General features: G+C 34.9%; 9 protein-coding genes and 1 pseudogene across 11 annotated transcripts; 5 read left to right on the top strand and 5 right to left on the bottom strand.

Annotated features, from left to right (window-relative positions):
* Positions 1–28,207: 28,207 nt before the first annotated feature.
* Positions 28,208–29,890, bottom strand: LOC132281379 (uncharacterized). Its single transcript, XM_059783088.1, has 2 exons — positions 29,881–29,890; positions 28,208–28,749 (listed from the first exon to the last, which is right to left on the bottom strand). The coding sequence occupies exons 1-2, from the start codon at positions 29,888–29,890 to the stop codon at positions 28,208–28,210; spliced, it is 552 nt and encodes a 183-aa protein (XP_059639071.1).
* Positions 28,971–33,987, bottom strand: LOC132281377 (putative disease resistance protein RGA3; annotated as a pseudogene).
* Positions 33,988–34,883: 896 nt separating this feature from the next.
* On the bottom strand, positions 34,884–40,184 carry LOC132281376 (zinc finger BED domain-containing protein RICESLEEPER 2-like). The gene is made up of 8 exons (XM_059783087.1): positions 38,178–40,184; positions 37,206–37,301; positions 36,826–36,921; positions 36,722–36,735; positions 36,526–36,577; positions 36,040–36,119; positions 35,655–35,763; positions 34,884–34,970 (listed from the first exon to the last, which is right to left on the bottom strand). Exons 1-8 carry the CDS (start codon positions 40,182–40,184, stop codon positions 34,884–34,886), a joined length of 2,541 nt encoding a protein of 846 aa, XP_059639070.1.
* Positions 40,185–58,017: 17,833 nt separating this feature from the next.
* On the top strand, positions 58,018–62,632 carry LOC132285204 (uncharacterized). Its single transcript, XM_059787375.1, has 4 exons — positions 58,018–58,164; positions 58,267–58,429; positions 61,747–61,869; positions 62,219–62,632. The coding sequence occupies exons 2-4, from the start codon at positions 58,276–58,278 to the stop codon at positions 62,422–62,424; spliced, it is 483 nt and encodes a 160-aa protein (XP_059643358.1). The 5' UTR covers positions 58,018–58,164; positions 58,267–58,275; the 3' UTR covers positions 62,425–62,632.
* Positions 62,633–67,325: 4,693 nt separating this feature from the next.
* LOC132284373 (probable boron transporter 7) lies at positions 67,326–73,823 on the top strand. Its single transcript, XM_059786474.1, has 14 exons — positions 67,326–67,555; positions 68,623–68,734; positions 68,835–68,917; positions 69,146–69,338; positions 69,439–69,577; positions 69,667–69,832; positions 69,919–70,085; positions 70,774–70,947; positions 71,132–71,227; positions 71,322–71,438; positions 71,533–71,852; positions 72,035–72,314; positions 73,057–73,194; positions 73,282–73,823. The coding sequence occupies exons 2-14, from the start codon at positions 68,631–68,633 to the stop codon at positions 73,309–73,311; spliced, it is 2,007 nt and encodes a 668-aa protein (XP_059642457.1). The 5' UTR covers positions 67,326–67,555; positions 68,623–68,630; the 3' UTR covers positions 73,312–73,823.
* Positions 73,824–74,784: 961 nt separating this feature from the next.
* LOC132284374 (cytochrome b-c1 complex subunit 7-2, mitochondrial) lies at positions 74,785–82,733 on the top strand. The gene is made up of 4 exons (XM_059786475.1): positions 74,785–74,993; positions 75,119–75,276; positions 79,883–79,930; positions 82,343–82,733. The coding sequence occupies exons 1-4, from the start codon at positions 74,897–74,899 to the stop codon at positions 82,409–82,411; spliced, it is 372 nt and encodes a 123-aa protein (XP_059642458.1). The 5' UTR covers positions 74,785–74,896; the 3' UTR covers positions 82,412–82,733.
* Positions 82,734–102,287: 19,554 nt separating this feature from the next.
* LOC132284669 (protein DUF642 L-GALACTONO-1,4-LACTONE-RESPONSIVE GENE 2-like) lies at positions 102,288–106,061 on the top strand. Its single transcript, XM_059786793.1, has 3 exons — positions 102,288–102,453; positions 103,651–104,148; positions 105,109–106,061. Exons 1-3 carry the CDS (start codon positions 102,363–102,365, stop codon positions 105,645–105,647), a joined length of 1,128 nt encoding a protein of 375 aa, XP_059642776.1. The 5' UTR covers positions 102,288–102,362; the 3' UTR covers positions 105,648–106,061.
* Positions 106,062–107,458: 1,397 nt separating this feature from the next.
* Positions 107,459–112,329, top strand: LOC132283300 (GTP-binding nuclear protein Ran-3). The gene is made up of 8 exons (XM_059785238.1): positions 107,459–107,578; positions 107,723–107,792; positions 108,264–108,320; positions 108,449–108,566; positions 110,997–111,086; positions 111,180–111,359; positions 111,444–111,521; positions 112,072–112,329. The coding sequence occupies exons 1-8, from the start codon at positions 107,576–107,578 to the stop codon at positions 112,139–112,141; spliced, it is 666 nt and encodes a 221-aa protein (XP_059641221.1). The 5' UTR covers positions 107,459–107,575; the 3' UTR covers positions 112,142–112,329.
* Positions 112,330–118,564: 6,235 nt separating this feature from the next.
* On the bottom strand, positions 118,565–121,370 carry LOC132282814 (uncharacterized). The gene is made up of 3 exons (XM_059784619.1): positions 121,234–121,370; positions 120,015–120,439; positions 118,565–119,629 (listed from the first exon to the last, which is right to left on the bottom strand). Exons 2-3 carry the CDS (start codon positions 120,411–120,413, stop codon positions 118,793–118,795), a joined length of 1,236 nt encoding a protein of 411 aa, XP_059640602.1. The 5' UTR covers positions 120,414–120,439; positions 121,234–121,370; the 3' UTR covers positions 118,565–118,792.
* Positions 121,371–126,621: 5,251 nt separating this feature from the next.
* On the bottom strand, positions 126,622–138,251 carry LOC132283524 (tRNA (cytosine(38)-C(5))-methyltransferase 2). Of its 3 annotated transcripts, XM_059785481.1 has the most exons (11): positions 137,660–138,251; positions 136,872–136,979; positions 136,682–136,792; positions 135,599–135,692; positions 135,405–135,523; positions 135,179–135,301; positions 132,283–132,634; positions 132,075–132,169; positions 130,145–130,231; positions 129,953–130,017; positions 126,622–127,087 (listed from the first exon to the last, which is right to left on the bottom strand). In XM_059785481.1, exons 2-11 carry the CDS (start codon positions 136,950–136,952, stop codon positions 127,009–127,011), a joined length of 1,206 nt encoding a protein of 401 aa, XP_059641464.1. In that variant the 5' UTR covers positions 136,953–136,979; positions 137,660–138,251; the 3' UTR covers positions 126,622–127,008. The 3 variants fall into 3 exon arrangements, with proteins under 3 accessions (XP_059641464.1, XP_059641466.1, XP_059641465.1); XM_059785483.1 differs by lacking the exon at positions 137,660–138,251 and having other exon boundaries at positions 130,145–130,210; positions 136,872–137,125; XM_059785482.1 differs by lacking the exon at positions 137,660–138,251 and having other exon boundaries at positions 126,623–127,087; positions 130,145–130,219; positions 136,872–137,123.
* Between the last annotated feature and the right edge of the window lie 5,928 nt (positions 138,252–144,179).

Here is a 144,179-nt window from a genome sequence, read left to right as displayed (position 1 = left end):
TTTATTTGATACGGGTGTTATACACTCATTTGTAGCTAGATCTTTTATTACTTTATCTAGGATGATGACGCGGGTTTGCGATAGACCTCAGGGTATTTCTACACCGTTGGGCGATACAGCCATTTTACATGAGAGTAATGGGCCTGTGACACTAGATATTGGTAAACTCAGATTTCTAGCCAATCTTTTGGTCCTAGACATGCACACTTATGATGTGATCTTGGGATGGATTGGTTATCGCACTACCATGGATAGGTTGATTATTGTGATAGGTCTATTATGTTCACCATACCTGGTCAGGATATGTACGTCGTCGCTATGCCATGTTCTAATGAGGGCAGTAACACTTATTTGTTCCATATGGAGGAGGAAACGGAGGAGGGGATTACTGTATTTTTGGATAACATACCAATTGTCCAGGATTTTCTGGATGTATTTCAGGAGATTCTAGGGCTGCCACCTAGTCGTGAGATCAACTTTATGATCGACTTAGCTCCAGGCACTACGCCTATTGCTAGGCACCGTATAGGATGGCACCAGTGGAGATGCAAGAGCTGAGGGATCAGATTCAGCAATTACTTAGCCAGGGTTTTATTCATAGGAGTACTTCACCCTGGGGAGCACCGGTTTTGTTTGTGAAGAAAAATGATGGTTCACTTCGCCTGTGTATAGATTACAGAGAGTTAAACAAGGTTACTATTCGTAATAAATACCCTTTACCCAGGATTGATCTTTTTGATCAATTGAAGGGAGCTACATATTTCTCTAAGATTAATCTACAGTTTGGATATCATCAACTTCGGGTTAGGGAACAAGATGTTCCAAGGACAGCGTTTCTCACTAGATATGGATCTTATGAGTTTCGTGTGATGCCATTCGGGTTGACTAATGGACCAGCGGTCTTCATGGATTTAATGAATAGAGTCTTCAGGGCTTATTTGGATCAGTTTGTCATTGTTTTCATTGATAATATCTTGATTTATTCTAAGTCTGAGGACGATCATGTTAGACATCTTTGGATAGTCTTGCACACGCTTTGTGAGCACCAGTTATTTACCAAGTTTGAGAAGTGTAAATTTTGGCAGCTGGAAGTGAAGTTTCTGGGTCATGTGGTGTCAGAAAGGGGAATAACGGTGGTTCCAGCCAAGGTTTCAACGGTGGTTGAGTGGGGACAGCCTACTTCACCTACCGAGATTCGGAGTTTCCTCGGATTGGTATGATATTATCGGAAGTTCATCCAAGGGTTCTCAAAGATAGCGGGACCACTCACTCATTTGACTAAGAAGGGTGTACGGTTCGTATGGGATGAACATTGTCAGAAAGCTTTTGATGAGCTGAAGATTAAGTTGACTTCTGCACCGGTTTTGTCTACCCTACAGAGCGGGATAGAGTATCTTGTCTACACAGATGCTTCTTTGCAGGGTCTTAGATGTGTTTTGAGGCAGGAGGAGCGATCGATTTTGTATGGATCTTGTAAGCTTAAGCCTCACGAGCTTAATTATCTGACACATAATTTGGAGTTGGCAGCTGTGGTCTTCGCCTTACGTATTTGGAGGCATTATCTGTTGGGTGAGTCCTTCAGGTTATTTAACGATCATAAGAGCTTGCAGTATTTGTTCACTTAGCGAGAGCTAAATATGAGACAGCGCAGGTGGTTAGAGTTTGTGAAAGACTATCACTTTTCTATACAGTACCATCTAGGGAAAGCGAATGTGGTGGCGGATGCACTCAGTCGCCGACCCGTTGCTAGTCTTTTTGCTCTATTCACTACCGAGTGGAATGCTTTGAAAACGGTGGATGAGTTGTCGGATACTTTTGTGGCTTGCATAGTAGTTACATCTTCTATCATTCACAAGGTTTTGAATGCACAACTCTCGGATCAGCAGTGCATTGACAAAATTACGGAGATAACCTCTAGGGAGTATCTATTCTACTATGTTGGGACTGATGGAGGTTTGAGATACAAGGGACGATTAGTGGTACCTTCTGCTGATGATCTGAGGAAGAATGTGATGACTGAGACTCACCACTCTGATTTTTCTATTCATCTAGGAGGCGACAAGATGTATTAGGATATAAAGCAGCAATTTTGGTGGGTAGGTATGAAAAAAGACATTGCTATATTGTCTCTCAATGTAGTACTTATCAGATGGTCAAAATTGATCATTTGCGGCCGCAATGAGCTATTTAGCCACTACCAATACCGGAGTGGAAATGGGAGAGCATTTATATGGATTTCGTGAAGGGATTGCCTAATTCCTTTAAGGATCACAATTCCATTTGGTTCATCATCGATCGATTGACTAAATTAGCTTATTTCTTGCCTATTCGCACTGACTTCACCTCGGAGCAGTTGGCGAGGCTTTACATTTCAAAAGATTGTGAAGTTGCATGCCATTCCATTGTCTATTATATCAGACAGGGATTCGAGTTTTGTGTCAGATTTTGGAAGAGTTTTCAGTAGGCTTTGGGTACAGAGTTGCATCTTAGCACTGCTTATCATCCTCAGACTGATGGACAGACTGAGAGGGTTAATCAAATCATAGAGGATATGCTTCGGTCATGTGTTCTTGATTTCAAGGGCCATTGGGAGGATTATTTGCCACTTGTGGAGTTTGCTTCCTTTGGTGCATGTACAGGGGAGTCATCAAAATGAGGCTGAGTCCACTTGGGAACAGGAGGATGTCATTCACTCACAGTTTCCTACTATATTAGAAAAAGGTAAGAGCAAATTTCAAGGACGGAATTCCGTTTGTTAGGGGGGAAGAATGTAATACCCCTAATTTTAAAAGGATAGTCCTGGTATTTAATTAATTGTTTTAGTTGTTTTATTTATTTATTTGCCTGTTTATTTAACGTAATTGCTGAAGTATTCTTTAATTATTTATTTAATTGTATTTTGGTTTTATTTAATTGTATTTTGGTTTTTTGCTTTAATTACATTAATTGTAGTATTTTTAGTTTCTGACATGGACGTAATTCTTTTATTTATTTAACTAGGTTAATTGGATTAAATTAGGGTTTTATTTTTCTTTTATGATACACGTTGTAGCCAACTTAAAGTTGGTGTGAAATTAGAATTAGGTTTTGTTTTAAGTGAAGCCTATATATACAATATTATACGTCGGTACAGGGTTACAAACAAACCCTATTCACGTAGTGAAAGGCAGAGAGAAACAGAGAGAATGACTTGAGAGAAACAAAGAGTGAAGTTAAGAGATACACAGAGGGGTTCAAGGAGGACGGGATGGAGTGCTTCTGGGTTGAACCAAGAGCAACAGAGTAGTGGAACGGCAGTCTAAAAGGTGGTTGGAAAATTCAGAGATGGTGCTTTAGAGTTTCAAAACTGAAACTCAAGGCAAGTCTCTGTTCTACTCTTTCCCTTAAACTTGTGATCTGTGCATGCCTAGGTAGGCTTCAGGGATTAAACTAATGCTAAAACACATCTTTTATGCATGTTTATACAGTATTTAATTTCACTGAATTAATTTGTTATAAGTTGCTTAAAATTTCTAATTAAATTTCTGTTGCTGTTGTTTTCAAAAGTTGCGTTCAATTCATATCATGGTTGTATTTAATGGTTTAGGATTAATCTGGGACTGAGATTGAACCTTAGAACAAGTATTAAAACAATAACTGAGGTGATGGGAATTGCCGGAGGCAAAAAAGATGGAGGAAAACGGACGACGGCTCTTACGGGTGAAGGAGTAGGCTCCCAAAAGGAGGGAGCCAGCTCTCACAAGGCAAGAGCCAACTCCAACATGTAGGGAGCCAGCTCCTAACACCCAAGAGCCAGCTCCCAAGGGTAAAGAGCCGGCTCTTATCTCAAAAGAGCAGGCTCTTAATTTGTGAGAGCCTGTTCTCGCCCTAAATTGCACAGTTTTGGTTTTTAGGGGCTGTTTGGACAGTACAGGGTTTCCTTGGTTCGTTTAAACTGTTTTAAATGGTGTATGGACTGTTATAAACCTATAATAGTATGGAGAAACATTAATTCATAATTGGATTAGGGAATGGAGCAAGATGGATTTAGGAAAAAACCTATAAACTGCACACTGTTGTGGTTAATTAAACTACTTGTTAGGATTTGGAGCTTCTATTATATATAATTTTATACTGTTTAATTTTGTTTAAACAGAGTTTTGGGTATAGTAGATTCTTGAGATCATCTATGTTTGGTTTGAAATAAATTGACATATATGTTCTGTTAATTGTATCAATTTCTGGATTTTGTGGAGAATTTAAATGCTATGACTTACTTTAGCAATTTAAATTGTAGGAACATGACTTTTAGGTTCTGTAATGAATGCCTAATGTCATTCTACATGTGTTAAACTTTATTTATACATATCTTGGAGAAAGGTTGATGAGTATTTATACTGTATTGTTAACTATGTTAGCTGGAGGATTGTATGCACCGGTATGGGAAGGTGGCATACTAGGTATGGATTAGTTCAAACACTAAGTCCTACCTAATCTGGATTAAGGTGTGGATTAACCATAAAGGTTAAGTTCGACTCCTATTGGTGTCAGGTCAGTAAATAACTGAATGACATAATTTGGTTTTCTGGGATGAATTGTTATACATATATCAGGCCACTATACCAGATGGATGATAATTTGTATTAGGAGGACACGGACTTTATATATTTATGTTATGGTGCCATGGTATGAGCTTGAGTCTCAGAACTATGGTTAGGATACGTATATCGCCTAGGATGGATAACTGGACATAGGTGTTGTTTCCTGGTAGGTCTAGGTACACATGACCACATTATGTGCGATTTGTATGGTATCTCTACTCAGGCTGAGACAGACCTACTAGACTAGTGTCGGGTTTATGTATGAATCATAGTAGAATATGACTTGCATGTGGGCCTGACCCACTCTTTTATTTTTTAGGTGCTTGTCAGTTCCAGGGTTAGAGTTTGGTCGTGTAGAGCAGATACAGACATTCATTCCTCCGACTACGTAGGACTGCTTTCTATATTTAGCTTTGGATTTTGTTTCTAGTTATTTACTTTACATTTTTGGATTTTATTAGGGATCCACTAGATGTATTACCGAGTAGTTAAATAATTGGAGGTTTTGGATTAATGGATTTTAACATTACTTTTTTGAGGAGTTTTAATTAGAATTCATTTTCACTTTATTATTTATTTCTTATTATTCACTTTGTATTCTGTGCTTATTTACATATTAATTATTTGTTGTCCCTCGGATCTGCGCTCCGACTTGATCACCCGTGGCTCTAGAATCGAGGGGTATCACATAAACCACATTCGGATCATATCTCAAATTATTTCGCTCAACAACACTAATCATCACACCATAACACATTTAATACCATTCTTGCCGAAAGACAACTCGAACCCCTCATCTCACCGGATCATCAAGTCATCACCAAGTGATTCTTCCTCAAACATCCTTAAGATAACAACATCGTAACAAGAAGATGACCATTACTCTCAATACTTCCCACAACGACCACTATTTACCACATAAAAAGAACATTTATACAGTAATGTCATGCCGACAACCCTCAAAACAAAGATGAGCATAAAAATTAGAATCCTCAACACTCAATTGTCTCCTTAATTACTTTTCAATATAAAAACCTCGAGTTCCAACACCTCCATGATCATCCTTCCCGAAATAACTGCACAACTCCAATCCTTTGGAAACAACGAGCCTCCATTAACCAACCGCTCATTCAAAAGTGATACCAACTCGACATGAAACACACATTACTCATGATACCCAACACTATAGTCAACAACCCGCTACAAGAAAATAGGAATCCTACGCGGCAATGCTACAGGAACAATCCCTAAGAGAGACAACAGACACCATACCAAACGGTCAACCACACAAACTACACCCTATGACAACTATAAAATAGTGGTCTCTTATTGGTATCTAATTAGACACTCAAATCATACCTACAACTGACCTATCCGACCAAACAAAAGGGTATACAACTCCTACACCTCTAACACTATCATTTCCCAACCAATCGCTATGACTACCATCCAACAAAATTGAATGTCCACATCGATTTCATCTGAGTTGTGTGCTCGCAACTCGCCCAATATGGTAACCTTCTGGTGCCGCCTGCACACACTCACGTACACCCACCACAGGGCCACAAAACAAAGAAATCAAATAAAACAGGCCACCAAGCCCAAGAGATCACTCCTCATCTTGGCTCAACACAATCTGTGACCAACAATCTATGGTCGCCAAAGAACACACATTTAACTTCGGCCTTCCTCACTGGAAATCAAAACAAAAGTGCAACCTACCCATCTCGTTACTAATTCCAAGTCAACCTCTACTCTTACTCCAAAAATGGCAATCTAAGAGACAAATTCGCAACCTTAAACCTTAATGAACTTCTAAATAAAAATTTAAATACAAACCTTGCTCAACCCATATAACACCTGAACCTTACAAGTCATGCACTACATACCACCTCACGTCCTGTGACATCTAATCAACTTTGTTCCTGAAAGGAACCCAAAACTCATACACTGTGACGACCCTGGTTTTTAGGTCAGTGTGTCCTGTGACAAACTGTAAGGATGATCCGATAACAGATCCGAAATGCGAAAGCGAAAACAGAAAACAAGACTCTAAGAAGTCAAAGTGACCTTCCATAAGGTCGTGGAACTCAATGAGAACGGATGCGGAAGCAAAAGATCAAAAATATGACAAATAAGCCCCCAGGGGCAAAAAAGTCATTTTTAAAAAATGTGGATTCGGGTGCCACCGAGCACACCGCTGGAAAGACAACAAAAAAATAATTAGGATGGACTCAAGAATCGCATAATTCGGAGTCCGGACGAAGGAGAAACGGCCTGACGAAGAAAAACGAGCACTTAAGGCTAAAAGGTAAACTGGTAATTATCCAGGAAGATCAGGGTACAACCGAGCACACCGTTGAAAAGACAGCAAAAAATTAGTCAAGTTCAAAAAAAAGTTCACTCGATTTGGAGTCCGGACGAGGGAGAAACGAGGGTTTGAAGTTGAGACGTCGCGGCGGCCCGACGAAGGCCATGGCGCACACGGCGCCCATGCACGAGCCCACCGGTGCCCATGCCGGCGCCCAATGGCATGTAAAACCTAACGGCAAGAAAAAAAAAAAAAAAAAAAAAAAAAAAAAAAAAAAAAAAAAAAAAAGGTGAGATTCTAGAACTGAGGCTTGAAATAAAGGCCAAGAAGAGTTTTTCTGGAAAAACACGAAGAAGAAACTCACCCTAAAATCGAGTTTTCTACCCGATTGCACAAATGGAATAAAAAAAAACTCATTGTGAAATCCCCAAAATGCCCCTAGATCAGAACTGGACAGGAGGGCAAAAAGTTACTACAAGATCTGTCTACATCTAAGATCAAAAACGGGCAAGAAGATGAATTTTTCTGGAAAAACACAAAGAAGAAACCCCCCTCAAAATTAAGTTTTCTATGTAACATGGGAGAGAATTCAAAAAAAAATGTAATGTAAAATTCCCGAAATGCCCCTCCATAAAATCTGGTCATGGAGGTCCAAAAAGCTGCTAAATAAAAAAAACAGAAATCTGAACTTTACGATAGATTTCCGATACCAAGACGATGTTTTCTGGAAAAACACAAAGAAGAAATCCCCCCTAAAATCACATTTTCTAAGCGACCATGTTGAAAGAAGAAAATAAAACTAATGTGAAAAGTCTATAATGCCCCTAGAACAGATTATGCAACAAAATTGAAAAAATGATTCCATAGGAGGCTCAAATCACAAAGGAAAGGGTTTTTCCCGAAAAGGATCATGCACGCAGACGTAAATGGTGATTTTGAGCGCACGAGAATGGTCCGCAGCTCCCGAAAATGGCCGAGTCAAAATCCGACCCCCCAACAGCCAAAAAGGTGAAAATGAACTTGAAATGAAAAATATGGAAACCAAAATTAGGAATTGGTTTCAAATAACCATTTGGCCCTTGGCCACACTTCATACAAGATAAATGAAACCTAGTAGAGGTGCCGGAACACACTTTGTATCACCCGATTTGAAAATGAACCCTTAAAGGCTCGGATTTTACTATTTAGCCCAAAAATGCAATATGTGAACTAAAATGCAAAAATGAAAACTAAATGGTGTTTGGGCCTTAGCCACACCTCACATATGGCAAATGAATGCTAAAGGATGAATTACATATGCAATGCACGCACCGGTGCGAAAATGACATGATATCTCATGAATTTTCAATATTTCCATAATGAAGTTTGTAAGTAAAAGTGCATAACATACATAATATATGATATTGGCCTCCGGCTTCATTACATACACATCAAAAGAGTGTCAAAAGGTGCACTTAAGTGCACATTACATGGCTTAAACAATAAGTACAAGTTTTGTTAAAATAAACAAAAGTAAACATGATATGCTACCATGTGCATATTCAATGTCATCAAAAATACTTCAAGACTTCTAGCATGTCTAAGAGTGTTGTGTATCCCACAACAAAGCTTCTTTACCTGCAAAACACCCAGTAACTTCGGGGTGAATAAACAAGTCTAACAAGTTTATTCGTAGGGGACGAGCATGCATGACTCGATTTCTTTAAGATTTTTAGACAACATGAATCATTTCAAAAAGGGATCATGTCACCTAACGTCTATGTCAAAGATTAGACTCGGGAATCATCCTAAGCTATCTTAGATCATTTCTAGCATAAATCACATCATCTATGCAATTCAAACAATATGGAAGCACATTATACAAAGCAACAAGATAAAGGTTCTTAAAGGTATCAACTTGCAATCTAGAGTACAGAAACAACTAAAATGATCATGCCACCTAACGTCTATGTTCCAAATAAGTCTAAGAAATCATCCTAGGCCATGATGAACAATCAAAACACAAATTACAATTTCAATGCAATCTAGCCACATAAAAGCATGTTATACAAGGCAACAAAACACAAATTCTTAAAGCTATCAGCTTGAAATCTAAAGCACGAAAACAACAAAAGTGGGTCATGTCACCAAACGTCTATGTTCCAATTGAATCCATAGGATCATTCCTAAACTACATTAGAACATCAAAACACAAATCACAATTTCAATGCAATCTAACCAATATTAGAACTTCTAATACAACGCGTAAAGCATGGTGTCTCAAAGTAAACATCCTGAAACTTAAAACGAGAAAACAAGGAAAAAACAACAAATCATAACATCATCTAGTTATCAACTTGAAATGAAATGCGAAATCAAATAAAGTGGATACTTGGACGTCACACCGGATCAGACCGACAACATAGTTACTTTAGGGTTACTAGCCCATGGGTAACCTCCCTATGTGCACACTAGACTATATAGATGGACAATCCCCCGTACTAGAACCACGTCCTAACCGTAGCCAAACAACGACATCCCCAAGTTTCCAAAATCAACAAGTTATGCAACAACGTATATATCAGCATGTATATACAAGATAATCAACTATCTACCATACACAACCAAATTTGGAAACCTATACAATACATGCTCTAAGTCCACAACTAATATGATATAATGAATGTCGAATCTTCAGTGTGCGATTCGTTACACGCTATACATGAAAGATGTTAAATACGAATTGTGAAAATCATTACACAAGGCAACAATATATTCAATAAGGAAAACATATTCTCATGAGTATAAACATAGCAACTATGTTATCCAATGCTCAAAACATAACCAAATGAATATACAAACAAGGTAGAGCTTTAATTAAATCATGCTAATTTGAGTCCCAAAGTTCTAAAACAACTTCTAATTGTCCCAAATTAATATATACTAGTAAACAAGTCATGATCAATACAATTATCAAGTTAAAAACTTAATTAAGCTAAGGGGACCATTAAATAGATTTTAATTAATTCCTTTAATTAAAATCCCTAGATTTTCAAACTTAACCAATTGCTCTCAATTTAACATATCTTAGAGAACATGCCAAGGACTAATGTAATATCACATTACAAGTTTATTTTATTCAATTTACGACTATGTGAATTAAACTTTCACTAAAGTTAAATATAAAATAAAAGTTACAATTCCCATGCAATTAATCCCAATTTAATATATGTGAACAACCATACCAAAGCCTAATTTTTTAGCATACCACAATTCAATTCCAAGTTGTATATCACCTTGAGGATTAAATCTTAAACAAGGAAATTAATTAAATGAAAGGTTTCAAAACCTCACCGAATATTCTAAATCAAATATATGTGAAGTTATATGGCATGTAGATCAAGAATATCAAGTCGGAATTCAAATGGAGTGAATAGTGCACTCGGGGCAAATTAATTAATCAAGTTAATTAATAATTATTAATTTTCAAAACACCTCCAATTACTTTCAAATTCAACTATGTTGAAGAGCATGCTAAGGCCAAATATAATATGCTATCACACATTGATTTCAAGTTAGTTAAGGCCACATGAATTAATATTTTATTCAAGATAAATATTAAATAAAATCTTCATTTCTAATCCAAATACTCCAATTTTAATATATATTAATCAACATATCAAGGTGTAATATAATGTAAAGCCACAAGTTTAAAACATGTTATAACTCACCGGGAAAATTAAATTTCATATTAGAAAATAAATAATCAAAAATTCTAGATTTAATATCCAAGCATGCAATTGAGTTGAATAAGCATCACAAGCATGTAATAGAGCAAGAAAGTAAATTATAACACCCCTACCTCAATTTGAGATGAAAACCTCAAAGGCCCACCGAAAAAAAAGTGTTCCGAATCTGCCGAAACCGAAGGGTTTTGTCGGGGACAACACGATCTACATGAATCCAAAGGAATCCCCATGAAAATCACAACTTGACCTCAAACCCAAACTCATGAAATGGTCAAAAATGAATATAAGGGGGAAGGGTAGAACACGTCGAGGGAAACAAAAAACGTGAAAGCCGAAGACTTTTCACTTAGGAAAAGTAAATCAAAGGAGGAGAGAGAAGGTGGCAGCTCCATGGGCATCCATGGCTGCTTCAGGTCGTGCAAGGGGAGTGGGGAAGACGAAGAATGAAATATCTCATCCCCCTTTTATAGAAATCTCAAAAAGTGCCCCGAACGGGCCTGCCAGGTCCGCAAAAGTGGATTTTGAGTAAACGCGCTCAAACGGCAAAACTCTGTGAACAAAAAAGATTCAAAATGAGAAAATATCGAATAACGGAAGAAACGATATCAAAAATTGAGTCCTGAGCAGAAAGTTATACCCCGAACAAGTTCGGCGGCAACCGGGGTCCAGAAACTCTGAAATTGGAGAAAAACGACCAGAAGGAAATTCTATGAATTTAAGAGTCAACAAAAAGTGAAAATGAATCCTGTACGAGAATCCAGGCTCCAGACGAGATATTTTGCAATAACTTTCGTTAATTGCACAATGGCCCTTACAAAATGGGTTAACTGCGAAAATGCCCCAGAATGAAAATATCTTCCAAAAGATATTTTCTTAGATACCCCTGAAATAAAATATCTTCAAAAGATATTTATGAAAAACACCCCCTGAAAAGAAAAAGATTCTGAAGAATTATGCATCCATGCCCCTATGGGCACCGGGAGTAACCAGAGTACTTTGTTGCAAAAGTAAAGATACGTATTTCGAGAAAACCACTCAAGGTGAAGGCACGTGAAGTCAAAAACCAACTCTGAGCATGAGAAGTGAGGTTGTGCCAACAATGTGACAAATAGGGAAAAGACAGAATAGGGAAAAGGACGAAATAGTGCATAGTGTCCGAAAAGTGAAAATGCAAAAATGACTCGGTCCTCAAAGGAAGTTGTCAATTCACATGAAAGAGTCTCAGAAACCAATTCTGAGCACTCGAGATGACACTAAGCGATACAAAACAGAGCTCAGAAAAGAAAATTAAACGAAAAAAATTCATTCGTAAAATTTCGGGAAAAAGGAAAGGAAGACAAATGACCGGATCGTTACATACACCATACCCTACTAATCCATCATCCCAAGAGTCCACTCACTATACTGAGAAAACATAACACAAACTCTCGCCCGTGCAAGAAAATAAGGACTTTCGTCCCGAAAGACACCAAAGATCAGACCCTTTCACCGTTACCAGTCTCTAGGGAAAAGGCTCCTAATGGAACAATATGCCTAGATCAAACCGGACTCAAAAGATCGTGTTATTCATATCACCCCTGCTCACAATGCTGATACCTTCCCAGTCGTAGGTGACAACTCACACAACTAATACAACAACAAAAAATGCACCGGCTAAACAATTACATACTAAAAACATAACACCTACTCATGGATCATTTAAGTCAGTACTACACACATATAACATATAAGCATGCGTGGTACTTACACATAGTCATACTCATCATATAGCATATTTCATAACTTTAACACTCGTCATCTTAGCACATATAGCATGCTTGTACAACAATAAACAACTTAAGAAATAAGTACATAATCGGGCAAGTATAGCCATATACGTGATAAGTAACTTAATTAATAGATACCTTGTCATTTTAGTATGCCTTAAAATTTTTAACCATGGAATTAATCTCATAAATATTGTCATTTATCATTAAATACTTAAGCATGCTTTAACTCAACAAGTAATTAACACATAAGTAGGTAAGCAAGTAAGCAATTAGGCATGTTTTTCAAAAAAATTAAACACTTAGCACATAAGCATATAAACATGCAATTTAACTTCCCATGTGATCCTAGGTAGGCCTCTACCCGTCGTCCTAATGGTATTCGAACCATGACTCTGATACCAAATTTGTAACGACTCGAACCTGTAGGTCCGAACCGTTAGCTGGGTCCTTAACCGAACCCGAGGTCAACTAGGGACAACACCATTCTTTCCTATGTCAATACATATTATACATGTCATTTCGGGTTTATAAAAAAAAAATAAGTAATAACAAATAAATAAATAATAATAATAAAATAAGATTATAGCTATAAAGTATGTCAAAACGGTTTACTAACCCATCGAACCCTGTGGAGGAGTGTTGCTCGTCACTTGCCATCCGTGTCCTAAAAAATGTTAAATGTAATGGGGTAAGCAAATTGCTCAGTAGGTAGTGCCTAAGACCCGCCTCTTGTAGCCCCGTGAATCCAAACAATGAATAGCACAATAGGGAACGGGGTCATACAAAGCGGGGAAAAATACAATATACATTTTCAAGTCCAAAACAAAAGAATGCCATGCCATGAATGCAATGTCATGCATGTCACTCCCCATTTTTCATAATACTTCCATCATTTCACAAACTGTTAATATAACTCGCCCTTTGGTGACTCCGCAGCGACACGAGAGAAGGATTGGTTACTGTCCTTGACCTTTGGTACCTCCGCAGCATCATTTGGGCCCACATAGCTCAACCACGCTAGGGCAATCTCCCTAGTTCCCTCTAGGCTATATTAACACATCGGCCCTTTGGTGATTCCGCAGCAACCGAGTTTTCTCAAAACCATTTTCTCAAATTTCTTGCCAAAATCCCCTTTTCAATTTCATTTCAAAACACTTTCCCATTTCTTTCATGCCCAATGCTTGTATGCATATCACATGTCTTTTTAGTACTACGGAAATGGAGAGAATTATTATCACACAATTAACATACTTCCATATAAAATTTCTAACAAATTATTAAGCATCATAGGCATAGAAAATTAACACATTAAGCATACTTTCCAAGTAAATCAACAAATACACATAATTACATGGTTCATATACTCAATTAAATCATCTAAAGAACAATCAATTCAATTTAATCATGCTTGACTACAATTAAAGTAAAAAACTCACAAAGGAACAAGAATTTGAGTATTAGAGACCGCTACCTCAATCTAAGCCAAAAGCCCCAATTTGTGCCCTAGATCCCAAACCTCTTAGAGTGCACCAAACACAAAATTGCTCCGATCAACTTATAGATCTCGTCGTGAGCTTCAATTTTCTGCAAACGGCACTTAAAAATACTAAGTATTGAAAAAGAGATAGAAGTTTAAAGATTGAAGTAAAAAAGAAAAAGAAAAAAAGAAATGAGAGAGTGAGAAAGATATACCAGCAGGAGAGAGAATAGAGACAAGAGAAAATGAGGCAAAAATTGCCTCTTGATTCCTTTTTAATAAAAGTGTGGGTCCCACCAAAATATTTTATCTTTTTCCTTTATCTTTTTGTTTTTATTTTACACCACACACAACATATATACACATGTATATATTAATTTGCAACCACATAAAATACATTTAATAAAATTGATATGATGCAAATGGACCCAAACAAAAACCCCGTGAACAATAGTTCTGGTAGCGGGTCCCACACGGGATCTCCAACTCGAAAAACTAAAATGTGAAAATGGTCACCCTTACATTTGAAAGAGTCCTAGACTCTATGAAATGTCCCAAACAATCTCTCAGACACAACTGGTGCACTCCGTAATATCCAGAACGCAAAACGATAAGAGACAAAAATGCCCTTGCAACGACAAAAATTCCAGAAAAAAAGCAAATGGTGAAAATCGAAAACATTACAATCCAAATATTGAATAGGGATAAAGAATAGGGATCATTCTAAACTGGGATAGAATACAACATTTAATCCCAACTCAAAAATAAATAATGTCATGCCATCAAGTATAATGCCATGTATGTTGCTCCCCATGCTTAAAATCACTTCCATTCGTCACTTTTCAAACCGTTAATATAACCCATCCCTCGGTACCCCCTTGGCAACACGAGAGAAGGATTGGGTACTGTCCCTGACCCTTGGTAAACCCGCGGCGTCATTTGGGGCCCAGATAGCTCAACCACGCTAGGGCGATTTCCCTAGTTCCCTCTAGGCTACATTAACGCCACGGACCCTTAGTACCCTCTTAGCGTCCGGGTTTTCACAAAATCTTTTTCTCAAAATATTTTTCCTAAAAACCCATTTTTATCCACTTCAAATCACTTTACCCTTTCTTATGCCCAATAACATGCATGTATGTCTCATGCCTTCATTATTATGGAAATAAGAAATTTTCATATAACACAACTAGTCATTCTTTGCTAAAATTTCAAAGAAAATCATACAAGGATTCATACATCATTTCTAGCACAATTTACAACTTAATAGACATAGGAAAGCAACATTTAAGCATGTTTTTCATACAAATCAGTATGTAAATATAAAATCATGAACTTTACATATTACAAAAAAAAAAAAAAAAAATCATGCTAGGGTAGTTACCATCAATTAGACAAATTAATAACAATTACTAAAAATTGACCCACAAAGGAACAAGAAAATGTGAGTTAGAGACCCCTACCTCTAAATAAGCCAAAACCCCCAATTTTCACCCCCAACCCTAGGATTAGAGATCCCCCAAATGGTGGCCAAATGAAGATTGGCTCCAATCAACTCGTAGATCTCGTCGTAGGCTTCAATTTGCTGCAAACGGCACTTAAAAACACCAAATATTGTGGGAGAAATCAATCTTTAAAGATTGAAATCAAAAGAAAAGAAAAAGTCTAGAAAGAGAAGGGAGAGAGAGAATCCAGCAGGGAGAAAGAAAAGGGAAAGGAAATGAGGCTAAAAAAAGTGCCTCTTGTCTATTTTAAAGCATCCATGTGGGCCCCACCTCTTTTTAATAAAAACTTTTCTTTTCCTTTTATATTTTCTTATTAATTCAGACCATAAATTATATACATGCAATCAACCAAATAAAACCCACATAAAATTGCATCAAATAAAAATACATGAAATGCAAATGGACCGAACTAAAATCCCTGGATGCAACAATTCTGGTAGCAGGTCCCACACGGGACCGTCCGACCCCAAAAAAATGAAAAATGCCGAAAATTGGAAACATCACAATCTCCCCAACTTTAAAAGATTTCGTCCCTGAAATCAAGCTATACCTGAGGGAGGAAACAATTCTAGATACTTGGAGCGAACCTCCTGTTCGAGCTCCCAAGTAGCCTCCTTAACTCTATGATGCCTCCAGAGAACTTTCACTAATGGTATCGTCTTGTTCCTCAACACCTTCTGCTATGTGTCAAGGATCTGAACTGGTCCCTCCTCGTAGGAAACATCCTCATCAATGTCCACATTAACCCAACTCAAAATGTGAGATAGATCTGGCCCGTACTTCCGTAACATCGATACATGGAAAACATTATGGACCCTGTGCCAACTGTGGTGGCAAAGCAAGTCTGTAAGTAACCTCTCCTACCCGGTCTAAGATCTCAAAAGGTCCAATGAATCGTGGCGATAATTTGCCACTCTTCCCGAACCTCAACAATCCCTTCCGTGTAGAAACCCAAAGAAAAATATGGTCTCCCACTTCAAAAGATAACGGTCGTCTCCGCTTATCTGTATAGCTCTTCTGTCGACTCTGAGCTATAAGTAGCCTCTGTCTGATCAGCCTAATTTTCTCAGTAGTCTTGAGTACAATGTCGGGTCCTAAGGCGGCTGTCTCGCCCACCTCAGTCCAACAAACTGGAGACCTACAAGGTCTGCCATACAACGCCTCAAATGGAGCCATCTCAATGCTCGCCTAATAACTGTTGTTGTAGGCAAACTCAATAAGTGGTAGATGATCTTTCTAACTACCACCCAAGTCAAGTACATATGCCCAAAGCATATCCTCTAAAATCTGGATGGTATGCTCCGAATGGCCATCGGTCAGTGGAAAGAACACTGTACTAGATGCAACGCTGACCCAAACGCTGCTTGAAGTCCTTCCCAAAACTTCGAAGTGAATTTGGCATCCCTATCTGAGACAATTGTTACTAGAACTCCATGCAACTTTACAATCTCCTTCACATATAGTATACCAAGCTTCTCTGAATCGTCTATTGCCTTGATAGGCAGAAAGTGAGCCATCTTGGTCAATCTATCAATAATGACCCATACAGCTTCTTGCCCCTTTGGGACTTAGGAAGACCTATCACAAAATCCATAACAATCTGCTCCCATTTTCACTGCGCTACAGGCAATGGTTGCAATAAACCTGCTGGTCTCTGATGCTCGACCTTCACCTGCTGACAGATAAGGCACTTAGCCACAAACTGTGCAACATCTTTCTTCATTCCGTTCCACCAATACTGATGTCTCAAATTGTGATACATCTTGGTACCACCTCGATAAACTGCAAAGCGAGAAGTGTGAAACTCCCATAAGACGTCCTCACGACATCATGTGGAAACAACCAATAAGCCTTTGTACAATAGACCTCCATCTGCATGTAAAGTCCAATCTTTCACTGTCTCACCACTAGAGATCAAGGTGTAAATGGCATCCAAATCCGGATACTGTCTCTGCGACTCAATCACTAGTCTGACAAGAATAGGCTGAGCCACAAGACTAAATAAGAATGCCGACTCACAGCAAGCATCATCATCAAAACACTGCAATCCCATTTCTGCCAGATCTTCAAGCATTTTCTATTTTCGAATGGCTAAACTAGCAAAGTTTCACGAGATTTCTGGCTTAAGGCATCTGCTACCACATTTGCCTTGCCCGGATGATACTGCAAGTCAAAATTGTAATCTTCCAAGAATTCAACCCATCGTCTCTGTCTGTTGTTCAAGTCCTTTTGGGAAAAAAAGGTACTTCAGACTTTTATGATCCGAGTACACCTCGAATCTCTCACCATACAAGTAATGCCTCCAACACGTCAAAGCAAATACGACTGCTACTAACTCCAAATCATGAGTAGGGTAGTTGTACTCATGAGTCTTCAACTGTCGAGACCCATAAGCCACTACTCTACCATCTTGCATCAACACACATCCCAAACCATCACATGAAGCGTTATAATAAATCACATAACCCAAGCCACACTCAGGTATCACCAACACTGGAGCTGTAGTCAATCTTGTCTTCAACTCCTGAAAAGATGACTCACAGGCTTTATTCCATGCAAACTTGATCCCTTTCTGGGTCAAACGGGTCATAAACACTGCCAAGCGAGAAAAATCCTTCACAAATCTTTGGTAGTAACCCGCTAAACCAAGAAAACTGCAAATTTCAAACACATTCTTAGGTTGCTCCTAATTCAGAACTGCCTCTATCTTAGATGGATCAACTGCTACTCCACCTTCTGAAACAACATGCCCCAAAAACTTCACCTCTTGTAGCCAAAATTCACACTTCTCATATTTGGCATACAATCGATGCTCCTGTAAAATCTGTAATACAAGACTCAAATGGATCTCGTGCTCCTCCCGAGATCGTGAATACACAAAAATGTCATCCACAAAAACTACCATAAACTAGTCCAAGTAATCGTAAAAGACACGATTCGTCAATTCCATGAATACCGCTGACGCATTAGTCAAGCCAAAAGGCATAACAAGGAACTCATAATGTCCATACCGAGTACGGAACGCCGTCTTTGGGATATCCTCATCCTTAACCCGTAACTGATAGTAGCCTGATCTCAAGTCAATCTTCGAAAAACAACTGGCTCCCCTCAACTGATTAAACAAATCATCTATCCTTGGCAAATGATACTTGTTCTTGATGGTGGCATGATTCAACTTTCGGTAATCAATGGACAATCTCAAAGAACCATCTTTCTTCTTAGCAAACAAGACCGGTATGCCCCACGGTGACACACTCGGTCAGATGAAACCTTTTACCCTCAAATCATCAAACTGCCTCTTCAATTCTTCCAACTCGACTGGTGCTATACGATACGGTGCCATAGAAATTGGCGCGGTATTAGGCATCAAATTAATAGTAAACTCCACATCTCGATGTGGAGGCAACTCTGTTAAGTCCTCGGGAAAAATATCCAAAAAGTCACGAACAACTGCTGGATAACCCATTTCCACAATATCATCTTCTTCGGCTAAAAGACTAGCCAGGAAGTAATCACCACAACCTCTTTCACGAATTTCATAAAATGATGAAATGTGGGAGTCACTCCAATCTCCCATGAAAAAAAAACAGTCCCCTTCAGGAGTGCAAATCGTGACTCTTCCTCTGAAGCAATCGATTGTAGCACGAAACGAAGCTAACCAATCCATCCCGAGAATGACATCAAAGCTAGTCATCTCCAGGAGGATGAGATCAAACACAAAATTCCACCCAGCTATCACAATGGAACAATCCCGCATAACTTGGCTCAAAGACACTGAAACCCCAATTGGCGTATCAACATACAACGCCTGATCCATGAAATGCATGAAATGAAGAAATGAGATGCAAGTACAAATGATGATGAAATGAAGGAATGAGATACACCAGAGTTAAACAAAACACGGGCCCAAGAACCAAACAGTAGAAATATACCGCAGAGAACTGATGGACAAGAAGATGCATCGGCCTGTGCAAGTGCAAAAACACGTCCCTGTGGTGCCTATACCTAAGAACTGCCAACCTGAACACCTAACTGCTACACTGACATAGTAGAAGTATCCCTCCTAACTGGCCGTGAACCCTGGGAAGACATGACAGGCTGTGGTGGTAGTGGTCTAAAACCTAACTGAATCGTAGTCGACTGTGACGGCCTCAGTTATAACCCTCTGCCACTACCGGTGCCTGCTCCCCGATTAGAACAATCCCGAATCAGATGGCCCTGCTGGCCACACCCATAACAAGCTCTTAATGACGCAGAAACTGTGGTCAAATTTATAGGACATCTGGACTAATAATGTCCAGGCTGCTAACACTGATAACAAACAATCCCACTCTTATATAACCCAGCTGGCATAGGAGTAGTAGGAGTAGATCGTGCAGACTGCTACCCCTGAAACTGAGATGAACGACCCCTATTCCTCTTCCATGAAGGTCCCTCTGAAAATGACCCTGCATTCCTCTTTTGTTTCCACTATTCCCTTCTTGCATCTTTATTTTTGGACTCCACCTCCAGCATCAATGCTCTTTCCACTACCTCAGAATAAACCTTAATGCCCTGTGCCGTTAACAACGGCCTCATTTTGAAATCAAGACCGGAAATAAACTTTCGAGTCTTATCAACTTCATCTCTCACCATCTCTAGAGCAAAGTGGGAAAAAGAAGTGAACTTGTTCTCGTACTCCGTCAACGACATATTGCCTTGGATAAGGCCAATAAACTAATCTTTTAACTCCTACCTCTTGGGAGTAGGGAAATATTTCTCATAGAACAACTTCTTGAACTTATCCCAACTCATCTCTTCAATCTTATACTAATTTATGACCGACCTCCACCAAAACTTGGCATCCTTTAAAAACTTGTAAGAGGTTAGGATAATTTTTAAGCGATCATCCGTCACATCCATAGAAGTCAATTGAGTTTCAACTTGATCCATATAGTCGTCCACTTCCATTGGATCAGCACCACCTTCGAACATCACTGGCATCAACTTAGAAAACCCTGAAATCAACTTAAGACGTTTCTGCACTAGCGTCTCCTCCACCTGAAATACCAGTTGTGGTATCGGCTACGGTATCGGCTGCGGATGGGTAGCAATTGTAGCCCTCAAGGCTCTCTGTAACAAATGGCTTAATGCAAGTTCCGTCGAACCTTCACCCTCTTCAACGGGTGCTTCAATATCATCCCTCCTAGTGGAAACACCTCTTGGGGTAATCAAATCCCTAAGAAGTGTATCTTCTTCATTTTCTCCGTCGGATTAGAACTAGAGCTTTCTCTAACATCACCTCTTGTCGGTATAGAGCCAACACTTCTGGATTCCTTTCATGGCGGCACCGAACTATAAAACAAGAAACGGTTCAATAACAATAACACTAAGGTCCAACCATGAACAACTCAACACAAAAAGATACTATACTAACAGTTAGCATGCAAGACTATGCAATGAACACATTAATATAAGCATATAAACACATAAACACGTAAACAAGTAAACAGTTAAGCATACTTTTCCACATAGCAAAACACTTTAACAATTAATCACATAAACTATGCAGATGACTTCCCATGCAACCCTATGTAGGCCATTACCCATTGTCCTAATGGTTTTTGAACCATCGCTCTGATACCAAATTTTGTAACGACCCTAAACTGAAAAACCAAATATAAAAAAATTTGGCATGACCTCTGCTAAAAAGGGTCCTACAACAACCTTCTTAAATACAAGAAAATATGCAATGTCCTCTCATGGACCTTTAAGACTTATCCAACCTGTCCCAACATCCAATACAAATAATATATTCCAGCATCCCTTTCATCCATTCATTATGTCTCAACATGGTTCATCTCATGGTGGAACATCCACATACCTTTTAATCCAAATTATCATAATTACAGTCCCAAAATATATGGTTAAGATCTAAAATCCATGTCTTACAACATTTAGACAACTTATAATAAAGTTACAACCCATAAATATAATTATAATAACAAGAGTCCACAAATCTCTATGCCGTATATAACAAACTAAGGTATTACAAAAAATTATGGGACATAGATACAAAAATAGCAAAATGATCTTCTAATCCAAATTAGGCCTGTGATGGAACGTCATCCGCCACTTCTTTCCCGTTTCTTGAAAAATGTTAAATATAAGGGGTAAGCAAAATTGCTTAGTATGTGGTGCCTAAGACACACCTCTTGTAGCCCCGTGAATCCAAATATTGAATAGGGATAAAGAATAGCGATCATTCTAAACTGGGATAAAATACAACATTTAATCCCAACTCAAAAATAAATAATGTCGTGCCATGAAGTATGATGCCATATATGTCGCTCCCCATGCTTAAAATCACTTACATTCGTCACTTTTCAAACCGTTAATATAACCCGTCCCTCGATACCCCCTTAGCGACACGAGAGAAGGATTGGCTACTGTCCCTGACCCTTGGTAACCCCGCGGCGTCATTTGGGACGTAGATAGCTCAACCACGCTAGGGCGATTTTCCTAGTTCCCACTAGGCTACATTAATGCCACGGACCCTCGGTACCCCCTTGGCGTCCGGGTTTTCACAAAATCTTTTTCTCAAAATATTTTTCCCAAAAACCCATTTTTATCCACTTCAAATCACTTTACCTTTTCTTATACCAAATGACATACATGTATGTCTCATGCCTTCATTACTATGGAAATAAGAAATTTTCATATAACACAACTAGTCATTCTTTGCTAAAATTTCAAAGAAAATCATACAAGGATTCATATATCATTTCTAGCGCAATTTACAACTTAATAGACATAGGAAATCAACATTTAAGCATGTTTTTCATACAAATCAACATATAAATATAAAATCATGAACTTTACACATTACAAAAAAAATAATAATAATAAAATAAAATAAAATCATGCTAGAGTAATTATCATCAATTAGACAAATTAATAACAATTTCTAGAAATTAACCCACAAAGGAACAAAAAAATGTGAGTTAGAGACCCCTACCTCTAAATAAGCCAAAAAAAAACCCCAATTTTCACCTTAAACCCTAGGATTAGAGATCCCCCAAATGGTGGCCAAATGAAGATTGGCTCTGATCAACTCGTAAATCTCGTCGTGGGCTTCAATTTGCCGCAAATGGCACTTAAAAACACCAAATATTGTGGGAAAAATCAATCTTTAAAGATTGAAATCAAAAGAAAAGAAAAAATCTAGAAAGAGAGGGGAGAGAGAGAATCTAGCGGGGAGAGAGAAAAGGGAAAGGAAATGAGGCTAAAAAACATACCTCTGGTCTATTTTAAAGCATCCATGTGGGCCCCACCTCTTTTTAATAAAAACTTTTTTTTTTCCTTTTATATTTTCTTATTAATTCACACAATAAATTATATACATGCAATCAACCAAATAAAACCCATATAAAATTGCATCAAATAAAATACATGAAATGCATATGGACCAACTAAAATCCCTGGATGCAACAATTCCGGTAGTGGATCCCACTCGGGACCGTCCGACCCGGAAAAAAATGAAAAATGCCAAAAATTGGAACATCACATTTGGCTCATGCCAACCTAACATGGTGACTCCAAGAAAAATTTTGAAATTACATATATAACCCTAAATTTTCTTTTAATTGTATTGACGGAAATAAATTAAATTTTTCATAAAACATAAAAAAAAAAAAATTTCAGAGAAAAAAATACTTCGTCATATTCAAATTTGAATCAGATCAAATCACTAAAATCGATTTTGATTCAATTATAATAGAATTTGGAGGTTTGAATACTGATTCAAACCATAGGATATGATTCAAATGTGTAACCGAATTTTAATTGAGCAAAATTCTTGTCAAGAATGAGTTATTTGATATTAAAATTGTTTGAGTTATCAAGATAGAGAGTACCTATTGAAATGTGTGTCAAATGGAAAAGAAAAACCAACAGAAGTATGCAACAAATAAAAAATACGAACGCACAGAACACACTCAACTACTATGACATAAACCAACATTTGTCCCCTAAACAATCATATTGAACGGCTTTTGGTAGTTTCTAGAAGTAAAGTGATGATAAATAAATGAGAACATTTTTCGTAATATGTTATGTGAATTCTGGTGGAATGGTATTGTTGCTTATGGACTATAGAAGGAAGGAGCACACTTGAATTTCCAATCCTCATGCCCAAAATTTGTGTACTCTTCTATATAGAGGTAATTTAATAAGAATGGGATACAAAGACAAAAGTCTTACCTTTATGACTTCAACCAAGCAGTCCTTTATAGACACTAAATCTTCTTGAAATGTTACTAATCTAAAAAAAAAAAAAAAAAAAAAAAAAAAAAAAAAAGAAGAAGAAGCTTACATATACATCAAGCACATCATAGAGAGAAGCATTTTGCCACTATCAACAATTTTACAATTTCATCAAAACATAGAGGAATTATGATCAAATTTCACATTAATATACATAAATGCGACAAAGATGTATATTTTATAAACTTTATAGCAAGCCATATTGATAATTGATCCCTTTAATCTTTGAAAATAGAATGAATAATATGAAAGAAACTATCAAGTCCAAAGAGATCGCATTACCTCCATCCATGAAATCAGTTTGGTTAATGCCTGCAAAACAAATTTGGAAATCCTAATGATGTTCACGCCTATACAAATCTTTATGCGTATACTTGATGGAGACAACACAGACTACTTTTGTTAGGCATGGGAAATCTGTAAGGATTCTGTATGAATGAAACGAGAGAGAGCAATCCATCATGTTAACCCTTGTTTTAAACTAATCAGATGATAACCACCATCAACTTCCCACAACCACGCTGCTGTAACTTCTTACAACGTGTAACGTTGTGTCAAACGCAGTGGATTAGAATATAAATGTATTGTGACAATATAGGCCACACACGTGTTATAAATATACGTGTCTAACATTCTCTCACTTGGCCAATATTGACACACTTACTTTCCTTATAGGTTTGAGAACTAAAACTTTATCTAAAGAATTTAAGTGTATAAAATCATGGCGGAAATCACACTCTATATATGAGTGTTACCATCCATGTATCATTATGTCACTGTCTTTCTTTACATAAATATCTTTATGTGGTAGTACTATATAAATAGTTATTTCAAGAAAAACTATTCAAGGAAGTCAACTTTATTGTCCCAATGGACTATCTGTATGAATAAGCTCCCATAAGCCTATTCTGAGGTCCTACTTTATTATCCAAAAGGATAATTTGTCATTTTTAACTTTATGTATACTTCCTTAAAAATGACAAATAAATATCAAGAATCATCGTAACATAAATAGAATTACAAACTTTAAAGTGTCTTAGTAAATCAAACACAAGACATATCAATAAGCCCCATATGTCCTACATGTTCCTTATACAATTTGGGTGGCAAACCCTTTGTCATAGGATCTGCGACCATTGACCTTGTTCCTATGTAATCTACTAACACTTGATGATTCTAAACTTTTTCTTTAACAACAGGGAACTTTATGTCAATCCACCTGTTTGAACTCCCACTTGTATTGTTGTTACAAAAACGAACCGCAGCGAAATTATTACAATAGATTCTCAATAGCTTAGAGATGGAATCCACAATTTTAAGACCTGTGGTAAAATTCCGTAACCATAAGGCATGTCCTGTAGCCTCATGACATGCTCCGTACTCCGCCTCCATAGTAGAAGAAGTAATTGATTTCTATTTTAAGCTTTTCCACGAGATAACTCCTCCTGCAAAGAGGAATACATATCCTGATGTTGACTTTCTAGAGTCAATGCATCCTCCAAAATTAGAATCAGAATATCCAACCACTTCCAAAAGATCTGATCTTTTGTATGTCAGCATGTAATCATTTGTCCCTTGTAGATATCGCATCACTTTCTTTGCAGCTCGCCAATGATCCATTCCTAGATTACTTTGGTATCTGCCTAACATTCCTACTGCAAATGCAATGTCTAGTCTAATGCATACCTGCACATACATTAGACATCCTACTGCAGATGCATAAGGAATGACTTCCATCTCTTCCCTTTCCAAATCATTTCTTGGGCACTGATTTAGACTGAATTTGTCACCCTTGATGATAGGAGCAACACTTGAAGCACAACCCAACATTCGAAATCTCTCTAAAACTTTATTGATATAGGCCTTTTGGGATAATCCAATCAATCCTTGGGATTTATCCCTATAAATTTCTATGCTAGTGATATAGGATGCTTCACCCATATCTTTCATATCAAAATTTTTAGAGAGAAATTCTTTAACTTCATGTAGCAACCCTAAGTCGCTACTGGCAAGCAAAATATCATCCACATATAGGATCAAAAGAATGAACTTACTCCCACTAACCTTAAGGTATATACATTGATCAACGATATTCTCTTTAAACCCAAAAGAAGAGATAACATCATGAAATATGTAATACCACTGACGTGAAGCTTGTTTCAACCCATATATGGATTTCTTGAGTTTGCAAACCATATTGTTTTCTTTATCTGAATGAAAACCTTCAGGTTGTTTCATATATACCTCATCATTCAAGTCCCCATTAAGAAATGCCGTTTTCACATCTATTTGATGTAACTATAAATCAAAATGAGCTACCAATGCCATGATAATACGAAGAGAATCCTTTATAGAAACGGGAGAAAATGATTCATGGTAATCAATGCCTTCCCTTTGGGTATACCCTTTGGCTACAAGTCTGGCCTTATATTGTTCAATCTTGCCTTTTGGGTCTCTTTTAGTCTTATAAACCCATTTACAGCCAACTGCATTAGCCCCTTCTGGCAATTGAACCAAATCCCAGACTTGATTTTTGGCAATAGAGTCTAGTTCCTCTAACATGGCATCATACCATAACCTTGAATTTTCTCCACTCATGGCTTGTGAAAACGTAATTGGGTCTTTATCAATTCCAATATCATGGTCAATTTCTTATAGATATACAACATAATCAGAGGGGATTGCAGGTTTTCTTACTCTTGAGGACCTTCTTAACTCTATATGTTCATTTAGAACAGGTTCATTGACAACAGGATTCTTATGGGTAGGACCTTCTTGATTTACCTGTTCTTCCATAATAACATCTTGAGAAATGTCTTGAAGTATAGGTAAAGGTTCTTTAGTCACAGGTCTACCAACTAAATCCCGTGTTTCCTCAAAAATTAAATTTTGAGGTTGTTCACTCCCACTAATGTCAACATCCTCAAGAAACCTAGCATTTCTCGCCTCAACAATAATGGGTTTATGCGAAGGACAATAAAACTTGAACCCCTTGGACTTTTCTGCATAGCCAATAAAAAACCCACTTATTGTCTTTAAGTCTAACTTTTTCTCTATAGGATTGTACACCCTAACCTCAACTGGACAACCCCATATGTGTAAGTGTCCTAAACTTGGTTTCCAACCATTCCATAACTCAAAGGGTGTTTTTGGAACCAATTTGGTTGGAACCTTGTTTAAGATATACACAACGGTTTTTAAGGCCTCACTCCATAGAGATAAAGGGAGAGAAGAATTACTAATCATACTTCTTACCATATCCATTAGCATTCGATTCCTTCTTTCTACTACATTATTTTGTTCTAGTGTGCCTGGCATCGAATATTGTGTTATAATGCCATTCTCCATAAGGAATTTTGCAAATGGACCTGGTCATTGTCCTTGTTCTGTATATCTACCATCATATTCTCCTCCTCTATTCGATTGCACTATCTTGATTTGTTTTCCCTTTGTTTTTCTACCTCCACCTTATATGATTTAAAAACATCAAGTGCTTCACTTTTATCATTTAGAAGGTAAAGATACGTAAAACGTGTGCAAACATCAATAAAGGTGACAAAATATTTTTGACCATTGAAACATGAAATTTGAAAAGGTCTATATATATTAGTGTGTATGATCTCTAAAACTTGAGAACTCCTTCTGGCACCCTTATTGGTTTTGTTAGTCTGCTTACCCTTTATGCAGTCCACACAAATACCAAAATCAGAAAAATCAAGAGTATCAAGTACTCCATCATTTACTAATCTTGTAATTCTTTGTAAGGAAATATGTTATAATCTCCTGTGCCATAATAAAGAAGATTTCTCTATTTTAGCCTTACGCTTAATGCCAATATTTCCATGCAAGGTTAAGTGGTTATGGTCAATATTAGGGTTTAAATCTAATTTATATAAACCATCAACCAAAATACCATTACCAATAACAACAGAATCTTTTACAATACTTAAAGAAGTATTAAAGAAATTAAAACTAAAACCAAATCCAACAAGTTTCGAAATAGAAATCAAATTTTTTGAAAAAGTTGGAATATAAAAAGTTCTTTCAAGTTCTAATGTAGAGCCAGATGGTAATGTGAGTCTGTAGGTTCCAACCGCCTCCACATGTGAACTCATCTTGTTCCCCGAATAAATGAAATTTTCACTTTTCGTCAGTCTCCTTAGGTTGATTGAACCCTGCATGGTATTAGCAATGTGAATTGTGGAACCAGAATCAATCCACCAAGCATCATTAAATGTATTAACTACATTTGATTCATAACACACAAAGGAAAATAGATTACCCTTTTTAAGCAGCCAAGCCTTATACTTTGGACATTCCTTTTTTATGTGCCCTTTCTTTTTGCAGAAGAAGCATTTGATGGTACCTTTATCGTCAACTTTGCTAGTTGATGCATTTCCCTTCTTCTTAAATTGCACACCCTTTTTGATATATCCCTTTTCCATGAGTCGCTAGATGAGCACTTTCTAGCTTCTCCTGATTCAATCTCCCCTCCTCTTGAACACACATGGTAAGCAATTCATTAACTGACCATTTTTACTTATGTGTGTTATAAGAAATCTTGAATGGCCCATATTCAGCAAGCAGGGAGTTGAGTATAAACTGGACAAGGAATGTCTCTGAAAAGGTAAACTCCAATGAGTTCATTTGGGCAGCTATATCTCTCATTTCCATAATATGTTCACGGACCCCTTTATCACCCATATGCTTCATTGATGATAATTTGGTCATTAGGGTGCTAATCAATGCTTTATCGGAACTTACAAACTGTTGTTCAATTGCTGTCATGTTTTCTTTTGCCTTAGTACATTCAGGAATTGAACTCCTTATGTTTTTCCCAATATAACATTTAATGAGACATATACTTAAGCGATTTGATCGCTCACACCTCTCATAAGAAGCCCTTTCACTTAGCGTACTTGATTCCGTGGGGATGGGTGGTTCATCCACACGAAGTGCCAAATCAATGTCCATACACCCCAATGTTAGAAGGATTTTCTCCTTCCAATCCAAATAATTATCACCAGTTAAAAATGGGATATGAGATGAACCAATATTGACAGAACCAGATGAAATTACTGCAAAAAGAAAACATGCCAAACATTACTCTACTATACAATAAACTTTATTGAAATTCTTAACCCACGTTAAAAATTTCATATCAAAACAATGTGTCATTATAACCTTCCTGTGGGCAGAGATTTTAATACACTAAAGTTTTGAAAAATATAACCATAATGGGATAAAATATTCTTTACTGGCATTAAATTGATAATGATACAGTCTTGTGGGCATTTGTATTCATTGCCAGTTTAATTCCATATCCCCTTCTTTTTTTTTGTTTATCCACGTTCATTCATAAACAATGATTATTTCCCTGTAGGGCAGAATAAAACACTTTTTATGAATGAACTATAACCTTTTAATGCATAATCTTTATGTGATATAAATATCATATATTAAAACTTTTTATTTTTTATTTTTATTTTATATTACAAAACCAACAACCAAAGATGCTTTGGCTACTCTCTGGTTAAAAAATACAAATTAAAATAGTAGTAATACTCATACTTTAATAAATTGTATGTATGAAAATATATTGGATATGAATTTTTTTTTTTTTTTTTTTTTTAAAAGCAGTAACTGTATAACTCTGGAGTATTCTTCATTTGTATAGAAATTTTCAAAACTATACAACTCCAAAGTATTCTGTATAAATAAAAATTCATTATAAAACAAATCTTTATGGTCTTATGATGAGATTTACCCTTTTTTAAAACAGTCGGGTTTGAATCACTTTTACCATCAAAAAGGCCAACGTTGCTCCCACTGTATAAATTCATAATGACATTCTCCCATATTTAAAGCAGTCGTTAAACACTTTATTCATCGCAATCCTTATGGGTGTAGTATTCTACCACTTCATTCCGGCCAACTTAACCAAACAATAAAACAGTACCGGAAAAATATTACAGACAGAAACACACCCACCAAAAATAATACAGAACAAATAGAACACAAAGGAAATATTACATGCCAAAAAGACAACGGCGACATAGCCGCTAAACAAATATTATAGGCCAGAAATAGAACGGCAACATAGTCGCTAAACAAATATTACAGACATACAAACCGAAGGATAACATAGCCAAAAGGTATCGCTCTAATACCAAATGAAAGAAACTATAAGTCCAAAGAGATCGCATTACCTCCAGCCATGAAATCAGTTTGGTTAATGCCTGCAAAACAAATTTGAAAATCCTAATGATGTTGACGCCTATACAAATTTTTATGCGTGTACTTGATGGAGACAACACAGACTACTTTTGTTAGGCATGGGACCTCTGTAAGGATTCTGTATGAATGAAACGAGAGAGAGAGCAATCCATCATGCTAACCCTTGTTTTAAACTAATCAGATGATAACCACCATCAACTTCCCACAACCACACGGCTGTAATTTCCTACAACGTGTAACGTTGTGTTAGACGTAGTGGATTAGAATATAAATGTATTGTGGCAATATAGGCCACACGTGTTATAAATATACGTGTCTAACATAATAATGACAGCTAAATCAAGTACGTGGTTGGTTGCAAAAAGTAAAATCAAGGCAAACAAATATCAACATATATTGTTGCCAAATAGAGAATTCCATATGTAAATGGATATGTTTCTGTTCTTCAATGAGAATATATATTTGTATAAAAGTGCAATGCTTTGTGGGTATGCCTATGTTCAAACAGAAACAAAGATGTCCACATATGTATATAATTGTGTCAACGTCCACATAAAAAATTCAGCTGAAATTTGAACAAATTAATTAAGAGCTGAAGAAGGAAGAATATAAATAATTTTATGGTGGATATATAAAGGAGTCAGATTAAGAAGGATACCTTAAAGGTATGAAATGTCTGGGATGTGAGCAATCTTAGGCCAATCTTCCCCCTTTTCCTTTTGGCATCTATCATTTAGCTGCTGTGAACCATATCCGATAATCAGTTGTTGTAATGCGGTGAGCTGACGTATGCCTTCGGGCAGTGACTTCAAACTCGGACAATCATAAATACCAAGTTTTTGAAGTGATGTGAGGTTGCCTATCCACTCTGGTAAACTTTCCAAATTTTCACATTCTGAAATGGATAGAGATTGGAGAGTGGTAACGTGTTGAAGCCCTGCAGGAAGAGACTCCAACTTGGGGATGTTGTGGATAAGCAGAGAAGTTAGGTTCCTGAGGCCTTCAAAATGCATGCCATCATCTGACAAATCCAACTCTTGGCACGAGTAGATCTCCAGGGACATGAGGGCGGTGAGATGCCTCATCCCTCTGGACAGAGAGGTTAGTTTTGGACACCTTCCAATCTCTAGTTTTAGTAGAGAAGTGAGAAGTGGGAATGCCTCCTCCGGCAGAGTAACTAGATCCTCAATGTAAGATATTGAGAGTTCCTCTAAGTCGGAAAGAGGAACGAGTGAAGAAGATGACGTTGCAACAGTAGTTGGGGTTTCCTTTGCCATCGTCAGTAACTGCTGTTGTAATACCTTCCCGCTGACTGCCCCAAATTCTAGTTTTACTACAGTTGGTTGCAGAGGCATTGATGTTAGCTGAGGGCAGCCATGAATCATTGATTCAACAAGACAAGGAAATGATGGGTGTGATAATAGCTGCTGCTCATCTTGATTGTTTGCTGTTGATTGTTCTTCATCTTCTCCTAATTTACTCCTCCACCATCCCTTCAAATTTGGCATTCCCGAGATATAGAGATTTTCCAGCGATGGAAAGAACATTGCTGCTGTTGTTGTTGTTGGCTCTCTTGAAGAAGATGGAGAAAAAGAGGACTCATTATTAACACCACCACAACTGTTGTCATCTATGTACTCTACCGATTCTAAGCCAAAAAGAGAGGCTTTTGAGACAAGGAAGCTGCTCGAATTTTGGAAGATGTTTGCATCCGTTGCAATTATCTAAAGAAATTTCAACAAGATTCAGGAGGAAGGACATCCAGGTTGGTAATCCCACACCCCCATACCCTTCTATTTTAAGCTTTTTCAAATTTGTGTGTGGCCGGAGAGCTTCCAACACCGACTCTAACTCATCATCATCATCATCAATATGGTTGTCAAAATATAAACTCAAAGACTGAAGGTGTTGTTTCTCTTTCAAGTTTGCTTCCTCTGCTTCTTTTAATCTTGGCCTCGACCACTCTAGTACAATTGACAGCTCCCCCCTTAAATTGTTTAGATCTTTCAATTCACTTAACCTGTTAGATGGACCCACCTTGAATTCTTTTAAAGTTCGAAGGCAAGTCAACTCCCCCAGTCCACGCGGCATATCACTCAATCCATGGCAACCATCAATCTCGAGATGCCTAAGCCTCACCAATTTTCTAATCTCTCTTGGCAATCGTTCCAGGCTTTCACAATGGCTAAGTTTTAGGGTTTGCAAATTTGGCAACTCGGTTATAGAATTTGGCAGTGTCTTGATACCAGAATTACCAGAGAGATCTAGATACCTTAAATGTGTTAGCTTACTTATGCAACTTGGCACCGTTTGGAACCCCAATTTGTGCAGATCCAACACCCGTAACCTTTTAAAGGTGGAAACAATTTTTGCATAAACTGAATTCTCCCGTTCCACATCATATGAAACTGTTGAATAATAACCTTGAGCCGGCCAAAAAAATGTTCTTATTCCGATAGCTCCAAGCAACGGGGCTGGAATTTCCCATGGTCTATCATTTAAAGATGGCAAATCAACCGACACATGATGGATTCTTGGGGGAACTTCTTTTGTGCTCAAATTTACCATCAAACTCTCACTTTCCGCAACTAAAACTGCAAGGTCATGCATAAGATCATGCATTTTACAACTTATTATATTACCAAATTTGTCTACTTCCTCATCCTGAAAAAATGACCTCCTTAATAACATTTTAAAATACAAATCTCCAACATCCTCCATATCTTCATTTTCATTTGACAACCAGATAAATCCATGCGCGCACCACAATTGAATCAATTGTTGCTTATCAATTACATGATCCTTAGGATATAAGCAACAAAATGCAAAGCATTGCTTTAGATGCCAGGGAAGGTGATCATAGCTCAACTTTAATATTGGTAGAACAATATTCTCCTTTTGAGCTATTTTTGGAATATCTTTATTTTTAAAACTCAACCACTCCTCCTTTGTCTCTCTCGAGTATAATAGGCTTCCTAATACCCTAATGGCTAAAGGAACTCCTGCGCACTTCTTCACAATTTCCTTTCCAATTTCCACCTGATATGCATTGTCTAACTCGTACTGTTCTTTAAATGCCATTTGCTTAAAAAGAGACCAAGACTCTTTCTCAGACAAGCCTTTTAAATGATATGGTGAATTTACCCCTGAAGCAGTTGCAACTAATTTACTACGGGTGGTTATTAGAATCTTACTTCCCTTTGCACCACCCATCAATAGTCTACTTAATTCCATCCATTGCACCCAATTCTCATTCCAAACATCATCCAACCCTAGGAAGTATTTCTTCCCATCAATTATTTCCCTAAGTTTCTTTTGCACTTCATCCATATGAAGGTCTTTAGTTTTTTCGCCTGTCGCACTTTCTATGATATTTTTTGCTATTTGTTTCACATCAAAGACATCAGAAACACACACCTACGATCAAAATGTTTAGCGACCTTTTCATCATTATTGACTAATTGTGCAAGTGCGGTTTTTCCCATCCCCCCGATCCCAACTACTGCAACGACAGACACATTCTCTTGAACGTTGGAGTCCATCAACAATTCTACAATTGCCTTTTTATCATTATCCCTCCCAATAACATCTTCAGCACGCACAAAAGAGTGACTCTCCTCCCTCTTCACTTGCACATCTATAGGCCGTTCACCACCGAAGTGGAATTTGATCTTATTTTCAGCAATGGCATCTAGTCTCTCACAAATGGCCTTAACTTTGTGACTCATCTTAAAACGGAAAAACAGCTGGTTTGAGCTTGAAAAGAAAATGCGTACCTTCTTGGCCTTTTTGTTCTTAGTCATCACCTTACGCCGCAAATCTTCTGTTGAGAAGTCATCCAGCAAGTCATCGACATCATCAACCACTTCTTTGAGCATTTCAACCAAAGCACTATCCTGCCTGTTTGTAGCGTCGTGCTGCTGCGCATCGAAAAGTCCGGCTTTGACAATGGAAATGGTGTCCTCCAATTTGGCAGTCTCTGTTTTGAGACCACACAGCAATTGGATCTCTTGGAAAGCATCAGAGCCCAACTTCTTCACAATTTCAGTCACAACGCCAGAAAGAATTGCGTCTGCCATTTTTTTAGTGGTTACTGAAAGTACTGAATGAAAAGCAATACTATATATCTATGAGAGGTTGCGCGCAGTAAGTGGAAGACTGCCATAACCCCTATTTATAGATAACATACTCCTTCCTCTCAAGAACCCTAACTTAGCCACCATTGGAGGAAAGATATCACTTTGTTTTCACTTGTTATAGTTCACCGTCCTAGTTCAAGAATTGTCTGGACTACCAACAGAGGCTCCAACATTACAGGTTCGCAAAACCCTCGCTGAAACTAAAAAAAAAATTTACTCTAAAAGTTAAACATACACTCCTTTCTCTTTTTTTTAGACACACCCCCCACAAAAATATGGAATTGTTTATAATACAGGGAACCAGTGAGTAGGGCTGCAAATGAGCCGAGCCGAGCCGAGCTTTAGGCTGTTCGGGGTCGGCTCGTTTGTTTATGGGATCAGCTCGGGCTCGGGCTTGGCTCGTGACGAGCTCAAAAATTTGAGCTCGGGCTCGGGCTCGGCTCGTTTAACAAAAAAATTAAATTAAAATTCAAAATTAATTAGTATTCTACAGGCCACATACACACTATCATGCAAAAAAAACACAACAATAACAACAAATTGCTATATTTGTGTCATTACAATATTCATTGTGTTTGCCATAGAGGTCTCAGGAAACCTACAGAGTACAAACTAGAAACAAGCTAGGAAAGTAAAATTTCATCCAAATTGAGAACCTAATCACTAGAAATATTATAAAGAAAACTGAAAACTAATATTCTAGGCATACATAAAAACTCATAGCCACCCAATTGTCTATCAAAAAGGAAACATCAACTTCTCTTAAGCCTTCTTCTTGTCTTTTAATTGCCCTCTTGGAATCTTATCACAACTTTGGCATCAAAAACTGCATACTATTACTTGATTTCAATATTTGCCTTTTCTGCAAAGTGATCAACTTGGTCCTCAATACTCTGTATGCACCGTATGAAGCAATACGAAAGCTGTTTCATTGAAAATTATGATCATCAAAAAATAGTACAACATTTATAATAAATATTTATGTATTCAATGTAAGAAAAAAAATTCGCAAAGCAGTTGCACCAATTCCCCCGATTGACAGAACCCACAAAATGAAAAAATATGTACATCATAACTCATAAGTCAATCCAGCACCCTCTAAGGAACATTCTCCTTGGTAATGCCAAGTTAGCCATACAAGGCAATACAAAGAAACCTCCTACAGGAAATCCAATACAAAGGCAATACAAGGAAATATAGTACAGCTTTAGTTTGCAACATTGACTGGTAATCACTAGACACAGATTCAAGAATTACATTAAAGTTACATTCTCCTTGGTCTTTCATTTGGAAGGAGAACGACATGCCACTTGACTAAGCCCATGGTGGTCACAGGTCACTAGACACAAATTCAAGGATTACATTCAAGCAAATGATCAACAGTATGTAATGCTAGTTACATAAATTAGTTTGCAACATTGAATGGTGATCACTCATGTTTGTATGTATAGTTTGCAGCTTGCAGAAGTCAGCGGATTAAATGTTTTTCAACTTTCAGAAAAAGAATTCAGTGGGTCACAATTTTGCTGATTGCACTTATCAAAAATAAAATAAAATAAATTTTCTAATTGCATGAATGAAATCATGTCACAGAATTATTAAAGGACCTGTGCGGTTCCATGTGGCAAACAACAAAACACAGCATACACATTAGAAAAATCTGCATCCTTGATAGCAACCATATAGGAAGTCAAACATTGAACTTTCATCTCAAAGCTATAAAAATAGTACTAACTGTTCTAGGAATAAGCACAATTGAAACATTTCAAAAAGGAAAAAATAAATAAATAAATAAATAAATGTTTACAGAACTGCAATGCCAGAAAAAGAAAAAGAATATATAAAACAAAAATGACTCCATGGTTTTCCACATATGCGAAACCATATAAAATCCCCATTAAGTTCTAGTATTTTTGACCGGTACTGCACACTAACAAGATCTTCATTGGAAGAAATTTGTTAATATTGACACCATCAAGAATATATATATACCTGATTTTCTTTCTGATTTTCCTAAACAAAGCACCATCCTTGCAAACAGCAATGCCTTTTTGCAAACATTCCTTAGTTACCTGCCATAAAAGGAAACAAAGAAATAAAATGTACATTTAACAGATAGCCGTAATATAAACAATTTCTAAATTTATCTGTGGAAGAAGTTAATATTTCACAACTCAAGAAGAATAGTACAACATTCATAATCTTTTTTTTCAAAGATTTATTACTATCATGAATTACTTTTTTAGGTATATTTTTCTGCGGAAGAATCATTGCAGATTAACTAAAGAAGAATAACCACTGCAACAATTATGTAGCCTACCAATGCACAATGACTAGTAAAGGGGAAAAAAGATATTAAAAATAAAAAAGTAAATACCAGTAACATACCGATAGAAACTTCTTCAAATCTCTTTCAGATGCAATGTCAAGCAACACAGAAAAAGCTCAGCTAATTTCAATTCTCAAGGAAGAGGCAACCTGGAGGAATGGGTTCTTTAGAAGATAAATTTTAGGAATATGTGGAAGAGACCTATAAAGAATTTAGAAAGCCTATGAATTCAGAATAACAATAAATGAAACATACAACTCAGCAGCACAAAAGTAATAGAAACTTACTTCTTATAACAATATTATGCAGGTTTTCTCTTTTCCAAAATCAAAATCACCAAATCACCAAAAAGCTCCAACCTATACATAAATGAAATAAAATAAGATTAAGAATTAGAATATAATTAAGTATGTTAGTAATCTACACAAATAGAAAAAAAAATTACTTACCAAAAGAAATAGTTTCCAGCGAAGGGATTGCCCAAAATGGATCATATAACAACAGGTTTTCTCTTTTCCAAAATCAAAGCACCAAAAAGCTCCAAACTACACATAAATGAAATAAAATAAAATAAGATAAGAATTAGAATTTAATTAAGTATGTTAGTAGTCTACACAAATGAAAAAAAAAAAATTACTTACCAAAAGAAATAGTTTCCAGACTACCCAAAATGGATCATGTAACTATATTATGCAGGTTTTCTTTTTTCCAAAATCAAAATCACCAAAAAGCTCCAACTTATCCATAAATGAAATAAAATAAGATTAAGAATTAGAATATAATTAAGTATGTTAGTAATCTACACAAATAGAAAAAAAAAATTACTTACCAAAAGAAATAGTTTCCAGCAAAGGGATTGCCCAAAATGGATCATACAACAGCAGGTTTTCTCTTTTCCAAAATCAAAGCACCAAAAAGCTCCAACCTACACATAAATGAAATAAAATAAAATAAGATAAGAATTCGAATTTAGTTAAGTATGTTAGTAGTCTACACAAATGAAAAAAAAAAAAATTTACTTACCAAAAGAAATAGTTTCCAGACTGCCCAAATTGGATCATGTAACTATATTATGCAGGTTTTCTCTTTTCCAAAATCAAAATCACCAAAAAGCTCCAACTTATCCGTAAATGAAATAAAATAAGATTAAGAATTAGAATTTAGTTAAGTATGTCAGGAATCTATACAAATGAGAAAAAAATCTACTTGCCAAAAGAAATAGTTTCTAGTCAAGGGACCGCCCAAAATGGATCATGTAATAATATTATGCAGGTTTTCTCTTTTCCAAAATTAAAATCACCAAAAAGCTCCAACTTACCCATAAATGAAATAAAATAAGATTAAGAATTAGAATTCAGTTAAGTATGATAGTAATCTATACTAATGGAAAAAAAAGAAAAAAAAAAAAAATTACTTACCAAAAGAAATAGTTTCTAGTCAAGGGACTGCCCAAAATGGATCATATAACAATATTATGCAGGTTTTTTGTTTTCCAAAATCAAAATCACCAAAAAGTTCCAACCTAGACATAAATGAAATAAAATAAGATCAAGAATTATAATTTAATTAAGTATGTTAGTAATCTATACAAATGGGAAAAAAATTACTTACCATTCGTGGGATGATTAAGGTAGTTTTATCTCCTTCATATCTTCCGTTGTTCTCTACAAAAATTGAAAAATAAAAAATAAAAAGAAAAATCATTTCAATTTAATTTCAAATATAAGAGAATGGAAGTTATATTAGAAAGTTCAAAAATACTTACATTTAATACTTTTTTTACTCCATGAATAGAACGTACCCAGTCGCCAGCACAAATCAAAGCTTCCACCGTTTTTGTAGATAATGATGCACGATATGGATCTATAGTTCTACCTCCAGTGCTAAAAGCAGCCTCAGAAGCAACCGTAGTGATAGGAATTGACAAAATATCAACTGCCATTTTGGATAGAATGCGAAATTTGAGATTATTGACTTTCCACCATTCTATTGCATCAAAAGAGTGATCCATCTCACCATGACAAATAAAAACACCTTCTTCTAAATACATGTCCAATTCAGATTTTGAAGGCTGAACACATTCATTTTTTCTAACAAAAAGATCAAATTCAAGCCTTCCTTTACTTTTGAACTTAGAAGTGTGACTAGACTCACAATCAATAGCTGCAACTGTTACATTCACTTCTTGCTCCAAGTTGGTGGAAGTATAAGTTTCTACATACTCTTTAAATAAATCATATAATGCCTTACGCACTATGTCAATGTTTTTTGATGCTTCTAGCTCGGAATATATTTTGGGAAAGCAAAACTTAATAAGCACCATTTTGTACCTTGGATCCAAAATTGCACCTATGGCCATCAAAAGATTGCATTCACCCCAATACTTGTCAAACTTTTCTTTCATTTTGTTGGCCATTGATCGCATATAAATATTTTCATCCAATGAATTTTCACTTAAGGCTTCTTTTATCTTCCATACTTCAGGCAAAAACATGTTTGAAGTTGGGTACACACTTCCAGATATAGTGTTTGTCACTTCCTGAAAAACTTTTAAAAATTGACACACCTCCTCTATTCTACTCCAATCCTCTAAACTAGGCAACCATCTATAACTGGGATCTCTATCTTGATATCTTGGAAACACCTCCTTGAATTTTATTGCCGCTTCCAACATAGCATATGTTGCGTTCCAACGTGTGGGAACATCTAAAATTAACTTCCTTGAAGGCAATTGCAACTGTTTCACAATCTCACTGAATTTGAGAAGCCGTGCCTCTGATGCCTTTAAGTACTTAACACTCTCACGAACATTTTCAATCACATTCTGGATTTCACTAAGCCCATCTTGCACCATGAGGTTTAAAATATGTGCACAACATCGTACATGAAAGATCTTCCCACCAAAAAACAGTTTACTTTTAATGGTGAAATTATCTCTCAAAATCCTGATAGCTGCATCATTATTACTTGCATTGTCAAAAGTAACAGTTGATACTTTATTTTCAATGCCCCAATCAATTAGACATTGAAAAATAGTATCAGCTATGACAACGCCAGTATGAGGAGGTGGCACATCACAGAAATTCAAGATCCTCTTCTGTAATTTCCATTCAGAATCGATAAAATGTCCTGTAAGGCACATATAACCGATCTGCTGACCAGACTTCCAGAAATCTGACGTGATACTAACTTTGTTAACACTTTTAAATGTTGTTTTCAACCTTTTCTTCTCCATCTCATAAACTGCCACACAATCATTCTTCGCCGTAGTACGCGATATCTTTTGATAATGCGGGGTGGCCGTATTCATGAACCGATTGAAAAATTCATGCTCCATCATGTTAAATGAATATTCATGTACGAGTATCATGTGAGCAGCAGCTTCTCTAACCTTTGCATGATCATACTTGAAATTTGCAATATTTGGTTCACTTCCCAGTCCTCCTTTTCCTACACTTAGAATATTTTGTTTTTTATCAACCAGTAGACGACGTGGACACGAGTTCAAGTGCCTAATAAGATGAGTTGTAGGACCCCCAACCTTAGTAGCAAGCTTTGTCTTGCAAAATTTGCATTTTGCTTTTTTACTACCATCCGGCTCTGTAACTATCTCAAAGTCATTCCAGACATGAGATGTTTTTTTTCTTTTCTTTGTTTGAAATGGGCTTTCTTTACTGACCTCAACATCAATCACTTCATTAACCTCATCAATTGGCCTTTTGGCATTTTCATTTTTACTATCCATTTCTAAACTCTCTGAATCTGATGTTGAAGAATTCAAAGAGAAATCTGGATTTTCATTTGACATAGCTGTATATAAAAAATTAAAAAAAAAAAACTACTACAGTATCAAAAAAAAAAAAGAAAAAAGAAAAAAAAGAAAAAGAAAATGATAGAGTAAAACTTAAATCCAAAGAGATGCTAAATAAGATATATTGGCAAAATCTGTAAAAGGGTTAGAAGAAGATATTTAACAGGAGAGAGAACATCCAAACATATAATATAATTAAAGGTTCGTACTGTGACTGCAAACTTTAGTTATAATTTAGTCTTTGTAAGTGTGAAGAGTGAAGACCTACAAGTGTCTGTGCTGGGAGCTATTGAATGTCTCCAGCTCAATTGACATGGCAACAAGAAACATCACTAAAACACAGCCCACATATACCTTGTGCGATGACATGACATTGCAAACACATGCAATCAAATTCATCAATTACTAAACACCTACCACTGTATCAAATTAATGTCCAGTTTGAGTTCAATTTTTTTTACATAATTTAGCACATCATAATATCTAAAAAAAAATGTCGGATCTAATTGTTCAGATATAATATAATAAATGTAAAATGTTATGTGTAATTATCCATATATAATATAATAACAAGAAATCATTGCGAATTCGGGAAGTAAAAAATTGAATCAATAAATTAGGAAAAAATTCTCTCTCACAGTTCGCACTTGGAGGGTGAAAAATTGAAATAGATATTTCCCCACTAATCTGTAAAGAACTAATTCACGAGATAGAACAGAATGGTTGAATCCACACCCAAAAAAAATAAAGAATAATAAAATAAATAAATTAGGATTTCTTACCAAAAGCAAAGATTCAGCCTCAATTTCCTCTGATGTCTGAAACACCAAGAGATTAGCTTCTTTGATCTGTTCCAAAATTCCCTGTAACTTATCTTGCGGCAGTCTAGATCGAGACGAGATTGTCAACCTTCAGGCAAGGTAACTGGTTAGCCCCAAAGGACTTTCGAAGAAGAGGCCTCACAATTCGCTCACTCCAAAGTCCAGAAGACGGAACTGGGGAACTGAAGATCAAGCCTCACAAGTCACAATAATTCAATAAATCGTCTTTGTTGGAGAATGAATAAGGGAAGTTTGTTGGAGAATGAATAAGGGAAGATGCCAGATGGAGATAAAATTAACCCTCGTGAGATTTCCCAACAGTAACAGATAAGATTTGAGATTTCAAAGAGATAAGGTAAGTTTTAATCAATTGACAGGTGTGCAAATCTGCAATAGTTTATAATTTAATTTATTTTCTTTTGGGTACTTATGTTATAAATTATAATAAAATCATATATATATATATATATATATATATATATATATATATATATAATATATATTACATATATAAATATTAACGAGCCTAAACGAGCTCTGTTCACGAACATTAACGAGCCTAAACGAGCTCATGTTCACGAGCCTAAGCGAGCCGAGCCCAGCGTTGCTCAAGCTCGGCTCGTTTACTAAACGAGCCTAAATATTGGGCTCGAGCTCGGCTCGTTTGCTTAATGAACGAGTCCGAGCCGAGCCCTTAACGAGCCGAGCCCGAGCTGTTCATGAACAGCTCGGCTCATTTGCAGCCCTACCAGTGAGCCACAATTAAGAAGCTATGCGATCGTGGAAAATGGGTACAAATGATTTGGTTTATTATGACTCTCTCTTGAGCTAGCCAAATGTCTTGTCATCTAAATTGAGGGAGAGCGCGTTTTTTTAAGTTGCACATTACATCCATAAACAGTTCCATTAGAACTAGCTAAGCGAGTGTTTAGAAAACATGGTACCTGAAGGCCAATACAAAAGAGAGCAATTGAGAGAGATTGAGAGAGAATTCTCCTTGTAATTTTTCATCTTTTTCAATAGTGTGTGTGGTTGTTTCAATAAGCATGGATGACTAATTAAGTATATATTGTCTAATATCTCATTTTTTTTTTTTTTATTTATCTTTATCTCCCAAAATATCTCATTTTTTTTTTCATAATTTCTCTCTCCTACTCATTCACGGTTCAAAGCACCCCGTAATGAGGAGAAGCTGACGGATGTGTTTCATTTTGACTTTGGGACTTGGAAGTTGAGCACCGTCCAGCTCAAGACGTCTTTTGCATTTTAGATCTTATTTAGTATACTTAAAACTGTATACGTGCTTCATGTATTAAATCTTATTTAGTATGCTTGAAACCGTATACTTGTTATGTGTATTTAGATCTCATTTAGCATACTTGAACTTGTATCATTGGTTGTGTATCTAAACCCTATTTAGTCTCGGACACGAGCATCGGTGTCCGAAAAGTGTCCGACACTGGTACGGGACCCCTGGAAGGAGTGTCCGTGCTTCATAGTCTAGCATGCATATAATCTGTTTCCAACTTACTTGTCCATATCAAGTATTTTGAAATTTAATTATTTTGTAATTAAAAATAACGTAGCCTCCACTAGACTTGAATACAAAGATTAAAGGAATCATGACCCTTCTTTTTCTTCTTTTTAACTTGGTAACCAAATGAGGAATCCTGGGCCTTCCCTTTTTTAAAAAATTTTAACATGGCAAGCAAGGAATCCTGGACCTTTTTTTTTTAACATGTCAATACATATATATATAAAAGTTAACCTACTTTGCAATTGGCAAGCAAGGAATCCTTGCCTTGCTAAATCTTCAAAAGTATAATTGGAGTTGGGTTATTTGGAAGTATCCTTGTTTTACACTGTATTTAACGGCAACTTTTATTTTATCTAAATAGCAGTTTTTATTGTTTTACACTGCTTCGTCAATTTATTTGACGACAATTTTTTATTTTATAGTTTTCATTTTTTTTCAAACAATTTACATATACTTTTGTTATCTCCACATTAAGAAATAAAATAGCACATCAATCTCACCCCTCCCAACAATGGCGCCAGATAACAAAGCACCAAAACAAACACTGAGCTGTCTAATTAAGTCTCCATCTCATTTAATTATTTATAATTTTAACCAATTTGATCATATAATTTACAGATTATGCATAAATTGTTAAACTAATTATCATTTGTAAGGCAAGCTCACGAACGAATAATATAAGACAAAATAGAGAATAAGAGAGAGAATAATAGAAGAATCTTTGTGGTTCAGCCACTAGGGGCTTGCGTCTATGAGAGAAGAGAGGAAAATTCTTAAATAATATTAATTAGGGACTACTATTTAAGAAAACAATCACCCTCCTTAGTATTTTTATTCTCCTGCCAACATTGCTTTATAATTTTCTTCAACCTAATTAGAACATAACTTTTGAGATCTTATAAAAATATTTATCTTCACTTCCCATTACAGAGCCAGAATTTTTTTTTTTAGTGGGAGCAGTATTGAATTATAATAAGATTTAAAAAAAAAAAAAAAAAAAAAAAAAAAAAAAAAAAAAGAAAAGAAAAGAGAACTGGACCAAGATAATAAATACAAATATGTAAATGTTTTCTAATAATATTTCCATTCAATATATTATTTGTAATTGTATTCAATGAATATTCAAAATAATCGTGAAAAGGAAAAGCAAAACTCCCTCCTTAACCACTTTATCTGAGGTACCATGACAAAGGAAACTATGAACTTTTGTCATACAAAATACAAATCCCAAAAAAAAAAAATTCCATTTCAGTTTTATTTGTTGTTGATATTCTTTAATTGAAGAAACTAGATCACAATATGGGTGTCAAATTCGATCTTTGAATTAAGAGAATAGTTATGAATAATATTATGTTTGGAATAAGCCATCCTTCTTTACTTGTATATAGAGACATTGTTTTTCCTATTTATTTCTTCAATTTATAATCCCAATGAATCATACATACATACATATATACATATATATGCATGACAAGCTTATGGACAGCATAAGAGAATGTCTTCTAAGCCTTCATATCATTATACCAATGACTACTCTCAAGGTAGAAGATTAATTAAATGAAAAACTAGTAATAGAATAAAGGACTACATGATACTTAACTTGGGGATCAAGATTTATGCAAAGCAATTTCTTTGTATTCTTTCACTAGGATTAATGCAAATTCTTTAATTAGCTAAGATTGATAAACTTTTTAATATTCTCTACTTTGCTTTCAAACACAGCAACTCAAACATTCTTTCTTTCACATTTATCCAATCTTTCCCATTAGATTTTTGCTTTATAGGTGAGTGTTTTAGAATGAATTGAATGACTTGAAGTCTAGCTTGATTTGTTTTTATTTAGATTTTTTTAACACCCCAAGTACTGAATAAAAGACCTTCAGGCCAAGTTTAGAGGAGAGGGATTGTAACGACCCGAATTCGTAGGTCCGAACCGTTAGCCGAGTCCTAAACCGAACCCGAGGTCAACAAGGGACAATACCATTCTTTCCTATATCAATACATATTATACGTGTCATTCTGGATCTATAAAAAAATAAGTAATGAAAAATAAATAAATAATAATAATAAAATAAAATTATAGCCACAAGGTATGTCAAAACAGTCTACTAACCTCTCGAACCCTATGGAGGAGCGTCGTCCGTCACTTGCCATCCGTGTCCTGAAAAAAATGTTAAATGTAATGAGGTAAGCAAATTGCTCAGTAGGTAATGTTGGAATTTATATATATATATATATATATATATATATATATATATATATAGTAAAAATTATTTATGGTCTTATGCATTATGTTTTCTAAAGTAGGATTGCAATATAATTATTGATACTTGATAGATTGGGTTTGTACTTTCCAATTTGGTGGTCTAATTGGGAGTGTGGTTTTTATACCGTTGGATTGTGGTTTTCCAACTTATTTGGTGTGATTTATTTCTAACCATTGATATCTAAATTTCCATGATAGGAAGGGAGACTTAGATATGCTTATTTGTAGAAAAGCCGTCCCCCTCTGTTGTTGTTATATATAAGGGTTTTAAAACCCTTATTCAGACCTATCATACTGACAACTCTCAGAAGGGGGTAAAGCGCTCTAATATTTCGCAGGAATTCACAGAGGATTACATGGATATTTTAAGGTATATGTGCATTAATCATCAACCAGGTACGAGTTTGAATTACTCTTTAATTAATTAAAGTATTCTTGATTTCTACATGAATTAATTTAATTAAAACCCAACAGGTAGTGCCTAAGACCCACCTCTTGTAGCCCCGTGAATCCAAACAATGAATAGGACAATAGGCAATGGGGTTATACGAAGTTGGGAAAAAATACAATATACATTTTCAAGTCCAAAACAAAAGAATGTTGTGTCATGAATGCAATGTCATTCATGTCACTCCCCATTTGTCAGAAAACTTCCATCATTTCACAAACTGTTAATATAACCCGCCATTTGGTGACTCCACAACGACACGAGAGAATGATTGACTACTGTCCCTAACCTTTGATACCTCCGCAACGTCATTTGGGGCCCAAATAGCTCAACCACGCTAAGGTAATCTCTCTAGTTCCCTCTAAACTATATTAACACACCGGCCATTTGGTGACTCCGCGGCGACCGGGTTTTCTCAAAACCATTTTCTCAAATTTCTCCCCAAAATCCCCTTTCCAATTTCATTTCAAAACACTTTCCCTTTTCTTTCATGCCCAATGCTTGTATGCATATCACATGACTTTTTAATACTATGGAAATGGAGAGAATTATTATCACACAATTAACATACTTCCATATAAAATTTCTAACAAATTATTAAGCATCATAAGCATAGAAAATTAACACATTAAGCATACTTTCCAAGTAAATCAACAAATACACATAATTGCATGGTTTATATGCTCAATTAAATCATCTAAGGAACAATCAATTCAATTTAATCATGTTTGGCAACAATTAAAGTAGAAAAACTCACAAAGGAACAAGAATTTGAGTATTAGAGACCCCTACCCTGAAAAAGAGTTTTTCTCACTGGATCATAAAACCCTCAACCCTCCAACCTCCTCTAAAACCTTAGCTCCTCTCTACAACTCTCGTTTCTCTCTGTATTTCTCCCAGCTCACTCACTCTTTACTCCTCAATCTCGGCCATCTCTCTCTTTCCTCAAAACTCTCTGAGCTCTCTGTCTGCACTTAACTCTCTCTATATCTCTAAATTTGTCTTTCTGTACTGCTCGCCCAAGTCACAAGACATATACATATATAGGAAAATGCACCGACACAAAATCAATTCACTTTTGAACAAAAATCCAAAGGGACCCGCCACCCACCATTTCTTTATCTCTTACCCACGTGATCAATTCAAAGTCAAAAAGCTTTCTCCAACAAAAACAATTAATGGGACCCGCACCCATTACAATCCATCTTTTCACATTTCTTTCTTCCCACTTCTCACCACACAAAATATATATATATTTTATATATATACAACCAAACCCATTAAATGGGACCCGTAGCATCACACCACTTTTCTTTCTCTCATCCCACCTGCCATTTTGCCTCTTTCCATCTTTCTTTCATCCATCATTCGGCCACTACACCATCACCCCATCAGATTGCATAAATATATATATATATATATATATATATATATATATATACAATGAAACAAAACAAAATCCCATTAAGTATCCATTTCTTGTAGGCCCCGTGTACACATTTCCATCTCAATTTCTTTCTTTTTTTTTTTAATTTTCGAAGCCACCTGCCTTCTTATTACAAACATATTATATATAATATGTAATAAAAAAAATCAAATCAAATAATCTGAAACCCAAAATCGCAGTCTCTAATTAAAACAAAATAATCAATTTTGTCAACTTAAAAATATGAAATAAATATAATTTAAAGTAAATAAAATAAAAATAAAAAATCGAGTTATCACAGGTATAATGTGTGCTCGACTATCTATTGCTGATTGAAAAGGGAAATTAAGGGATTGTCTCAATAAAATAAGAGAAAATCGATTAGGAGGTTTGAACATGTGCAAAGAATATATTTGAGGATGTCTGTTAAAAAAAAGTGATAATAGTTTATATTGAGGTTAACGTAGTAGAGTTAGTAAAAAAAAGATGTGATAGCTTAAGCTTGTGAATGTATGGGGAAATACTTTAATGCTCTTCTTATTTTGATGACATGATACCACCAACCAATTGAATGTTGACATGTAGTGCTTAGACTTTCTAAATAAATGCATTTTTTCATATATGACAGGGTATACTTGGTTGATAACACCAATAACATGATATCACAAGAGGTGGGAAGACTTTCTCGAGATTATGAGAATTTTTTTTTACCCATTCACGCACATTTTTTGCCCGGCAAACCCCTATTCTCCTCTTTGAGGATGAGAAGGTTACACAATTGGACTAGATGTCTTTAGTAAATTATGGCACTAAATAGAGTGGAATAAAAACATAGGCATCATATAGTTAACCCTAAGTAATTGAGAAAAGACTTGGTGATTGTTGTATTGTAAAAATAAAATAAAATTCATATATTTATGTATAAATTGTAGGAGGATAAATATTCGTTTTCTTTTATCAACTCAAAGTCAACAATGTCAGAAGGTCAGGGAGGTAAGTGTTATTATCCATTTTTATACTATTGATATAAAAAAAATAGACACTCTGTGTAACGACCCAAACCGAGGGTCCAGATCGCTAACCGGGTCCTTAACCAAACCCGGAGACACACTAGGGTAAAATGGTCATTTTACAATGTGAGAAGATAATAAGACATTTAACTAGTCAAATGAGGTCTACAACAATTATTCTAGATTTTCCATGATGCTTGGTGAAGTTCCATGGTCACTGGATATGATTTCCCAAAAACGCCGGTACTCGGTTCAAGGGAAGTCCGACATTATTGCACTAAAACCACTATAACTCTCTACTTGAATGGAATTTGAGGATGGGGTTAGTCTCATTGGAAAACTAACTTAAAATCCTTGAAAATGGGCTTAAGAATGACCCCATTTGGGTTCCGAACGAAGAAGTTATGACCGTCCGAAGTTTGGCGATCAAAGCTGATAAAACTGTGAAAGCAAAAATATGCACTGAAGGTCTGGAACCGGTTCCCAATTTTGCTACCGGTTCCACATGGGCAGAATGTTCAGAACGTGATCCAAGAACCCCTTAAACCAGTTCCCAAATGTGATATCGATTCCCCAAGTCCAGAAACTAAAAAAAAAAGCCCTGAAAGCTTGAAAACGTGAATTTGTGCACTTGGGCACTCCTATGGTCCATTGGTGACCCTAATCCAAGTTCAAAACCTGTCCCAACACAATACGAAATAATATTCTACATATCAAGATCACTTACTTCCACTATATAATAGCATACAACCTCATTTCTTCCATTTAAGCAAAATATATTACATAATCTTTACATTGTGTCCAACTTTACATCAAACTAGAACAAAAGACTTATAGTTAAATTTACAAGGCCATGTTAAACACTTTCAATATACATCAAAATGTTGTGAGCTCCCCGTCGCAGTTCTTCCGCGAACCGCCATCTCTTCTCTCTCTCTCACTCACTCTCTAGCTTGATGGTGGCCCGTTTGGGTGCACAAGTGGTCACCCAAAAAAAAAAGTTTGGTAAGAGTCAAGTTAAAACGATGTAGTCTTCTAAACGGTAAACTGGTCAGAATTTTTTCCCTGCGTGGGCAGCTGATGTGGTGGGGTAAAATGCACCAAATTCATAATTCAAGGGAGTTTTTTGTAGTTCAGGGAGTTAATTGAAATTTACCAATAGCCCAAGGGGGTTTTATGCACTTTTCCCAATATTATACAACATGTTTATTTCTAATATTGTTTTGGTATAGTATATAATAATTTAATACATCTAAGATAAATATTATATTTCTGTTAAAAAATAAATAAATATTACATGTGTGTTTTTTTAATTTTAAATGAATGATTCACTAAATTCTAATATAATTGAAAAAATTAAATTGAATTAGAATTGTAATTTAATTTCACACAAATTCTAAAGTTGAACTGGACAACATATTTGGAATTGAATTCATGAAATTTCAATTCAATAGAATTAAAATTTCAATTCAATTTCAATCATGTGCAACCCAAACGTCCCTATAGTTTTTTTTTTTTTTTTTTCTTTTTTAAGAGAGAGGATCGATAGATATAAACAATAGTAATAACAATAATAGTAATAACAATAATACAATTATTAAAAGAGAGCAGTAGTTTAAATAACTTTGAAACTTAAAGAAAACTTTCTTCTTTATTGAACTTCAAAATAAAGTACATTGAGAAATATTACAGGAGAGAAAGAAAAGAAAACTGAAAGATGCATTGAGGGGAAACATTGCTCTCTATTTATACATAAAAGTGGACTTGAAAATTAAATTTGAAGTCCGCATAGTGGCTGGAAGACGTGTGCTAGAATAATGCAGTCGGATGGCCCGCCACTATGTTCTGTCTTCTTGTCGGATAGTAATGATCAACTTCTGACAAGAAAGAGTACTGTAGAAACAAAGACTTTGGAGAAAGTGCTTTGTTATCTTCTGTCGGCAGGATAAGAGAGAATCTTTACTATTTGGGAGCCTTCATCTTTTCTTTCAAGTGGATGGTTAAAGAATCCCAATAATCTTCTGCAGAGGGGTCCTCATCCTGGATAAGATCTTCATTTAGATCTTGTGTTACGCCAGCTAGACAGGAATACTGATTACCATCTTGGCTGGATACTGATACCATGGATAAGTCATCCGGAACTGTAGAAGTAAAAGAACCAAATGTATTGACAAATTTGGTTTTCATAAAATCCATGCATTTAACCATTAAATATGTTTCAGTAATTAATGGTTACTGTTTTCTGATTATATCTTTAATCAGTTCAAAAGGATTAAAGATATCAGTGGCATCTGGAAACTAAGTCAATGTTAATTTAGGAATAGCTTCCTAATACTCCACGGTTTTCTATTTGATAAGGGTCAAGAGGGCTGTAATAGAAGGCTCTTGAGACATGCTAGCCCACCATCGGCAAGAAAAATTCCTTTGCAAGATGGGTAGCTTATCAAAATTATAGCTGCATTGGAAATCCCATCGCCAAATCCAAGGGATTCCAAATTCTGTAAAGAATAATAGGGTGGATTTTCCCACAGGAATATTATCCTGTCCTCAGAGCTGAGGATGAAATTGCTGCCATGGGAGGAATAAGTGCCTCACAGCTTCTGGTAAAATATCCAGATCTTGACCAAATATAACCCACCAAGGAAGAGCCCAATTTGGGAAATCAACCTTAAAAGATTGAGGACATATCTTGAAAAACCAAGTATGCTTATGTGTCGGATTCTGATAAAAGAACGAATATGTCCATACTGAGATATAATCCCAATAATTATAATTATGTCCGAAAGCAAGTTTTCTGGATAAATTAGAATTTAATCCCCAATCAGAAGGCTTATAAAGCTTTTTAAAGATAGCTTTACTATAAGGAAGAGGACTATCTTTGGAATTTGAAAATTTCTTCGTGTGGGTAAATTCCACAGAGGAAGTTTCAGTAAGCATAGATTCATAGACATATCTATGGCGACCATCTGGTGCTACATATTGCTGTGTTTGGAAATATCGGGAATTTACTTCCCAAGGATCTAGCATCCATTGTTCATCTTGAGGATCCAGAACCAATACTGTTTGAAGATACCTTGAATTAGGTATCCATGGAGTTTCTGTTATAAGAACCACTTTCATTGTTTTCTTCTGTGAGCTTTCTCCTGGAGTAGGAGTCCGAAGCAAGTCAGATAGATGCTCTAAAGCTGGATATTGATCATCAGTGAGTGGTATAACCACTTTGGCTTTTGCCCTGCCTTTGCCACGGCCTTTTGTGGTATTACCACGGCCCTGCCCATTATGGGGCTGACTCATGAACCCTGTAAAAATTTACGGGTTAAAAAATCAGGTAAAGAATTAGAACTGCCTTTGATATATTCAATGAAAAAATCAAAAGCAGATAAATCAGCTTGCCAACCAGCAAATATGTATTTGGAAACTAAATTTTTTACATCTTTTTCCAGTACTTGTTTAGCAGCACTACAATCAATGCATAACAAGAATTTCTGATTAATTAAATTATTTTGGAATTTATAAATGCATTTAACTAAAGAAAGAATTTCTTTCTTAATAGTAGAATAATTTAATAGTGCATTTTTCCAAGCTCCTGAAGTGAAGCGAACAAGCTCCTCTGTTCCTGTTTCTGGATTCTTTTGTTTAAGAATACCACCATATCTAATTTTGGATGCATCTGTTTCAACAATTTTAAACCATGAAGAATTTGCTAGAGCTAAGCAAAGAATCTGTTTAGCTCGAAGTTTAATCTTCTGGACGGCTCTCATATGTTCTTCAGTCCAAGGGGAAGGTGACTTTCTGAGCCGTGTATATAAAATTGATGTATCCTGTGCAAGATTCTTGTAATGGTTACGAATATAATTCAAACTATCAAGAAATCTTTGCAGTTGAGTTTTGTCTTTAATTTCATTAGGGAATTTAGAGGCAAACTCAATACTTCTGTCAATGGGTTTAATTTTTCCATCACAAATGTCATGACCAAGAAATCTTACTTGGGTGAGGAAAAATTTTAGTTTAGGAGTAGAAACTACTAAACCACTTCTGTAAATAACATCTTTGAAAATTTTCAAATGCTTATAATGTTGTTCTATTGATTTTGAAAATATTAAAATGTCATCAATATAAACAATAGAAAATTCAGTATAAGTATTTAAAATGTCATTCAAAATATGTTAAAATTCTGAAGGGGCATTTTTTAAACCAAGGGCATTACTGTCCATTCATACTGTCCAAAAGGTACACAAAAAATAATTTTATATCTGTCCTTTTCTGCAATCTATACCTGGTAATATCCTGATTTAAGATCAAATTTAGAAAATATTACAACAGATTGTAATCTATCTAAGAGATCTTTAATGTTGGGAATTGGATATCGAATCCAGCTCAAGGCGAGGTTGAGTGGTCGATAATCAATAACCAGTTGAGGAACTCCTCATTCTTTTTCAGAGTTTTTATTAACATAAAAAGCTCTACAACTCCATGGGGAGTAACTTGCTGTAACTAGCTTCTTTTCCATTAAAGAGCTAATTTCAGTTTTGCAAAGTTCCAAGTAGTCAGCCTTCATATGGCTGGGACTAGCTTTAGAAGGGATCATAAGATCGGTAAATCCTTTTTCATAAGGCAAAGAAACAATATGCTTCTTTCTGTCCCAAAAAGCATTAGGAACATCACTGCAGATATCCTTTAGAAAACTTTGTCGTATTGACTCAATTTTCTGTTGCTCAATGGGATGTACCAATCTTTGATTAATTGCTAAGGAAGAGATTCCCTTTTGCAAATAATTCAGTTGATTTTCCTTAAAGATAATACTATCTTTAAGAGCATTAATATTCTTATTCACAGGTTTGGTCAAAAACTCAAAAAGTGATTGACTGACCCTGTAGAGTTGAGCATATTCTATGAGAATCAATTTTCTCAATTGGCATAATCAAGGCTAAAGAGGGAGTACCCAAAATAACCTGTTGTGCCATGTTTTTAATAAGTAAAAAGGTAGATGGTAGACAAATACCTTGTTTACAGATAAAAACGTGATTAAGTTTATATTTAATCTGCATCTTACCACCACTTGCACTGGTGAGACCTTGAGTGGTTTTCTCAAAATATTGAGTAGGGACCAATCCTTCTTGAATACAGTTCATGTCTGCACCACTATCAACCAAAGCAACAGCATTAGTGATAGTATATTCCTGATTGATTACCAAGTTAATGGATATATACCATTTTTGGTAAGTGACCTGATTCAAAAGATTAAGATAATCTTTATCTTTAGGTACTTCAATCTGTGAAGAAGAAGATTCTGTAGCATGATTTGCCTTATCCTTTAAAAGCTTAATTTCTAAATCCATACTGGTTTGATGGATCTTTAATTGGCGAATTTCAGCTTTTAAATTGTTAACCTCCATCCTTAAATCTGGAAGATTAGCAGGACGAGAATTCTGGCTTTGATGTTTTAATCTGTTGAGAACTTCTTTTATGCTATAATGATTCTCAGATCTTAGAAAGTCTGGGTTATCATTATCTTCTTGAGGCTGTACAATAACATAACCTATTTCAAAGATCTTCATTTTAATCTGAGGATCTTGGACTTGATCTATAAGATCCAATAAGGATTGCTGATGGGCAGTTAAGACATTTAAACTGAGCCCATTTATTTCAACAATAGCCTTGTAATAGTCATTTTTCTGGTGACAAGAACATTCTGGATTACTATTTTCTTCTTCAGAGGAAGATGAGAATTGTAATTCCATGAGTATGTCCTCGGAATCAGAAGATCTATTTTCAAAAGAACTAGTATTAAGCAATAATTTGCTTAATTGGAGTTTTAACTCTTCACTGATTGGAAGACTGTTAAGTTTCTCCTTAGTCCTGCACTTATTGGCATAGTAGCCTATCCGTCCACATTTGAAACACTTAGCCTCCGTTTTGGGTTTTCCTTTACCCTTTGCTTTTGGATAGGTTTTCCTTTTGGGCTTAGTGTACTGCTTTGAATTATCAACCTTTTGTTAATATTTCCTTTGGGAATATTTCTTTTTATAAGGCTTGTCAGCCTTATGCTTTTCCTAACTTTAGGATAAGATAAAGGAGTCTGATAGGCAAATTGATCACAAAATTCACCTACTTCCTTTTTCCCTGTTAATCTCTGTTGTTTTAACTGAGACTGTAACTTCAGATCATTACAGAGAGCTAAACCTTCTTGGATTATGATGTTGACTAATCCACCATAGGTATAGTTCCTGTAAGGGATAAAGATTCCATTATTCATATCCCTTAATTTCTTTTTGATTCGTTCATCAAAAAAGGTAGGGAGACTATCCACAAATTTTGCTTTCCAATGTCAATAATTTGCATCACAAAACTGTAAAACCTTGGCTAAGAAGACATCTTTATACCACCGGAAATGAGTTAAAGATGGACATCTTAGATTCTGTAACAACTCTCTACTCCTTTTACTGTTAGCTCCTTCGGGGCCAACGAAATGTTGAATGATTGTGGTGATGAGAGTGTAAACTGCATCAGTCGCTGGGCCTTCTTGTTGAGTATTTTCATCCTTGACAATTTTGACTGCTGAAAATATCTCTGTTTTCTGAATGTCAGTAAGAACATTATCCCACCATCCTTTAAGGATGCCTGTAAAACTAGCAACAATAAATTTGGCAATTGTTAGATCATTGTTCTGGCTGAGTTTACAGACTTGACTGTACATTAACATTTGATGTATAACCTCATAAATCTGATAGTCAGATTTACCATCGATGTTCCATTCATAAATAGTTTTTCCATGGAAAGATTTCTGAGTATGAAAATAATCTTCTTTATACAAGATATCTTGAGGGGTTGGTCTAGAATAGTAATATCTAATCGGAGTAGGGGCTGTATTGGAGTGGATATTTTTATCATAGACAATTCTATTGAAATCAGGCATAGTTGAGACTGAAAAAACAGCCTGAAAATCCTCAATATGAGGAGAAAATTCATTTTCAGAAACAGTTTCAGATTCAGAATGAGACAAAGTTTGGATTTTGAGTCCTTAAATTTTTGAGTAAAGAGCTGTAGAAATTCCTCAATCTTTTTCTGATGAGACAACTTGAAACCTAAAACCTCAATAGTAGGTTGAACAAGAGCTTTTGATAAGGGAGCTTCTGGGGAAGGTTTGACAGAGATGGTCTTAGTATTAAGAATATTTAATACCATGTCTACACTTGTCTCAATCCTTCCTAATTGGGACCCTATCGTTTGCATACAGACATTAGTATAATTATTCTGTCGGTATACTTTATAAATATCTTCCTTTACAATAAAGCTAGTTTCTTTATCAATGTTTGGAAGATAGGAAGCTGGTTGGCTATAAGCCTTAGTCTGTACTTTGGAACCAGTATCTTGATCTGTGGTTTTCAAAAGTAGAGCTTTAGTGGGGGGATGGACCGAGTGAATAACTTTATTAGTTTTAGTGGTCCATGTTTTCAGAAAATCATCCAAAATATTTAAATTCATAATGGAATGATATGTTAGACAGAACCAAGAAACAAAAGGTATAACCATTTGTTTTTCTTGAAGATACTCATAAAACTGTGTTTCATAAAACTGCAATTGTTCTTTATCAAAAGTTTTAAAATACCAATTTCTAAACTCTTGATATTTCTCCTATTGAAATTCAGCATTAATGGCTTTTCTATCAAGTGTAAAATCCATTAAAACTAATATTCTTCTCTTTCGTCACTTCTGTCTTCAGTTTTGTCTTCAACACCCAACTTTGATGGTGTGGGACTGAATTCTATTCCAAATTCCTAACGTGATGTATTCTTTGGTGTTGGTTCATAAACAGCCTGTGGAATTTTATTCTGTGATTGCTGTATTCCCTTCAGCTTGAGTAGATCAGCCTCTGTGAATTCATCTTTGTACTTAGACATTCCTGAAACAGAATTACGGGAAGGAGGGTAGGAAACTTTATAAGGAACATTAATTCCTTGAGATGATGTAGATCTGGGTAGTTCTAAAGATCTTCTAAAATTAAGAAAAACATCACCATTATGATCCTGGATAACACAGTCCAAGTTCCTATTAAGAATAGGTTTTGTAGGAACTGCATTAGGAATTGTCCAATGGTCAGGAAATGTTATTTCACTCCAAGGAATCATCCTTTTTGTGGCAACATTCGAAGTGAACATGTTTGTATCCCATATCGCTATTACTCCTTTAGAGTCTTTGCGAATGACTTTGGGACAATAGGTATCAAGTACCTTATAATGGATGCGATAAATTACACTTATCACCTCCGATCCAGGTAAAGAATTATACCCATGAGTCTGTACACGAAGACTAGCTGCTTCGTATATGTTTCTATCCGTCAAAGATAGATTCAGACTAGGATATACATCAAAGCAAACCGGTCCATGACATAGACTGGTTTCCAGTGCACCCATCAAAGAAGGGTGAAAGTCCAAACACCTAGCATCCTCAAGTGTTGCTTGAATACAAGCATCCATACCAAGTAAGGTTAAAGGTTTAAAAGCAATTTGGATTAAACCTATATGGATATACTTGTATTTCTTCATGTATCTCTAAAGATCTCTTGAAGACAATAATTTAATTATTATGTCCTTGTTACTCAATTGCATCGTCTGCTCCATGGTTTTAACTGCCCATAGATCAGCGATATTGAGCATCCCGATTTTGTAAATGCTGCTTGCATTTACTAGTGGAATAGTCCATTTGTTCAGTTTATTCTGAATATCAGTAAATTCAATTAACTCTGAATTCTTAATAAATTCAGAATCCTGTGAATTCTGTTCGACCATACTGGAAGATGGGTTTAATATGATTATTAAATATTGTTAATACTTAAGATCTGTATAGAATAATCATTATAATATTATGTAATGAACAATAAGTTACTATTCGGTCGTCGTGCTGCTTAAGAGAGGCCCTATTACTCGTCTGTCAACGGTTTACTGGAAACAACGACCTATGGAGCAATTTAAGGCAAAAGCGGTCTAACCTTCTAACACGACTTTTGAACGACCCATAATAGAATCTACTTATAAGCAGGATTTAAACACATTAGTAGTCTCATTATTCTTTACATAATTAACATAATAAGCATTCTACCAGAAACTTAAAAGCATTAACAATAAAAGTTTAAGCCAACATGTGGCTAAAAAAAAAAAAAATGTATTATGTTACTAGATAACGTTAAATTTAATTAATTTATTTATTTATTTTTTTGTTAATGTTCTTTCTATATTGAAGGTGATTTATTCTGCTTCATTGATGCGGATGATGCCATTAAGGTTAGTTGTGGTTTAAAATAATATCCTAATAGGTCGTTAATTGCAAACATATGGTTAGGGGCTCGTAAAGGAAATCAAAATAATAACATTTTCTATTTATCCTTTCAGTAATTTCACCTTTTAATAAATTTTTATTTTATTTTATTTTACTTCAGTAAAGTAGTGGGTATTTTCGTCTTTTTACCTTTCTGTTAATTACAATTTGACACTTGGCCCTTGTTTGCACACTCTATATACTACATGGGTGTTATTTAAACATGAAGGTTGTTATTTGCAAACTTTTGAAACTATAAGGAGGGTTTTTTGCACTACACCCTAAAAAATAGTATATCTAATTTTGGAATGAGAAATATTTTTTTTTAGACATCTCATAATAAAAAGATATATAAGTATTTTTGGACGAATGGAGTACTAATTGATGAAAGTAGATGGTAAAAATGGAAATGACACGTTGGTCATGTTTGGCTACATGTAATCTACTCTTACAACCCTTTTTTTTTTAGTTGTTATATTACTAAGGCTCATTTTTGTTTGGATCTAAAATTTTTATTTTTTTATTTTTCGATGTTTGATTGTCGTAAAATATTTACAAAAGAAAAAAAATATTAAAATTTAATAAAAATAATTTATTCATCAATTTTTTACAACGCCCAATGAACTCAACTTTAATCACGATGTAGACATTTGTCAAACATCGAAAAAATAAAAATAAAAATATATTTTACCTAAAAATATATATATATATACATCGAAACAAACTAAAGATGAAATTTTTATCACCATTTATGAGACTAAGTTTTGTTATTTTTTAAAAAAAATAAATAAATGAAAGGACAAATTTAAAGTTATAATAAGTCAAATTAAAAAGTCCCAATATTTATAGACAATTACATTTAGTCATTTATACATCATCGAGTTTTACTTTATCAATGGGATCAGCCTCTTTTAATAGAGAGTTAATTACCAAGTACTCCTACATAAATGTTTTAATTCGAAGGTTTTCCTTTTATTACTTGGACAAATTCGATATGCATAGAAAATTAGAAAGTTTGATGATACAATCGAAACGACACCATATCTTTCCGTATAGAACACATTCTCTCTTATTCAAAGCTTTAGCACATTACGACGCCGCGAACCTTCTCTTCCCGGAGTCTTCTGCACAAGCCATAGCTCGCGCCCTTTTCTGTAAGAGATTTTGAATCTCTCTCTACCTCTCTGTTTTTATCTGCACACACTTTATTTTACATATTCTTTTTTGGGTCTCATCGATTGCTTTTGTGTTTGTAGAGAGAGAGAATGGGGGCTGGTCGTGAAGTATCAATCTCATTGGAGGGATTGAGTGATAAGAACTTGATGCAACTCAAGAAGCTCAACGTTTCCATTTTCCCTGTTCGTTACAACGAGAAATTATACGCCGATGCTCTCGCTTCCGGCGAATTCACAAAGCTAGGTATGATTTTATTTCTGGGTTTCGCTTTTTCTTGTGTAATTTATTGTTTGGAATCGTAACAATCTGTGATTGGTGTACCTTCTTTTGTGAATTCTAGGGTTTTGGTTAATTGGTTTGGTAGTTTGTTTTAGAGGATTTGAGCTGACCCATTTGTAGTAATAAAGTGTTTGTGCTTTTCTTTCGATTTATTTAGTTGTTTTTTTTGTCTAAGACAATGCTTAGTTCACAAAGCTAGGTCCGAATTGTCTCCTGGGTTTTGCTTATTGTTTCATTTTATGCACTTCTTTTGTTTTAACCTTATTTAGTCATCTCTATTCTTGTTTGTGGTAGCTTTTCTAGATTCTACGATTTTGGATTCTGTGGACTGAAAAATGTTGCTTGTTCTTGCATTCCATGTACCCATGTGTTTTAAATAAAATTGAATCTCACACATTTTAGTAGTTGATGTTTTATAGTTTTGCTTTGAATAATTAGAAGTCTGATTTGGAAAGCCATCACTGTTAATGTTGTGCCAATGTTGTTGTTTTTGTCGAACTCAGCTTGGATATGTTTAATACTTTGACTCATCTTCTGGGTTTTGCTTATTATTGCCTTGTGTTTGGTGGGTTTGAGTGTGTGTGTGTTTAGTTTCTTGAGATCTAGTTGACCCACTGATTTGTAACGGAGGGTTTGTAATTTACCTTTTCTGTTAGCTTTTCTCTACTGTGACAACAATAAATGGTATATCAAACCCCCATCTTCAGCAAACTCACATAACTAGCTGTAGTTCATTAACTTCATCTTCTTCTTGTTTTTGCGTTAGATGTACAAGGTCCTCTTGTTATGTAATTACTGAAATCTTTTTGCAGATTCAAGGCTTTGGGTTTTATGCATTAGAAAATGCTGCTTTAAGTGTCTAATAGATTGTATGAATGATTAGAAACCAGCAATGAACTTGTAGTGGGGGTTGTAGTTTTGGACCTTTTGGTGGCTTTCATTTAATTTCTTTTCCTCCTTATTTTCCCCGGTGTGATCTCGCTCTGGTAATAATCCGTGGGATTAATATTCCCTGTTTATTCCCTCTTGATTTTCAGTGAACTCCCTCCTTGCCAATGAGTTGATTATCTATTCAAAGTCATGAAGATTAAAGGTGAAATTCTAGATTATTTAGATGGATGTAATGAGAATGGGATTGTTCATACAGACTTGCAGTGGTTTAAAGTTTATGCATGTGATTCTTGATAAAGGCATGTGTAAATTACTTTCTTAGCCCGAATATCTGTATACAATTTGTAATTTGTAATCTTTTATTTTTTGTTTTTTATTGGATTGAATTCATTGCTTTTGACATGAGACTTAGAGGTCTATTAAATGGCCAATTAAAATTTTAATTTTTTCCCTACAAGAGGTAATTATTTTAGTTACTTATAGGTTTTTATTAAACAAAGAAATATAGCAATGTAAAAGAACTTACTAATAAAGGTAAGTATTGTGTGCTTACTTTGGACCAATGTATGTTTCAAATGTCTGAAGATTGGAGCTTGGAGAGGTGATCTCCACTGAAGCACAATGTTTGCATTGGGTTGGGAGGCAAATTTTATATGTGGTTTTCATTGTAAATGATTGTTTGAATTCAGGCAAGATTGCAAGCTTACTGGAATTATTTGTAAATTGGTGTGGAGAATGCATGTTGTATGCTTATTGGGACTCAATTGTAAATTTGGTGTAGAGAATGCGTGTTGTATGCTTATTGGTACCTCTGTATTTATTTGTCAGAGATGGTTTGGAAGAAAGGTTGAAAAGATGAATCCTGATTTGTGTTCCATCTACTCTTATTTCTATTAGTGTTCCGTCTACTCTTATTTCTATGTTGATCAATGGCAGTTCATTTTGATTCATTAGAGGAAGATTTTGTGTGATATTATGCCAATCTTCTTCTGATGAGTTCCTTAATCTGATCAATTTTGATTGGAACATTTCCCCTAACCGCAAGTTTTTCACTGAGACACAAGACATGCATATCTCCTTCGATTAAGGCCCTTGCAATCTTTTCCACCTCTTTCCTTTCAAATTACTTAGAAGTCGTTTTTTTTTTTCACGAAATATTTGTACCACATATCAGACGTCCTTCATGTATATGGGGTCAATATTTTCTTTATTACATGAGGCACCTTGATGCTCCAAAACACATGGTGTGTGGATTGCATTATGCTAGACTCTGTAGCACAATCTTTGTGAAGTGAATGTTATGACCTCTTTAATAAGTTAGGGACCTTAGGGTCTGTGGCCTAAATAAGAGTATAAATTGAAGACCAAAATCAAATTAATGTCCTTAGTAGAACAATTATGGCGAAAGTTTCTTCTCTTTTGATCTGCAACAAAGGATGGACCAAAAGGACTGTCTGCTTCAAACTAGTCGACTTCTTTGATGACTGTTTTAGGCCATGTGATTATTCGATGTTGATTTCTTTCCTTTTTCCTTTTTACTAGTTATTTTGCTATGATATGTATCAGTTATAGAAAAGGGACTAACTTTTTCTTTAGGCTAGCTGACTCTCTCTCTCTTTCTCATACTAAAGTTCTCTTTAGAATATAAATCTCTTATCCAGACAACCATTTGCTCCTTTTGTCATAGGCTGGGTTAGAGCCCTCTTCATGACTGAATATTTAAAGATCATTTTTCTCTTGTAAAATTAAATATTTTCATGCATGTTTGGTCATTAGTGCACGATGAGTGATGGTTAACAACATAAACATTTCTCATCTTACTATTTACACCTAATTTTGTATGTTAACGATATGTTATATTAAATATATTTCATGCTAATGGTTTTTCTTCTTCTCCTTTTATATTTTTCATCTTGGTGCGGAGTAATGTGTTAAAAAAATATATTATATGGTGGACTTGTGGAACCTTGTGTTCTCCAAATGCTAGTCTTAGTTTTTCTACACATTCTTTTTCTCATAAATTTCAGCTGGCTATAATGTAGTTTTGCAAATCGTTGAGATGAACAAGTATTATTAGGTATATGTTTCTCATTTAATTCTTACAATCTATAATCGAATTATTTCAATTACTTTCCCTCCTCCCTTCCTCTTCTTCAAATTTTAACTTAAGTTTCTGATTTGAGCAACCTTGCTTTATGGACGAATAGATGAATAAGCATTTTATGGAGCACATTTACAGACACATGTAAAGCTATGTTTTATGTCTCAGGACCTGGGGGATTTGCCACATCCAACACCCCATTTTTTTGTTGGAGTGCCATACCCTTGTCCAAGTCCAGTCCAGTGATTGTGATTTTTTCTCAAGCTCACTTTTGTCCCCCCTTTATCAGCATACTACAGTGATATTTGTGTTGGTGCAATTGCATGCCGACTTGAGAAGAAGGAAGGCGGGGCTGTCCATGCTTACATCATGACATTGGGTGTTCTGGCGCCGTATCGTGGGCTAGGTATTGGTAAGTAATTTATTAAGTTCTTCATGCTGTGTCTCTTGTTTGGGGAACCTGAAAAGCTGCCTTTTAAATGTCAGTCCCAAGTAGGGAGACCATGTTTGGTAAGAACATTAATCAATGGAAGGTGTTAAAAAGTATATCAACATGCCTCTGTTTAACTTGCCTCCCACTATGGTCTAAATTTAGTTTCATGAGCTGTCAAGGAAATATTGAGTGTAGGTAGATCAGTGTCAAATTGGTAGCTGCATTTATGGTGGATATTGGACCAGAATTTAGGTGAAGGAGCGACAAAAATAATTGGAGGAGGAGAAATTTTGTAACGTTTTGGTTGATATGGATTTTAATTGTGCAGGTACAAAGCTGTTAAATCATGTTCTTGACCTTTGTTACAAGCAGAGCATTTCGGAGATCTACTTGCATGTTCAGACAAACAATGAAGATGCAATCAATTTTTATAAGAAGTTTGGGTTCGACATCACAGAGACCATCCATAACTACTACAAAAGAATTACCCCGCCAGACTGCCACGTTCTTACCAAGTTCATCACTCAACCTTAAACGAAGATATAACAATTCAGAACGAGGTCCTGCTGGGTTGTCGTTGATTATTGTTCTCTTTAGTCTTGGACTTCATTTTTGTATCAATGTGCACCACCCAATTTTTTAGGTTCTGAAAGTGCCGACAACTGCAGTTGGTAGTTATTGACCATTTCTTTTTCATGTTTATGATAAGTTAAACTCATTTGATGTTGATCTCTTTAGCCAAGAGCAGTTTTGAATTCTTGTATTTTATAGAGGGTTCATTTGTTGTTCACAAGGCCAAAAAAATACTTTATTTGTTAAGCATTCAGGCTTTGTAAGTTAGCAAAATATGCAGGAAAGGAAAAGAAAACAAAGTTTGGAATTACTTCTCTTCATGTTATAAACTTGAACTATATAGTCAAATAACAAATGGAGTCAAAACTGTATCAGGATCATCATTCAGGTTCATATGCATCCTCATTACAATGATGATGTTACAAATCAAGGCAACACTAACATAACACTTCAAAATTGACAATTTTACTTCAAGAATGCAGCACTTTTATATCGAAGTTACATTTTAATTATGCGATTTTACTGTAATGTTCGTTCGACCGAACTCTTTGACCTAGCAGAATGCATTAACCATTGGATGCATTATAGTCCCACAATTGTGCATGGGACCATAACGCATCTAAAGTGTTCGGTTGAACACTTAGGTCTTATAAGAATCATTATTCTTATAAAAAAGTTGACCTAATAATCTTTTCGAAGGCTGACACTTTTGATCCTTTTATTCGACAAGTTACTTACTTTAATTAATAAAAATTATTTTTCTTTAAGAATTCGCTGTCATATGTCAATCAGGGAAAGATCCACACTTGGACCAGCTCATGGACTGATTAGGTATTCCATCCAAACATTGCAAGTGAGGCAATGAGCCAAACAGCTACTCGTTCAAAGTTCAAACAAAGTCACATGAAGGAGAGAAACTGGGAAATTTGGTACACGCTTGATTTGCGGTTGAATGTCTCGTCCTTAGATAGAAGGGACAAAAACACACATATATATATATGTTAGTATATAATTATATGTATATATTATATACACACCGTCCCATAATTATGAGTAATGTTATGACAAGGACGTGATTAAATTAAGTTTGATGATGATGAGGTTGATCGATGAGTTCAATGCATGAAACTAAAGCGAGTGGTCACTCCTCTCTCGTCTGGCATTCCAATTGTATGTACATTGTAAAGCATCTTCTATGTGACGACAATAGATTCTTACGCGGTTACACGGCTTTTATTGAATGAGAGTGAATATGTGTCACTGTCACTCTTTACTCGACCGACACACCCAAAACATTATGCTGGGCATCATCCGTGTGGACCCTCCCTATTTCTCTAGCTTACTACCACCATTTATATATATATATATATATATATATATATATAAGTAAAGTACAGTCACACTTCCTGTGATTTGATAAAAAAACACTTAAATGAAATTTACTTATTTTTTAGACAAAGACACCTCTGAAGCTTCAAAAATGAACAAAGATACCCCCTTTATATGATAAATTGACCAAATTACCCTTTGACCATTTAGGAGACTTTTTTAACTTTACAATTTAATAAATTAAACTAATCTACCCTCATGAACAATTTATGAATAAAAAAAAGTAACCAAAAAAAAAGATTTTATATTGTTCACTTCTTCTTTTTCTCTTTTTACTTTATAAATGTTCCAACTTCTTAAAAATATAGACGTCTAAAATGATTTTTTGATCCAATACATATATTTCAAATAAATTATATTTTGTTATTACTTCTTTTCTTTTTATTTTTTATTATTAAATTAAGATGCTTAATTCTTTCATATAAAAAAATTAAACCAATTTGTTTTCCTTAAAAATAAAAAATACGGTACCAATATAACTTTATGCATCTTAAATTATATATCAAATATTATGCATTTCCCAACATAAAAGGGGAAAAAAATAACAATAAAACAAAGGAGGATAAAAAAAATAATAATAATAAAAAAAAGGGCATGCATAAAGTTATACTAGTACCTTTTTTTTCTTTTATATTAGGAAATGCATAATATTTGATATATAATTTAAGATGCATAAAGTTATACTGGTACCATATTTTTTATTTTTAAGAAAAAGAGATTGGTTTAATTTTTTTAGATTAAAGAATTAAGTATCTTAATTTAAAAATAAAAAAGAAAAAGAAAAGAAGTAATAACAAAATATAATTTATTTGAAATATTTGTATTGAATCAAAAAATCATTTTAGACGTCTAAATTTTTAAGAAGTTGGGACATTTATAAAGTAAATAAATAAATAAATAAAAATTAAAATAAAAAATACAATACAAAGTTTTTTTTTATTTTTGTTTTATGCACAAATTATTTATGAGGGTAGATTGGTCCAATTTATTAAATTGTAAAGTTAAAAAAGTTTCCTAAATGGTCAAAGGTAATTTGGTTAAATTTTCATGTAAAGGGGTGTCTTTGTCTAAAAAATAGGTAAATTCCCTCTAAGTGTCTTTTTGCCAAACATCAAGGGATGTGACTGTGTTTTACCCATACATATATATATATATTGGTGACTCAAATTTTAATTAAATTAAATTTTTATTTAAAAATTATATTTTATCAGGTTAAATAAGTCTTGGACTTCACATCATGATCGTTCTTAGATTTGATACTCGTTGATGTGAGATTCTGACACGATTTAGAACCGAACCTCGTGATCAATACTGATCTCGAAATGGTATTAATCGTGTTACTATCAAATGAATAATTTGTATGCTAAAAACTATACTTGGAGGATCAAGTGAATGATTGTATATTAAAGAAATAGTATTCATTTAATTTTTGTTGCCCCCACACTAATCCTTCATATATATATATATATATATATATATATATATATATATATATGCGAGCGCGCGCAAAGATAATTCCTTTTAGGTCAGAATTCAGGCCAATCTATAGACATAAGCTAGGTGGTTCTCACGAATTAGGATTGAACATCAAAACTATATATTTGCATATTGCATTCTATGTTACGTGACAAATTTGTACATTGAATTTTGAGTGTTTTAATAAATAATTTTTTTTAAAATTTTATTCCATTTTAAATCAAATTTGTGTTTTTAAATGATACTAATTAATACCGTTACATTTATCCATTTAATAAAATTTGACATGCTAGACTTGAATGTGGATTGAATGAAGGATAAATCTAGTAATGGAATGATAGAGATGGACATTGAAGATTGTATGGTTGTTAAGTTGGTTGATTTATAAAATGCATACTTTAATGATAGTGAGAAAGGTGGTTATGTACTAATTCCTATTATGGCAATACTTGTCTATTCATCGGCAGGATCTTTACTGATAAGATGTGGTCCAATCACACATGTACCTGTAATTACAAAATCTAAAAAATAATAAATAACGAAAACACATAAAGTGAATTTATTTCTAAAAAAATTATTTTCCTTATTTATTAATTTCCTAATTTTGCAATAATTGACTATATATGTATTTGTGATTTGATCGAGAGATCACCTACCTACTGATTAGTTGGCAAGTATCGTCCTTCCTATAATATGCAAAGTATTTATTTTAAAAAGTTAAATATAATTAAAAAATTACTAAATACGGAGTAGAAAGAAAAAAATTAAAAAAAAGTGAGTTTATGTAGCAAATGAGAGTAATACCCTTTTATATAAAATATACACTGCCACTTATGATGTGTAAATTTATTTCATCTCCAACAGTCTGTTAACCTACATTACCACATCACCAATGTATAAAAAGATTGTATAAAATACACAATATTTTTACACGACCAAATCAACATATTTTCTTTTTCATCCATCTTTCTCATTCCATTAAAGAATCAACCATATATTAATTAAGTTTGTAAAAATTATGTGGGCCCTGGCATGACACATGATTGATTATTATTGGGAGATATATTTTTACACAAAAGGTCTAAATAATTCAAATTTTTTGTGTAAATTCATCATCACACATCAGAGTTACACAAAAAAAATATATATAGACAATGGTTGGAGATGCAATGGTGATGATGGTGCTAATTTTTTTTGCATAAATATCTTAATTTTATAAAAATGATTTCCCACACAGAGACTTCTATAATTTTACATTTCATTTATTTATTTTCCAAGAGAACACTATTGTTATAGAATTATTTCAAAAAGTACTTTTATATTTCAACATTGACCATTAATTTATTAAAATTCAGTGGAGTACAAGTGTCAAATCATTTTAAAATTCTTCTTATAAATCCTATATAGATATTAATTTTGAAAATTTTCTTAAGAACAAACTTAACTTGAATAAAATATTTTAAATACATTTCATTTTACAAGACAATAGTAAATAACATGATCTAAAAGTATGATCTCTTTCAAATTTTGAATGAACTAATGTATATTTCACTTTTCTTTATCTGCACTATATTTGAATCATTTAAGTAAATATGATGACAAAATTAATCTCAAAACTGAAATGTATGAGATTAATGTAGATTAATAAGTGAAAATTTGAAAGATAATGGCATTAAAAACTAAAAATAATGACAAAAGGCCTGAAATGGTAATGCTCTGAATATTCACGGACTGTTCAATAAAAGTGATGTTTCACAGCTCATACATTTAGAAATCTTTCCTTTTCTTTCCTTTTCATTCTTTTTTACTAGTAACACTTTTTTTTAACACTTTCCTTTTCATTCGACACGTGACTATATATATATATATATATATACACTCCATATTCCGCACCAGCCAATAAAACATTGCCAGCTGTACAAAGATACAGATGCTGTGGGTCCCACGCGACCATGGCTCTCTGGCCTTTTTTGAACCCAGCCCTTCACTCACCTCCTTTGCTCTGTTCCTCTCTCTTTGTCCAACCAAGAGGCTTTTAGAGAGAGAAAGTAGGGGAGAGAGAGAGAGAGAGAAAAAGTAGGAGGAGGAGGAAAGAGTTGCCATAACTCTTATTTATATTCACCGGCCGGGTTTGCCGGCCGGCACCTGATATTTCCCGGCTGATTCTCCATCGCCGGCGGATCACTGCCATTATTTTGCCACCGTTGTGATTTTCTTCATACACAAGGTTTTTCTTTTCTCTGTTTACCAATTGATTCTCTATATCATGTATACATATTTGTATGCATGTATATATGCATACATTGTGTGTACATTTTTGCATATATGTGTGTCTGAAATTTATTGGAATCGGAGTGAATGGATTTGTTCATGGCGTGGAATGGAGTTTTGTTGTAAGAAAATCTGTATACGTTCTGTTTGAATGCCGAGAAAGGTGAGGAAACGAAAAGAAAATGAGGTGTAAAGCTGTATGAATTCTGATGTTAGGCGTTCTGTTTGCTTTGTGAGCCTAAATAGCTAAAAAGGAGAGAAATGTAGATCTAATTTTGTTTTTTTCCCATCTTTTTATTCTCTTCAGTTTCCACTTTCTCGAAAACCAAACAGGACCTATTGTTTTTTCAAGAGCATATATGCCGATTCATGAACAGGATATGAGGTTCCTAGAGAATGTCAATTTGCAATTTCACAATTTGTCGGTTTCATGCCATTGTGGCCTTTTAAAATTTGAGATTCGTTCTGTTTTGGTTCCAGCAAATGCATAATGTCGGATTCTCTGTTTCTAGAGCATATGAATGATGTTATTTTATTCATCTAAAAATGTGTGATGTTTGTACATTTAGATGAATTTCAAGGTATTTCTTTGAATTTTTCTATTTCATCTATTTGGATATTGTTCCTTTATATAAAACTTTTAATTTGTGTCAATTACTTGAATCCTACGTAGAGGCACTGCTTCTGTGAATAAAGTGAGTTAAACTTCAAAGATCTCTTAGCTCTGCTTTGTTACAATGATAAAAGGTTTTCCTTTTAGTGATCCCTTTACACTTCATTACTTCAAAGAGAGAGAACATAATATTAATTTAGAATCATCAACCACATGTATAGCAATAATTTATTCTGTTTATATAAAAATAAAAATTTGAAGAATGAATGTCTTTTTTGTTAACATTCAGGGTGTCCCTACAATCTTATGAACTAGTCATTGGCAACCAAATGACTGTCATTTTTCTTTTTAATGATTGTTTATATTGGATATATATGTTGATATAAGTTACCTTCTTTCTTCGATTGCAGCCTCTACAATGGATCTTATAAGAACTCCATTCGGAGGGGTCATCAAAGATGTCCGAGGGAGAGTACTTTGTTATAAGAGTGATTGGGTTGATGCACTTTGTTCAGGCTTTAGGTATTTTCTTTTGTATTATATGAATACATGTTGAGTGAGCAGTTGGTTGTTTTGGTCATTGGTGTTGTTAACTTTCATTCATTCTCATTACTGATCTCAGGATATTGGCTCCAACGGCATATATCTTCTTTGCTTCTGCTCTTCCTGTCATTGCCTTTGGAGAGCAATTGAGTAAGGAAACAGGTACATCATTACCCTTTCTCTATAATATAGATTTTGCAATTTTTTTTTTCTTTTTCATTTGCAAGAAACACACTCACATACTACAATGCCCCTATGAGGACTTGAACCCTCGACCTTTTCCTTTGGAAGGCGAGGAAGTGCTGTTAGGCTACACCGCCTTTGGTAAAGTTGATGCAATTTTAGGTCATGAACTATTGATTCACCCTGAAAATTGTTGTGTTATGCTAGATGGAAGCTTGAGCACAGTCGAAACTCTAACTTCTACAGCTATATGTGGAATCATCCACTCGATTTTTGGTGGGCAGCCTCTGTTGATTTTAGGAGTTGCCGAACCCACGGTTATAATGTACACTTACTTGTACAGTTTCGCCAAAGGAAGGTCGAACTTGGGGCAGGAGCTATATCTAGCTTGGGCCGGATGGTGAGGAAATCTCCTCATTCTTTTCTAAACCATTAGAAATCTTTATGGCATCTTGAATCAGCAGATGGTTCTATATTTATTTATGTATTTACCAATACAGGGTTTGTGTATGGACTTCTATCCTTCTGTTTCTTCTTGCAATATTCAATGCTTGCACAATCATCTCTAGATTTACGAGAATTGCAGGAGAACTTTTTGGCATGTTGATTGCTGTTCTTTTCATACAAGAGGCTATTAAGGTATTTATCTTATAAACGATATAAACCAGTTTTTTAGCTTTGAAAAGCCTTCAAAATATGGTTTAACTTTGGTTATGCTTGAATCACAGGGGCTGGTGAGTGAATTTAGTATTCCCGAAGGTGATAATCCCAAGTTAGAGATATATCAATTCCAATGGCTTTATACGAATGGGTTGCTGGCGATAATTTTCTGTTTTGGTCTACTTCTTACTTCCATCAAGAGTAGAAGGGCTAGGTCTTGGCATTATGGCACAGGTACATGAATGGACCCATAGTGAATTAATTGTAGTGACATTAATCAATTGACGAGGATTTCATTGTTTGTTGCCTGCTTAATACAGGGTGGCTCCGAAGTTTCATTGCAGACTATGGGGTTCCCCTTATGGTGGTGTTGTGGACAGCATTGTCTTATAGTGTGCCAAGTAAAATTCCTTCTGGAGTACCAAGGAGGCTTGTTTGTCCTCTACCTTGGGATTCTGAATCATTATACCATTGGACAGTGATCAAGGTATCGATTTTATGATTAATTGTCTCATTGGTTCCTTTTGTGAAGATATCATTTATCCTTGTAGACTGTTGTTTCATTGACTTTAGGAATTATAGGCTGAGATCTGAACTAGATTTTGTTGTTTTGGGTTTGGGATACTGTCAGAGAAACTCCTATTTCTCTTTCTTAATCGTCTTATTATGAAGGAAATGGGTTTTGAAAACATCATGGGCCATAGAGAATAGTTTTTTGCTGAAGATTCGCATGAATTGATTAAGAGAGAATTATTCGCCGCATACAACAATATCTGGAAGACTGGAACCATGCCATTCCCCATATAGGTCTAAATCTGACTTAGATCTTCCTTTATTTAGTTGAGTTGAAAGTTTGAAAACTTTACTATCTTGGGTCTGTTAGTGACATTTAAACTTCTTTTGTCTAATTTAGGTCAGGTTATTTAGTTTACAGAGAAGATAATAAGGTATCAGACTTTTGAGACCAATCAGATAGGTTTCCGTTTTAGGACATTTCTCATGCCAAGTCTCTCTTTTTTTTTATTTTTTTTATTTACTTTTTTGAGATTTGCATTTCACTGCCAAGTTTCTTCTACCATATAAAGGTTGAAATATTGCTGAATATACATCTAAAAACTTGAGGAAAAGATCAAGATGATATAATTAATCACACGCTTCATATGATCAAACTGCAGGATATGGGGAAAGTCCCGGTGGCATACATTTTTCTTGCCTTCATACCAGCCGTGATGGTAGCAGGCTTATATTTTTTTGACCACAGTGTAGCTTCACAAATGGCACAACAGAAGGAATTCAATCTCAAAAACCCGACCTCATACCATTATGACATCCTGTTGCTAGGATTCATGGTATATGTTTTTCATTAATTTAATTTTTTATTTGCTAGTATGGTTTATTTTCAGATTCATGGCCTTTGTTTTTTTAGCAATTTTTAGTTTTTCTTTTTGTAAGTTTTGGTTTACTTTTTTATTGAGTAGTTTTAGTTTACATTTTTTCTTTAGTCATATATCTGGTTATGGTTTATGGTTTCAGACCTTGATTTGTGGGTTGCTTGGACTTCCTCCTTCAAATGGTGTCCTACCACAATCTCCCATGCACACCAGGAGTCTTGCAGTCCTTAAGAGGCAGGTGGGATTTGGGATTCTGAAAAAAAATCGTTCTTACATTGCTTGATTAACACACATGTTTTAAATTTTTACTAAATATGATCCATGATTTGCAGTTGATCCGAAAGAAAATGGTGAAGAGTGCCAAGGAATGCATGAAGCTACAAGCAAGCAACTCAGAAATCTATGGAAAGATGCACGCTGTGTTCATCGAGATGGACGCTTGTCCAACTGTAAGTGTTCTAAACACACATTTTGGTGTTTGTGTACACTTGCGTGTGTGAATGTGCCCATGCTTATGGTAAGTAAATTATGGATTTGCTGCAGCCTACTTCTGTAGATAAGGAATTGGAAGACTTGAAGGAGGCTGTAATGAAATATGATGATGAAGGAGATGCAAAGGGAAAATTTGATCCTGAGCGGCATATTGATGCTTACTTGCCTGTCCGAGTTAACGAACAAAGAGTAAGCAACCTATTACAATCCATTTTTGTGGGCATTATGGTGTGTGCTATACCTATGATCAAGATGATACCTACCTCAGTTCTTTGGGGATACTTTGCCTACATGGCCATAGATAGCCTCCCAGGAAATCAGTTCTGGGAGAGACTGTTGCTGCTATTCATCACTCCAGCTCGGCGGTTCAAGTAAGTCATGCATCTTTGTCACCCTGGAAATGAAATTTTCCCACTATATTGATCGGCCCAGCTCAAAATAGGCTCGTTTCAAGTCATGTGAATTATATAACAGGCTATCTTGTAGAGTAGCATGTATAATTTTATGATTCCCATTTTTATCTTACATCTTTTTCTTTTATTGTCTATGGCAGAGTCCTAGAAGGGGCCCATTTATCATTTGTGGAATCAGTACCTTTCAAATACATTGCCTGGTTTACTCTCTTCCAGTTTGTGTATTTACTGGTTTGTTTTGGGGTGACATGGATACCTGTAGCTGGAATATTGTTCCCTTTGCCGTTCTTCCTGCTCATAAGCATAAGACAACATGCTCTCCCCAAACTGTTTCCTCATCAACATCTTCAGGAACTAGATGCGGCTGAGTATGAGGAAATTATTGGCATCCCAGTCCGCAGCAGGAGTCTCTCCCTCAGGGTATGTAATTTCCTTCTTGTGAAAATACTGTGTCATTCATGATGATGATTGTCTTGCATTGAATTTAGGATGCAACTTCATTTGAAAATAACAGCAGAAAAAGGATCATGTAGCTGACCCCAAAGTAGTACGATTAAGGCGTTGATGAGTTGAAATTAGGTTGTATTGTGTTGGTATATGGTGAAGTCCCTTGGTCTCATTAGGTAGGAGGGAGGAAAGATGAAACATTTATGCCTAAACCTTAATTTTATATGCACTCATCTGAAAAGACTTACAAGAGATATATTTAACGTCACTTTTATCCAGTATTACTTGTGTTCTGTTACATTGCACTGGGAAAGGAACAGTCTTAAAAGAAACACATGCTCACAATAATTCACATTGTATATTTTTTTTGCTTAGTGTCACAATTGAAGTATTCGCTTCCCTCCTGTGGAAGATTGAGCTAAATGTTGTTCCATTATATTCTGTAGGTTAAAAATATCACGATGTTTTAGCTAGACTTAAAAATCTGTATCAGGAAAGTCATATTTGGAATGGACAGGTTCAAGCTCTGATAAAGGTGGACATAAAATTTAGTTATATCAAAAGAGCTGAATGGAGATGATGAATTTATGTAGCTAATCCAAGTTGTTTCGATTAAAGCTCGTTGAGTCTTAATTTGAGTAAATGTTTCATTTTGATTGTCAAGAGTCTTAAACTTCTAATAATTGCATCTGTGGGCATGAAAACGTTCGAGCAGGAAAGAGAACCACCTGATCCAGGGAGCAGCGACGAAAGTGGAATAGATTTATCTGCTGCAGAGATATTGGATGAGATAACAACCCATAGAGGGGAGTTGAAGCTTAGATCAGTAAGCTTCAACGATAGGCAATCCCAGGTAAGCAACTTTTTCTAAAATTAATATTTACTCTAATTTTTCGTTGTTTCTGGTAGAATGATTCCAAAGGAGCGCTTGTTATTTCAGGTTCACCCAGAAGGCAATGGCCGAACGTAGTGTGAGAATATGTAATGGCATTGATGCTGCTAATGTTTCTCTGAGAAGAGTATTCAAGATTCATGTACAGAGGTGGCTGTGGATGAAACACTATATATATTTTATATTTAAAAGAAAACGGAGGAAGAAAAAGAAGAAGAGATACTAATCGCAGAAAGAAGGAAAGAATGAATCATCCGAAGCGATTACTAATCTTTTCCCAGCAGGGGAACCATTTTTTTAACAGGAATTATTTTATAACAGTTTGATCATTGCTGATATTTTCGTTGCCATGTCGAAGGAAAAGAATGAGATTGAGGAAAGGGAATGTGAAGAGAAGTGGGGAAGACAAATCAACAAGGGTTATGACTGGAGTTTTCATTGCATACTTGATGAACAAGGATTGTAGTTTTCTTTTAAGGTGACTATCACATATTTTTTTGAAATCTGTTGTCTTCTCTTTATAACAGGTAGTAGATTTTGACGATGTAATTAATAAAGAAAACGGTGAATGAAGAGCTATTTTTTATTTAGTGTTTTGTCCCTGGAATTTTAATTGTTAGAATTTTTTTTATTCGACCCTTGTCGTACATTTGGCTCAGGATGAAACATTTTTTACAATGCTTCCTACGAATGTGGATGAACAAAGGAAAATGGTCCCTTGAGATTTTATGTTCTCTCTTCTATGTTTTAAAAGAGCAAAGTAGTAATGTGGGGATTGATGAATAATTTTCTTTGTATATGCCATGTGAGTAATTTACCGAATAATCTTCATCAATCAACATTATCTATGAAATTGTTTCTTAGTGAGTTCCGAATTGATTGGTAGGTTGGGCTGGGGTAAGATTGTTCCATTGTGATTTAGGTTCGAATCAAGAAACGTTTTTTTTGCGATATAAAGTTGCGATTTTAACAGCATCAAAAGATTCATAACACACTTAATTAACAACCAAATTTCTTTAATCAATGGAAAGGAGAAAAGATGAAAAATAAAGATAGAATAGTATCACTAATCAGTAGAAATAATATAAGACTTTCTTGTCAACAAAAAAAATAAAAAAGAAACAAAAAGAAATAATTGAATAAATAACTATGTCATATGGTTAAAATGTTGCCTTTTTTTTTTTCCTCAAATCACTTCAAATAAAATGTTTCAAATATGTTACTTTTTGGGGGTTGGAGAGATACTGTATGTAATTATCCAATATTAGTCTTGAAGAATTTATAAAATAGAAAAAAGATTCAAACAACTTCAAAAGGCAGCTCTTGATGTTATTCTTATTAAAAAAAAAATGAAAAATTTCCTCTTCAACCTTGGGTAGTCGATTAAGTCCAAACAACTAAAATTTTAATTATCAAAAAAAAAAAAAACTATAGTATGAAGGCACTCATTTTTAATGTGAAGTCCCTCACTAATACGACGCCGTTTCTCCTGGTCATTTAACATCTACCTGCGGCAAACATCTTCCCTAAAATGGTAATAAATACCTCACGATTATTCCAGAAAGAAGATATCTTCCAGATATACCCGGAGAGTGGCGGAGACTCAACACTGAGCTAGAGAGAGAAAGAGAGGAGAGAGAGGGAGAGAGCTGCGCAGGTAGCCATGTTTTCATCACTCATGAAATGGATCGTAGACCCGAGGAAGAACTGGCTTGCATCTGTTCATATGAAAACCATATCTAATCGCCTCCGTAGATACGGTTAGATTTTTTTGCCCCAATTCCTCTCTTTCTCTCTTTATATATATACTCCGTATATATATCAATTTCGAATCCTTAGTTTTACATTTCCGATTGTATTTTTCTATATGTGTGTGTGAGATTAGGGCTTCGATATGACGACCTGTACGATCCGTACTTTGATTTGGACATAAAGGAAGCACTGAATCGGCTTCCTAGAGAGATCGTTGATGCGAGAAACCAACGCCTTAAGCGAGCAATAGATCTGTCAATGAAGCACGAGTACCTCCCCGAGGACTTGCAGGTCTCTATTTATCTCCATCTCTTTGGTTGCTCAGAAAATGTATCGGAAATGAATAGAAAACTTTGGATCTTATGCTTTTTATTAGTTTTGGTTTCTGGATGAACTTTATTTAATTGCTGAGAAAATGTATATGAAGAAAGGAGAAGTAAAGAAGATAAATTTGAAGGACTTCTATAGGCGTTTTGTTGTTTTTGCATCAGAAAAGGCGTAGCTATATATATATATATATATATATATATATATATATATATATATATATATTTTTTTTTTTGTCTTTTTTATTTATATTTTTTTGGTTCTCTTTTTGCTAAGTTTGGTTATTAGAGAAAATGAAAATGTTGGGTCAAACCGATCCTCTTGTGGCCTCTTTGGCTTGGGAATTGGCTTTTGTTTGCCAACCTCTAGGTCTAGAGTTTGAGGATTAATGGAGAAGAAGAGAGGGAAAAAAATTGTTGGGTCAATTAAAATCAGTTATTAGTAATTTAGTTTCAATCTTAGTTGAATTACACACACACAAAATGGTTCATGTTGGCTGTTTGTTTGAAATGCTGTTGCTTCTGAGAAAACAGAAGGAATAAAGAAAAAAGACAGGAAATGTTTGAATTGTGTATATATATATATATATATATATATATTATTTTATTTTTTTTCTTTTTCTTTTTTCTAATTTTGAATTTCTTTAATTGGTACATTGTTATGGTTTTGTTCATGTCTCATTTTCATGTTTCTTATATTTTGTTGCTCAGAAAATGTATGTGGACAGAATTGCACTTTGGTTTTTCTGTTATATCTTTCTTATTTCAAAGAAATGAAAAAAATTAGCCTTAGCTAAACCAAATATATTTTATTGTAGTTGTCTTCTACTTAATGGATTACATTAATGTTTGTATCATTGTATGTATCAAATTCCATATATATATATATATATATATCATATTTGTTTGGTTGGTGAGAAAACATGAAAGCAATGAGAATTAAGAGCACATTTTAACTAAGATTTTGGAGTTAGACTATATTTATATGTTTGTTTTAATTATATTTTCTGAAAATCCTTAACAGGTGGTTCATTTTTGGAAGGATATTTTCCCTTTATTTCTTCAAATATTCATTTTAGAATTCTCTGTAGGAGAGACCACGCTTTCCGTCAATAAATTGTTGGTTTACTGGTATTGTGAACGCATTAGAAATCTCAATTGAGAGAGAGTAGAGTTTCAAAACGGAGTGCATTGGTTTTAGAGGGTATGCATTACTTTTATGGTTTGATGAAGAAGAATAATAAGAAGTGTCACGCTTCTAAGATGTGAACACATTTTGAGAGCCTGAATCAAATTTGGCATTACCTTTCGTTTCTTGTGCTTTGCTATAATTTTGGTTTTTTACTATTTGGTGAGAATTAGAGAAACTAAGGTCACACCATCACCTTTAGTACATTTATAATGTAACATTCATCATAAAAATGAACCATGGAATGTCAATATAATTACAGCATAGCTGTCGTGTTTTGCTCGAGTTGGGGCTTTCTTAAGTTTTCTCATTCAATAAACAAGTCTGAAGTTAAAGCTTGAGCTCAGCTTGTTCGTAATGAGTTTGAACAAGCTATAATTGAGTTGAGAGGCTTGAACCTGAATTGTAAATGAGCATCTCAAATTGTTTGCAGCCTTAGTGGTGAAAGTGTATGACATGATTAATTACTTTTTAGTACTTCATCTCTTTTTCTTAGTGGTCTTGGTGGAGAAAGTAACGATATTTTTGGGTTTGTATGACATAGGAACTTCATATGGTAGTAACTGTAAGGTTGGTATGTTGTTGGTATTGCTGTGGACCTCTGTAATTGTATTTGAACTTTATTTGATTTGTATACTCAGTGTCTCACCACTTGGAGGAATATAATATTATACTCCCTCTGTCCCAAAAAAGATGTCATGCTTTTCTTTTTGGTCTGTCCCAAAATAGTTGTCACTTTCCTTTTTCAAACAATATATTTTACATCTTTCCATATATGTCCTTGGAGTTTAAAATTTCAAACTTGAATATTCAAAACTTAGAAGGGCAAATTAGTAACTTTTTAAGGAGACAAGGCATGTCCCACATGTCCCCTTAAAAATTCCTACTCCCCAAAAATGACATCTAAATTGGGACAAAGGGAGTAATACAGAAGAAATTTAGACTAATGAACCTAATATGGGAATGATAAGTCAAATGAATAATAAAGTGGTGGGGAAATCACTTAAATATACGGTACTTAAACCACTTAAATATATAGTGAATACCTGATTACATGATATTATGCAATAAATATATAATGAGAACCTTAGAAAATTTAGGAATTGAATGGTTAACAACTTATTCAACAAATTTTTGGGATAATATATGATCATAGATCAATTGGGTTAAGTCATTTATAAAAATAATGGAGATATGTGGCAATTCCAGAGGAATTAAACCAACAAGTCGTACTATGAACTATGGGAATGGCTAATGAACAAAGATCGAGGAAAAATTCAATAGCGTCTGAGAACAAACTTAGATTTATGCTAAGTAGATTTACCATGGAGGTCGTGTACTAAATAATGCAATTAATAAAAGATTGCAGAACTCAAAAGTCAGATCTATACATGATTTTTATTTTACACTAAGAGAAGGTATATGTACCGGAAAATATAGTTTGCTGTGCCCTACAAAAAAGAGGAACTCGTATCATTTTAATTAAATTATCCAAAAAAACTTGTAAGGATATAAGGACTAGAGTTTGCACTATATTTGGAAAAACTAATTTTTAAAATAGGATTGAGCTCTATATACGCGCACTATATTACAAGAAACTACAAAAGACTGACAAAATCCAAGGAGCATGTTGTTTTTGGATTATACAGTTCTTATAGATGTTCTAAAAATAAGAATGAGAGCATCAAAAAATACATTAAAAGTCAAAAGATCAAAAAATTTGTAGAACTAAAATGTAATATGTGGAGTGTAAATTCAATGGGTATACAACAAATAACAATATTATGAGTCCCGACAACAATTAAAGAATAAAGGATTATTCAAAATAAATGCTTGATAGTTAGATGAAAAGGATAGAGAAATAGACAATGATATAACAAATAGGATTGAAACATGTTGCACAAAATGGAGATAAGCTGGTATTATGCTATGTGATGTATATATATATATATTATGTTGGTTGAAAGGGAAATTTTATAGGATGGTTTCTAGGCCAACTAATTTATATAGAGAGAAAGGTGGGGTATTAACTAGAAATATGGATAACAAAACAATTTCAATGAAATAAGAATGGTTCAATGGATGATAGGAGTAACTATGATTAATAATCAACATTTTGGAGAGAAATTATGAGTGACATGATTAATGACAGATAAGCAAAAGAAGGTTTCAGTGGTATGAATATATATAATGTAAATTAGTAGCTGGTAGATGCACCAATTAGGGGAAAAAAAAAAAAGAAAAGAAAAAATGGCAAAGCTGATTAAATTAGAATTTTAGACACAAAGAAACATACCAAAACTAGAATGGAATTAAATAGCATGCACATTTTACTTTCAAAACTTTATTTCAACTATCTTCTATTACATCTTCACTAAAACCTTAGAATGTTTCATTCAATATTTTAATCATTTGCTATCAATGTCTGTCATTTTGATTAAAAAAAATAAAAATTTGTGACATCAATATGCCATTGCGATTAGCCCATATTTTCATCTTCACATTGTTTCTTCTATCAGCATCATAGTCCTTTCCAACACCTGATGTGTGGAATAGTCTGTGGCTCTATGTAAAAATATGTCCCGATAATTGGTCTACCTCTGTCCCGGTGTCAAGGTTTCAAGACTGGTATGGATAAAGGGAAACAAAAAAATAAATAAATAAAGAAAAGAAAAAAGAAAAAAGAAAAAAAAAAAAGAGAGAGAATATGTCCCTATATTTGGTTGATTGGAGAAGAAAGATTTATGCATGCAACCCCAATGGTATTGGAATTATTTTTATACCTGGGATGAGTATTCTTCTCATTGATGCCAGTTTTGTTGCTATTTGTCAACACTTTTACCTTTATTATGTAATTAAATTGCCTAAATTTGTGAATCAATGTTGCAGTATCTTTCCAGTCTTTTGTTTATGGGGATGTTGACAGCTAAGGTTCCCCCCCCCCCCCCCCCCCCCCCCTCTTTCCTGTTTTGTTCCTGTGCGATTTTATGAGCAAAATGTTATTTTTATGATCAAAATGTGCGCGCGCTTTCTAATCTTCTCAAACTGCGGTTTTGTTGCTTCATATCACTTTGGAATTTTCTGACAAAGTGGGGTTGGACTTTTAGAGTTTAATTTTCAACCATTTGAGCTCTTTGAATGTATGTTAAGAGCTTATGTTTCATATTAGACTATCACTCTTCAACATGAATTTAACTTAGTTCGTAGATCTGGAAAAAGAAAAACTTTGTTCCAATTAATCATTGTTGATGTGCTTGATAATTGTTTCTAGAAATAGATGAGGGCATTCAACCTGTGACCTCTCTTGCAGTTTTGTTTGGGTGTGCAACTTTATTGACTTTTAATCAACATCAGCACTCATTTTTTTCTTACTCTTTCACAGGCAATGCAGACCCCATTTAGGAGTTATCTTCAAGATATGTTGGCTCTTGTAAGTTCTTAAATAGCTTATGTTTCATGCTTTTTGTGAAATTCTACAATTTTGCTTACAAAATAATGTGGATATATCATTTTACATCCTCCTTTTTATGACAATAAGGGAGACTACTTTTTTATCGTATTAATTATGAGGTTAAAGCTTACCTATTTGTTAGATGATTATATAATAAATATGTTAAGAGGTTTCCACTACCACATTTATTTGTGGCAGTTGTTAAACAACTCAATTATCAAAGCTCCAGTGGGTAAGTCACTTGGACCTGGTGCCTCATGAAGTATCATGTCTAAGGTTCGACTCCCCTTGGATGCAAACAATTCCTTGGAAGGGGGTGCGTGAGTTTCAACTAGGAAAACCAAAATTTATTAGAGCTCCAGTCATTTGAGGGATAATCTAGGTGAAGATTATTTTTACTATGAATTCTTTTGGGCACTCTGAGCATTACTGGCATATTGAGTCACTGATGTCAATCTTCCTGGTATATATATATATATATTTATATATATATATATATTCTATTCTAGTATGTGAAACACAACTCTTTTGATCCTATTAATTGTACATTCTTCTTTCTTCAGATATGTTTAGGGAATGTGACTTTTTTGCTATGTGAATGGTTTACTGGGATCTCATATACTGTAGGAACTAAGAACTTTTGTGACAAGTTTTGCAATTAAATTCATTTCTCATTGATTAATGTTGATCTTTTGCTAGGTTTATCCAATTGATCATAGGCTCTGCATCCCAAATTTATCCATTATTAACCTTCAATGATACAGAACTGATGTGGTTGTGTCCCCGGGATGAATTAGCTTATATTTGTTCTTTTTCAAGCTGTCTATACCTAGCACCTTTGCTTTGGACCTCAACTTGGATTCTCAAATGGAGCTTCTGTTATAAATATTAGCATCGTCAATTTAAATTACGTGTATGATTTTGATGGCTGATATAAGAAAGTCCCCAAAAGATATTTAGGCTTCAGAAATGGCCTTTGCTTTATTTTTTATTTTGATAGGTAAGGCACACACCCTCCTTGCCCCAGTTGGAGCTCAAAACTGTCAATCTATTCTCTTCTTTTGGGAGGTGGTGAAGATACCGCTCAAACTATATCTATATATATATATATATATATATATATATATATATTTTTGATATATATATATATATATATATATACATATATTTCCTAGTTGGTTACTCACACGCCCCTACTCCAAGGAATTGTTTGCACCTAGCATGAATCGATCCGGAGACCTGATGCTTCATGAGGCACTAGGGCCCTAGTCTTTTCCAACTAGGCCAACCCCTTGGGGTTACCGCTCAAACTAATTTTTGGTGTTGCCTTTGCTTTAATTGTCTTATGTATCAGGCAATCATTGTGTAAAAGTATGTAAATTAGCTGTCTCATCCCTGGTTTGATCAATTTTTATATCTGGTTGTACTTCATTTTGGTGTTCTAGCATAGACTCTTTTATGATTGAGGACTTTCTGTAGGCTTTGTATTTTTAATGTCTTCTTAAGGATTGATAAATGGACTTTGCTTGAATTGCCTTGTATATTAGGTAATCAGTATGTGCAAATATCTTTTATGGACTAAGTGACAGCTGTCCTTTTTTCATCTGCTACCCTAATTTGGACATGCTGTGTTATCCACTAAACAATGTGTTTATACACGCTTGTTCACATGCATGTCTTTTTCCTGTTTTAATCGACTATTAGTATCATAAGCCGGTCTGTTTTCTGTGCATCACCTCATAACTAATTTTTATGCGTTTTTGTCCATTTTGAAACTCTTGTTGTCGTGTGCTTAGTAGCATTTTTTAAATGATATTATCCACTTTCTGCGTTCAAGTTTCTGGTTCCTGTTGTCAAGTGTGTTGTTACTCATCTAATGCTAGTGAAGGACAACTGTTTTTACATTATGTTCGTTCTGATGCACCTAGCCAATTATCTTGTGGTGCTTTTATTTGAAGTCTATATCTATCCTGATATAGCTTTTTTTGGGTTTGTCTGGTTCATTTTGTTAACTGATCAACTTGATAAGGTGCTGCCTAATCAATTCTGTTGGCTCATTAATATGCTTTGGCTTTTCTCTTCATTTACGGTGGCTTTTTCTGTTACTTATGGGCAAAAATGTTTCCACTATCTTGGCCACCTTTTTCAGTCTTCCCCCTTGTTGTTTCCATGTGTTGATGTGTACCTGAACATTTTTCATTGATGCTGTCATTAGTAGTAGTTTGTGCATGATCAAATATTTCACTCTTTATATAGATTTGTGTTCGGCCCTAGTTTATTGACCTCCATGCATCAAGGTCTTACCTTCATTTACTGATTTCGTGGGTTGTCATATAGTGCCGGAGATGATCTAGAATGGTGGTTTAATATAGTGCTTCTTTTCTTTTGCAGGTGAAAAGGGAGAGAGAAGAACGTGAAGCTCTAGGAGCTTTGCCTCTCTATCAGCGCACCATTCCATGAGCCTATCTCCTTATCTGCTGGTGCAAGTACTTCTGATTGAATTACATTTTCTATTGAAAAATAAGAACAATGCTTTTGGTAGGTTTCCATGGACATGCATGCATGGCAACTGAATGGCTGAACTAATAGCTACAATTGTTCACATTCGAACTATAATCTTTTGGTTGGACAGCTTGAGCACGTCTTTCTTTTAGGCAGAATTGTATGCCTGTAATGTTGGGTTCTCTGCTTGCATATTTCTGCTATATAATTAGTTAATGCTCGTGTTTGGACAATTTTGTCCTGAACAATTCCAACTATATATAAACTTTTGTTTTGATCATCTGTTGGTTGGACTGCTTGAGCAGGTCTTTCTTTTAGGGAGACTTGTATGCATGTATTGCATCCGTGCTCAATAATCAGTTAAGGCTTGTGTTTGGACAATTGGCCATGCCAAAACCGACTGTTGCCATATTAGAAAGAATGGTACATTCGGATAAATAAATGCAACTTAATGAAGGGAATGTTAGATTGTAAGTGAATCCTAGCAAATGATGCTTTGAAGATCTGTTAATAGAAAAATTCCTAGTAGAGGCATTATGACTTTGAAACAAATTCATAGCATACCTCTATGAATTTGTCATAAATATTCATCTAATTATGCATTCAGAGTTGCCCACTAAACTTTTGAGACAGTCAAAAGAGTTGCTTACCTTGTTGCTACATATTATTACTACTACTAATACCATTTCAGCTTACTTTTTACTACTGCTTGTACTCATTATATTATTTGTATATAAATAGTACTCACTCAAAATTTGGCCTTCTCTTTGAGTTGGATGCTTCTCCATACAGCTGAATTTAAACAGCACATGGCATGGATGTTATAGGTTGAATATGACAGCATCAACTCTATATAGCTTGATAAGAAATTTAGTTATTATTTGAAAATAAGGCAAGTCTTATAGAGGAAAAGAAGGAAGGATGCACAATTTACCCTTGTACCCCAAAACAAAAAAAAAACAAAAAAAAAAAAAAAAAATAGAAAGAAGAAAAAGATGTGTGTGCGCGCGCGCGCATAACTACATATGTAGGAGGGTAATAGCAATGGATATCATTACTCTTTTTTCTCAGGTTCTAATTATGCCAATTATGGCATGCAATTGTTAATGTAGATCACACAGAGTGTACACTGGATTGACGTGTACGAATCTCTCCCTTTCACTTAACATGATATGCCTCCAGATTGGGTGCATGAGCATTTGCCGTTAGGTGTCTCTTTCTTACATGTAGTATAGTACCTTCGTGGATGTGATTGATTACACGTTCGATTGACTTTGTTGTCCTTGCTACATTTATCTTTTTCCTATGAATTAATTGCAAAAAATCTTCTGTCAACTATTGAAAATGTTGTAACATTTCAATAGCTGGGGGAGAAAGTGACATGAAATTGATGGTTGTGGTCGTGTATTGATGAAGTTGATGTTTACTGCGTTCATTTATAATTGTTATTGTATAATCATCTCATGAAATTGATAATGATCTACTGTTTTATTCTGCACCGACAATCTAGTTAGGATGTAGGAAACTTTTGTTCTGGTCTGTTTCATTAACAAGAAGGGACACCTAAGATTTGGGGAGGAGGATCTTGGCCTTCCTTGGGTTCGCTTCTTGTCCATATTGTATTTTTTTCTAAGATTTGTTTGAATTGCCTCTGCCTTTATGCTCCGTTTGGTGAGAATGAAGAAAACTGGATAGAAGGGAGAGGAAAAAGGATGAATGGGACATCTTTAGGAAAGAGATTATGTCATTTTCGCTTTTTGTTTGGTTGAATGGAAGAGAAGAGAATGAAATTATACTTTATTTTTATTTTGTTTGTTAAGAGAGAATGAAAGAGAATGTTAATTTATCAAATAATTAAAAGGATAGTTTTGAAATTTAAAAACTTTCATAATAGTCTTTACCCCTTTTTTTTCATGTCTTCCCTTCTATATTTGAAGGGATAAAATTTGTTGAGAGATGAAGGATGAGTCATCTATTCTCTTTTCTTTCCTTTCTACCTTCTCTGTCAAACTAAAGGAAGTTTTAATATTTTCTTCCATTTTTCCTCCACCCCTTTCTACCTTCTCTCTGTTTTGTGTGTGGTTGTGTGTCTATATGGTTATATATTTCTATGGGAAAAAGAAAAGGAAAAAGTAATGCCTTTTTTGAACTGTGAAAAAGGAATGTTTTTTTTTTTTTTTTTAACTGTGTGTGAGGGAGAGAGACGCACAGGGCGGGGGAGCTGCGGTTGAGATTTTTAATCAGATTTCTATAGCTATTATATTCATATAGAGGAACCAATAATTGTTTTGAAGAAACAAATTTGAATTCTGTGATTAATTTTTCAATAAACTTCCTACTTATTCAAATATTACAATTAAATTTTACCATTTTTTTTTTTCTAAAATTCTTAAATTATTCCAATAATTGTAAAAGTGCTCATATTTTAGAACTTTTCAAAATTTTATTAAGTGTTATTTTTTTAATTTTTTAGCGTACCTTCTGAAATTATAATTTTCAGATTACTAAATGGACAATGTAAAAAGGAAGTTCCTTATAATAAAAAATTGAAATGTGTTCAAAAAATTATGTAATATTTAAAAAAATAAAAATGAATGAAACTCATTTTCGATAGGTATGTATATATATAAAGAGATTACATATGGAGGAGTATTTCATTCCAAAACCGAATCACCGTCTCTCTGTCTTCTCACTATACGTGGATTCACTTAGGATTGTCTTAATAAAATATCGAAAAAAAGGGAATAAGAATTATAGATATTCTATTTTTATTCACCACCACTAGTGTAAGGTTGTTGGTTGTGGTTGAGGGGTATGAATCTTTATTACAGTGTTTGTTTGGTGCCAAACAGACACTATAATCTTTATTATAGATATTCTCTTTATTATATGGATTCTATTAGGTTAACTCATTGATTTCTTTTTTAACTTACGAACACTATGTTAGTATTTTATTGAATCACTTAATTGCACCGGAGGCTGAATGATAGCCAATAATGTTATGTTAGATAGTCATCTCTTGTCCCAATCATATGGTCCAACATTAAATGTGTGTGTGTGTGTGTGTGAGAGAGAAAGAGAGAGAGAGAGAGAGAGAGATGTACTCTTATTCACATGGGTATAATTCAGCTAAAAGGAGTTTCATCTAGTGTTGGACATTCCATGTGATACATACCATCATGTTTTAATAGCGGACAGTTCAAGTCTGTAATAAACCATGTTAATCACGTACTAAAGAGATATTATATCAAATGATGATGAAGGAGCAGTTTCTATATACAAGGGATTTGAATTTTGATCAGATATAAAATTTAATTTTAAATTAATTATTCAAAATTAATTCATGTATCACATAATCTATCTATTTCATAAGTGATAAGAATCCTTCAAATTCAAATTCAAAATTCATTATAGGAAGCATCCTCTGGTCTGTCCCTTTAATGCATCATAAATATTAAATAGGGCTTATTGGATGCAATAACACACACACACACACATATATATTGAATGGTTTTTATTATGTATATAAATCTTGTAGCTCATAAATTTACTAGGTAACACTATAAATTTAGCTGGTCACATGAATAAATCTCCATAATCTTAAATTTCTTTCAAACACTTCAATGTGGCTTAAAATAAAATCTACGTTGTACAAATATATATACACACACAGGCAAGGGCGAAGACCCCTAAAAAAAAAAAATTATTATACTACTTTCAGTCCAGCCCAAAAAAAAAAAAAAAAAAATTTAGCCCACTCAAAATTAGCCCAATCCTAAATTAGCCCACCTCAATCAGCAATCCTGGATCTGCCCTTGCACACAGGCTTAAAAAAGACTATCAAAATCAGGATAAATATATTGGAAGCAGCATTATTGGTTGTTAAAATGTCCTTTTAACAAATTTAAAAGCAATACACAATGAATACTTAAAATCTACATAACCTTTAAACTTGTTTCAAACACTTCAATATGGCTTAAATATATATATATATATATATACACACACATATATACACACACATATATATATATGTGTGTGTGTATATACACATATACACATACGATTAAAACCTGATAAGATTGAGTTTCAAAATCAAGATAAAAATGGATTTGGCATCATTATTGGTTGTTACGATGTCCCTTTTACAATTTGAAAAGCAATTGGAGCATTACAATTGAATGCAACAATATCTATTCAACATTGATTCCTTATCTATCAAAATATATAATTTGAAATTAAAGAAAGGACATTTGTGTTGTATCCAAACATGCATTGTACTACATTTAACCATACACATGGATTGCTTCTGCTGCATATTTAATGCATCACAACTGCTCTGTACGTGTCTCTGTGTATTTTCTATGCACACTGGGAAGTCAATAATATACATATTATTATTGATGTAAAGTATTGTGCTTCTTAGGTAACGTGATTCCATATTTTATTTAATTTACTCAAATAATAAGGAGAACTAAGGAGAAGCTCAGCAGTCTTCACATAGAAGAGGAACTGAGACTTCAATTAAGTAAATTGTTACTTAATACTAGTTCTTCTGAACCAGAATCATCAAGATAGATACGTGTGCACTTGGTCCAAGTTGGGACACTTCAATAAATTTACGATGTACAAAGGTTAGTAGTGTCTTTTCAGTGGTAAAAGATGAAGGTTGGCACTTGGCAATTAAAGTCTTGATTTGCACTTTCAATAATATAATAGGACACCTTAATTTGAATTCTGTCATATTACATTAATACTTCACCATTTAGCAAATCCGAATGAGTAGGACAAAATCACACATCAATTATTGAATTTTACAACCTAAACAAGTCAGTTAGGTATCAATTATGTAATTCATTCAACTTTCATTTCACACACACATTATATTATATGATTGCAGCTTGTATGGATTGGACCTGCGAGATATATATATATATATATATATATATATATATATATATATATATATATTAGATATATGACATTTAGTATATGTATCCTATAGGAAAACACATTAAAAGCAGATAAACTCGATACAGGATCGTCGTTGTACAGTCTAAAAAAATTTGATGTAAATACATAATTTTACTTTTACATATCGATAATTTCTTACCATAACCACTATTTTAATCGCACGTTGTGTCAATAACATATGGCACTTATGTACTTATTACTTTTTTTTTTTTTTTGAAAAATTAAGCGAATTGAATAGATAGAGAAAAAGATACAAGAAAGGCCTTTGGCCCAAACAGCCCACTAGAGGCAAATTATAAGCCCGAAGGCGAACCCAATCCAAAGCCCAGAGCTAAGCCCAACCCAAAGCAAAGAGAACTTCATGTAATAGAAAGCCGATACAAGAAATCTCAAACACAGTTCCGGTGAGCAAACTCTACTATGATGGGGAGATACACTCCATGAAAATCAGTCTGGTGGCCTCGGAGGGGGCCTGCAAAAAGAAGGAGAAAGATTCCATCTGCTCAGAATCGATCTAGAAGCCTCACAATCCTTAAGACAACCCAGACGAAGGATTAAGACTATAGAATTGCAGACTTTAACTAGAACCCTGCTCTGCGAAGTTGGATTCCTTCTGAATATGCGGTTGTTCCTCTTTTCCCATGTGTGGTAAACCAATGCTGAAAGACATACTTTCCTTAGAGTGTTGATTAGTGAGTTTGATCTCCATCGAACACTAATCCATAGAATCAAATCTTCCCAACTCTGAAAAGCTTTGTAGAACCTGCATCTATCTTGGACGAATTTCTAAAGAGGGGAAGAGAAGTTACAGTTGAAGAATAGATGAGAATGTGACTCCATATCAGAATTGTAAAGGGTACAAATGTTTTCATGGTTAGCCATGGCTCTGCAGTCAAAAGTTGGGAGTCTGCCTTGAACAGCCAGCCACATGATATATTTCTTTCTCGGGATGGAAGGAGATTGCCATACAAGGTTGTGCCAATGAACTGTAGGACCATGATGAGATAGGTGGAAAATAGTGCACTTCAAGCTGAATGAACCAGAAGGAGACACCGACCAAATCAATTTGTCCTTCCTGAAAGGAACAGGTTGTTGTAGGGAGAGGAACTCTGGGATAGCTAAGGATAAATGGGGTGGAAAGCTCCAAGAGTTGTTGACAATAAAATGAGAAACTTTTGTGTGTTCATGGATACCCGATGAGGAGAGGATAGAAGGAGAAAATAGAAGGCATAGAGGCCCTCCAGAGGACCAATTATCCAACCAAAATGAGGTATCATTCCCATCCGCAATAAAATGTTTAATAAAATGCCTTGCCTGGTGTCTGAGTTGCAGAATTTTCCTCAAACTCCAAGAGTAGGAGTGTGAAATTTTCAATGACCAGAAATTCTTACCTTTGATTAGGTGAATTCGACACCAATTCAACTAGATTCTATCTGTATTATCAGTGTGAAGATCCCAAATATATCTAAGGATAGCTGCACGGTTAGAAATTTCTAGGTTTAGCAGACCCAGACCCCCTTCAGCCTTAAGCTTACACACTGCTTCCCAATTAACCTTTCCTCCATTGGATTTCATCTCTGGCCATACCATAAGAAGGATCTGAAAATCCTATTGAGTTCATTGATAATACTCTTTGGAAGAATGAAGATACTGGACCAATAGAGCTGTGTAGATACAAGGACAGATCTAACAAGCTGCAATCTACCTACATAAGAGAGTGATCTTGCAATCCAATGAGAGATTCTGTGAGTGATCTTCTCTATGAGTTCTCTACAATCATTAGCTTTAAGATTAGTTGTTATTAATGGAACTCCAAAGTGCCCGATAGGAAGAGAACCCTTGTGAATACCAAGCAAATTGGTGATGGCATCTTCAGTGTGTGGAGGGACACCAGAGAGGAAGATTGAACTTTTTGACAGATTAATTGTGAGACCAGACATTGAACAAAAGTAGTCCAAGGAAGATTTGATAATTGAGATCAATTCAATATTGCGATAGCAAAGCAATAGGAAGTCTTCTGCAAAAGAAAGGTGAGTAATACCTTGATCTTTGCACTTCCAGTGATGCTTGAAAGCTGGGGCCCTTGTAATATAATTGTTGAGGATAGCTGTGAAAGCATCAATGACAATTACAAAGAGGAAGGGTGACAAAGGGTCTCCTTGCCTCAGCCCTCTTTTACCCTTAAAGAACCCTTAGAATTCTCCATTCAAGGCAATTGTAAATGATGGAGAAGAAATACATGCCATAATGAGATCAATAAATTTCTGTGGGAATTTGAGGAGGGTAAGATAGTTGGCAATGAAGTCCCAATGAACTGAATCAAAAGCCTTCTTGAGATCAATTTTAATAGCACATCTAGGAGGACCAATATCATTGTGGTAGCCCTAAAGCAACTCATGAGCTAAGAGGATTGAATCTATAATTTTCCTACTTTGGACAAAAGCTGTTTGTGTGGAATCAATAATGAGTGGTAAAGTGAGTTGAAGCTTGTTTGCAAGAAGCTTTGCAATACATTTATAGATGGTATTACAACAAGAGATTGGCCTATAGTCATTGAGAGATGATGGATTTGGACACTTAGGGGGACAAGGGAAAGATAGGTGCAATTAATCTCAGATAGAAGCTTACCATTTCTAAAGAATTCAGAGATGGCCTTGATGATGGATCTCCCCATAATATGCCAAGATTTATGGAAGAAGAGGGCATTGTAGCCATTAGGACCAGGGGCCTTGTCCTTGTTGAAGGCTAGAAAACAATTCTGAATGTCCTGATAAGATGGAGGGGCAACAATGAGGTTATGAAGATGGGATGGGACTGATTTGGTGATAAAAGGTGAGAGGTTACAAATATCACGGGGTGAGGGGGAGGAACACCCAAACAAATTATGAAAATAAGAAATTGTTTCCAACTTAATGGCCTCTGGATCAACAACCTGTTGGCCAGCCGCATTAATAAGGCTGACTATCTTGTTCCTGTTGTTCCTTAAGATCACTGATTTATGAAAATAAGAAGATTTGCAGTCTCCAAGTCTCAGCCAAATCATTCTAGATTTTTGTCTAAGAATGTCTTCTTGAGTTTTTCCAAGCTTTAGGTATTCTGAAACGAGTGTCATCTCCATCAATCTAATGGTGGTATCATTAGGAGCCTTGTCAAGATCACATTGACAAGAGTCCAACTCATTCTTGACAGCATTGAGTTTGGAGTCAATGTCAGAAAAATCTCTCTTGCAGCTTGCTTTAAGAGTGTGTTTGAGCCTTTTGAGTTTCTGAACAACTTGGAACATGAAGGTCCCTCTAATATAAGTGTTCCAAACTTGACCAACTGATGGGAGGAAGAGAGGGTGGTTGCTCCAAGCTTTAAAAAACCTGAATGGGATGCATTTCTTATGGAGGTTGAGGTCCTTGGTGAGGAGGATAGGGCTGTGGTCTGAGATCCCTGGGGTGAGGAATTTACATTCTGAGTTTGGAAATGATGAATTCCATTTGCAGTTCACAAGAGCTCTGTCCAATTTCTTAGCTATACAAGCATCCCCAAAGCTTTGGTTACACCAAGTATACAAGAACCATTGAATTTCAAATCCTCAAGCTCTGCCTGTTGCAAACAATCACTGAGATCTGACATAGAGGCCTCCATCTTGCAGAACCTCCAAACCTGTCATTGGTGCATGTGATAGCGTTGAAATCTCCCATGATAATCCATGGCATGTGGGAGAAAAATGCTAACTGGTTGATGATATCACTCCAAAGGTATGATCTTTCATTAACTATGTTTGAAGCATAAACAAATGAGCAAAAAAAAGAAGTGTTTTCACCCAAAATGGAAATGGAGCAGTGGATAACTTGCTTGTTTGTGTGAATAACGTGTTACCCTTCGGATCCGAGACACGGGTTGATCAGGCCCAGGCCCAAACCCGAGGGAATATCTAACAATTAATATTTTATAATGAACACGGAATACAAATTGAATTAAAAAATGAAATTAAAGCTGAAAGGAACTAAAAATAGAATCCGCAAAAATATTATAATTATTAAAATCCATCAAACCCCAAACTCCAAAACTCCCTCAGTTTACAACTCGGGAATCCATCTCTAGTGGACCCCTATTAAACATCCAAACGGAAGATAAAACAACTGTAATAAACGTCCAGAAATAAAACTATGGAAAGAACCCTACATCGTCGGAAGAGTGAATAGAGACCTCTGCTCAGCACGAACACATCTAAGCCCGGAACTGTCGTGTACCTGAAAAATAGAAGTGGGTAAGGCCTACGCGCAAGTTCTATACTACTACAATCCAAACAGAGGCCCGATACGCATGTATATCCTAAACAATTTAACAATAGCTAATAGTCCGTAAGTGTATATATATATAGTCACACTAAAGGACTCTCACTGGACTACAGGCCGGTCTCAACCTGAATAAAGGTAACATGCTAAAAACGCACACGAAGTGGGCATGTGTACCTAAACCTAAACAGGGTACACCTCTAACCATCGTATCTAGCTATGCATCCCAATGCATATACGCTCCCTAACCGTCGATCCTGAAACTCAAGCTCATAGCGAGATAACATAATAGTAATATATTTAAAATCCATTCAAAATCCATAGTAGTACCGCTCAACTAGTTGTTGCCATGACACTACAAATCCATAAGATTTAACTTTTAGTTAATCCATTCATTAATCCATAATAGGTAGGTTTTGGTATTTTGAAACCAAACCGTCCCTAGTATACCACCGTCCCATACCGGTGTATACTATCCAACCATCCAGCAGTTGATAATATCGGCAACTAAAGCGAACATCAACTAATTCCATACATCCAATAATTGATAACAACAGTAGTGATATGAGCATCAATAAGTAGAGTAAACATAGTCAGTACATACGGTTACACAAAATCTGATATAATACTAAGTTTAAATATTAATAGTATTCCACATCCAGTAGTTGATATCACAGACATTTGGGGTAAATATCAACAAGGTCCATGCTCCAAAAATTGATACTAGCAGTACTAATGAAAGCATCAAAACAAAACTTTAGCAAATACATAGGCATACTTAATCTCTAATGTTTCACAGACTCAGTAGGGTCCACATCCAGCAGTTGATATCACAATCAGTTAAGATAACCATTAACTATGTCCATTCCTCCACTAAGTGATACTAGCAGTGGTAAGATAAGCATCAACAACTGAACCCACAGTATCTATATAACATGCTTAATTTTAAGTTATTTTACAAAATTCCCTTTAGTGCTAAGTTTAAGACTTAATATCATTCAACTCTAACACATCCCAAAAGAGTATAATCCAGATACATGCTCAGGTTATAGAGTTTAACAAGTTCCAGTTATAACATCTGTCTCATAAGATTTCTATTGCAGAGAGGGTTAAACACTACTAGCTTCATAGAATTAAACATAGTTTAAATACCTGATTAAGTCCCTACTGTCCAAGCTAATATAAGCAAGTAGACTTAATTAACACCACAACAGAAACTTTAATCTAACCAAATATATCAATTAGACCCTCCATAATCACCCTGCACTCAACTGAATACTCCAGAAACAACTACAGCATGCAAAACTTACTGGAGAACGAAAAAAAAATAAAAATTCACCAAAGGAGACGTCTCCAAAAAGTGGAGCCGCCTCCTTTAGACCTTGAAGCCGGCTCCACTTTTTGGAGCCGCCTCCACCAAAAAAGGGAGCCGGCTCCCTCCAAGGGAGAGCCGGCTCTCTCCCTCTCTGTCTCGTCTCTTCGCCCTCCAACTTCGTTTTTACGCCTTTGCTACCTCACGCCATGATTTCCGGAGACCGTAACCCACTCCCAGTACATCCCAGTTCGTGCTTAAGTCCAGTTAACATTACACACATTGTTTTAAACAGAGATTCATGCAAGCAAACAATAGGTTCTTAACAGTTTTACAAAGCGTGAAAACTTACAGACCAGTTTCGGTTTAAGCACAAACAAAGAATGTTTTAATTGATTTGATTAATCCTAAAATTGTTCAAGAATGCAAAGAACACAAAACCTAAGGGAGAGAGTGAGGATAGAACTTGCCTTACGCCGACGTTCGCCTTAATTTGCCGTCGAATCCTTCGTTTGCTCTCTGTTTCCTACTGTCTCTAAAACTGCTCACAGACTTACTATGTCGTAGTATTATGCTAAAACCCTAGACATTCTTTATTATGAAGGTCAATGATGGAATTTTGCTAAAAAAGAGAAAAAAGCCTATCTCGTTCTTAGATGAGTATTTATAAACCACTATAACCCTAGGCTCAATTAAACTCTAATACAACTCACTCGGCCCATTAAACAACCTAGGTTTAAAACATTGACGGCTATATAAACTATAACCCTAATGTAATACTATCTATGTGCAACCTTCTATACTGACACGTTAAGATAGAATAAATAAGGAAATTGAATTAAATAACTTCAAGTAAAACAATTAAATAATTAACTTAAGCAATTAATTCAAATAAAGCAAATAATTCAAATAAAGCAAATAATCACAATTAACCATTAAAAATTTAACTAAATAATTAATGAAATTCCAGGACTATCCTTTTGAAAATTAAAATAAAACAATAATCAAATAATTTACAGAACACAATTAAACCAATTAAAACATTAAATAAAGTAATTAATGAAAAGACAACAATTAAACAAAATACCGAGACTATCCTTTTGAAAATTAGGGGTATTACAGTTAAGGCCAATTGTAGAGGGGTTCCACAAAATCCAGATTCTCCCCAAAGGAGAAAAGGAATAATTGTGAGGAATGGACCAATTTGGAGCTATATGATGGTGAATAGCTATCACATTATCAAGAGACACCTTTGTCTCAATCAAAGAGATTAAATCCAGTTTTTTCCCAGAGATAAGCTTCTTTACCTCTAGTTGTTTAGAGGATTAGTTTAGTCCCCTTACATTCCAAGTGATAAAAGAGATCATTTAAAGAGTGGAGCAAGAGAACCTCTAGGATACCTGCTGCCCTTTATGGGGTCTGAAGATATCAACTCTAGCCTGTAACCTTTGCTTCCTCTAACAGCTTTCTTCAAGCTTCTAGCAGTTATCTTGTTCAATGGTTTATGTGAATGGGATGCCAATGTTGCAAGGTCTGTGAGGGTAGAACAATGGTGGGGAAGCATGATTGGGTCATCAATGATTGGGAGAGGAGAAATGGAATGATATTGAAGGGAGACAGCTTTAGTCATGCTCATACCCTTGCAATGTGGTAGTGAAGAATGAATAGCCAACTCGTTTGATGAAGGTAGAGAGGAACATATCTGAGATGGGACAGAGGAGGAAGGGGAGTCATTGGATGTAAGTTTCCTGATGCATAGGGGAGATGATACATGAGTTTGGGTGTTTGTGGCTTGGGAATAGGGTGGTGTGGATGGTGAGTTGGCTGATTGTGAGGGGTTTGCTATGGGTGAGGTTGGAGGTGAGGGAGATGCTGACTTCTGATGAGAGTAGTCAAGGAGTGAGAATGGATTACAAATTGTAGGGCATGATGATTGCTGAATTCCAGTAGCTTTGGGGTAGAGCTTCTTACCATTTTTCTTTCGAATTGTGATCCATTCTGTGTTTGATGGATTATGGGCTGAGGGGTTGCCCTCAATGATGGGGCTTGTGGTACCATTTGGTGGAACGTTAGAGGTTCTCATATATGCTTCATGGTTGATATGGTTTAAAGGACAAGATGGTTAAGTGTGGTTGAGTTTTTTGCACAGGTTACAAATCTTTGGGAGCCATTGATATTCGATACCAATGTAAAAAATGATTCCATCCATCTTGAGCTGGGTTGAAGTGAGAAGAGGTTTTGAAAGATCAACATTGATACAGATTCTTGCATATATGAGTTTTGATCTGGCTTCTGTTGCTTGGTCTGCATAGAGAGGGATTCCCACAGTGCTAGCAATATGGCTTAGTCCTATTGCTGTCCAATACTTTTGAGGGATGCCATAGAACTTTACCCATGTGGGAGTGAGAGGATTATTTGCAGTGGTTGAGGGGATGTATTGATCCCAATCCAACCAACACGTGCTGAGAAAGAGAAATTTTTTTATCTTAAATAATGCATATATGGATATTGGAGATAATGATACAAGGAATCTACAAAGAATGACACAATTACTACAATAAATTATTTATAATATAAATTATATAAAAAATAGTTTTTATTCATTTTATTTGTAATATTATATGCATTTAATAACTAATTTTGGAGTTTATTACAATTAGAATGATGTTTTTTTCCCCTAAGTTTTATATTAATTTTCATTAAACCACATTATATTTTAATTTTCTGTTAAAGTGATTCACTAATTTTTGTAACATGACTTTTGGTATGCCAGGTCTAGTAATTGTATGGCAGGTTATTCTTAATAAAATTGACTTGCTTTGCCTAATATGAAAAAAATAAAAAATAAAATAATAATAATAATAATAATGACAATGACGTGTTAAGTAGGACCCACACGAGTGGTAATGATAAACAACGCAAAAGAGAAAACGTAAAAACTTCTCGAATTTGATTTGGCTAAGCCATGTCAGAATTAAAACAAGAAAGAGTCTCCTCTTGCCTGGTATAATTGAAAATGAAAATTAAAAAAAAAAAAGGAAAGAAAAAAAATATGATATTTCTCTTTCTCCTCACAAACAGGAAACTAAATTCTCCAAAATTGGATTGAGAGAACCCAAAGAAAATAATCACAAATCGAAAATTATTTGTTCCTGTGTTTCATAAAGTGTTTCATAAATTTAAATTTACAAAGTAAAAATTCATAAAACTATACAAAATTACAAATACAATATTATTATACTCTATATAAACCAAATATTTATTGTTTGAAAATTTATATTAAGGAATTTTTAATCTATAATTTATTCATCTTATTAAAGTTCTACAAAATGTACTTGTCTTTTTTTAAAAAATAAAGATTTAGAGTAATTTTACAAAAGATGATGCTTGAGAAGAAATATTGTATATATTAAATTTGGAGAGTTTTTAATTTCTTGTTTGTGGAGGAAAGAGAAAACACCAAATTTTTTATTTTTTTATTTATATAATATAAGATATGACTTTCCTTTAAAAAAAATTTTAGCATGACTTAACCAAATCAAATTCGGAAAGTTTTGCCTTTCCTTCTCGTTGCTTATCATTACTCTATATTTTAATGCCAACATGCACTTTTTTCAAATCTTCACTGTTTTGGAGCTCATCCAAATCGTATTCTTTATCTACAGACTAATGGTATTTAAGAAAAGCACGTGGATGCTTACAGGCCGCTCGATATTGTCTGAAAATGGGTCCCACATTTTCCAACTCTAGTTACTCCACGCTCATAGAATCGGTTGGTCTTTTTTTTTAAGTTGGCTTAAGGAGGAACATTGTATTTTTATTATTTAGGGTTAATTACAACGACACCCCCTGAGGTTTGCTATAATAACACTCATATACAAGTTAGACGTTTTTTGAACAATGACACCCCCCGACAAAATTTGGAGCCAAACAGACCCTTAAAAGATTTGAAAAGATAAAATTGCCCATCAATATTTAATTAATTTTAATTATAAAATATTAAAATTTTAAAATGACACTTTTGCCCTTCTACCAATCTCTTCTAACCCATCGATCCGGTCCTTTCTCTCTTCACCCACCGCCATCATCTCCTCAACCACAACCCCTTAACCACAGCCACCACCACTTACCCTGAAACACATCCCGCCGCCACCATCTCCTCAACCACATCCCGCCGCCACTTCTTTTCAACCACAGCCGTCGCCACCGTCTCTCTCCACGCATCGGTGATTGCACAATATCACATCTCTTATACTCTGGGAAGCAAAAGGCTCAGAGCATTGGATTCACAGAAAGCGGCGACAGCGAAGGTCAACGGACGGAGCTCAACGACTACAACTGAAAAACCAACGAAACACGGCAAGACCCAGATCCAATTCCCGACGGTGACTTCTTCAAACCTCTCGCCGATAGTCTAGAGATAGTCGTCGTTGAATAACTCAACGATGAAATCAGCGATCTGAAATACTACAGCAAGATTTCAACCGCGAGCCAAGCTCGTCTATGCACAGCGATCGGAAATACACATAGACGATGAGTTTTGCAGGTTCAACCAAAGGAGGCAGAGGCAAGCCCAAGTCCTCCAAGAACGGCGGCTAGGTATTCAAGAACGGCGAAGAGGTAGACCAGAGCACTAGCACCGACTCGCTCTGCGTACTTGCCGGCTTTGAGGGAGCTGGCGATTCTGCCGACGGGGAATTGAAGACCGGCCTTCTGAGGTTCTTGAACTTGCGGGGAATGTGAAAGTTTCAATTCATTTATCGTATTAGATCCTTGTAAACCCTGATATTGGGTAATTTTGATTTGATATAGAGGAATAAAAACAAAAATTTCTTGTGAAAAAAAAAAAAAACTCTGCACCTCTTCAAGCTGCTCACGATATAGTCCAACGCTAGTAAGGACGAGTCCACCAAGGATAGCCACGAATGTTTGAAGAACCCAACGGAAATTGGGTGTATCGGCGGTTGCTATTGGGTCTTCGATCAGTCTGCGGTTGTGTCGCCGTTCCGACGCATTTTTACCGATCAGTTGTTAGTGGGTCTTGTACGGCTTTCGGAGAGAGAAGATGGCAACGTGGTTGTCCACGTAGATGAGTCGGTAGTTGTCGGTAAAAAATAGTCGGGCCACTGCTTATATATATCTATATATATATATATATATATATATATGTCAGGCTATGTATATATTGCTTATATTTATACATAGAGAGATGTGAGAGGTTATTTTGGACATTTCAAATTTATTAGTATGGGTAATTTAGTAATTTTGTTATTCAAAAGTGTCATTTCATAAGTCAAAGGGCACGTAGGTCATTTTATCACATATCAGCCCCTCAATGAGTGTCTTTGTCAAAGGTAGCAAAGCTTAGGGGGTGTCATTGTCCAAAAATGGGCTAATTTGTATATGACTGTCAATAAGGTAAACCTCAGAGGGTGTCATTGTAATTAATCCTATTATTTATTATTATTTTAAGAGGTACTCCTCACAAATAGTAACTTTTGTTTAATTTCGTATTTATTGTTATTACCATATTCAGATTAAATTTGTTATTTTTTCTAATATTATATTTATATTTGTTTTATTTTTTAAATTGTTAAAAAAATAAATAAAATAAAGTTTTTCTCTAACAAGTGTCATAGAGTATATAAAGTCATCATATCGACATCATATTTTTATTAAATCAAGAGCCGTTTGTAATTATTTTTGTTTTGTGCTTTCGTTTTTATGTAAAACAAAAATAATTTTTTTATTGTAATTTTTTTTTTATATGTGATTGGAAGTATATTTGATAATATAAAATTTATTAAAAAATAAAAAAATATATAAAATTATATTTATTAAAAAAGTGTTGCATGATTAAATAATAAAGTAGTTGGTTTAAAGGCGTGCAGTAAAATAAATAAATGAAATTATAAAGAAATTGTCTTGGCCGACATGTGTATAAACCTTCCCCAAAATTGAAAACGAAGTGGGGTAAAATAGTAAATTAGGATGGTGCATATTTATGTTTTGGGCCAAGAAGAATCCAAAAAGAGAAGGACAGTGGGCCCATGATATTCGGCCCGAGCTCGGACGTCCACATGCAGTTGCAGATGCAGATGCAGTTGAGAGAGAGAAGAGATGACGCTGAGGTTATATGACGGGCCACCTCATGCCTTTATTTTAAACTCCCACAGGCCCACGTGCTTCCCCCTCACCAATGAAGCAAGCCATGATCTTCGGTTTTTATTAGGTCAGATAGATTTTCATGCATCCTCCAACCTGCCTCTTCTTGTGGGTCCCAATCCGATGGTATGGCCCGAAAACCCTCGTGCCATGTTTTTTTTCTCAGTTTCCAAACAAGCTCATGATAAAGCCAAAATACATAGAAAAGTCACTAACACCAACAAATAGAAATAATTTCATATAAAAACCCATTGATTACACTATGTCGTATAAACATACTAGTAGAACAACTAACTTGGTTAATCTCCGATGCTTAGGGGTATCAACTAGTGGTCTAGTGTAATAAAGGGAAGCTTATATATGGGTTGGATATTAGTGTCACCTACCAGCTTAAATTTTTGGGTTGAATTGCAAAGTATCTACCCATTATAGTTGGTATCAGAGTCAGATTTAATCCTTGATTCGGTGTCATACCAAGCGTCAGGTATGGACCCTGAGTAGGCAGGGTGGTCCAAACCGCAGCGAGGGCATTATGAGTTCGGGTGGGGAAGAACGTAACAAAGGAGAGCTTGTCCCACATCGAATTCAGATGAAAAAGTGAATTGGTATATATGGATATATGGACTGGATGTTAGGCCCATCTAACAGTTTAGATTTTGGATCGAATCGCGAAGCACTCACTCACTCTTCAAACGAGTGTGTCCATGTCAAAATAAATAAATAAATTTCCATGTTTAGGTTTGAAAATTACCAAAATCGATAGGCAAAATGAAACCGACCTCTATGGCTTGAGAGTTAGCTGGTATAGTCAACCCTTAAGGTAAGAGTTCAAAAATTGATAGAGAAAAGTTTAAAAAGCAAGACCTATTTGTTTTATGTCTCATGTTCTTCTTAGACTTATCTTTCCTCCAAGTGGCAATCCCTTTATTATTTATTTTTTCTTAGAGTACGTGTATCGACTCCACAACACACGCGCTATTCAAGTCAGGAGTACAGTTCGAAAGCGAAACTTCAAAAACTTATCTCCTGGATCCCTATCAACGTCACTGTGCCTCTGGAGACACCACAATCCCTTTATTAGTTTATAGTTTAAAGTCGTGATATAAAAATTCTTTAAATTGGGTTATATTTGTGATAGTGAATTAGTAGTGATCCATTGTATTAATTAGCAATTTATTGTAGTCCAAGAAGCAAAAGTTTAATTTGGATAAGAACAGTGAGAAACAGAAATCTAGGGTTAGTAGGAATATTGCAAGTTTTATGTTAAAAAAGGGTGCCCTTGTTTTTTCTTTAGTGAGATATGTCATTAATTTTAGTGGGACTGGTTCAAATTCTACCCATGGAGAGTTGTACCTAACAAGTCTATGACGTTCCTTATTTGGCCTTACTAAAGAGTGACAACTTTAAAAATGATTGTGCTTGTCAGTATCCATTTTCATCTAATATTGACATCTTGAGTTGTCAATGAGATGAACCGATTGTCAAAATGTCAACACACGCACCTTTGGTACAATTAACATAGCCCTAATAAGTGTCATCACGAATCAAAATTTAATTCGGTATGTATATATATATATATATATATATATTTTCGGTGCAACCTCCATATTTAATTTTAAATTTAACCATTTTAAATGGTGAAATTTATCAATATAATAATGAAATTTTAAAATGTTTAATTTTGTTATAAATTGTACTCCCTTCTTTTCAATTTAAGTGTCACTTGTGGATAATAGTAATTTTTAAGGGGACATGTGGAACATGCATTGTCTTATTAGAAAGTTATTAAATTGCCATTTTATGTTTTGAATATTCAAGTTTAAAATTTAAAATTTAAAGGTGAAATATATTGTTTGAAAAAAAAAAAAATAGACAATTATTTTGAAACAGATAAAAAAAAAACACGACGTTTATTTTGAAACAAAAGAAATATTAATTAGGAAAATAAAAGAGCCCGCTAATATTGGGCCTGACCCTTTTTCTTTTAATTTTCGCAAAGATGCCGACCTAAATAGACCAGAATGGTAGGGTCAGTGAAAAAAGAAACTTTGTGCTGGACTTTGCCACCTCAACCACAAATAACAAAATTTGGGAAGCATAATATACCTTTTGACTTTATTTAATTGATCATGAAATCATATATATATATATACACACACATATAAACATATCAAATTATTATGTTGATCATAGAATCACAAATGTGGATACAATGATTAATCATGCACACCACTCGAATGACATCTGTCATGGCTATGCAAGCTCAATTTTCGAATTCTGTGAATTTTACAGTGAACTCCACAAACTTACTAACTAAATTATGCTGTCCCAACAATCACAATTACACTAAGCATATCTAGTCATTAAAAATCACAAATCTTGAAACCTTAACTAATACAACACGGCCGTGGTTTATTCTTACAAGTACACTAAATCAAATCAACTAGGAAACTAATTAGAGATGATAAACTCGAGCATAATTAAGCAGCACCATCATTCACATAATGCACATGGTATGCTGTGCTTCAATACTATTTGACATTTCCAATTAATGTTTTCATTTTTTTGGTTGATCTAATCACTTATATATACACACACACACACACACACACACACACTACTTATATATATATATACACACACACACACTAGTGTGAATTAAGCGACTAATTTGTAATCCCCTTTGAATTATCAATTGAATTTGCAAAGTTCAGTTAACAAATAATTTGGAGACAATTGGATGATTATGTCAATGACTAAATGACAAAAGTACCCCTATAACAGACTCTAAGAAAAGGTTAAAGCCAAAAACAGTGGTGATACATGCTTTGCAACAGCCTAAGGTGCGAAGCCATGTGATTCTAAACAGCTTTTGTCTTCGAACTCCGACGAGAATAGATTTTCCAATATAGATGATGACAAATAACTCAAAAGTTCCTTTCAAAATATAAATAAATAAGTTCAAAAGGACAAACTAGTCATTCCAAAATCCCATGTGGCATTAATGTTATAATCTTGAAGTCCAATGGCTTTTCTTGAGCTTGACATGCATAAAAGCTGCTGCACACCCCTTTCTACTCAATTCATCTCACTTCCCCTCCCTCACCACCTCCTCCTCTCTCTCTCTCTCTCTCTCTCTCTATATATATATATATATTGTATCTCTACAAAAATGGAGAGAGTTGATTTTACAATGAAAGTGGCCATAGTAGTGTGTGTGTTACTGTGCACTACTTGCCAAGTCTCCTTGGCCCTTATTGATGGTAAGAGTCTTCTCCTTTTCTTTTGGCAAATGGCACTGAAATGTGACTCTATTTATTAGCTTGATTGTTTCTCTCTCTTCAATCTCTCACTACTTTTTTCACTCCATAGAACATATATATGAAGTTATGAACCCCTCATTTCTCATTCAGAATTTGGTTATATTTATTTATTGTGTTGTGACCATTGGGTTATGGCGCCAATAGTACAGTGACCATTGGGTTATGGAAGCTTGCATGATATAAGGACCAAAACACCCTTAATCCTGTATCTTAATTGCAATCTGTATGGCTGTCCTATCTGTCCATAATTAGCTTTTGAATCCTATGACCCTTTGTTGGGATTCAAACATTTAAACTAAGTTAAAAACTGGACTAGGTCGGTGGTGACAGGCAATGATGTTGCCCAAGTTGTCGAAATTTGTCCATATAGTCATTTATGAGGGAGTTTCAGAGTTCAGAGGTGGCCAAGTAGATGTGTTGAGGGGTAAAAATGTCATTTTGTGATTATGCAACAATTTACTGTGCAGATGCTGACATTCCACTTGTCAAACTTTAATGTCATAGGCCATGTGACTCTTGACAAATTCTATAAACCCATGTGAAATGAACTTTTCAAACTGTCAATTAATGTCCACATGGTTGTATTGTTTTACTACTAGTAAAAAATTATTACATGTTTTGAAATTCAAGTTTTTTTATGCGTGAATTCGTAATTGGTGGAGAGACTCATAGTAATTTATGTTTCTTTAACACCCATTTGATAGGTCACAGTCACACAGTTGCTCAATAACATAGAGAAGCCAAAAAAAAAAAAAAACCGTGTCCATTGTTCAACCAGTTTACTGAGAGAAGTACAACACAGGGTTAATTTTGTCCTTACAGCTAAATTTGCCTCTTGTTGTGTTAGCTCATTCACTCCCATAGCACAACTAATAGTCATTCTCATGAATATGCTTCAGTTCATTTACTCTTATGTCACAACTAATAGTCATTCTCATAAATGTCCTCATGTTCTTATACTTCTTGTAAATAGAGTTGAAAGCAAGGGTAATTTTGTCATTTGACGATTTTTGAAACGCCACCTCTCTTGGAATGCTTATGTTATTCTGTTACAATAGGCATGTTATGCCCCCTTGACTGCAGCAGGGTCTCGTCTCAGTGTAAAATGAAATTCCAATTTTACCCTTCATGTTACAGGATTATTACCAAATGGCAACTTCGAGTATGGTCCCAAGCCCTCGGACATGAACGGCACGGAGGTGCTGAGACACAATGCCATACCGGAATGGGAGATATCCGGCTTCGTGGAGTACATAAAAGCGGGACAAAAGCAAGGTGACATGTTGCTGGTGGTTCCGGAGGGAGCCTTTGCTGTTAGGCTAGGCAACGAGGCTTACATAACGCAAAAAGTGAGAGTAACGAAGGGAATGTACTATTCCATTACTTTCAGCGCGGCGCGCACGTGCGCTCAGGAGGAGTGGCTAAACGTGTCCGTGGCACCGGACTCCGGTGTTCTACCGATGCAAACTTTGTATAGTAGCAATGGATGGGACTCATATGCTTGGGCCTTCCAAGCCGACTTCGATGTCATAGATATTGTCATTCATAATCCAGGCGTAGAGGAGGATCCCGCTTGTGGACCACTTATCGATTCAATTGCGTTCAGATCTCTATATCCACCTAGAGCCACTAATAGTAAGTTATCCCGAATTATTATTTTATTTAGGGTCTACTTGGTTCAGTTTTTTTTTTTTATTATTATTATTAAATAGTTATAAAAACATAAAATTCTGTCTGTCAATGTCCATCTCCTAATGTATGTCTAAAATTGTTTCGACATTGAGTTAATGACTTTCACACACCATTTAGCGTCTACTTGGTTCTCTGTGTACAAATATATATTCTTTTACACAAGTGCATGCATATGTAAGAAACAAAGTGACCATAATGTATGGTCCTTTGGACCACTACTTCCCAAGTTGTGGTTCATCATGGACCTCTATGGAGGTAGGTTGAATGTATCCATCATTTATACTAGGCAAAAATGTTCTTCTCTGGCGTTTGATATAGTTGCTTAAATTGCATGGTCGATCTTTCATATATGTTATAATTTTGATAAATATAATTACAACACTACTTATAATTGATTTATATTGCATAAATCAATTGAATAAATTAATGTTGACATTGATTGTAATGTCATTTTATTAATTTGCATTTGTGTCCTCAATCATATCATCATCTTCTCCTACAGTTGGGCCATTTTTTTAATGAATGTTGCTCTAGAATGCAAATTGTATGCATTCCTGTATGTTTATCGATATATATATATATACACACATTTTTTATTTTGAAATTATGCACAAAATAAATAGAATTAATGGTATTTGATAAGACAGCACTTGAAGATTATATATGTTCAATGAATGCAAAGTTGTCACATACACATTTTATTACATTGTTTCTGTCTGTCAATGTCCAACTCCTAATGTATGTCTAAAATCGTTTCAACATTGAGTTAATGATACCCTCACGCACCATTTCACATTTAGGTTTGAGAGAGACTCCAAACTTTAATATTTTTCATGACATTGAAGACAGTAGGGACTGTTTTGTCTTTCATTATTGACTTGGTACTTTTTGCTATTTGTACAGAGAACATACTAAAAAATGGCGGTTTTGAAGAAGGACCGTATGTGTTTCCAAACACATCTTGGGGTGTCCTTATCCCTCCAAACATCGAGGATGACCACTCTCCGCTACCCGGTTGGATGGTTGAATCTCTGAAAGCTGTCAAATACATAGACTCCGGCCACTTCTCGGTGCCTCAGGGCAAGAGAGCGGTTGAGCTTGTGGCGGGAAAAGAAAGTGCCATTGCTCAAGTAACACGAACCATCCCCGGAAAGACTTATGACCTCTTCTTCGCGGTGGGAGACGCTAGCAACTCTTGCGAAGGGTCCATGATTGTTGAGGCATTTGCCGGCAAAGACACCATCAAGGTCCCCTACGAATCCAAGGGCAAAGGGGGCTACAAGCGCGCTGTCCTTCGGTTTGTTGCTGCCTCAACGAGGACTCGAATCATGTTCCTTAGCACGTTCTACACCATGAGAAGCGACGACTTCTCTTCCCTGTGTGGTCCCGTTGTTGATGATGTGAAGCTGCTCAGCGTTCGCAAACCACGAAGATTGGTGTGAAGTTAGTAGCCACAAGTTATGCAGTCGAAAGTGTTTCGCTGATCACATCAAGAACATTTTTAGCCTTTTGATATATGTATTCGATTAATGCGCTCGAGCATGAGATGAAAACAAGCAGGAAGGAGTGTGAGTTTTAAATTTAGCATATCTACTATAAACATATTTTTCATATACTAATGTCATGATGGTATATATAATATACTAGTGTGGTGTTATTGAGTGGTTTATGTACTTTTAGCGAGAGAAATGAGAGCATTGGAGTTTATTCAAGATTCAATGGATTAGAGGTGAAAGATATGAGCCAAAGCTGCAAAACCTATCCAAGTTTAGAGAAGAGAAGTTACTCTGTTCTATTATGTTGTACTAAGCTTTGTATGTGTACGTACAAGGGGAATATGAAATTTTGTTGCTTTATGGGTGTGGTATCTTTCCTTGATCTTATGTTCGAATTCTTTCTGGTTGTATTCGGTTGCATGAAATTGATGGAATTTGAGAAAATTATAATTCAATTTTCTGAGTTGTTTTTTTTCAATTTCACTAATTTTAATTTTAAAGTTCTAATTCCAAATAATCAAACATAGCCTCAATCTATTTGAAACAAAAACAAACAAGAAGTTTGGCTCCCCAACAAATTCAAGAAATTCTAACTTAAGACGCTAAAATGGCACATAAAGTGATGATGGTACATCCAAGCATAAAGTTTTGAGTTCAAGCAAAATTCTTGTCTTTAGATTATAACAATAGAATATGGAGATTTCCTTCAGCCCTCTTGTGTGGAATCTGTTTCTTGCTTTAACTATAATTCAATAAAAGGCATGTAAGTGTTTGGTAATGTTGCTAAAAGAGTTGTTATTACTTATTTTACTCTATTATCCACACATTAATAAATATGTGTATTACGAGTTACCACTTAAGTCACACAGAACAGATATGGGAGCGGGAGCGGCAGCAAATCCGAGATCGAAAACGTAAAAGTAACAAAATCTAAGTCAAACATAGTGGAATCGAAAGTAAGAACATGCTTGGAGTGCCAAAGAGCGTAAGAGTCACATTCATTTAAAAGAATTATACAGACTTATAGGTTACCACTAACCTAGATGGTATAACACCCCACTAACCCCTCTCTCTCTCTATATATATATAGGGTGAGTGTGTTTGCTGAAATTTGTTGGACTTTCAATAATTATATCTTTGAAGATTAATTGTTCTGAATTATTCTTTATTATCATATTTTTTTGTTTATTTATATTAATATTTTTATTTAACACTAAATTAGAAATAATTTAAACATATTTAATGATCAGTAATTTGTATTTGAAGTAGAATATTTGTAATACTAAAATGCCTAATGGTAGTGATGCCAAATGAGCAACGCACGTAGTCCTAAACTAAATACATTTATTTACATGACTCTTCTTCTACAAGAAATAAAATCTATATTTATAAAAATAAAAAATTAAGAGAGATTGATTGTCTAAAAAAAATTTAATTATCTAAAATATTTTAATTTTTAACTATATTAAAAAAAATACTTTCTTATATAAGCGCGGAGACAACGCAACTGAACAAAATTCCACCTAATGGAATCAATCAGCTTATAAGTGATATTCTTTTTGTCCCGGACAAAAATGAAAAAGTAAGATAAAAAAAGTACAATAATTTTAATTAAATGACATATTGTCATATATTTTCTCATTAACTCTCTCTATCTACAGGTGCACGTGATTTATTACTGATAAGAGTATTTGATTTCATCGGACGGACCAAAGAGTCGCGTTACCTTAAAGCTACATCACTTGGGAAACCTTCTTAAAACCTACTATATATATTCTCAAAACTCTCGTCTCTCTCTCTCTCTCTCTCTCTCCCCACATTACATTCTCTATCACTTGCTCTTTCTAAACTGTTCGAACACTTGAAGCCAATCAATGGTAAGTCTTTCATGCGTTCTCTTTATTTCTTAGTCTCACTCTGTAGATTTCATTTCCCCTCGCTTTCTCTAATTTATCTCCTTGATTTTCATTACTTTTTCTTTTGGGTTTTGATTGATTTCGTTTTGGATTTTTGTTTTGCAGGCTTTGCCCAATCAGCAAACTGTTGATTATCCGAGTTTCAAACTTGTAATTGTTGGTGATGGTGGAACAGGTATTTTTTTAAAAAAAAAAAAATTAGGGTTTTTTATTTCATTTTATTTTATCATTGTATTGTGTTTGGCTGCTAGAAAAATCTGGGAAAGTAATGATCAAAGGTCGAATCTTTACATGAACAAACAGAACATTGATTCACTAAACTAATGGGTTACCCAATTTGATACGAGAACTTTTTTTTTTTTTTTTCTGGTGCTCGAAAATAACATAATAATCTAGAAAATTTTAAGGTTTGCTGTTTTGAAGCTGTGCTACATTATTTCTTTGAGGACCGGTTATTGGTCTAATTATTTCATCTTTAGGGTTTTGTTTTTGTTGTTTAGGATATTCTGAGTTGTGTATTTTTCGTTTCTGTTACATGTGGTAGGGATTTTAGTACAAGTGATTATATTGGATTTTACTTCGATTTACCAATTCATAATTGATTTATAATTGTAGACTTATGTATTTAAGGTTTTGCATGATGTAGGTAAAACCACATTTGTGAAGAGGCATCTTACTGGTGAATTTGAGAAGAAATACGAACGTAAGTCTGAAAATAGTTCATTTTCTTTTCCCTTTGTTTTTAAGTTAGCGTTTTCTTAGTTGATGCGCTTTTCAAATTTTTTGTTTGAAACTGATTATCCTAATTATCTTCTATATAATCTCGAGTAGCCACTATTGGGGTGGAAGTCCATCCTTTGGATTTCTTCACAAACTGCGGGAAAATTCGGTTTTATTGCTGGGACACAGCTGGGCAGGAAAAATTTGGTGGCCTTAGGGATGGTTACTAGTAAGTTATTAAGTTTGTGTTATTTATATGTCTTTTGGCAGCAAGTTCTTTGTATAGTCAATTTCCTTTCTTGAATTAAATGAATAGTTCGCCACATCTGATTGACTACTACATTGAGTTTGGAAGAGTTTTATTTGGAGCTTTTAATTTTATTTTGTACTATGTCATTATTTTTATGTCTATTAAATAATCAAAACTCTATGTCCGTGCCAGGAGCGTATCACTTTTAGTTCTTTGTCGTTTCAACTTAAACTAAATTACATTTCCTGGAATGCTACAAAGTTGTTAAGAGTCAGGAGTATGTTGCCAAATTCTAAGTTAGCATATTGTTATAAGATATATTAGAAGATATTTCTGTCTAGCATTTCGGATTCATAAGTTTTTCTAGTATGTTATTTGATGAATGGGTTCCTTTTTCATCGAACCTTCATAAGTAGGTAGAGATATGAAGATTGTAGCTGTGTTGGTTTGTTTTGTTGTGTTGCAAATTATATATTCTTTTGCTCATTTTCCTACTCTTCATATGATCTTGGAAAGAATACTAATACTTTTGTGTTAGAGCATTGAACACTTGTATATTTACGCTAATTATGTGACCCACACTATGTAACTTTAAACAACTATAATATTTGATCTATTTCCTTTTTTTCTTTTAACCTTTTATTTAAACATTACAATGCTTTTTAGTAGATTCGTTATTGGGTTTTCTCTTTTGGACCTTGCTAAAACCTACACGCATAAAAAAAAAAAAAAAATCCTCATAGTTTTTTTTTTTTAAAAAAACTTGACTGATGACTTCAAATTACCAGAATAAAGCAGGGATCATGCATGGCTTAGAATAAAGCAAGGATCATGCAGGGCTTAGTGTGGGATATGATTTTCTTTCAGATATTTTACATAGATTGGACAATTGTTGCCTACTGATTCCTTTTTCATCATTAGGTCACGGAAACTACAATTTTGTCTGTTATGTATAGCGGGCGCCATGAAATTTGGCATTTATTTTCTTTATTGTACATATATGATATCTCCACCGTTTTCTTCTTTTATAACATTTTAGTAATGCAACCATGTAATAGTTTACAAATAGGCACTACAAAAGTAGTCTCTCCTCTTCTCCTTGCTGGTCATTAATTTTAGCATTTGCTTTTCTTAAGGGTGTTTCTATTCTCTTACCTTAGATAATACAGCTTCTGTCCCAAATTAGAAGTACATTTTGGAAATTCCAGCTTCGTAAGGGAAAAAAGCACTTATTGCCATTAGACTCAACTGAAATTCAAAAAATTCTATAACCAGCCATTGCTTTCAAATTAGTTTGTGCTTAATACACTAACCTCCAGTTTGAAACTGCAAGTTGGAAAATTTGCATCAATTTGTATGTTGGACTTTTCAAAGTAGATATCTATTGTGGGGACTGGGGACATCTAGAAAAAAGGAAAGATGGACTATTTTTTGCGATTGAAGGATTTATATTGTCTAACTGTACACATATATTGTTTTAGTAACTATATATATATATATATATATATAGATAGATAGATAGATAGATAGATAGATAGATATCTTTATATCCACTATTTCCATGCAATACGTTAGATTATGCTCTTGTGATGTGATTGTGTATTATTCTACAAATTAAAAGATACTTATAAGAGGTTTTTTCTAATGTTCTGTTTCTGTTTTATTTTGAACCCAATATGCTTGTAGCAATGGTGAAAACTCAAGTTGACAGGCATGAAGATAGTATATCTATAATCTTCGCCTCCCAACGCCCCCTTGTAGGCGAGATTTAGGTTGTCTATGCACTTTTATATGCTCGAAGCCTTGTTATGATTACATTTACAATTCCCAGTGATGGTGCAAGGTCTCTGTCTTCATAAAATAATACTGTTTTGGCCAGATTGAATATAACCTAGATATTATAATTTCTCACCCTGAATGTTGCCTGATGAAACCTGATGGTAATAATTGCTTTCTCTGGAATTTTAGATTTTAGGATTTGAGTTTGTAGTGTCTGGTTTGAATCTCAGTGGGGGTATTGTAGTTTTGCTCGCCCACTCCCTTCTTCATTGGTGCAATTGTTGAATTCCTGTTAACTTATTATTTTATATAATTTGTTTCCGGAAAAAAAAAAAATTGATTTCTCTAAAATGAAAGTAAAGAAAGTATTGACATCCTTGATTGGTACATGCTTGAAAGTAGTCCACAATGATTTTCGTTGGCGAGTAGGGTAATTTATGATGCACATCTACCTTTCACTTCTCATACTTTTTTTTTTTTTATCTTTTTAATATAATTTTTTGAATACTTATTTATTTGACGCACATAATTTCACTCATATGGTTTTTTTGAATGCTTTTTTATTCTCTTTTAATACTTGTTTTTGTCTCGGTTATTCAAGTATTGTGCTAAAAATTGTATTATACGCAGCATACATGGCCAATGTGCCATCATCATGTTTGATGTTACTGCCCGATTGACATACAAGAATGTTCCAACGTGGCACCGGGATCTTTGCCGGTGAGTCAAGAAATCCAATCCTGTTATTTTCTGAGTGGATCATTATGACTTAAGTATTGAAATATTTTGAATACTTTATGTTGCAAATCACAGGGTGTGTGAGAATATCCCAATTGTACTTTGTGGAAACAAAGTTGATGTGAAGAATCGGCAAGTGAAAGCAAAGCAGGTTACCTTCCACAGGAAAAAGAATTTGCAGTACTATGAGATATCTGCAAAGAGCAATTACAATTTTGAGAAGCCTTTCCTGTATCTTGCCAGAAAACTTGCAGGGTAGGGACCAATAATTTCATTCACACACTTAGTTTTGCACAATGCAATTGTAATTATTCGACCTTTTTTGGGTTGGTATTCCAGGGATCCAAATTTGCATTTTGTGGAGTCTCCTGCCCTTGCTCCTCCAGAAGTGCACATTGATATGGCTGCACAGCAACAGTAAGCTTCTTCTTACATTCAAGAATCTTTCTCTCTTCTGTGTGTGTGTGTGTGTGTGTGTGTGTTTGATTTTAAAATTTGAAAAAGTTTACCCCCCTTAAGAATCAGCTTTCTTCTGCTATTTTTCTTAGCATGTGATTTTAGAGAAATTTTAAAAGTGAAGTATTGTTGTTATATCCTCCTCCTTTTTCTTTTCTTTTTTTCCTTCCTCATGGCCTGTTGAGCACCTTTGTCGAAGTACTCTCTTCTTTATTGTTGGGATCTGTGAAATTTGGAGATGCATTTTGAATTTGTGTTTGAGGCCTGCCTTAGCTTCTCCAAAGGGGAATATCCCGTTTGAAAATTGCTAAGTAAATGGTTTAGTGATCTAAGCCTAATGAATTCTGAACTTCAGTGGCTGTTGTGGTTCATTGTTAATTGTTTCCATCACGTGAACAGTCCATTAATCTTAGTTTGCTAGTTTGCCATTAGAAACCCTAGGCTTCTCCTCTCCTTTATTTTGTTTTTGTACCTATGCATTCGTACTTATACTATTGAATTGTTTCTACAGGCATGAAGCTGAGCTTGCTGCAGCTGCGAGTCAGCCTCTTCCTGATGACGATGACGATGCGTTCGAGTAGATCGGTCTTTTTTGTTGAAGAATTGTGTCATAGTTGTCTCAGTTTCTTTGTTATGCATTGATGTAACTGTTTTTTTCCCCTTTAAGTTTGGTGTAAAAGAATTTCCGACCATGACTTTCTTATGATGAATTTGTGCTGATTCCCCCCTTCCCTTTTTTTCAATTGAGGATTTCTGATTTTATGATGGAGGTTTGGACTATTATTGGATCTATAGTGGTTTTTGTTTGTGAGAGAGAATATACAATTTTTTTTATATTTATTTTTTTTAATGGTTTGTGGTTTTTGTTTGTGATTTCTTTTTAGAGGTTAAGAAATCAGCCCTAACTTCGTAATGGTACAGTTGGTACTATTGAGCCAACAAGCGGGTGGTGGGTAAAACTTTTTTCTGAAAGAAGATTTGCGAAAACTTGTATCATTGTGGAACATGCTTTTAAGAATACTTTAAGCTTTTACAGAACTGAACAGTTTTATATTAGGGCAGCCGGTATAGCAATAGCTATACTGGCTCGCAATGCATATATTGATTGTTAGCCACGTCAGCAATTGTGTTGACGTGACTAGTTACAGTACTTTAGCTACAGTATTTTGCTAGGAAAAGTTGATGGTTGGTCAAGATCTATTGCCTTTTTATTAACAAAAAGGAAACAAACAAGCAGGGAAGTTTTGGGCCCACTTTGGGCTAGCAATCAGGCTGTTATCTGTGGCGATGCAGTTTGCTAGCAAAATATGCTGGCCCACCATTAGCCAGCACCACGCCGTCCCTTAGTATCGTAATATTGACTGATTTGCTAGTAAAAATCTATCCATACCGGTTGCTCTAAACTGTTTCTCAATCCAACCAAAATTTGCGAGATCGTGTAAGAGCATTGTCAAGGTGGATTCTTCATGTGTTTACATGTGACTTCAGTATATAGTTTTTGCCAAAAAATAAAAAATAAAAAAAAAATAAAAAAATAAGACATATACAAATCTATCAATGAAATATTTTATAAATTCCGATTATAAGTGTGCTTATTTTTACGACTAGTGTGAATGAATGTGACTAACCCAGAATTCAAATGTGAGAGGAATGGGGTCGTGGGAGCTTCTATCACTACTCGTATTATAATAATATAAATTGTACCTAATTCTATTTTATAAATTAAAATCTTCAGATAATCATTATTGCCATTACCATCTCTTAATCACCTCTATTTAACTTTCTGTATTATCATACATTAGCTTCAGAGAGTAGTCTCATTGGTTTTGCAATTGCAACGTAGTGGGCTCTTGCTGATATTCCAGCATGGAGTTCTTTCAAATTATTCCTTTGGAGTGGAATTAGGATTTTCTAAAAACCAATTTACCGTATATCATGATCACACAAGTGGAAAACAGTTTTCCTCGCTTGTAAACTGGTAACCTTTAGTAAGCTACGCTATGAACTTCATATGTTTAATATATCTTTTATTATAAGAATATATATAATACAAATGAAGTTGGACATAATACAAATGAAGTTGGACATTTTTGAAAAGTAAGGTATTATAGTATTGTTTTATATCAAAGACTTGCACAAAATAATTTGACAATTGTTTCCGCACATCTTTATATGAAAGATAATAAAACACATTTTAAAATAAAGATGAAAGTACCATGGGAGTATAAATATTAATCCAAACTAAATTGCTATTGAATTTTTTCCATGTACAGCGTCAGATTCAATAAGCCACCTTTTATAGAGTTGCATCTATAAAAGGGTATCAACAACTTAGAGAAACTGTATGTTTTAAAAATAGAAAGAAGCCTCCATTAAGTTTTATACATCTAAGTAGTAAAAAAAATTGATCTTGATTCTATACGCTTTCAGTCGTATATAAATAACGTAGTAATTCACCAAATTACAATAACGACTTGACTAACACTAACTTTTAGTGGTTGCTATCTCACATTTTCAATGGTTGATAGAGATATGAAAAATTCACAATTATTTATAAGCATGTAGGCTCTAAACCAACGGTTGAGATCAAAACAAAGCTTTTTTTTTTTCACCCAAAACAAAGCTTTCTAGCCGTAAGAAAATTGTAGAAACCTTCCACGTCATATGATAGATATTTACGAGGAGTAAGGCTATTTAGAGACTATATTATTCTACATAATTTTAGAGTGCCAAAAAAAATAAAAATAAAATCTACATAACTTAGAGACTGTACAGACCCGTTCTTGTGATATTTGCATAATAGCCTAACATTTTTGAAATATAACACACGCGCACAAAAAGAAAAGAAAAATGAATTCAGAATACATTGGCTGCAGCCACATTCAGGGATTCAGACCTTACCAAAAAGATGGTTGATCAATTAAAACCAAAAGAAAATTTAAGTTTTTCTAGTTTAATAAAAGCAAACAGGATATTTTTTAACATCAAATAATAATATGTATATGTCTTCGTACACTTCCACCGCAGGTATTAAACATATAATTAGAAGTTGTAGCATAGTAATATCTCGAACAAGTAAATGTGTGAGTGTGTTTCTTAACTGCACGCACAAAAAATGACAAAATCCCTTAATACGCAAATACATGAGAACTTGTAAAATTTATAAAAATAAAATGTAACCGTTCAGTGAGGAAATTAGTCACCCTCTATTTAATAGTATAAAGCAAATATTAATCCAAATGATTGTTAAATTAGGCCCATATATAAATAAACTTGTATTATCTATTTATCCTATAACAATACAACTAATTAATTAGCCTCCTCTTGAGTATTTTCAACCAAACTAGCATTCCATAGTAACTAATTTTTCACATAAATAAATATAATGATTTATCATTGCCAAATATCAATAAAAAAATCTGCCATACTATAGTTTTGAACAGCTCATTCCAATTTGTAAACAATTTTCCACATTGAATACACTTTCATAAATAGCATATCAGTTCAATGGTAACGAGTTATTTCTTTAGTGGTAAAGATGAAAAATGTACATGCCATCAGCTTTACCACCGCAATGAAACAATTACAACATCATCCTCAAATTAGAAACAAAAAATTCAGAGAAAGTACCTGCACCCGATCTCTTACCAAACTTTAACAAAACTTTACATCAGATACGTAACAAACTTTCAACGCCACTACCTTCTGATAGATAGTATCCTTGTTATCCGATTTTGCGTATGGTGCACGTTGAAGTCTTGTTCGATCTGCCAACATCATCTTGTTCTGTTGGGGGCTCGGTAAGTTGGTTCACAGCAGCTTGCGGTTCATTTGCAGGCATTCCGGCCTTCTGCTACATCATCCCATTTGTCGAGGCCTTTCATGCCCCCCAACAGATGAATGGTGCCAACAGTTGTCATTTCTGGATCAAAAAAAATTCATGCCACAGTATTTGGTCATCTGTATGTCGCCGAATCAATTATATGGTCTAAGTACAATGAGTAGAAGCTTATTCAATTGCATCCTTAAAACAATCATCACCTCTAATACCTGAAACTGGTAACATTATTATAGTTGAGGCATGATAATGATATGCTTAACTTGGCAGCAAAAATATATACCAACACTATCATTTATATATACAGCACTGGAAAGGAAAAGAATTATGGGTTCACATATTTTCAGGGTATCAGCCTTGTGGGCTGAACTTGAGCCCCTAACCATGATATGTGTGTTATCCTCACTAATCGTTAGCATGAGGAAGTATCTTCAGCTTCTTTTTATGAAGCAATGACTATATAAATCTTAATTTACTATAAAATAAATTTCAAAGGATATGATTTAGCTCAAGAACCAACACTGAATTTTTAAACAGAAACATAAAAGCATGTTACAGCACCCCGTTTGGGACATTCACCATGGAAAATAAATCAGTTTATCGTGTTTTCCAAGGAATATAGATGAATCTACTATGATTTTTTCAAGTGCAGTTGAACGAGTTATGTATAGTGTGTAGAGTTCCATACTAGTAGTTATTGTGGTTCTAAAATATCTAAATCAGAAACACCCTGGACCATGCCAATCTGTTAAACTTAAAAGGGAAAAAATTCTTACGTGGTATATCTAATTGTAATAAAAACTTGAGTTTTACCTTCATAAAGATGACCCCATAAAATTAGAAGTTAATAAATAAATAAAGAAGGAAAATTTCACATGTTTAGTGGTCTCCCAGTTGATAATACCATAACCAAAAAAATATACTTTTTCAAAACAACTTTTCATTTGAGCATGAAAGAAAGTAAAACATGGCTGAGGAGGAGATCTTTATTCAAAAGAAGAAAGTAAAACAATGCTGAACAAAATCAGTTTGAGCTAACCAAGTTGAGCACTTGGGGCTGTCAATGGGTCAGATCAGAATATGATTTCAACATGATTATCCGATTATCACACCAATTTATATCCATTGGTTCGAATCCAATTTGGTATAAGAAATCCTAGATCAGAAAGACCTTGTATCAATTTGGATTCAAACCAACTAAGCTTCGAACCCACTTAACTTCAAGAAAATAATATATTTCAAATATAAATCTATGGAGATAATTTCTTAAGATAGCAAAATGCCAACTTATACCTTTACCTTTAAACACTGTTTTTTATCTATGTCTTGGATTCAATATAAATAATTATTTTCAGATATTTTACCAAATCAACTTTAGATGAATTCAAACTCATATCTCAGTACATACAATCAGAATCGGATTCAGATTCAAATCCAAATCCTGCCAGATCCACACCAAATTTGACCAGTTAACAAAGAGAGAGAAAAGCCCATTTGGCAACAAGGATCTACTAATATGTGATTATTATCAGTTCCATTATGCCAAGACATCCAACTTTGTCTTTGCGAACCAAGGAACAGAGAATATGGTGACCTGCAGATTTTCACTGGGCTTTCAATCTTCTTAAAAAGAAAAAAATAGAACCTAATATCAAGGTTCCGGACAACTGCTTACCAATCTCGTGCCCACATTTTAAGTCATTTCTAGAAGATCAGATACTTGTTTCAATTATATATACACACACAAATTATGGATGTGTTTTGAAAGTATTAGGCATATATTCACGAATATCCCAAGAGTATCAGTATCCAATACTGATACAATATGGATATGACTCCCTTATGACGGTATCCATACTTCAAGAATGCATATGTACTAGTATAATCATAAACTAACATGGAAGTTAAAGATTCATTAACATATATTAATGACATAAATTGCACTGTAAATTAAAAGGCAACCCATGAAGAGTGAAAACACCAATAAGCATGCAAAAATTTAATGATGTGGAATATCTAAGAGTGACATAAAGCAAGTACCTCATTCATTCAAAGCAACAAAAAACAGATAATTAAGTGCACCACAAAATAAAATGCAAACCGTGAAGAGTGAAAATGCAGATCAGCATGCAAAAGCTTTAAAGACGCAGAGTATCTAAGGTAAAAGTTCGACAAGAGAACCTTCCATGTCAGGATAATGACGGCAGAATTTTTGAACTTCTGGTTGTAATTCCTTCAGCAGAAGACATGTTCACAGTTCAAAGCTGGCCCAAAGTGTGGTTTGTTAGTAAACCGGATCAAACAATGACACCAGTGGTAGGCCATCAATTAGCTGGTTTGTATGAGAATGGAAGCAGATATTGTCCCATTTTGTTTAGGACAAAGAAAGACGGCAAACCCCAGCATCATCTTTAGACCTTTGGAAGCAAAGGATGCATGCCTCCAACTGTGGCCCTGGAAAATGCAGGGATTCATCAATAACATCCTCAAATGGGAACTCAAAATGCTGCCAAATTGTATGGAGGAAATCAAAGAGATTTGGAATTTGATCCAAAAACATGTTTATGTCAAAACCAAAAGGAATACATAGTTGCATACCATTCAAGTTGTTTTTCACATCAATCATTGCTAGAACTCAATTAGAAAGCAATAAATGGGATTACAAAATGAAACCTAATAAGCTTGGCTTTCATGAGCTTTTGGACATTTAGTAACATCCAGAGCATTTCAATGTACAAAGATCAATATCCCACCAGAAAGCTTCTTTTATAAAGCATTTTTGACCTTAATAATAAGTGAACTTCATCCAGAATAAGAAATCTTTTATAAGGCAAACTAGCTATGTGCAGATGCATAAAGACAACAAGCTGGCTGTGTGCCACAGATGTAGGGTTTCAAGTAGACTTACAACAATCATATACTTCCGGGCATTCATCAAAAAATAGAAGCATATAATTTCAAAGATAAGAGTTCCAACCACAACAGAATTTAATAGAAACCTGCTATGACACCTGCAAAGATGCAATGGGAAACAGAGAGACTGGATTTGGCTTTCTGCCACTTATATATGGTGCTTCAAGCTCACAACAACTCCTTTCATTAACTGAAAAATTATTCAAGAACTTTATTACAAATTTGTGACATATTATAACCAGAAGAAGAAGACTAAACCAAAAAAGGAAGGGAATAGATACATTCATTTCTTAGTAAGAATTCTGATACATAATTTGGAGTTACAAAAGCAAAAACCATCTATATAACTGTAGATTAAATAACAGAGAGAGAATCTACAAGATGTCATCCTGCTTTTCACAATGTTCTGTGAGCATCGAGGACGAGAAAGAAAATCCTAACGTTAAAGAAGAAAATTAAAGAGAAAACCCCCCATTAACTGTTAACTTAAATGAATACCAGTTCCAGATGAAATTAAATTCCTCAACTCCATCAAATGTTCATCATTAGAAATATGGAGCGTAATGCGGAGATTTGTCAACAATGATTCTTGCTCCCAACTTAAGGGGCCAGAAGCATACAATGCCTCCAAAGTGCAGCGATAAGCATGCAACTCTAACCTATGAATACTAGCTACCACTTCCTCTTCTGGAGGAAGGGGGCAATTTTCCTCCTCACCCCCCAAGCCATAAAATGATTCTGCATCACTACATAGGGTATCTGTATCTCGACAAGGTACTGCTATGAAATGACTGGGATTCTTATTTGGACTCTTCCTAGTATCTCCACAACTACCGACAGAACATGCATCACTATTTGTGTCACTAGGTCCTGAGCTTCTCGCAATGGAACAGCTAACAACACCATTTAGTTTTGCCCTCTCCATTTCATAATATCCATTTAACCTATTATTCAAGGAAGCATGCATGTATTCTTCACCCAGATTTTCTCGTGGGTAAGCTACAGCATCTACCTTTTCCAGTAATGGGGTCGGAACCACTCGTTGTCGTCTACCCTCTTTCTCAATTGCTCTTCTTTTCTGATCATTGCATGTATAAACTTCAATAAGAGAGAAGCCACAAAGGGACGCTCTCTTCGGCATTCTAGAAGAGAGTATCCTCGACTCCCGCAATCCAGCATTCTTCTGAACAGCAAAACAATCATCCCGTGCTTGCAGCTCAGTCTTTCTATTGGCTCGAGGCACTTGGAAGCTCCCCTTCTGGTAACAATTTGAAGTTGACAGTTTATTATATTTCGCATTTCCACAACTTCCAGAACCCTGTATGCAGCATAAAACATATGATTACACGGTGCAAAAGTGAGGATGGTAAATAAGGACCACTTAACTCCATTGCATAAAAATTAAAAGACAAAAACATAGGGCCATGTCACCATTGCTTCGGAAAACACTGTATACGGCAACACTGCACAAACTTGACAAGACAAAAGGATCCAAGTCTCAGCCAAAATTGTATCCCAGTCAATAGAAAATAATAATAAGCTACATTTATTAAATGTATTAGCTGAAACACAAAGGAATTCACAAGTGATCAAGTAAAATAATGCTCCAAGCTCGATGTAATCTCAACTAATCTTGACAAACATAAAGAGCAATCACTGCAGAAATGAGGGGCCACTAGAATAAATCCAGATAAAAGGAATACCTTTCCGATAACAACCCATTTGTCATCTTCCCAAGATTGCCGCAACCTGATGTTAGATCTATGGGTGCTGAATTCCTGGGAAACTCCAATTGGCCTCACCAAATAGTGATCCCCGCTCAAAATCTTCAAGACTGCGGCTATCTTCCATGAAATATCATCAAACACCTCCACAATGTCACCAACCACACAACTCTCAAAACCTTCCACAGGCGGAGGACAAGGCCTAATAGCCTTCCTAGACACCCTCTCTACAAACACCTTGCCTGTCGAGCCCAGATAACAATCATACTTCACACTGTAAGTATGGCCATTACCAGAAACAATTTCAGCACAACGCCATGAGTTCAGCACCTCAGTTTCACTCATTACCTCCACTTTACTACCTCTCTTGAACCTCATGACGGGTATAATGATGCAGATCCAATCTGTCAAAACCAATAAATTTTCATCAAATAACGGATTCCATACCATCTGTATGAAAAATGACAAAACCAAACAATCAACACAATAGACCCACATTCTGAAAGTGATCGTCACTGTCTTGAAATTCACAGACGGTAATGATTGATAAAGATCATGAACTTTGAATGAAGCATTATATAAACATTGGTGAATAGAAGTAAGTATTTTTTTCCATAAAATGTCTAGGTTTACATGAATTTAATCAAAAAATGAACCAAAATTAACAAGAAAACCTTACAAAAACTTGGAACTTTCATATCAATTTCTTTCAACAGCCATCTGTGTTAAAAACACTATAAGCCCTAAAAAAAAATAGGAACCAAAAGATCTAACAGTCTGACAAAACATTATCAACTAGTTAGTCAACAAACCCCAAAAAATTCTTAGAAAAGTCCCCCAAGAAAACAATAAAAAATTAACACAAAAATCCATCAGAATCCTCTGGTAGAACACAAAATCTGATCAATTCATAGCCTAAAAAAATTAAATTATTCAATGAATCCAATTAAATTAATTGCAAAAGACTCAACTCAGTAAGCAGATAATTAGCATAAAGAACTAATAAAACATACATAAAACTCGTAATAAATGTAAAAATATCAACAACAAAAAAATTGACCACTTTAGAATGAATTCTGATTGAACTTTTTCTCTAAAAGCTTCCAGATTTTTAAGAATAAATTGAACAAAAAATATTAAAATGATGCATTAAGCATTAATTTGAAAAATTGAAACCCTACAAATCAAAATTACTGACCTTTTCTAGAAATTTGCAAAGAAGTTTGAACACAACTTATAAGATTGTTGTTTTGATTCTCTCTCTGAGCTTTCAATTTGTAATTTTGATTTTAGGGTTTGTGTGAGAAAATAAATGGGAATTAATAATAAAATTGTGAATATATATATAATATATAGATTATGTGAATGTGTGTGTAAAAGGGTATTATTGGAAGTTTGGTGTTAAAACTCAGCTTTCATCAACCAGAAAAATAGGAATGCGTAATGCGCACACTCCTTGAACAAAACCTGATTTGTCTTGTACCTAGCTGGAGTTGCATAGTCACGCGCTTTATTCAGCGTGTGCAGGACGCTCTTGATAGATTTTGAAGGTTGTACATTGGAATGGTGTGAAAGACTGAGAGGGCTCCACCGCACGAATTCGGATGTGAAATAAATAGAGGAAATATGAGTTTGAATCAGAGTGATTGCTTCTATGCTGTAAAAGTGTTTTTATTTTGAAAATTTATGTTTAGATTTGTTTGGTAATTATTAAAAGTGTTTTTAATGGTCAGAGATAATTACACTTATTTTTCTTGAACTTAGGCGTAACTACGGGCGATACTTTTTATATTTTAAAAATTACACCGTCTTCCCTCAAAGTTTGCTCCGTCGTAATACTTGGCCTCTTCCGGTGATGGTCAATGTCGGTCAATAAAGGTTTATGATGATGTCAGCAAATTTTGAGCATAAAGTACCATATTTACCCTTATTATAATTGTAAAGACATTTCCACCCTCATACACTCTCAAATATCACATTTGCTTCTTCTGTGTATACATTTTATCTCTCTAAAACTTATAATTACAAAGCCACGAGGGTTCAAAGAACATGACCATGGAGATTCGGGAGCTTAGGAAGGCACAGTGGCGGTGGCGATAAGGGGTAGTGGCGATCACTGGCATTGATGTCTTTGATTGAATGGCGTTAGTGATGGCTTGACGGAGTTCCTCTTTGAAATTAGAATTCCATAGCAAGAGCAACCCCTGATTGAGCCGATCATCGGCGACCTCACCGCCATATGGATCGAATCAGTACCCATGGACTCCGAAGGAGCATAAAACATCCTCTCTCCCTCTCTGCAACCTCTTGATGAATGATTTCGCAAAAAAAAAATCCTTCTGATCACCACCACAATCCAAAAACCTCCTTAAATCAAAACCTATTCAAGTTCTTCACCAATCTGAACTCCGTAATCAGCCCAATCGACAACAATATCATCTTCTATAGAAACATCATCCCCTACGACGGCGACCAAGACAAACTCAATGAGTACCAAAAGCGCGACTACTTTAGCGTCGTCAAATCATCGTTGTTTAAAGTCTCGCAGCTCTTGGTTGATCAGCGATTCGAACCGCTTCACCGGCGAGGACTGGTCCAACTCGCTGGGGTTTCTAAATTCGGATTTGCATTCGAGCAAGAGTTTCGCTAGGTGCAAACATTCGCTGGTGAATATCACGGCAATCGTGCCCATGTCAGCGAAGTCAAGGCGGCGGATGTTCATGCTCAGACCCATGAAGTTTAAGTTAGAGATTGATGTTCAGTTACGAGACTTGACTGATTATTGCCTCATGTTGTGCTTGACGTTGTACGGCTTACGAAGCCCAGGACCCGAGCTATGGTGGTGGTTGTGGCGGAGTTAGGAATGGTGGAGGCGGAGGCGGAGGCGGTGGCTGTGGCCATTACGGTGGTGGTTTAGATGGTGGCTCTCCAGATTTAGGGATCCAAACATGAAAAAAAAAAAAAGTTGTTAGGGTAAAAGAGTAATTTAATAACAAGTAATTAATATTAATATAATAATGGGGGTATATTAGTACATTTACATAGATTTCTAACACAACCTACCGGTGATCACATTGAAGGGAGGTAAGTGATATTTTTGAAACGTTGGAGCTACTGCCTGTAATTACGCCTAAACTTAGGGGAGGTAAGTGTAATTATCCCTTAATGGTTATTAGAAAACTTATTTAAGAGAAGAAAAAAATTGTTGCTTTTGAAACCTCTTTTTAAGAAGTCAATGTTTTTAAAAGATAAATTTGTTATTTTATTAATTTGCCTTGTGTACTTTTTATAAATTGACAAAATTATCATTTATTCTTTCTTGGTCATCCGTACCACCACCTTTCACTACTGCCACCGCCACCATCACCCTTCACTACCACCATCACCACTTTCCACCACCATTACCACTGCCATCACCACCACCACCATCATCCTTCACTACCACTGCCACCAACGACCACCACTAGGGGTACAACTTGGGTTAGGTAACCTGAACCCAACTTGAGCCCAGCCTGATTTTTCACGAGTTTGGGCAATCATTTTTACAATTAGGGTTGGGCTTGGGTTGAAAAATCTCAACCCGAATTTAATTAAGATTGGGCTTAGGTTGAAGTACTACCAACTTGTGCCAACCCAAACCCAAATTCTAATATTATTTTCATATATATTTTTACTTTTAAATACATTATATATAATATTTAAACTATGATTACTTTTTTTCTTTTCAACTTTTTTTTTTTTGTTAAATATTTACTTATTGTATATTAACTTTTAAGAGAATTAATTTTTTAAAAATTTGTTTGTAATTTATTAAAAATTTACAAAAAGTCTTTAAACTTCTTTTTGTTTAAAGATAATTTAATCTAAAACTAATTCAAGATCATATTAAATTTTCGGTATAAAGATTAGTCATATGAGTAACCCGAATTAACCCTAAGTTTTAATTCGAAATCTAAGCCCGAGTTGCAAGCCATAATTTAAAATTAGAAAGATGGGTTGGTCTAGGTTGAGTGGTTAAACTTGAGGATAGGGTTAGGGTTGGGCTTGGGTTTTGCATTTTATATGGTGGATTGGGTTCAAGTTATACCTCAAACCCATCCGAGTTGTAGCCCGAACCACCACCATTGTTGCTGCCACCATCACTCTTCACCACCACCACCGTGACATTCCACCAACACCATCATTCCCACCGCCACCACCATCCTTCATTACCATCGCCATTGTCACCTTCTAGGCTTCCACTGTTACCACCGCTACCGCTGCCACCCTTTACTGCGACCTTTCACCACCGTTGATATCATCACATTCCTCCACCACCACTACCAGCATTGTCATCACCTTCCACCACTACCAGCATTGTCATCGCCTTCCACCACTATTGCCTTCACACTTTTTTATTGGAGGGTTGCCATAATTGTTAAAGACAAAGAATATTATTGTTAAGAAAAAAATAATTTAAAAGTTAAAGTAAATTTAAGAAATGTGCTCGCCAAACGTCTTTTTCTTATGAATTCTTTCCAACAAAATTCCTTTCACAAAGGTCTTTATCAATAAAGGACTTTTAATACAAGGAAGCTCCCCCACATGGGACTAATTTTCACAATTAAATTATTTTGGTAACAATTTATTTAAAATAATTCTATTGCTAATTTTACAATAAAATCCTTTAATATGATGTTATCATAGTTGATAATAGCAACTTCATAAGGAAAGGATGTAATTGTCTTTATAAAAATTAAAAAGGACAAAATTGTCTAATGAAAAGAGTTATCTAAAATATTAACCTCTATTCAAAATCCAATTTTAAAAACTTCAAATTGTTACTTCATTCAAACTCTCTACTGAACTAATTATTTTTTGATAAAGTACTTCACATATGTGTAACCAAACGTTACAATTTTGCCAAATGAACTTTTCAGGCCTGGAAGGACTTTGAGGTTCTAATAAGCTCTCCCAAATGGGATATAATGTGCACCAATCACCTAACATACTTTTTACTAACCCTAATTTTTTGACAACTCTATTTATAAAAATATTTTTTTTATTCTAACAACAATTCCAAACGAAGTCTCAATCGATATGCTTCATTACTTAATAATTTAAATTTTTGGATCAAATTGTAAATATTTGAACGTTGTAATTATTATTAGAATCGTACTCAATTCTCAATCAATCATAACGATATAGTTAGGAGTTAAAAAAATTAAAAAAATGTTAAGCGGAGCTCATCCACATCCAATACATGGACGGGTATGTATCATTTCAAATCAAACAATTATATATATATATATATATATAACTTTTAAAATTTTGATTATTTTATTTGGTGCATACCGATAACATCGTCATTTTCTTACTCCAGTGACATTTATTTATCTTTTTTATTACAAGTTGTAATATTTAATTTTTAAAAATCATTTGTAATAACATTACACGTCAGTTTTGGCCTCCCTCAGCGGGTCACTTCCTTTTCAAATAACTAATCTTCTTTTTATCAATTCATCAATAGTAAGGTTCCAATTGGCAGTAGAGATAAAGCTCAAACTCAAGCTGATACATGAAATATTTAATTCTAATTTAATTTTTAACTCTAAATACTTAACTCGAGTTTAATCAAGACTAACTTGAATTTGCAGTTCGGACTAATATTTCGTGTTTAAAAGTCGGACTAATTCGGGATACCCATAAGCTTAATTACTCCTAATGACAACAAGTTTTTAAAACTTAGTGTAAGCTTTTAACAAATTACAAATAAATTATTGGAAAATTAATTCTTCAAAATATTAATATACCATAAATTAAGATTTTAAAAAATAATGTTGAAAGGTTATTGTAATTTGAATATTATATATATTTTATTTATAAATAATATTTGAATTCAAGTTTGAATTAGGTTCAAATTGCTAGCACCTCAATCCAAGTTCAACGTTAATTAAATTTAAATTATAAATTTTTAACCCAAACTTAATCTTAATTGGAGAACTAATTGTCCGATAAATATGTAAATTATGAAAATCACATGTAGATCTTTTTTTTATTGCCACTTCAACTAATTATTCTATTAAATAAATAACCTCTATTGTGAAACTTCACTGTGGATTATTTCTTTAGTCCATTACTCTTTTCCATAATTATATTGTATAACTCTAATTTAATTCTTGAATAATTGTTATAATTTTATATCTCTTTTACTTTTGTAAGTCGGTACCATCCTACTACCCCCTATCTTCTCTCTACTCTTTCCCACCTCAACCTGGCGTATGGACCATTGTGAGCCTCTCGTTTGCTAATGACAAATGACAAGTCGTTCTTTTATAATTTATCAACTAATTGATGAAATGTCATATTAAAAATGCTTGCGCGCACACACACGCACACGCACACACTCTCTCTCTCCCCCCTCCTAATGTTAGAAATTAAGAAAGCAGTCACGTCTGTTCATTAAACTTTTGAACCACCAAACTTGACACGGTTGGTAACATTCACAATCTTTTCAGAAATGTTTTGGGTGCAAGTAAAGTACAATGTTATGTTCACCAAGGCCACCAATATATATATATATATCCCAATTGCACCTACAACACCAAATAGGCACAATATAAGCCTGCAAAAGTATAAACACGTAGTTGAGATTACATTGCATTTGAAAGTTACCACATTCATTTTTCAGATAACAATTCACATGAGTAGAATATATATATTCACCAATGGTACAACAACATGAGGCTTGTCAAAACTGAGACATTTCGTCTAAATTCAAAAGCTATATAATACAAGTTCGAGCTCCTGAGCTCCTGATTATCGTGTTCGTGAAAAATAGGCAGAGATTCAAGCTTCATCCCTCTGCTGTAAACCAAAGTTTGTAGCACTGATCTGTTTGACTGTGTTAACCCAGAAAAAAGGTAAAATGAAGGCAAAGAATGCATCTTTGTCGGGGAAAATTATTGCATCAATGGAGATTGCGATTATATTATTATGATGGTTCAGTGAATAGATATTGGAGCAACGGAGCAACCACTGCTACGCTTAAACTGTTCCCCAGCAATGCATAGCTGCAGAGAGAAACAACCGGAATTATAAATTTACCAAGTTAGCTAAAATGATGTGTACAAATGTCAGAATAATTTATGCTTCAGACCCAACGTTCTCCACATGCACCTTTACAAAAATCTTTACTGCCAACCTGCTACACATGCCAGAAAGCAGTCCTATGCTTTAATTGTTTTTTACTTACATTATTAATAATAATGACACCACCAACACCAACAGCATCAATAATAAAAGAGACAAAAAAGTGAAATGACAACCAGGAAACAAGTTCAGAGATGAAATCATATTAAAAATATTATATATGATCTTCCATACACAGAAGCCAACCAGACAAACTTATTACAAAAGATATGACTTCCAGTTATACGTATTTATGTGTACGTGTTTTAAACAGTATCTTCTTGGACTTGAGCAATAGCAGGTCACCTCAAAGATGTCATATTTGAATTGCTAGTCTTGCATGTCTTTTCGTGAAGATGGCCTAAACTCAACTCAAATCAATAAGAGCCTTTCCCCAACTATTTGGGTTCGGTTACATGAATTCCATTTCTTCATTCCTCTCGGTTGCATGAATTATGTTTTACCATTCCTTCCATTTATAGTTCTATAATTATCTCAACCTAAGTTAGGCCATAGTCTTTAGTTACATGGTTAAACGGTAAGTTATCATATATTTCTATAATTATCTCAACCCATGTTAGTTTTGGTCTTCCACTTTCTTAGCATCGCTCTCAATAAGAATCACATCACCTTCTTCACTGATGCAATTATTGACCTTCCCTGAACATCATGGCCAGATCATCTCAGTCGATTTTCATTCATTGTTTCTCCAATTAGCGTTACTTCAACCATTTTAGAAATGTGTTAATTTCTAAATTCTCTTTTTATAATATGATAAATAAAATAAATAAAAAAACACTCTAGAAAAACAACATATGCATAGAGTGGCGGAAATGTGAAGGTTGAGATGGATTTGCGGTAAGAATAGAAAGGATAGCATTAGAAAATACCGCATTTGGGAGATGGTTGAAGTAGCACAAATTGGAGAGAAAATCAGTTATGCTCTATTCATTAGGAAAGAAAAAAATTGGATGGAAGGGAGAGAAGAAGGGATGGACTAGACATCACTAGGGAAGAGATTATGTATTTCCTTCTTTTTGTTCGGTTGGATAGAGAGAAGAGAATAAGCTCGTAATTTACTATATTCGTTAGGAGAGAAGGAAAGAGAAAATTTTAATTGTTTTTACCATTATATCCAATAATATTTATAATATTGTAATTTACAGAGGATAATACTGTAATTTAAAACTTGTATAAATTAGGATAGTATTTAATTTAAAACATCTATAATAGTCCATTTGTCTTCCCTCCTTTCTTCCGCCTATTTTTGGGCCGATGAAAATTTGTAAAGGAGGAAGAATGAGTCATCCTTCCTATTTTGCTTTCTTTCCTTATATCATCTCTAACGAACAAAGGAAATTCGTCCCTTCCTTCCTATTTTCTCTCTACACCTCTTCTTTCCTTCCTACCGAACACAGCATTAAAATGGTTTGGAAATGTGCAAAGAAGACCTTTAAATGCGCTAGTAAGGAAGAATGACATAGTCCACATTGAGGGTAATGCTAGAGGAAGAGGAAAACCAAAATTAACGAGAGTAGAGTTAGTAAAGAAGGATATGATAGCATCTGGTTTGACTAAGGCAATGGCCTTAGATAGCGCGGAATAGAAACATAGGATTCATATAGCTGACCTAAAGTACTTAGGAAAAAGGCTTGTTGTTGTTGTTGTGGTAAAAAAAAAAAAAAAAATCTCAGATTTAAGTACTATAATTCTATGACTGCCCTCATGTTAAATGTGCTTTGTTGTTCATCCATTAAAAAAAAAAAAAAAAAAAAAACAACAACAACACCACCACCACCACCACAAAACAAAACCAAAACTATAAGCTTAATGTTGAACCATTTAAGTACAAGCCAGAAGCAATAAGATTATTTATGTTAAGTCAAACACAAGACCATCTGAATTGGACAACTGGATAAAGAATCCTTCTCTGCCTGCAGCCGAATGAAAGCATTATAAACTTAAGAGCTTCAAAAACTAAGGTGCTGTAAGAAATTAGATCAGCTGATCATTGAAGGATCAATGATGCATTTGAATTAGAACCCTAAGGAGTCCATCTTCAAGGGAGATGTATGAATTTTTGTGTGTTAGCATTCCAATACACAAGTAATGCAGACATTTCCGCATCTATACAAATAAAATATGCTGAAGTTGCCCGCCACCTTAGTTGCTAAAGTCTCTAGGTAAGTCATACCAGGGACAAATATCACTCCATGTCCTTTTTGGCATTTATTTTGTATTCAGAAATCGCCCAACAAATTGCTAATTTACCAAAAAAAGGGAAAAAGCCCAACATGGAACCGTATATTAAATTTTTAATGTACTCAAGGTACCTATTTGGTACTTCTCTTGCTAGTGCAAGATGTTGAGAGAGGGTAGGCTGGCTTGAAGCCCAACCGGTCATTATTTATACGAAATAGTTGTTCTCACTATAGTTATGCATTTAAAAGGACACTTGGAAGACATCAGTTTGTTGGACATGTAGAGACAACATATTATTATGGTATCTCTAAATACATGACTTCTAGAATTTTCACTTGGTTTTACAACCCCCCCCCCCCCCCCCCCCCCCCCCCAAACAACACGCGCGCACACACAAAAAAAAAAAATCAAGGGGAGAGAGGGATAACATAGGATTGTAGACAATTTTAGGAAGAGATTTGTCAATTTTCAAGTTAGTTGTAGATATAAATTAGAATCAGACGAGAAATAGTGTAGAATTGTCTTTTAAAACATACACGACTTACCGTTGTCTAAGGCTTATGTGCTTGGGAAAACAGAAATCCTCTGGAAAAGAATGCAAGTTGGCAACCTGATTGTTATATATAAAAATAAAAAATTAAAAAAAGAGCCCCCCTTTTGAATCACTAATCCATTATAAATAAATGAGAAGAAACGAAGAACCACTAAAGAAAGAGATTTACTTAAATTATACTTACCTCCCTGGGAGTAAAAAATCGAAGGCACTGCTCCTCAAATGAAGATGCTTTGTCCTCCGTCTTTGGCTGCATGTCCTTCATTTTGCACTAAAGTTACGAGGAAAATTGCTATAGCATGTAACATTATCAGGAAAAATATTTCCTGAACAAAGTACAGTGAACTTGATGCAATTTTTGCATTGTAAATATACAGATAACTGCAGTAGCATTGCACCAGTCTAGAATAACATAACTGCATAGTGTTACCCATCCTATTTAATGTTTGAATCTGACTTGGAATTGACCAGGTGCCAGCAAAGTTGTCTGGCCAAGCCAATCTGATTCACTGTAATTATGTCCTTTTGGATATGACCATATATCGATTATATCTGACGCACAACTCCGGCTAATAATGCCGAATTTTACGTACACAATATTTAAAGAAACCAAAAGCCATCTAGGTACCACTAAGAGAACTACTATTTTATTAACTACTTTAACCTGTATCTATGTGCCACTATATTAAAAACAAATAAAAATAAATCATTGCAGATTAATGTGAGAGCTGGGGGATCAAGTACAGTTTGTGAACTGGACATTTGACCAGATCACAAACATGTTTTTTGGAATTTCAGACTGGTGAAATATCTGAGACCAGTCTGACTGGCTAGATTGAACAGAATTTTAAGAATCTGTCCAATCCGACATATAGCATGAAAACTATCTGGGAATCAATTCTTGAAATAAGAGTACATATGGCATCCCATCTCCAAGCATTTGACTGTAAAAAACAGCATTTTTGCAGTTTATGGGAGAGTTCTAACTTAAAAACAGCACGGAAGACTACCTGATGCATCTATCTTCTGGACTGATAGTTAAGCATCACAAAACAGATGCAGTTATATATACAGAAACAGGGATACCACCTTTAAGCTAAAAAACGCAATACATACACTCACTGACTTTTACACAACCACATGTGCACGTACAAGGCTACCAGAGGTCGAGACACTCATAAGTCATAAGATATATTTTTCCATGCTGTTCATAATTATATTTTCACTAATTTGATCATCATCATCATTGCCTCTCCAAACGAATGGGGTAGGCCACGTAAATTCTCTTTTTCCATTTTACTCTAATATATGTCATGTCTCCTCCTAGATTCAATTTTTTATGTCATTGATAATTACTTTAACCCACATTAGTTTTGGTCGGTCTTGCCGTCTCTTACAATCTACGCAAACTAATCTTCCCTTCCTTAGCGGTGCATCTACAAGTCTACGTTATATGTGTCCATACCACCCAGGCCTACTTTCTCTTATTTTATCACTAATAGGTGTTACTCCTAGTCTCTACATCATGCTTTGATTAGTAAATCGATCTCTCGTATGAACTGTTATCATCCACCTCAACATTCTCAATAGTCAATATATATATATATATATATATTTGGCAACATTCTCATTTTAGTTACATGAAGGCGGTGTTCTTGTTTCTTTTTAACGCCCAACAAATAAGATAGCTCGCCTAATGACAGTCTCATAAAATTTCCCTTTTAACTTGGTTGGTATTTTGCCTTGTCTCCATTTTTTACTAATTTGATATTGTGGTAATTAGTGCCATGAAGCAGTGAAAAGGGGCAGGAGAAGGGATGGAGACAGATTGTGGTGGGGACAATGAATGAGTAATCTTTTCAAGAAAACTATATACTGCACCCATAAAATTTTGTTCTTTTCCCCTTTTTCATCACAGATCATCTTCAAAGCTTTAATATATTGAAAGTACCAATAAAAAAAATAAAGTGTGGTATTAAAGAAGGAATGCTTCAATTTATGAGGTGTGAACTGTGAAGCTTACCTAGTTTCCTAATTAAATACTAAATTATGTACGCACACACAATTTCTCAGATAATTAACAAAAGTACTGCATGTTCATAAAGAAATCTTACCTGGACAGTTGCCAAAAGAGAGCCGGTACCCTTGACGTACCGGTAGTAACTTTTTGTAAAACAACAGCATCGCTTAGAATCAGGATAGACAATATCTGTATTCTTTTCAAGGATGTTTCACAAAGAGATGCAGTTATATATGGCAACAATAGAGAAAAAAAAAAAAAAAAATTCTTATCAGAAACCAAATTAAAACAAAAAAGGATACCCATCGCACTTCCCCATCTCTCTATCAAGCTTAGTGGAACAATGTACTGGTTCAAAGAGTTAATGTCAAATCCATTTCTTTCATCACTTTCCCCCAAGGCTTCAGAAACGTTTGTAGGACCATTTATGGGAGACGCAATGCCAGATTCAATATTGACTTTGTTGCTATGAGTCTTGAATTCAAGAAAATTCTCTACAGGTTCACAAGCTTGAAGCAAATTATCCCATCTCTCCTGTGATTGATCACTTTCATTAATCCCTATATTTTCGTCAGATTCAAATAATGGACTGGGAGCCCAAAGCAGCTTGTTGTTGAAGATTGGGTTCCGAAATGATGATGGTTTTCTTTTTGCCTGTAATGTAGATAGTACAGGTTACACATATATTTAAGATGCTTCAAAACACAATATACTTCCAAATTCTCTAAGTATCATTTCAATACCAATAGAAAAACTATTGTGCATTTCCTACATTATATTTGTAAAATGTTAAAATAAAAAATAAATGAAGAGAGAAAGAAAGATAGAACAACACAAGGATATAACGTGGTTCAGCCACTAGGGCTTACATCGACGGCACACAAAGCCCAAAGGGATACATATCTTTCATTATTCTCTCTCTTGATTTTGTTTACAATGATCACCTCTATTTATAGGTGAATTGGAAATGACTTGTAGCTAAAGAATAGAAAAGACTTATTCTACAAATGGCCTTGCTCTACAAGTATTCTTGTTTTACAAGACTTCAAAGAAAGTCAAATACAAATATGGTAAGTTGCTCAAGTATAGCAACATTAACACTCTCCCTCCAGGCGGAGGGTGTATGGAAATAACACCCAACTTGCATATCAAACCACGAAACAGATCTTTTTCTAACGGTTTGGTGAATATGTCCGCAAGTTGAGAATGTCCAAATGAAATTGCTTTGAGAAAGAAAAATACCCTTCTGAGAACGAGTGACCTTGATGCCAAGAAAATATTTTTGGTTGCCCAAATCTTTTAAGAAAGAAAAAAAAAAAAATTTGTTTCAAGTAATTGCTTTTTCAGTAAATGATGATATCATCAACATAGACCAAAACAAAGGTCAAAATATCACTTTGACAATAAGTGAACAAAGGGTCTATAGGAGTGAAGAACACGATTCTGAACACTTGATAAGAATATATGGCCAACAATATGCGTTTATGCAGACCAAAAATAACTCTGCAACAATAACGAGATGACAATAAATAATGTCATTTAGTGTAGAGGCTCCTCCTGAATGATATGGTCACCAAGAAACTCCTTTGGAGATGTCACTATTCAGTTGACATGAAAAAGAAATGCATGGAATGATACAAAGTATAAAATGATGGTTGCCTAACAATTTGATAATGGAGGGAAATCAATCAAGATAAAATGAGCTGAAGAACGATCTAGAGTAGGGTACGGTAAACTTGCTCCAATACCATGTTAAATAAATAAAAATGAAGAGAGAAAGAAAGGTAGAACAATGCAAGGATATAATGTGGTTTAGCCACTAGGTTTTACCTCTACAACACACAAAGCCCAAAGGGCTACATGTCTTTCATTATACTCTCTATTGATTTTGTTTACAATGATCACCTCTATTTATAGGTGAATTGGAAATGAATTGTAGCTAAAGAATGGAAAAGACTTGTTCTACAAGTATTCTTGTTCTACAAGTATATAATAAAGGAAACAATTCAAAGAAAGTCAAAGACAAATATGGTAACAACTTTTTGCTCAAGTATAGCAACGTTAACATAAAATAACCATCATTGCCTAAACATCAACTCTAACGAGTGATAGGTTTCTCTTCACCAGCTACATTTCATGGGGATCATCCCTAGCCATCAACAATAAGGCTGTCCCCACCATACTTGAGCAGCTATTATCCACCACCACCATCTGCCACACCCCACCCTTCCCGGCGTTCCCACAACCACCATCTCAGAAGAAAAAAAAAAAAAAAAATATCCATTTTCAGCTCTCTCTCTCTCTCTCTCTCTCTCTCATGTGCGCACGCGCATATGGGTTGTATAGAGTCAATGGGGGAAGTGGGTGGAGGTGTACAAGGTTAGGAATTTTACCAATCGGATAAAGAACTGCCTTTTATCATGCGCACAACGACACAGGCTTATTGCCAATAAAGAAAAACAATAATTGTTTGATTGACCAATTAATTAAGTTAAGAACAATTGCAAACAAAACACAATCTTCAACCAGATATCACCCCCTTAACAAAAGTTTCCAAGTCATTAATATAAAGCCTGGAGCTAGTTACATGAATCTTCATTTGCCATTCTATCACCTAGGTACAATTTTCTGCTTTTTAGATATCTAACGCAATAAATGTCAAGAGTTCACTTGCGCAGATTATAGCTTCCATAAATTTCTTATATCCATAAAATTGCTAGCAGAAAGCCATGAACCTGTTCCTTTTCTGCACTGCTTAAGCCTTTGACACCAAAAAATAATAGTTAGTTTAATCCCCTAACATCCAATTCTAGAACCCAAACCCCTTGCCTACTTAAAATTACTCAACAATAGCAAATAACGGACACAAATCAACTGTTCCAGCACCCAGAACCGCCCTAAGCTCTCTTTCTGTACCTATCCACGTCTCAAACACCCACCCTTTTCCTACACCTGTTATAAACCATAAAGCACAATATTTTACTAGCCCTTTTAACCAAATCCAGCCCCCCCGCCCAAAAAAAAAAAAAAAACTTTCAGCGATGCACATTCAGTTTTGGTCTCACAAAACTAAAATATTCAACAGCCAACAAAATTCAAAAACGTCATCTATGAGCATTTTTCCATGTCTAAGGATGCATAAAAATACAACATAAACAGACACGCCCACACACACATGTAGAGAGAGAGAGCAACAACCAGACAAAAGTATCGTGGTCTAGAATATGGCACACCAAACTGCAATGGGCTCAAAATGAATTCCTGTGTAACAAAATCAGTTTTTGCCAACATTTCAATCATTTTCCTATGCGTATCAGATGTCTGCAGGGGGGAAAAAAAAAAAGATCCACAAAAAAAATAAGTAGCTACTATATCAGTAATAAAATTGAATCCAGATATCAAGTTGAACTTTTCCATGACAAACCTCGAATCCAACAACATTCTCCACAAACAGCATCAATGGAGGCTGCGAAGTTTGTGGTATAAGTTCAAGAATTTTGAGAAAAGAAGAGGCCCTAGCATCACTGGAGTCTTTTTTTAGACCTACGGACAATATATTTGAAGAACATTTTATCAACAAAAACGACCCATTAAACACAAAACGAAGTAATAACTCACCTTGTCGGGTGTATGGCTGGCAAGGAGGAGAAAGAAGCCATGCATGCGCCTTATAGCTGTCAAGATCAGCAGCACTCAAGGTTTGAATATTACCCTATGGTCACCCAAAAAAAAAGACTCGTCACATTCACGATATCAATTTTTAGGTAAGTGAGAATAACTGATGCTTAACAATATAAAAATGGGTGGTCAGAATGTTTCTAATTGCGAGCAGCCCAAATGCAAAAGAAAGAAAAATTGCATAGTTCAAGTGGAAAACAATAGTGCTTCATGTATAGTTTGAAGAAAGAGGTGGAATTTAAAATGTTGAAGGCTAAGTCATACTTGCCTTTGCTTCGAACAAATGAAAATTTTGCCTCAACCAAGTGGCTTGTTTACCTCTCTCTCTCTCTCTCTCTCTCTCTCCATTTTTGTAGACGGGAAATAGGTATGCTAATTCCGACTTGTTATCTAATGTCAAATATTCTCATCATCCCAACAAAGCTTTAATTCCAGCGGAAAACAAGAACTCCCTTGTTTCATTAATGAGAAAACTGAAAATATAATACTAATTTCTAAAGAATATAAATTTTTAACCTTATGGTATTGTTCCATTTTCCAGAAAACGGAAAACCCACCTAGAGTAAGCAAAAAACAAAATCAGACCATTCTAACTTGAACAGAGTTTTCGATGTTCTTTCTGCCTTTATTTAAATTTCTTCAAAATACACTACATACCATTGTCACTTCAACAAAAGTTTTCTATGTTCTTTCTTCTTTTATTTAAATTTCCTCGAAATACACCATAACGAAAATTAAGTAAAAATCTTCCTATATTTCCTTGTATACCAAACAGAGCTTCTAAGCTATACAATCTCCAGATATCCTTTTGTTTTTTTCTTTTTTCTTTGCAAGTAACTAACACACCCAATTTTGCGGCTATGATGACTTGAACCTTCAATTAGGCTGCAATGAAGCTGACAAGAACTACTGTATATAGACAAACCTTACTTAACGAATTTAACTACCATAATAGCTCATACAATAAGGTCATGAATGTTGTATTCAAATTGTAGGTTGTGATTTATGAGAATTGACAACTACCTGGTAGGGTCGATGGCCGAAATTGTGCTGGTAAACATCGTTTGCGATGTCGTTTATGTCGAAAGCTTCGACTATTGTTGCATTCACACCGGCCCTCACGATTGAGTATCTCTAAATCAACAAGAAAAATGTCAAAAACTATACAAATCATGTGTGTGTATATATAGAGAGAGAGGGGTTTTGTAGGTACCATGCCACCAATGCCACTGTAGAATTCAAGAACCCTCCACGGCTCGTCTTGACGTTTGCATAAACCCTCCTTTTCCTCCATTGCTCCACTCGTCTATACCTGCCGAGCCTGCACGGTCGTTTTCCATGGTCAGTATTTGAAGCGCTGCACTTACTTGAACAAAGTTCGTACGACGTCGTGGCAACGACGAGTAAATTGAGTCACCAGGGTGGAATTTGGGCGGGTCAAAAGGATGTAGACCCGATTTTTAAATTTTAATAATAAATTAGATTCAAATTGAGTAATTAAAATTAACAATTTGAGATAGAGTGAATATTTTATAGAGTAAAATGCAAAAAAAAAAATCATAAACTATTGGGGAATCAGCAATTAACCCTCGAAACTATTAAATTTTCAACTAACTCCCTGAACTATGCATTTTTTTTGCAGTTTACCCCTTCCGGTGAGATTCCGGTCTGATTTTGGAGTTAGAGTGATCAGATGACACTCATGCGACACACACTATTACTTTAATGACCATAATGCCCTTATGAGCATGAAAAGACACTAATGCCCCTTGTGTTACCATCATCCAAACAAACCCTTATGTAAATGTTCATCGTCAATAGACGCAGTATATCAATGTTGATAATCTTCTTCACAACACCCGTAATAATTTCTGATATAAAAAAATAATAATAAAATAAAATAAAATAAATCCTCTCAAACACCCAAACACATCTCACAGTTTTCCTTCTTTAAAGTTCATAGATGGTGCACAGAGCTCTCAAAAACAAATATCACCGAACCTGCCACTGATGCAGAGCCAGCCTTGCAGAGCAATAGTCTTTTTTCTCTCTACTCTTCAATCCATTATTCGAAGAAAATTCTCAGTCCATAGTCCCAAATCGAAACCCTAGCATTCAATACCTATGACTTTGATGGCCGCTCTTCCTCTAAGCTGCTCGAAGCTGTGATGGCCTTCAATTCAAGGTTTCTGAAAATACACTGGAGCAATCGTCTTAATCAAGATTTGGATTGAATGAGGCAAAATTGAATCTGAGGTGAAAAACTGAGGATTTCAAGATAATCGCCGCCGTCAATGGTGACTTTGGAATTGCCGTCTAGACTCTGGAATCACAGCCGTCCATGGTGACTCTGGAATCGCCTCTGTCCATGGTGTTTCTGGAATTGCCATCGTCCATGGTGATCCATCTCCTCCTCTGACCTCAACCCCTGTCGTTGTCACCACAACATCACCACCACCTCACGTCCACGGTGATCCGTGACCTCCTCTGACCTCAACCCCTATCCCCGCCGCTACAACAACACACCACCTCCACTAGATCCATCTCTTCCTCCGACCTCAACCGCCACCGCCATAACATTAACAACACCATTAACTCCATACACGAATTTACCCCAATAAATTTTAGATTTATTCCTTGTGTGTGTCTATATATACTCCATCTATCCCAAATTAGATGTCATGTTTGGGGAACCGTAGATGTCCTATTTAGGGAACCGTCACGGTTCCCCAAACAGGACATCTAATTTGGGACAGAGGTAGAATATATATATATATCCCTCATCGCCGCCACAACACCACCACCCTCACTAGATCCATCTCCTCCTCTAACCTCAACCGCCGTGCCGCCACCGCCACAACAACACCATTAACTCTATACACGAATTTGCCATAATAGATTTCAGATATAGATATATACCATATATATATATATATATGAATGTGTATGTGTATGTATGCGTGTTTGCCTGATTGTAAAGAGAAAGTAGGCCTATGTTGGGTGTTGGGTGACTTGTCAAGCTCTCATTGGTAGGTGCTTCAATGTCAACAATTTAAGAGGCTAAGGAATGAAACTACGTCGTTTTATAGCAAGGGGTTAGATGGTCTTTTGTTTTTTCCGGTGAGCTAATGGGGTAAACTGCAACAAAACAATAGTTCGGGGGTTTTTTTTTTTTATAGTTCAGGGGTTTTTTTGCAATACCCCAATAGTTCAGGGTTTTTTTTTGCATTTTACCGTATTTTATATATGGATTGGTCTGATTTACTTTTAATTTTCTTAAATTGCGCTATAATTTAATTGTTGTATTATTTAAGTGGTTGGATTGCTCTCCTATTAGCCGTGTAACAAAATTTGGACTATCGGTAATTGAACCGTGTCGTCATGTATCTGATGCTCTTTTATTTCCAGTTCAATTAGGCCCAATTTGGTAGAGTGGAAATGGGAAGAAAAGAAAAGAAAGGTTTTGGAGGGTGATAAAAAAACATATTTGGTATTGAAAGTTGGAAGGAAAGGAAAGGAAAGGAAAGAAAAATGAGGGTTTTGGAGGGATGGAAATAGACTTATACAGTAACTTTTGTAATCCTCCCAAAAATAGGAGGAAATTGATGGAAAAAGAAAGAGAGAGTGTGATACCCCTCGATTTTAAAGCCACGGGTGATTAAATCCGAGCACAGATCCGAGGGATACCAAACAATTAAGTATATAAACAAACATGAGTACAAAAGAATTTAAAGAATAAATAATTAAGCTGAAAGAATTCTAAATAATAAATCCTCAAAAGTTATAAAATCCAATATTGCCAAAACCTCCAATATTATTACAACTTGGAAATCCATCTAGTGGACCCCTAATAATATCCCAACTGAGAAAAAATAAATAACTGAACTAAAAAGAAAACCAAAACTAAAACATAAGTAGTAGTCCTACGTAGTCAGAGGAGTAAGTGACTGTAACTGCTTAGCACGATCAAACTCTAAGCCTGGAACTGTCGAACACCTGAAAAATGATAGTGGGTCAGGCCTACGAATAAGTTCTACTCTACTACAATCCAAACAGAGACCCGATACGCATGTATATCCTAAACAACTCAACAATAACTATATAATCCGTAAATATATATATCCACACTAAGGGACTCTCACTAGACTACAAGACGGTCTCAACCTGACTAGTAGGCAACATGTAAAATGCACCTGAAGTAGGCATGAGTACCTAGACCTAACAGGATATACCTCTAACCATCGTAGCCAGCTATGCATCCCCTGCATATACGCTCCCTAACCGTCGACCCTGAGACTCTAGCTCATGTCGAGATAACATAATTATATATTTAAAATCCATCCAAAACCAAGGTAATGTCATTCACTATTTGTTGACCTGACATAAATATAAGTAGGACTTAACTTTTATAATTAATCTGTTCCCTTATTCCAGAGTAGGTAGGACTTAGCGTCTTGAGCTAATCCATCCCTGATATGCCACCGTCCCATACCAGTACATATAATCCATAAATTTACTAATTGATGAAATAAATAATAAATCTAAACATTTATTAAATCCAAACAAGCATAATAAAAATATGTGAAATAACATGACCATATTATGCCGTCAATACATAATTAAAACTGTATAATCATTCACAGAAAATTGCTAAAACAAAGATAAGCAATTTAAACCATCCTTATCCAATAACATAATGCAAATTTATTTAAGAATTTCATATTGTTCAAGCTCTTAGCACTATGTGATTCATTATGCATTAATACACATTCTGGGAGATTAATATATACCATAGAAATCATTTTCAATCCTACAGAAGTTATTAATTCACTCTGGAACCCCAAAACTAAGCATTGTGGCCAAAAAAAACTCGTCAAAACACCATACAGAAGGGAAGTCGCCTCTCCCACAAAGGGAGCCGCCTCCCCATTAAGTAGAGCCGGTTCCCCACAAAGGTAAGCTACCTCTTTACAAGGTAGAGCCGGCTCCCAACAAGGGGGAGCCGCCCCTTTTCAAAGGGGAGCCACCTCCCTTCAAAAGGGAGCCGGCTCTTCCCCTATTTCATCATCTGTTTCACCTCCAGCAACTTCCAATTACCCCGTTCCTCCATTCTAAGGTCCCTACTGGTCAGTATTAAGTCTCAGTGTATTCCAGAAACAATATTTAAATCCATTATGCTTTGATAACATTAATTCAAACTAATATTTTTGCAAGAAAACTCAAGATTCAACAATTAAAACTTTATTAACAAGTATACTGTTTTAACCAAGTTTAACATGCATGAAAGAAAATTTTAATCAAGTTTAACATGCATGAAAGATGAACTTAACATTCAATTTCTTCTGGAATTGTTTAGGCATGTAAAAAATACGAAGCCTAAGAGAGAGAGTTAGATATAGAACTTGCCTTTGAGATTTTGGATGGAAATCTCAACGCCGTCTTCCAAAATTTTTCGGAGATCCTTGATTGCCGTACACATCCTACTGCTTTGGTTCAACCCCCAAGCAATCATTTCCCTCCTCCTTGGTCCGACCTTTAATCATGGCCGAAACCATAACTGGTTCTCTCTGTTTTTCTCTCAAACCTCACTGATCGTGAATAGGGTTTTTACCCTAGGCAGACAATATAACGATATATTTATAGGCAATACTAATCTAACCTAATTCGAATTATAATAAAAGAAGGAAAAGAAAATATAATTAAAATAAATATCTCTAAGTCTGTTATCCCATAACGTCCATTATTAATAATTAATAATTAAATTAACCTTATATACATATATACCCATATACATATGTATAACCATCCATGGGTATTAATCGTACCCATTTAATCTCCTATCCAAGTAATCCATATTATCCAAGCCCATCCTTAAATAAAATTTAAAATAAAATAAATCTTTTAATTCTACCAATTAAACTACATATCATCAAATAACAGATAATTCAATTAAAGCAACAAATTACATTTAACCACTTAATTAAAAATAAACATATAAACAAATCATCAATTAAACAATTAAATAATTAAACGAATACCAAATAATCAAATAATGAATTTTAAAATGCACTTAAACAATTAATTAAATATCGAGACTATCCTATTAAAATTAGGGATATTACATTCTTCCCCCCTGATAAAAGGAATTCCGTCATCGGAATTCTCTCTTACCTTCTTCCAGTATTTCAGGAAATTGCGAGCGAATGATATCCTCCCGTTCCCAAGTAGACTCAGCCTCATTATGGTGACTCCACTGAACACGCACTAAAGGGATAACTTTATTGTGAAGAATCTGATCCCTACGATCTACAATACGACGCGATGGCTCCACATATGTTGTGTAATATCCCTAGTTTTGAAAGGGATATAATCGGAATTTTATTGTTTATTTTATTGTTTTCAGTATTTATTTTATTATCTTTAGGTGCTTATGTGGCTATGTGTAAAATTTGAATTACATGATGTGTGAATTGACTGGTTGGTTTAATTTAATTATATGTTTAATTTGTATTTGATTGGCTTACTTGTTTATTTGTTTTATTTTGATCTCACTGTTTTGTTTTACTTTAATCTCACTGTTGTAAGGAATTGTTTAATTAGGTAATTAAGTTAAATGATTTTTTTAAAATACGTTCAGTACTTAATACTTAGGATTCTTTGAGAAGTCACGTATGTTGGCCGACGTAGATTTTATATAAGGTTTTCTATGGGCCGACTAGGATTTAGTGTAGGGTTTGAATTGAACCTAGGTCTTGTGTAAACCTATAAATATAGGTATTAAGTTTTGCCTAGGGTTTTAGAATTCACGACAGTGGAGGCAAGAAGGAACAGAGGAGGATTTCCTAGTTCGCCGGAGAAACTTAGGAAGAATACACTGAGGTTTTGAATTGAAAACTCACAGGCAAGTTCTAATCCTAACTCTATCCCGTTGACTTGTGTTCTTTGCATGTCTAATTCAACTCCAAGATTAAATAAGAATCAAACTTAAACTGGATTATATGTCTTTGTTATTTTCCACTAAAGATAGCCATGAGTATACTACTTGTTTTATGGTCTTTCGTGTTTAACTCATAAACTAATTCATAGAACTGGATGTATAATGCATGTGAATTAATACAAACAGAGTTAAATAAGCTTGTGATACTGGAAGATATTAATCTGGTTTGCATATTTAGGTTCGTCTGTAACGGTATATGTTTATAGGTTTGGTTTTTGTTTGTTTTAATTTCTTTCTCGTAGAACTCTGTTCTAATTAGAGTGGATCTAGGATTAATGGTTTTTACAATATCTGGGACATTGGAACTTATTTTTATTCAGTAAAATCATTAGAGCTGAGGACTAATCAAACTAGACGTCACCGGAGAAGACGTAGTTGAAGAGAAGAAGTTGAGAGGAGGGGAGGAAGTTGGAGGCAGCTCCAAAATGTTTTAGAGTCGGCTCAAAGTTCTTTGGAGGCGGCTCCAAGTGAGTTGGAGCCGGCTTCATCTTGTTTGGAGGCGGCTCCAACTTGTTTGGAACCGACTCCTTCAAGGTTTTTCTAATTTTTGATGTTTCGGCGACCGTTTAGTCTACGAGGGTTGGATTTTGGAGATTTCAGATCCTGTTAGAAGGTATAGTTGGGGTTTTCAGTATGTTCTAAGGCCATATTAAAGTTTCCAAGGGTTGGTTAACGTGGATTAAAACACTGGTGTTTATAGTAAAACAATGCATAAATTGTTAGATGCAAATCTGGTTACCGTTTTTGGAGATGTAGAGGTTTAATTGCCTATGATTTAATTTGCAGTTTACAGTGGATGGTTACACCATACTAGTCATGGAACAGTGGTAGGAATAATCATACTTAAACTTTAATCACTGCTAGTTACGGATTAACTGACGTATAGAATTTAACGACTTGCTTTAGTTAGTGTTGGTTTGGTATAATCGTAAGCATATGAATCTGTATATTCGGTTATGCTATCTTGGATTTAAATTGATATTTATATGTATGACATGAATGATTAATTACTGGAACTTAGTTGCTCAGTTATGCTTAATGGGAATTTAGTTGTTAAATATACAGTATTGTGTCTTATAAACTTACTGAATATCTTGGAATGGTTTAAAGTGAGCATGTTAATTCTGATAATATTATTATTATGCTCATAGTGAATTACAGAATGACCTGTTCTCCGTGTTTTAATCTTATTGGGGAATCATGCATTGGTAGAACAGAACAAGCATGTTATATACGTATACTGGTTATACATGTGATGGACTCTTGTTATTTTTGTTATGGATTAGTTGGTATTTACATATATATATTTGTATTATCATCTACTAGATGGATGGATTGTATGCACCGGTATGGGACAGTGGCATACTAGGGATGGATTAGTAAAACACTAAATCATACCTATTTTGGAATGAGTTGGATTAACTATAAAAAGTTAAGTCATACTTATATGGATGTTTATGCACCGGTATGAGATGGTGGCATACTAGGGACGGCTCAGTTCAAAACACTGAGACCTACCTATAT

Source organism: Cornus florida, unplaced genomic scaffold (genome assembly GCF_030987335.1).
Source record: "Cornus florida cultivar Cherokee Brave unplaced genomic scaffold, ASM3098733v1 CherokeeBrave_3.0.0_Hap2_Chr11, whole genome shotgun sequence".
In the NCBI taxonomy this organism is placed as follows: Eukaryota; Viridiplantae; Streptophyta; class Magnoliopsida; order Cornales; family Cornaceae; genus Cornus; species Cornus florida.
Note: the sequence above shows the minus strand (reverse complement) of the source record. Positions and strands in the feature narration are given on the sequence as shown.

Bases quoted from the DNA above. Each gene is read 5' to 3' on its own strand.
- LOC132281376 (XM_059783087.1), bottom strand. From the start codon at position 40,184: ATGTCAAATGAAAATCCAGATTTCTCTTTGAATTCTTCAACATCAGAT. The intron at 37,302-38,177 runs GTACGTTCTATT...ATTTATGTGTAG, and splicing joins TGATTTGTGCTGGCGACTGG to GTTGGAGCTTTTTGGTGCTT. The intron at 36,922-37,205 runs GTAAGTAATTTT...ATTTATGTGTAG, and splicing joins GCTGGAAACTATTTCTTTTG to TTTGGAGCTTTTTGGTGCTT.
- LOC132285204 (XM_059787375.1), top strand. From the start codon at position 58,276: ATGGGGGCTGGTCGTGAAGTATCAATCTCATTGGAGGGATTGAGTGAT. The intron at 58,430-61,746 runs GTATGATTTTAT...CCCCTTTATCAG, and splicing joins CGGCGAATTCACAAAGCTAG to CATACTACAGTGATATTTGT. The intron at 61,870-62,218 runs GTAAGTAATTTA...TTAATTGTGCAG, and splicing joins GTATCGTGGGCTAGGTATTG to GTACAAAGCTGTTAAATCAT.
- LOC132284373 (XM_059786474.1), top strand. From the start codon at position 68,631: ATGGATCTTATAAGAACTCCATTCGGAGGGGTCATCAAAGATGTCCGA. The intron at 69,833-69,918 runs GTACATGAATGG...TGCTTAATACAG, and splicing joins GTCTTGGCATTATGGCACAG to GGTGGCTCCGAAGTTTCATT. The intron at 71,439-71,532 runs GTAAGTGTTCTA...GATTTGCTGCAG, and splicing joins AGATGGACGCTTGTCCAACT to CCTACTTCTGTAGATAAGGA.
- LOC132284374 (XM_059786475.1), top strand. From the start codon at position 74,897: ATGTTTTCATCACTCATGAAATGGATCGTAGACCCGAGGAAGAACTGG. The intron at 74,994-75,118 runs GTTAGATTTTTT...GTGTGAGATTAG, and splicing joins TAATCGCCTCCGTAGATACG to GGCTTCGATATGACGACCTG. The intron at 79,931-82,342 runs GTAAGTTCTTAA...TTTCTTTTGCAG, and splicing joins TTCAAGATATGTTGGCTCTT to GTGAAAAGGGAGAGAGAAGA.
- LOC132284669 (XM_059786793.1), top strand. From the start codon at position 102,363: ATGGAGAGAGTTGATTTTACAATGAAAGTGGCCATAGTAGTGTGTGTG. The intron at 102,454-103,650 runs GTAAGAGTCTTC...TTCATGTTACAG, and splicing joins CTCCTTGGCCCTTATTGATG to GATTATTACCAAATGGCAAC. The intron at 104,149-105,108 runs GTAAGTTATCCC...CTATTTGTACAG, and splicing joins TCCACCTAGAGCCACTAATA to AGAACATACTAAAAAATGGC.
- LOC132283300 (XM_059785238.1), top strand. The intron at 108,567-110,996 runs GTAAGTTATTAA...TATTATACGCAG, and splicing joins GGCCTTAGGGATGGTTACTA to CATACATGGCCAATGTGCCA. The intron at 111,087-111,179 runs GTGAGTCAAGAA...TGCAAATCACAG, and splicing joins TGGCACCGGGATCTTTGCCG to GGTGTGTGAGAATATCCCAA.
- LOC132282814 (XM_059784619.1), bottom strand. From the start codon at position 120,413: ATGAGGTTCAAGAGAGGTAGTAAAGTGGAGGTAATGAGTGAAACTGAG. The intron at 119,630-120,014 runs GTATTCCTTTTA...TGCTGCATACAG, and splicing joins AATGGGTTGTTATCGGAAAG to GGTTCTGGAAGTTGTGGAAA.
- LOC132283524 (XM_059785481.1), bottom strand. From the start codon at position 136,952: ATGGAGGAAAAGGAGGGTTTATGCAAACGTCAAGACGAGCCGTGGAGG. The intron at 135,524-135,598 runs GTGAGTTATTAC...TATTGTCCGTAG, and splicing joins CCAGCCATACACCCGACAAG to GTCTAAAAAAAGACTCCAGT. The intron at 130,232-132,074 runs GTAAGATTTCTT...TCGTAACTTTAG, and splicing joins CTCTTTTGGCAACTGTCCAG to TGCAAAATGAAGGACATGCA.